A 144,179-nucleotide genomic window follows, 5' to 3' on the forward strand; every position below is an offset into this window, starting at 1 on the left:
TATGGTTTCATATACATTCATAAAATCATATGTTCTCATAGCAAAATAAGGAATTTAATAGGATCTCTAGATGCAAAGCAAACTTCAAGAGATGAAATTGAAAGGTAAAAACTGAAAAACAAATTGACCTTTCAGATTCATGCAAGAGGGAAACTTCCATATTGAAGCATAGCAACCTTATTAGTAACATGCTCATATTGCAGTAATAAATCACAAAATAGCCATGATTAACATAATTTAACAATAGCATCTATGCAATTTAATTTGGATGCTCTTATGCGCATCATACATTATCAATACATTATATTGTGTACGCACATTACATTATCAAAATTCATGTGTACAATGCAAAAAATGAATTTTGAATATGAATGAATAAAGAAAGTAAATTCTTAGAGATAAAAATAATAATAATAATAATAATAAAAGACAATACGTATAGAAATCTATTCTTGCTATGTATATGTAATCAATTCTTCCATCATACAATACTTAATCAAGAGGGACAAGACAAGACAATTTTTTTTTTTAAATGTACGAACTGTGCACACACTGTAGAAGCAAAATCACATTTGTTTTTCACAGAATCAAAATAAAATAGAAATATATATATTACAAAATTTTGATTATGACATACATCCAAAATTTTGATTAATACATACATCCAAATAATTCATTTATGACATGCATCCAAAAAGATTTAGAAAAAAAAAACAATTTATCTAAAGAAACAATCCATTTTAATTGTAATTGCTATTCAAAAACAAAATTAATGAACCATATTCTATTTTCACAAAGAGAAGGAATTAAAACTCTCTAGATGCAAAATTTTCACAAAATATATAAATATCTATTTTTTTTTTGGGAAAATATATACAATCAGATAGTGGATTATATACACACATTATTTATCATATGAAAGTAAATTTCAAGAATACAAAGGATCAAATATAATCATTATGAGCCAAATATGCAGTACGTACATTTCTTCCGAAGAGACAAAGATTTTAGATTTCCTTATTCAAGAATTTGCAGGCATATATACAAGGCATATTGTGTTCATATACAAGGCATATTGTGTTCAATATAATATAATATATTAGGAAGATAACCAGGCATATTGTGTTCATATATTTCATTCAATTCGCAGGATATAGAATTGGAAAAACATATTCATGAATTTACACAAACATACATATATGAGCCAATATGTGCAATTCATATTTCAAATTTCAGAAAAATATGTATCATATAAAACAATATCTTCAAAAGGAATCAAAAGGCATATAACCAATAATCATATCCACATATCCATAGAACACAAAATATGCAATTATAGGCATTTTTGGCAACTAGGGATGATAAAAAAAATTAGCAACATTGTTCATGCCAGCATGTATATTTGAACAAATAAACATGGCAGAATATTTATATGCATTTTTAAATAAAATATTGTATGCAATATTTTCAGTTTATGTTATAAAGGATACGCATAGCATTTACAGACAATGCATATAATTCAATCATACAGAGTACATATTTTATTAACAACAAATATGCACTTTGTAAGAAAAGTAATGTATAAAGCATACCGTTCACCGAAGAGCGTGCTTGATAACGTGTTAAGTTTTGACCTATTCACTCGTTAGTCCCCGCGTGATGCTTGCACAATTATACACCCGGAATTGCGTATATATATATATATATATATATATATATATATATATAATATATATATATATATATATATATATATATATATATAATATATATATATATATATATATATATATATATATATGTATATATATGTATGTGTGTTTGTATATGTAAAGAGAAGAAAGAGAAGGAGGAGAAGAACACCAAGTTATAATATAACCATCATGTAAGTGTGTTCCTTTCATTCATCTTCACTCACTTTATATAGTGGTCATATACAACCTTTCAAGTACACAACATCAATACATGATTAAATGATAAGCAAATGAAAGGTCTAAATAGTTTAATGGCCATAAATATAAATATTTACAACAAATTGCACATTCAAATCACTTTTAGGTCAACTATTTTTTAATCTTTCATTTTATCTGTTATTAACTTAGTTTCCAATCTGCCACAACATTTGTGAAGTACCTATAACAAAGGAAGGTAATCTATATCTATATCTATATATCTATATATCTATATATATATATATATATAAAAGTAAAATCCTCCTAACAAATTTTCCCCCCAAAACTTTTGTAGTAAAACTTATTTGGTAAGTAAATGTCAAATGAAAATCAAATAAATAAATAATAATAATAATAATAATAATAATAATAATAATATTATTATTATTATTATTATTATTATTATTACCTTAAATAAATAAATTATTATACTTTCCCTTAAATAAATAAATTATTATACTTTCCTTTTGAATTAGTATTTTCTACCTATAAATACAAGGTCTTCTTCAATCAAAGAATCTCAGACTCATCTCTCTGCTTTCTTTTTGTATGAATTTTCTACATTTTTCTAACTATATTCTCACGTACTTTAATATATTTAGCAGTGTATATTGTCTGGTATGAGTTTGAAGATACTTAAGGAGGCTCTGCTTCAACAAAAGGAAATTGAGGAGGAAGAACATTTGTAACAGAACCCTATTGGTTTAGTTTTTATGGAAGATTGTAGAGATGCGATCGAGGGTGATAAAGACGGTAATTTTGATAATTTTGTAAGATTTTCTGAAACTTAGAGTTAGTATGTTGATTTTGAGATTTGTACATGCGATTCAAGTTTCTATGTTTTTTTCAAATTATTTAAAAAGAAGAAATAAATAACAAATACAATTTCAGATTTTGTGTTACTCCATTCACATATTAGTATAAATAAGAAAAAAAGTAATAAAATAAAATACAAAGGAAATATAAATTTTTAACCAAAAATTTAATTAGAGAAACCTCCCAAAAAAATCCACGTTGTACTAAACCCAAATAAAAAAAATACTGGCAATGGTACAATCATAAGGATCAAAGGGAACAATGGAAGACCCAGAAATCCAGACATCATTGATGTACCGAACAGTGATGAGAGACTCAGAAATAGGAATATCATTATGAATGAAAACGGAGATTTTCGTGACACCCGAATTTAGTTCAAGGAGAAGTTTACTATTGAGTACAAATGTCTCCTCAATGAATTTTGTATGGTCATATAGAGTGTATTTATACACCATGGATGAGTTCAAAATGGCACAATATTCAAATTATAAAATGGTAAGAGATCTCAAAAAAGGTAAAACTTTCAAATTTTCAGTTAATACAAAAAAAGTTATAATCGCCGAAAATATATATCTTTAACTTTAGACAAAAATTAAAAACGAAATCATAAACAATTTAAATAATTGACTATTTCATTTCTATGTTTTTTGAAAAATGATGGGCATGAACAGACTGACTCATCGTGAAATATAGTAATTAATGAATTGCCATTAAAATTAGTATAGTAATGAAAGAATTATCATTTGTATGTTGACATTTTCCCCTGTTTATTACCATTCAAATGTTTGATACCAAAAATTATACTATATAAACACAAAATATGCATATATGGTAAATATGCAATTTATGTATATATGCCCCTAATTTTTGTGGATAAACTTGGTTAGGAGGATTTTACTTTTAATTATATATAGATATAGATTATTCTCATAATTTTTCTTTCTTTCTTTTGTGTTATTATTATGGTAATTTTATGGTAATGTATTTAAATATTGGAAGAAAACAAATGTTATAATTAATGAAATTATTGTGGTAATTGCCACCAAATTTGGTAAATATAATTAATATAATTAATGAAATTGAGAAATATATGATTTCTTCCGTAGAAATATTTGTGACAATTTCATTAAATTATAATTAATAAAATATGAAATATAATTAAAGAAATGAAATTGTAAAATTAACAAAACATGAATATTTATAATTTTTTAAATATACATACATATACTCTTTAAATTTCTAAATATAATTTTTTAAGTATAAATATATCAATATAAATTATAATTAATGAAATTATATTATAAGACTTTCCTATATACATATTAATAAATATTATGTGTATATACAAAGTATTATACAATCATATAAGGATATGCGTCCGATTAGAATATTTATTTATTCATACAAAATTTAGAATTTACATTTTTTATTAATTTCTAAGTACAATTCTCTTAGTTATTATTATTCATATTTTTAAATTTCATATATAGATATGAAATACAATTTGGAATAAATCAACTTAATTATATGAATTTTTTCTATAAATTTATCTAAATATGTACATGATTAGAGATTATATTAACCATCAAAATTTAAATTTTAATTTTGTATGTTATGAAAATAGATACTTGATTAAATATATAAAAGTCCAACTATATTATTATATTGTACATTTTAACGTCTTTTTATTTTTTTATATTTTTATTTTAAATATAATAACAAAAATAAAATTCCATGCAATGCATGGATAAAGCACTATATTTAAAAAAGGCACAAGTGTCAAATAGGCCCATCTACTACTGCGAAGTGCTCAATTTCCACCACGAACTAAATTAAGTGTCAAATAGGTCCATCTATGAGTTAAATTTGTTCAATTAGCTTTTTTTACAGGTTAATAACAGGTTACCTATTTAATTATTAAAATAAATAAATAAAATAAATAAAATATAATAATAATAATAATAATAATAATAATAATAAAAGAATACAGCCACCGGCTGTCCAGCGAGGACAGTCGGTGGCTGTATTCTTTTTTTTTTAAAAATAATTTTTAAATTATTTTTAAATTATTTTTTTAATAATTGAATTGGTAACCTGCAAAAAAAAAGTCAATTACCTGCAAAAAAAAAAAAAAAAAAAAAAAAAAAAAAAAAAAGCTAATTGAACAAATTTAGTAGGTAAGTGTGGTTAATTAGCCTTTAATTTAGTTCATGGTGGGAATTAAGCACTTGACAATAGTACATGGGCCTATTTGACACTTCTCCCTTTAAAAAATACAATTTGATAAATATCATAAATTAATTAGTAAAATATCATTTATGTTTATAATAATTAAATAAAAAATAAATAATTCAACTATGTGAACCAATAATTTCAAAATGAAATTAATGTACAGTTACAAATAAATAAAGCATGATTACATTTACTTTAATTAGTTTTAATTCCCTTAATGATATGACTTTTCTTTATCAGTTTTTTGATAGGAGACTAAGTGAGTGTTTGGGTTGCTGGAAGTTATTTTTTTATAGGAGACTTTAATTAGTTTTAATTCCCTTAATGATATGACTTTTCTTTATCAGTTTTTTGATAGGAGACTAAGTGAGTGTTTGGGTTGCTGGAAGTTATTTTTTTAAAAAAATACTTACTAATAAAAAATAATTTTAAAATATTTTTTTACCCCTCATAACATGTGTAAATCTTATATTTTTTAAAAATAAAATTTGATAAATATCATAAATTAATTAGTACAATATTTTAAATTATCCTCTCAAAAATAAATAAATATTACACACAGGAATATGTTATTAGTAACCACCAAATGAAATATTAAGAAACAATTATGAAGGAAAAAGAAGAAAATCAATTTTAATTATTTTTATGAAGGAAAAAGGAAATAAAATACTAGGGAAAACCAAATGAATATATTAATATTTTACAGGAAATATAACACAGTTTTTCCTACCAAAAAATTAGTAATCAACAAATAAAATATTAGGAAAAAATTATGAAGGAAAAAAATATGGCAATCACTATTTATTCTTTGTATGAAGGAAAAAAGAAATGAACATATTCAAAAGGAACTGAAATATTAGAAAACGAAATGAATATATATTAATATTTCACTGGAAATAAAATCGGCAATTATATTATGATAATAATATGAATTAAATAATAATTAATTAATTAATTATATTAATAATTAATATTTAATAATTATAGTATATAGACAAATTGATATTGATATGTATTGCCTGAATATAAAAGGGTCACGAACTCATTTATTTTCTACCATTATATATTTTTAATTCTTCTTTTATATTTCTCAACTTTCTCTATATTGTTTAGTAATGAAGTCAAATTTTGTCAGTGCCTTTGATCTATCTTCCAAGACAAGGAAAAACTCTATAGGCCTTCAGTTGACGCGTTGTTATTTGTCCAGAGAATATCAACGCACAGCCGTCAAGGCGTCAACCACCAAACTCTAGAGTGCTTATTTCATGACCCTAAGGTACATATTGCATTTATATATTATTTAAACATCACTTTATTTTTGTGATATTACATTAAATATCAATTAATATTAATATTTATGTTGTATGTTGTATGTTGTATATTCTATACAAATAATTTATATAACTGAGTTGCAAGCTAGACAACGAGTTAATTAGGCCAATTAATACAAATCATAAACACTGCTATATAAAATCTCTAAAGTTTCAGCACCGGATGCGTACATCTACACGTTGGCTATTAATTGAATAATTATTTGTTCGAATTCAAGCATTGATAACATCAGAAAACATAATTGATCCAACTCAATTATTCAATTGCACTATTTAATATTTGGTGTTTTAATTTAAATAATTATATATCAATCCAAATATTTTTAATATATTACAACAAATCCATTCCGTGCATCGCACGGAGGCAAATACTAGTAATTTAAAATAACTGTTACAAAACATTACATTGAATTCTCATAATGTCCATAATAAAACTTTATAACAAAAAGGTCTTAGTTAAATTTTCAAAAATAAATAAATAAATAAATAAAATCTTAGTTAACCCGTTGAATTTATAAAAAATTGTGCATTGGATTCTTTTAACTGAAAAACCTCCAAGTAACATGTTCGAAGTTGTTGATGTACGTATCTATATCTATACAACTAATAAAAACAAAATCTTAGTTTTGTAACTTCATGCCCAAGTTATTACATACTATATAAAATCTAATAATTATTATGATAATTAAACTACTAATTATACAAATATTAGTATAATTGACTAATCTATAGTACCAAAAAAACAAATTCTACTTTTGCAACTTCTCGCCAAGTTATTATTATATCAAATTTAATAATTAATATGATAATTAAGCTAATAATTATATGAATATTAGTATAATTGACTAATAATTATTATGGTAATGAAGCTAATAGTTACCGTTATAATAGTATAATTACAATTAAATATCGGTCATTAGATTTTTTTATTATAATTATTACAATTAATTTATGATATAGAAGCTAATAGTTACAATAATAATAGTATCAGGGGCGGACCTACAGTGGGGGCAGTGGGGTCAGCTGCCCCCACTCACCCCACCCCCACCCCTTATATAACCCTTGTATGTATATGTGTATATATAGTAGAAGTTTAAGTATAAGTATTATAAAATAGAGAACTATGAATAAAGTGTGCTTTAGCTCAGTTGGTTGGGTGCGTGGGTGACCTAAACGCAGGCCAAGGTTCAAATCTCCTTTGTTTGTTTTCAACATTTCCTTTTCTTATTATTTCACTATTAACACTACCTTTTCTCATTATTTCACATTTTCACTATTATTATAAGTGCATATTGCTTCAACACAATAATATAATCTTCATTAATCTTCATTTATGTATTAATAATGAGATGAGATGTGTAATTTATAATGGATCTTTTATTCAAATTATTTTATCAAATTGATTATGTTCATATTTTGTTATGAATAAAAATATAATGTTTTGATGTGTTTTATAATTTTCTTATATCCAACATTATTTATGGCTATACTTTTTAAGTGTTTTATTTTTTTTTCTAATTATCAATTTTGCTTTAATATTTTGCCCCCGCTGACAAAAATTCCTGGGTCCGCCACTGAATAGTATAACTAGTAGTTGCGCCCGTGCGATGCACGGCCATGTTATTATGTCGAAATATATTAAAAATTGTTTTATTCATGATATAAGGTCAATAAGGTTATAGACGTCACAAATACACAAAATAAAATATTTCATTGTAAAATAATGAAACAACAATTACAAATTATTAAAGATTTTTTTATAAACTACATTTTGAGTCTTATTTAAAAGACCTCTATACTCCCCACATATTAAGACCTTAAGACCATCTGGATTACTGACCCGAGAAACTGCAACATACAATTGGCCATGATTAAAAACAGGTTTTTTCAGTAACAAACCAACATGTGAAAGCGTCTGACCTTGACTTTTGTTGATTGTCATTGCATATGATAACATCAGTGGGAACTGCTTTCTTTGAAACTTGAATGGAAGTCTTGGGTCTGAAGGAGGTCAAAGATAGTCTCGGTATCAAAACCTTTGTACCTGCGTTATTCGCAGCTATGATTTTTTCCTCAATAACATGATTTCCCAATTGTGTTACTATTAACCTTGTACCATTGCACAACCCCATCGAGTGATCTATATTTCTCAACAGCATAACTGGAGTTCCAACTTTCAGCGTTAGAGAGTGGTTTGGTACACCTAAACACCTCAAGCTATTTAAAAATTCTGTTGTGTGTACTTGAGATTGCATATCAAAGTTTGACTCCACCTTGCAAACAAAATCACAACTCAAGTATGTCATTGAAGCAGCTTGATTAATACCATTCATGTATTCATTGACCTCATCAACAATATCTAATGTTGGAGCTAATATAGCTCTATTCTCCAGTTGTCTTTCATCCATGTTCCCAGAATGGTATTTAGGAAATGTGCTTTCAACAATTTGTCTAATAAGATCAACCTCGCTTTCTAATACAATTGAAGACGGTATCATTATATTGCAATCAACACCATTGTCTTCACCAAGATTACCATCACCTAAATCCGCAATCCATTTGGCAAAACTATCTAACTTCTCAACATCGTCTTCATTAGTAAGACCTCGCAATCTTAAATTCTTGGTTAGACGAAGAACTTCACAATTATTCCACAAGTAAGATGAATTAATACTGGCTTGCACTATATCTTGTCTAGTACCTTTTGGAATAACCGGTAGAATTTGTCTAAAGTCTCCACCCAACACCACTATTTTCCCGCCAAATGTCATTGTTGAGCTCCTTGAATTCTTGAAACGCATTAAATCTCTCATTGTTCGGTCCAATGCTTCAAACAATGTTTGTGCATCATCGGAGCTTCATCCCAAATTATTAGTTTGCATTTGATTATCAATTCAGCAAGTGGACTGCCTTACTTTATGTTGCAAGTGGAATTTTCATTAACAGCAATTGGTATAGCAAACCTGGAGTGTGCAGTCCTACCACCAGGTAGCAGCAATGAAGCTATACCGCTTGATGCTACATTTAGAACTATCTCGCCCTTGGACCGTACAACTGCTGAAATTGTCTTCAACAAAAATGTTTTTCCTGTCCCACCATAACCATAAACGAAATACATTCCACCTTTTTCAGTTTCAACATCTGTCATCACCTTATTGTATATGACTAACTGTTCATCAGTTAGTTTCGGATGCAACGAATTATGTTGACATCTCCTCGAACAACAACCTGTTACCAGAAAACCAATCGTTGTTTTCATCTGGCATTGGCATAGGTGGATAATCTGATAGAGATTTGTTCCAAGCATTCAACAACTTCTCCATTTCAAGCAACACAATTTTTTTTTTTGAGATTCATTTAGACTTAAATCTACAAAATAAGAATAAAAAAACGTAAGATGTAATGGTTTAAAAAATTGATATGAATAATTAATAATATAACAATAAATGTTACATGAGACTGAGAGGTTCCTTCTAGAAATATATTGAGCATCATCTGATAAGTATTGTCAAACCATCTCCCAAACATTTTCTGGCTTGGACATTGAATTTGATGTCAAAAGTGTAACAAACAACTTACGTAGCGAAAGGGCTAAAGACCAAGTTGCTGCCTCAGTGATTGCATCAACATACTCTTTATCATCTTCGATTAATCCGCGTGCATAACATGCATCTCTAAATGAATTGTATTGAACACCATCTACTTGTTTAATCTCATCAAATGAAGTCGGTCCACGAACTATATTAAGTAAACATCTAAGATAAAAAATCTCACTAGTATTTGGTGGCACATAAAAGATTTGACCAATTGCCCAATTTCTTTGCCTAGGTTGCCATTCTCTTTTATCATTCTTCCAAACAAATTTGGTTGGCATCTGTGAATAAGTCAACTGTCTTCCTGCAGCCTATTTTTTATTAGCGTCAAACCAGGCCGTAAACATGCTTTGAGCTACTGTCGGTCGATTTACAACATCATTAACCAAATCGTCGTCATGAAATATTATTGATTGCTCATTGGGGAGATGAAAACTCAAGCGCTCAACAGATGGATTCCTGAATTGTATGTCAAACGCAAAAATCCTCCACGCGGCCTCAGGGGGTGAAATATATCTACAGTCATAGTACATCTTGATTTCATCTATAATCTTTCCAGTAGATTCTTCCACCCCACTATTGTAGAATTCAGTTGTGACTCTATCATTACCCTTGTTGACGTACTTGAATAAGTACTTTATTGACCTAGATTGGTTGCACTACTCCACATTAATATGAGCCCTGTACTTCATAGGCAAATGTCTATTGTGTGGAACAACATATCTACTATCAAGGTCAATCCCATTCTTCCGTACTGTACGACCATTATCTCTACGCCGATATATTGGATATCCATCAAAATCCACTGTTGAGTTTTCAACAAATTTTTTGGGGAAGAATTTAGAGAACATACCATTTATCATGCAAGGTGAATTCTTCCTAACTGCACCACATGGACCGTGAATCATAAATTCTTCTACAGCTTTATAATACTCAGGTTCGCACAAATGACTTGGAATCTCGGCAGATATGATCATGTCAATATCTTTAGGATTAGGGTAAGGGTTACTCTTGCTCAAGAATATCAAAATGTGAGCATGTGGCAGTCCCCTTTTTTGAAATTCAATGGTGTAAATTACTGCAAAAAATAAACAATGTGAAATTAGACCTTTAAAATTGTTAATTATTTAAAAGATATGTAACAACCAAAAATAATCAAATATATTTATGAAATCACATAAATTACCTACATCTACCACTCCAAAAATTTTCTCTTTCTGAATGTCTTTAATTAGTGCATTTAATTTCATTTTAAACACACGGCATACTATATCTGGACCATCTTCAGCTTTGAGTTTCCTTGGTTGTAAAAATCTTTCAATCTCGGGCCACTTAGGATTACATGTGAATGTAATAAATAGACTTGGATATCCGATCCATATACAAATCGTCATTGCATCTTGGTAATTTTGCACCATATATCTTGCACCTCCGGTAAAACTCGATGGCAAAATTATGCGTTTTCCTTGGGCAGTAGGATCTACCTCACCACGTGTTAACGCATCTGTCAAACATTTGTATGATTCACATCGAAGTGACTTTTGATGAGACCTAATATAAACCAAGCGTCCTGATTCTATCATGGTATAAGCATCAACCAAATATTGTTGGAACAACCGTCTAGCATAAAGCAATGTTGACATTTCATTGAACCTATCTTGCAAACGGAATGAGAAATACTCCCTGGGACTAAGTTTACTCCTTGCATTTGAACTCCTGCCTTCAAGAGTAGTAAATTGTATGTCGTCTCTGTATCCGTCTTCACCATAAGGAAAGAGTAGTGGGTACTGCAGTGGGAGATATGCCGGATTTAATTCAGTTATTCTTTGAAAATGTCCAGCTTTAGACTCCACCAATATATCTCTTTCTCCCATGTTTGGGTCTAAATCACCAACAATCAATGCCGCCACCTCTCCAACCTGTGGCAAGTTATATGTCCTTGCATCCTTGTTCCTCTTACCGATGAGTTTTATTTTAATATCAGCTCTATGATTACTTTCCATCTCTGTTTTGGCCATTCTAAAACTCTGAACCAAAACATTATTTTCATCCAGTGCATCTTTAATGTCTTTAACAATTTCACGATGGATTGTATTGTTTGACTCATCTTCCCTGTTTGAAATAGAAAAACCCATACAATTTTATAATCTATATTGTTACAAAAATGATGTTAATTTATTTAAATTAAATAAACGTACATAACTTACCCAAGTGCAGTTATATGATTTGTGATCTCATTTTGAGTATCATAAATATACAATTGAGCAAACTTTGGTCTCTCACCAGATTGTGGGAGCAAACTACCCATTAAGTGAAAAATTTGACCATGTAACCTAAAAGTCGGTGGTGCACTACCATTGTTGACCGTTCTGTCAATTTTTCCACCCATGGAAGTAAAGCAAAACATATTGTTAAAGCACCGAATGTTCTTTAAGAAATGGGTACTCTTTTGATCTTGGTTAAAGAACAACTGCCTGATTGCCATAGGTGGAATATTAGGATGTGACAACTTTATCTTTCCATGACTGCAACATAGTGAATATTTAGGATTTCGAACACCGCTAGATTTATTAACTCGCTCCTCTAACCAAAACATAGCTCCACAATGATTGCATGAGTACGTTTGATCACCAATATCACTGTAATAATCTAGAAGAAAACAAATGTTATTACTCTTACCTATACTCAAATAATAAAGGTTATTACTCGTACCTATACTCACCATTAACATTTGTAGAGTTTGATGGTGTATCATGGACCACACTATCAAAAGCTGACAACAAATTAAATTACATTGACGCCTTTGGTGTTGAGCTATTGTAATCCACAACACATGATCTTGTTGTTTGAACTATAAGATGAAAACAAACGTTATTATTCATAAAGCAATTTATATAAATTCATATTTTTAAAAATGATTTACTTCATTGCGCAACTTTACCATTTGTTAGATTTGTCAAAGGCCCTCGCCTTTCATTGGACACCATAGGGGTAGTTTCGAGCACGTTAGATTGCGATGTCATTGATTGAGTAATATTTTGTAAAACTATTAGGAAAAAAATTAATTTTAATACACAAACAAAAATTCTAAATATAATATAGTAAATATATATAGATATATAATTTATAATAGAGAATTGTTTATCAATACCTCCACTTTGTCCACCAAAAAAACGGCTTTTATTTTGAGATGTTGAATTAACACATGTAATCTTCTCTCTATCACTTGCCGATTGTATTGCAATTGAACACTCTAAACCAAAAATTTGAAAAAATCTCACATTAATTTCTCTAATATAAATAATGAGAATAAACTGTAATACACCATAGTACCGACAACATTGTTTAAAATAAAAGGACTAACCATCCATCACAGTTACTTTTGGTGTGTTGAATGTTGCATTTTCTATACAATAAGATAATAAAATAAAGAATTACTAATAAATCTTACGATATAATAAAGAATTACTAATAAAACTAATAAAATACAGATTTACTAATATAATTATTGATGTAAATAAGATTAATTAAATTATTACATTAAATAAACAAATTTACCCAAAAAAAAAAAAAAACAAAGGCTATATATGTAACATCCCTAATTCAAATACAATAAACACCACACATAAGGTTCCTATATAAATAAGCGTATGTATAATATAAGCATATTAACCATATTTAACCATAACAAATATTAAGAAAATTGAAAAAACAAACAAATCTGTTTTAATACTGATGCTAAAATTCCAAATATAGTAATATAGTAAATATATACATATATATAACATCTCATACCATTGTATACGCTGAAAGCTTGTTTAGAAAGACCTCCACACTGTGCCCCAGTAAAACGCCTCTTATTTTGAGATGTTTCATTAACAAATGTAAGCTGAGATCTATCATTTGACACTTCGACTGCTATTGAGCACTCTAAACAAAAAAATTACAAAAAGCTAACATTAATATCTCTATAATATAAATATCACTATTAAATGTACTATACCATAATACCGATATTGCAATTAGAAATAAAGGAATTACCAGCAATCGTAGTTAGTTTCGGTGTGTTGAATGTTCCATTTTCCGTACAATCATTTTATGTCATAAAAACAATAACGATTTTATAACCAATAAGATAAATAAGTATTAATATAATTTTTGATTTAGATTTAAATAATACAATGATTACATAAAATAAACTATTTGACTGAACAAAAAATAAAACATATATGTAACACCATAATTTAAATACAATATTTGAATTACAATAAACACCATATATAAGATTGATTTAACAAAAATGAATAAAATAACCATATTAACCTAATTTATTCCACTGCGTATATAGCTACTAAGAATAAATAAGCATACTATATATTATACACATATATACATATTATCTACTCCGTATTATATATATATATATATATATATATATATATATATATATATATATATATATATATATATATATATATATATATATATATATATATATATATATATATATATTTAGCAAAATAAAAAATAAAAAAGATCAAAGTGTCCAGAAGTGAGACTTCTGGACACAATCCGATCATCACTCCCACTGTCTACTTACCTCTTCTCTCTACGATGTCTCACTCTGTCTATCTCTCTCTATCTATCTCTGTAATCCAGACGTCTTAGGCGTTAATGGCGTCTGAATTTTGCATCGCACTTATCCACGAAACACATTCTTGATCCAATCGCAGACTATACTGCAATTGGCTTCGAGAGATAGATAGAAGAGGGCGAATTTAGGGAAACCCTAAATTTGAGTTTGGGGTTTTAAATCCTATTTTTTTGAAGCCAGATCTACTGAGATGGTTGTTTGTTTCTACAGATGCAACCTAGATGAACACAGATCTGTATTATATAGCCCAAAATCATACGAAGCAGTGCTATTTTACCATCGCGTGAACATTCAAGGTGGTTACTTTTCATGGATCTCAACAATCGGACGAAGGTAAGTAATTTTCGTACTCATTCTTACTTAATCTTTACTATTTTTGCCCAAAAAATCGAAATGTAAATAGGTTTTCAATTCGAATTATGTGTGCTAAACTGTATGTTTGTATAAATAGGGTTTGAAACTCACTAATTTAGCAACTTAGTGTTATATGTTGCACTTGATTTCTATTAATTTGCAGTTTCTAACGTTTAGCTTTCCTATAATTACCAAGAAATTTGATTTTTGAATATAGCTATACTATATTGTTATCCTTGCTCTCCTATGATAATTTCTTCTTTTTAAACTCAAACAGATTTGAAAGATGTTTATACAGTTCATAATTGCAAGAAAGAAAAAGTTCAAAAACTCATAGGAGAAGGTTTATAGACAGAATATAGGAAAGACACAGAAACTATGACAGTAATAGATGTTTCGATCAATGTTCAAAGTACCTTTATTTGAAATTGTCTCTTTCCTTTTGGACCCGATGACAGTTGATTTAGTTAACTTCCTCATTGATTTGATCTGCTTAATGTTTGGAAAGTGTTTCTCTGTAAGTAGTGGGTACAGTTGAAAATGAATTATGTACTCTGCATTTAAATGTGATTATCTAATTGTAACTGAGTTTAAAACATAAAAGCCAAATGAAATTCCCTAGAATTTTGCTGGAATTTATTAATGATTACTTGTATTGGGAAGCAGAAAAGACACACCTTGAAAAGGTAGTATTTATTCCCAGTCTTAATCTTGGCATATGTTGGTGTCAAAACTAATATTATTTTTTCTAGCTTTAGAACATAACTGATGAAATTTAATTTTGATGTCAACAGTCACCTAATTAGTAGATGTGTATTTTGTTTTAAAATTTTAGATCCAGTACTCTTTTTGATTCCCAGTTTATTTGATTTATTATTTTTTGTTTTTGAAAATAGTTCACAATTCTATTTGTCTTAATTTACTCAGATTCTAACATTTGTTTTCAAGGAAATGACACATGATGATAGTAATTTCTGATGCCATTACATTTCAGAGTTACGATATACTATATTACTATATTTGGAGTTTAATTTAAGGTGATCTATTGAATTCCACTACTGGCAAATACCACAAATGAAGGCGTCATGTTATACTTACTTACCTGGCTAACCGAGCGTTCAAGATTTCACAACTTTGACACAAAATTCCATTGGAATTTTCTATTTATGTAAGCTCTGTAATTTGTAAACTATCTGTCACTCGGCATAATAAATTAGATTTGCAACATTTACTATGTATTTCGCAGTTTCGTTAGCAGCTTTATGGAGGTATACTTCTGATTACTACTGCAAATTGTTATCTGCTTAAGACACTACAGAACTATTTAAGTGCACTGACATGTTTTGTATTCAAAAACATTGTTTTGGTTAGAAATTGTATGTTGTAAGACTTTGTATAGACTTAAGTATTTAGTACTTGACTGTTTTGATTGGCAGAAATGTTTTGATAAATACAACTTTGATTTGGAATTTAGTTGTAGTCCTTATTTGTCTGAAATCTTATGGCTTTAATATAGAGAGAGAAGAGCCATAAGAATTTATATTTGTGGTAATGACATACTTGGTTTGGTTATCCATTGTATGTTGGCTTACTCTGTATAGATTTAATTATAAAGTACTTGACTATTTTGATTGACTAGATTTTTTTTCTCAATATACTTGGATTTGAATTTAAGTTGTAGTCCTTTGTTGAAATATTTATTTCAATTATTGATTGAGAAGAAGGATTCTGTTTTTTATCTATATAAACTACTTAATGTTGTGATATGATTAAGCCATGATATTTCAATTTGATATTCTCTATGTTTTGTATGATATTCTTGATTTGGTTAACCTTCAAATGTTGGCTGACTTTGTATATATCTATTATAAAGTAGTTTAGTATTTTAGAATGTCATGAAAAGATTTTGAAGCTAAGTTCAGATGTTGACAAAACTGAACTGATGGAAATACATAGAACACAGCCAAAAAGGTGTTATTGAAGTAAAATAGGTGAGTAATGTACCAAATGGTAATCATAGCTTTATTCTTCAATTAAAAAACAAACACAGTTGACACATGTAATTTGGGATCAAAATATATAATGGAACTGATGAATGAACAAAGTCCTTTATTTCAGGTGGATTGAAAGTTCAAGACCAAAACAATAGAGATACTATCCCTCACAGATAAGTACTTTTAAATTTCAGCTATTATGTTTCTTGTAGATCTGTTTCTTTTGCCTGCTACTTGATATCTGCCTGTTCATACCTGCAATGAGTTAGGAAATAGACAAACCATAGTATAAAACATATAAAAACCATTTGTAAGACTGTCATAAGAAAGCACTTAAACAAAGTGCATAATATCCTTGGCAAACCATCACCAATCACATAATATGTACTTAGTAGTACATATTATCAAAATCCAGATTACAAAAACACATGAGCACCCAAATCACCAATATTCAATCATCTTGTCCATCATTGAACCACAAAACAGAAACTTAATTTTTCTCCTGTTTAACCAAAACAGTCTTTGCTTTCTTAACATCTCTACTTGATGAAAATTGATCAAGTAAATTCCTTTTTGATGACACTGCTTCCAGTGGTTCATCTTGTTCATCCAGCTTTTGTTTCTTAGCTTGAATAGGATTGGGACTGCTTACCTCATCACCCGATTCAGACTCCTGTTATAAATAAGAAAAAAGAATTAGTTAGACCATGAAGTAGTTAGTTTATTGAATCAAGTGACCATTACTTAAATACTTACATCAGACTCGGCATCTGGATCTTCTTCATTTAACATCCTTGATAGCTGATATTGATCATCACTTAAACAGGGACAGTAGTGATCAACTAAGTCTTCATCGTATGCTATTCGAACCACAGGTATAGCTATTGCTCGGTTCTTGAAGTGATCACTCTTAGCAGAAATCTTGAAGACCATAGCCTTATTACGAACTTCTTGCATACCTGTTGGGAGAGGAGACCCATCCTGAAAAAAACAAAACGTCTAGTCAGCTTTCAAAACTTAAAAAATACTTTCATAAAAAAAACATTTAGAAAACTGTCTAGTCAGCCTTTTTTGACTCAAGGTAAAAAAAAAATACCATTGAGTATTTGCTCCTTAGGTCGAATGCAGTCTTTCCAATTATCTCGCAGCCCTCCTTGTCCCACAAAAGAAAAGGAGCATCTGTGGTCTTATCACCTACCCTCACAATGAGCCTGTACCTTAGGTTTCCCTCTTGCCAGCTTGTGCCACATGTTAGGCATTGTAGAGCCCCATTCTTCAAGTGCAATTTCCTAAAGCATCTCTCACTTCTACATGAATGGTAAAACCAATTGGTAGTACTCTCCACAGCAACAATCCTTCCAGGAACCCAGTAGTAGCCCTCCTGGTAGTTCAAATTAAATAAAATTGTTAAGTTAGGATTAAAAAAATCAAAATAGAATGTTAAGGTTAAAGTAAGTTACAATGTACCTTGGCTCTTTCATAAAGATCCTTGATTGTAGTTACTATCATAGGAGTTTTTGAATTCTCAGCAGCATTGCCATAAGACATGTGAGACACAGTCTGTACACTTAGAGGTGGCCTGGTATCAACTTTCAAACTGCAAGGTAAAGAATTAAGATTAATTCATCATTGATCTAGGAAAGGTGATTAGAAATACAAATTATGTGGAATTACCTGTCTTTAAATTCCTGAACTTCCTTGCAAGGTTGATTAAACCATAGTTGTGTAGCGTTGTATGAGCTTGAAATCCTGAATTCATCTACATATTACAAACACAAATTTGATTAGAAATAATCAATGTAGATGTTAAAGAATATGTTATCATGAACTTACTATCCACTTTCTTTGCTCGACAGAGTTGGAGTAAAACAATCAAAGGACCTTCTACATGAGTCTTGAAATAATGCATGGCCGTATCACATGTTGATCCCAGACAGTACACTTCAGACGATTGCCCCTAAAAATTAGATAAACAGATTGTAAGTAGATAAAATATATTGTACTGATTAACTTTATACTGAGTTGATTGCTTAATGCTTTTTACTTATATAATAGTTCATTGACTGCAGGTGAAACTGAACTATAACTCTTAGTGATATATTTGATTCTTTAAGCAGTATAGTCAGAATCTGACCAAGATAAGTATTTTTTGAATAATATATGTTTTAGCTTAATTACTTCATATCCACAGTTTACTTTAGCATGATTTACTTTTAGGATTTTCTTCCACAATCATAGATTTGCTTACATACAATCTTTATTTGAGATACAGGAATTACATTTATATTGAGTTGATTGTTGAAAATGGTTTGAGATGGGCACAAATATACATTGGGTGATCACAAACTTGGGTTCATCAAGGGATAATACAGATATGTAAGAGGTAAGTTAAAGCTAATTGATTGTAAGTTCAATTAGTTTCTGATTTGAGTTTTAAAATTTATTTGAATCTGCTTGATAGTAAATTTCTTATTTAATCACAGTTTTAATACATAAAAGCATGGTTTGAGATTGACACAACTATACAGTGGCTTGAGATTGGCAGAAATATACATTGGGAGATCAGAAAGTTGGGTTCATCAAGGGATAATACAGATATGTAAGAGGTAAGTTAAAGCTCATTGATTGTAAGTTCAATTAGTTTCTGATTTGAGTTTTAAAATTTATTTGAATCTGCTTGATAGTAAATTTCTTATTTAATCACAGTTTTAATACATAAAAGCACGGTTTGAGATTGACACAACTATACAGTGGTTTGAGATTGGCAGAAATATACATTGGGAGATCAGAAAGTTGGGTTCATCAAGGCATAATACAGATATGTAAGAGGTAAGTTAAAGCTCATTGATAGTAAGTTCAATTAGTTTCTAATTTCAGTTTTAAAATTTATTTGAATCTGCTTGATAGTAAATTTCTTGAGTACATAAAAGCATGGTTTGAGATTGGCACAACTATACACTGGCAGATCAGAAACTTGGGTTCATCAAGGAATGTTACAGATATGTAAGAGGTAAGTGAAAGCTCATTGATTGTAAGTTTTAAGGTCTATGTTTACTGTATTGGTGACAAAAAGATTTAATACACATGTCCATTTTATAAGCATATTATAATTAGGAAAAAAATGCAAATTTTATGCAATTTTATATGGAAATAAATTTAGAAAAGTAAGCATACTTACTGGCCATCTTCTATGAGAAAATCCACCAATTTGGAGGGAAATCCAGCTATAAGAATCTCTTTTGGAGTGTAGTACTCCACCACTCTACCAATCACATCTAAAATGGGAATAGAACAAAACAAAGTAAAATGAAAACATAGGATATAGGATATATAGTATAGAGAAAAGAGGAATTAGAAATCATACCAATGAGATGCTTTTCAGATACATTGCCACTCATTAAGTCAATATAAGACTTAAGCCGAAACATTAGTAAGGGAAACCCCTTGCGCCTGTGTCTCTCAACAGTAGTCTCATGACTAAATCTGATCATATAGCTGTGATCAGTAGTTTTGTATTGGTAGTAGTGGGATATAACTGCAAAATCTTTGATGGCATAAACCTTCCCTTCTTTCAAAAGTTTAGAATAGTTTTCAACACACTCTTTAGGGATGTTCCCATGAATGTATGTACCCTATCAACAAAGAACATATATATTGACTGTCAAATTTTACATTTTTTTGCAGGCATTTGAAATTGAAAGAGAACTTACCTCAGCGTCATGAAAGACACATTCCTGACTCTTGATGCTATTCGAACTGTTGCGACCTTCGGGTACCGTATAGGTACGAATCAACCGTAGCCTGATAGCTTTTTTGTAAGTAGACAATTTGATGTCTTTGCCTAGAATAAAAACAGGAGCCATTTGCAGATTTCGGCCAGAAATTTCAAAGCAATGAAGAAAGATGAATGAATCAGTTAGACTGAAGAAGAGAACAATGGTAGACAACGCAAGAGAACAATGCTAGAAAGCAATCAACTAAATACCAAGAATTTATAGAGGGTTGTAGAGAAGTTTCAAATGAGCCATGATCTCTCGCTTGCCTCCCAAATGAGACTACACATTGGAAGAACAAACGACACATGGGAAAATGTAATTACCCTTCATATATATATCATGTATCCGTTGTATGTAGATCGTAATTGTATGTATTTGTATTTGTATTGTATTGTATTTCTCAATAGTTGTTCCTTTATAATGGTTGGAATTCAATTGTTGGCAGCCGCATTAATATGAAAGGCGACTAACCACATTCCCAGATAATTGGGACTGTAAAAAAGGGATTGTAATCATAGATTTATAGATTTATTCTTCAATTAAGATACAAACTCAAATGATTTTTTGTATTCGAATTTTTTTTTTATTTGATACCTAGAATAAACCAAAACGGCGTAGTATAGTTTGAGCGGGAAAATGGAGCCATTTCATTGGCCGAAATCTTATGGCTTTAAGGGAAAATGTAATTACCCTTCATATATATATCATGTATCCGTTGTATGTAGATCGTAATTATATGTATTTGTATTTGTATCGTATTGTATTTCTCAATAGTTGTTCCTTTATAATGGTTGGAATTCAATTGTTGGCAGCCGCATTAATATGAAAGGCGACTAACCACATTCCCAGATAATTGGGATAGTAAAAAAGGGATTGTAATCATAGATTTATAGATTTATTCTTCAATTAAGATACAAACTCAAATGATTTTTTGTATTCGAATTTTTTTTTTATTTGATACCTAGAATAAACCAAAACGGCGTAGTATAGTTTGAACGGGAAAATGGAGCCATTTCATTGGCCGAAATCTTATGGCTTTAATATATAGAGAGATTACAATTAAATATAGGTAATTGAATTTTTTTTATAATTATTATAATTAATTTTTTGATTTTATATATATATATATATATATATATATATATATATATATATATATATATATATATATATATATATATATATGTGTGTGTGTGGGAAAAAGTTCAAATGTGGCGGTGTGGCCATATCAGCATCGTCCATTTTGCTTAATCTAACGGCAGCGGCTAATTTCTGAAGATTTGAAGATTTAAGCGCGTCATGGTAAGTGGGGGGTGTTATGGTAATTATAGTGCTCATTTATATCGGTCGCTTACAGAATACACCAACAGTGTGAACAAAATACACCAATAGTACTGAAGGTATAAAAGTATAATTGCGCAATATTAGTATAGTTACCTAGTAATTATTATGGTAATTAAAAAATTAATGTAACTAATGACCTTGTGGTTCATTAGTACTAAGTTGTTTTCTTATGTGGGAGATAATGGGTTCAAGCCTTGGTGGAGGCGATTATGGTGACATTTTTATGATTATTACAATTAATTTTTTTGATAATCTATATATATATATAGACTCGCGTTCAGGTGCGAACCGCGCGTCCAGGAGAGAACTGCGAACTATCCAGCGCATATAGTTATAAGTAGGCGCACCTAAGTGAAAAGTAGGTGCACTTGTAGGTGAAAATATGTACACCCGATCAATGAATGTTTATTACTATGTGCACATATAGTTATAAGTAGGTGCACCTACGTGAAAGTAGGTGCACCTACGTGAAAGTAGGTGCACCCGATCAATGAATGTTAACAAGGTAAAATTACATGCACTTGTAGATGAAAGTAGGTGCACTTGTAAGTGATTTTACCTGCACTTTTTACTTGCATAGGTGCACCAATTACTTGCACATATCACACATTTATATGCATCAAAGGACACGTGGCACGCGTTGGATGGCTTGCAGTTCTCTCTTAGGCGGCCGTTCGACGCTCATATATATATATATATATATATATATATATATATATATATATATATATATATATATATATATATATATAATCGCGTTCAAATGAGAACGGTGCGCCCAGGAGAGAACTCAGAACGCATGACATCCGTCCACGTGTCCAGATCTAACGAATGAGAAAGACTGATTTTTAAAAAAATGAGATGGCATTTTCGTAAACAATCGATCATCGAAGTACAAGTAAAATGTATTACAAATGCAAGTAGCAGTTTCATATAGTGCACCTAAGTGCAAGTAAAATGTACTGCAAGTGCAAGTAAAATATATTACATGGGCAAGTAATTACTATGGTATTATGGGAACAAAATAAATTATCATTCATATTCTTCTGTGTAATTACTACAGTAATTTTATGGTAATCTTTATATATTACTAAAGGTATAAAAGTATAATTGCACATATATTATTATAATTGACTAATAATTATTATGTTAATTAAAATAATATTTACGCAAATATTTTTTTTGAAAGCCTATTTACGTAGATATTAGTATAATTATAATTAAATATAGGTCCACGCTATATTATTTTTATAATAATTACAATTAATTCATCCATGTGTGGATGGAGAGGAGGAAAAGAGTAAATGCGATATGGTGAAAACGAATATATACTTAAGGTATAAAACTATAATTGTACAGATATTTATATAATTGCCTAATAATAATTGCTTAATAATTCTTTCAAAAAAAAAAAACTGCTTAATAATTATTATGGCAATTAAGCTAAACGTGAATTGTTAGATTTATTTCATAATAATTACAATTAAATTATTTTTCTTTTATTTATTTTAGTAATAATAATATAATGACATCAATCATATTACATATCAATTTTTTTAAAGATAATTGCAGACAAATGAGTCATATATTATTCAATTAATTATTTTTTTGTGTAAACCACAATGTGGTCCCAGGTCTTTCTCTGTCCGTAACGGTAATTATTATGGTAATTAAGCTAAACGTGAATTTTTAGATTTATTTTATAATAATTACAATTAAATTATTTTTCTTTTATTTATTTTAGTGATAATATAATGACATCAATCATATTACATATCAATTTTTTAAAGATAGTCTTTCTCTGTCCAAGTCCACCCGGTTCGCTTCGAGAGACACAGAAGCTGGCCCAAAGGGAATTGTCACTTGTGGAAATCAAACCCGGGTTATCCTAAAATTCTCCCCCACAAAGAGAGCTCATTTGCCACTTGAACTACCCTGTTGGGTTATATTATTCAATTAATTGAGTGAAACTTTTGCACTAATCTTATAATCAAATAAATGTACACTTTTAAATATTAGAATTATTTATAATTTCATCTTTAGTCTTATTATCTAAATAGATAATAAATAGATAATAAAAAAAATTGAGTTAATAGAGGTCTCATGTCTTTGGTGGCAATTTCAAATTTAGTCCCAGATTATCGTTTTTGTCATTTAACATCCCAGACTATTATTTTTGGACACTTTTAGTCATTCTCATGACTTTTCCTATTTTTATTAAGGGCATTTTTATCTCTTCATAATTTTCTTTTGTTATTTTTTTGGGTTTCAACCGGTTTAGTTAGTTTAGGACTTTACTAAAAATCGATTGCACGTAACCCGAGGAGACCTGACCGACGGCAGTGAGGCGGAAGAGTTGCTGGAACAAAGGTAGGATGGCCTCTACCCTAAGACGATGGCACTAGGTGAGAAAGGTAGTCAGAAGGTAGTAGGAGTTGGGTGTCAACTGACCGGGCACTATGCCATAGTATTGGAGGAGGAGAGAGCGTCGAGGGTTCCCTGTGTTCCTTTTTTATACTTTTTCAGGTCATCGCTCGACTAAACCTAAAAAAGTGAGGGACTGGTGATAGATACCTCAAATCAGGAAGCCGGAATGGAAGGTATAGCAAGGCAGTCAGGTCATGGCAAGGCCCGATACTTGGTGGGTGAGGGATTCTAAGAGCCCCCGGTCATTATATAAGGCGCATAGCGATGGCAACTAGTCATCTCCCGGCGACCGTTTTCCATAGCAGCAGGCGCTTACTCAGGCGGAGCTTGGCCCACGTGGATAGAGCGACCAGTCCAGGCAGCCGGTGAAGTCCTCGGCTAGGCCATCAAGCGAAACTCAGTCGAGCGACCAGCCTTGGTGGTCGGTATGTCCCCGGCTGAATCCCCTACAGGGCTTCAGATGGGCGACCAGGCTAAGGGGGCGGTGTGTCCTCGTCCATACACCATCCCGGAACTCAACAGGGTGACCAGGCTTCACGGGCGGATCGTTTTGACCGGGTGCAGCGGCCCCAAAAGCATTCTCTCGGCGGTCGGGACATCCCCGGCCAAGTTCAAACCCAGAAACAGATACCAACGGATTCTGCGGAGGTGATCTTCTTTCATTAAGAAGCTTCCTTAATTAGTTTAGATGGTTGTGGCAGTAGGTAGGCAGTTGCGGCGGCCTTACGTCAGCCCTACCCCTCCTCTAGACTTGACTTTACGACAGCCCTACTTACCTTGTAACGATCTCATACTCATGTATAAATATCCCCGTGGGATCGCTAAGCAAAAGATCGGCACTTTTGCAACCAAACCCTAGAGAAATAATATCGCATTATTCTCTCTCTATACTTTATTTCTCCTGTTCACTGTTTTCACTTCTTTGGGCATCCTACGATATATTCTTACGGTAGTGTTGGCTGTGAAAACCAACAGTAACCATAACCATCAATAGACAACATAGGAGCTGAAGCCCAAATATCAGTGTATATTTAGGGATGACAATGTGCCCAGTCCCCGTAGGGGACGAGGACGGGGATGGGGAAAAATTTCGGAGATCGGGGACGGGGATAGGGAGTTTTTGAAATTCCCCGGCGGGGACAGGGACGGGGACGAAGATACCCCACCCCGTCTTGCCCCGTCCCGTCCGCGATTAATTATTATAATTAAAAATAATAATAATAAATTAATATATATATATATATATATATATATATATATATATATATATATATATATATATATATATATATGTATATGTATATATGTGTGTGTGTGGGTGTGTGTGTGTGTGTCTGTTAATTTTTTAAAATTACAAGTTTAGTTTTTGAAATTAAAAATTATAATAATTTAAATTTTTTACTAAGAATTGATCGGGGACGGAGTATCCCCGTTCCCGCTTAATTCCCCGCTGGGGCGGGGACGGGGTCGGGGTTATACTCCGCGTCCCCGCCCCGCCCCGTTGCCATCCCTATGTATATTAAGTCAAGAATATTGGAACTAGATGACTCAACTCCTGACAATGGGAATTGAGAAGATTTGCCCAATTGACACGCATTACATGAGTTTGAATTATAATGAATAGAACGACTAGACCCACTAACCGAACAAAACTGAAGAATACGATGTAAGACACGATGGTGTGGATGTCCTAAACGATCATGCCACACGGACGCAGATGCACAAGCTGAAAGAAATGCCGAAGGAGACGAACTAGCGATAGGTAAAGTGTATAAACCCCCGGAGCTATTGCCCCGTAGTAGAACTTCCTTGGTATTGATATCCTTCACAACAAAGAAAGACGGATGAAACTCAAAAAATATCTTATTATCTGAGGCAAATTTTTGTACAAATAATAAAGAATTAGACAAATTAGGAACATGAAGAATATTAGACAATTTAAAAGATCGAGATTGGGTTTTAAAGGTAGCATGACCAACACGACTAATAGATAAACCCTTACCATCACCGACACGTAATGTGTCATTACCCAGGAATTCCTCCGAAGTAGATATGTCAGCAATATCCTGAGTGACATGGTTGGTTGCTCCTGAGTCAGGTATCCAAACTTGACATCCATTAACATCCGCACTATTATTATTGTATGTTAAGTTGGCCTGAGGTGGAGGATCATAACGATTGTAACATGTGATAGTTTTGTGATCCTTACGACCACAAATTTGACACTGTGCCGGATTACCATTATTACCACCACTGTTAGAGCCCCTGCCGCGACCTCCACTGTCGCGCCCTTGCTGCCGCATAGAGAACCACTACCGCCGCCACGCTGCTGACCGAGACTGCCCATCGCGGTTGTTGCGTCGGTCACCACCACACTGAGCCGAGAAGGCCACTGGCGAAGAGCCATCCGACGCCATAAACTCCTAAGCACCCAAGAAATCCACAAGCTCTTGAAGGGTGACTGGTGCACCACGAACCGAGAGAGAAGCAGTAAGGTTGCGAAACTCCGGTCGTAGTCCGCGAAAGAAGTATAAATTCATCTCATCCAAAGACATAGGCTTGCTGGCCAAGACGAGGTATTCGGTGATAACCCGTGCCCGACCGATGTAGTCGGCCACAGTGGAATCCCCCTGACAGAGGGATTGAATCTGTCCGAGAAGGTGTAGAGTACAAGCTTGCGAGGAGGAGGCCAGCAACTGCTCAATGGGCTGCCAAATCTCCCGTGACGTTGTACGTCCGACGGCGAGATGCATAATTTCTTCGGAAGAGATGATATCAACATGGACATGAGAGCACGATCATGTTTGAACCAGACTGCGTAGGTCGGATTCGGCTGTGGAGTGCTGATTTCACTGGCGGGGAGAAACGCGGACGGGCATATACAGCTGCCGTCGACATAATGCATGAGGCCGTGACCATCCAGGAACAACACAACTTGAGTCCTCCAAAACAGATAATTCTTGTGTGTAAGCTTAATACTGACAAAGTGATGGGCAGTAGAAAGCAAGGTGACAGTTGTGTTCGTTGAAGGCGTGATTTCGGCATCGGAGACGGTTCACACAGAAGAGTTGATAGATTCGTCGGCCATAGGAACAAAACTCTAGCTTAACTGATACCAAATGAGACCTGTATGAATTGTATTAGATCAACTGTAATTACAACTATACAGGATGAAGAAATATATACAAGATGAATTATAAGAAGACTAGGACTGGAGTCATAATGTTATTCAAATACAAAAAGTCCTAATACTAAGGAGTTTCATAGTGTTTAATAAGTGTTCTAGTATATAAACTCTCCATCTCTACACTTTTATTTTTACTTATTGATATGGGAAGGCATGATAAATTATTTTTATCTTGTAAATTCTTAAAAAAAAATATCAAACATCAAATTTTTTTTTAGTGAAAATATACAGTATGAAATAGAATTTAAGAATTCAAATTGTATTTTCCTTCTACTAATTTGGTCGGCAGAGAGTGTCAGAGTAAAAAGGCTTCCCAAATGACAATGGAACCTTTATAAAAGTTGAAGCCCCATTATTTAATTATTGCACCAACTTTTACACACTACTTGCCTACTTGCAACTCCTCCACTCCCGGCACGAATCCTACAAGTGTACATGTGTCAATCACTCACAGGTCACAAACCTCAAACACCCTACCCTGCTTCCTTCATCTTCTTCACTTGAGAATTCTCAAAACCACTGAAAATGGAAACCCTAGCTATTTTCACACTCCTCATGCTTTCATCCATGGCCAGGTTAAGAAATGCTGGCGGTTCCGATGGCGGCGAATGGTCCGACGCCCACGCCACATTCTACGGCGGCGCTGATGCATCCGGTACAATGGGTAAGAGGCAGAAACCAATACAAAGTAATTCCATGTCTGCTCAGTAGCTCTAATGGTTACTTGATGGTGTAGGTGGAGCTTGTGGGTATGGAGATCTGTTTGGGCAAGGATATGGAGAAAGCAATGGTGCACTAAGCACCGCCCTTTTCAACGATGGACTAAGCTGCGGTGCGTGTTTTGAGATCAAGTGTGCCGGCGACAGTGAGCAGTGTTTTCCGGGATCAATTGTGGTCACCGCCACAAATTTCTGCCCTCCTAGTACTCTACCCAGTGATGCGGGTGGATGGTGTAACCCTCCCTTGAAACACTTTGATCTCTCCCAGCCAATTTTCCAGCATATCGCTCAGTACAGAGCTGGAATTGTCCCTATTCAATACAGAAGGTAGCTTTTACTTTTCCGGTCAAATTACATATATACTAGCTTTTATTCTTCTGAAAAAAAAATAAAACAAAATGAAACGGATTATTCATCCAAATTGAAGTTTAAAACTCATGTAATTGAATATTGGTTTAACGAGTTAAGAAACAACAGGGTTCCTTGCAAGAAGAGTGGCGGAATCAAATTCACGATAACAGGACACTCCTTCTACAATCTGGTACTCATAACTAACGTGGGAGGAGCAGGGGATGTTGTGTCTGTTTCTATCAAAGGATCCAACACCAATTGGTTGCCGATGTCGCACAATTGGGGCCAAAACTGGCAGAGTAATGTCTACCTGAATGGACAAGCTTTATCCTTCAAGCTCACCACAAGTGATGGCCTCTCTCTAGTCTCCGACAATGTTGCACCTTCAACCTGGTCTTTCGGTCAGAGCTATACTGGTGGACAGTTCTCCGGTGGCCGGAATACCAGTGCCCAATCTCCCGGTACTCAGCCCTCCCTCGGCAAGCCATCCCCCTCCAGTGGCAATTCCACTGTCGGCCAGCCCTCCAGTGCCCACTTCCCTGGTGACCAGTCCCCAAGCGCCCAGTTTTCCGGTGGGCAGCCGCAGCGCCAGTCCCCATCTTCCAGATCTTTACCTACTAAGCAAGTCTCTTATCTTAATTTCTTGGTAATTCTTCTAGTTGGAATAATATTGAGTATAATATAATATAAAATATAAATGTATAGATCAACTATCAGTTTGACATTTTAAATTAAACTGAGGTGGATTTGTTGTCTACAATCATATATATTTATATAGTGTCTTTAAAGATGGAGGGTTTAGCATTTTGTTTGTGGAATAGATTTTTTATTTCTACTTTAATTTCTACCTAAGTTTCTTATTGTAAAACTACAGCATGTTGTACTAATTATCAGTTATCTTAATTTCTTTGTACTTTTTGTAGCTCTGCTACAACCGCACCACTCTTACAATTGTGTACTTTACTTAGTCAAGTGATAGGCATTATGTGTGTACCAAATATTACTGTAGATATGGGAATATATTCTAAATATAGCAAAATCAGACTCACTCACGAAGAATGTAAACAATATCATATATCATGTATATTCATCCCATTGTATTGACCTCTTTATCCAACTTTCTATTATTTCTACAATACAGCATGTCAACTATTTCCAGAGAAAACTATTAAAATGGTTCATTATTCATTATATTGATTTTAACAATTTGGTCCTTGACTTAGTTTTTTAACCATCACATGCATTCTTAGAGATTCACAGTTGACTTTTATTACCATTCAAGAGAACAATGTCTGTGGTATATTTTTGAAAGCAATGTTTATGGTATATATTTGGCTTTAATAGTACAAAATGAGAGTAGTTTTGTAGTTGCCCACAAAAGACGAAATTATCTCGTCCTTAGGACTCTCACAATAAATGACAAATTCATTTTATACTATATATTTGGCTTTAAAAGTGGAATATGAGAAGACTTTTAACTTGTACTTGCTTACAAAAGACGAAATCCCCTCGTTCTCACACCACGCTCCGACATGATAGTGGAGGGGTAAATCATAGTCACTCAACGGCCCATTAGGTGGGAAGACAAGTGTCTAGTGACTTTAATAGTAGAAAATGAGAGGCCTTTTGTGCTTGCGTACAAAAGGAAAAATTCCATCGCCCCCACACCCCGACCTGACAGGGGTAAATCACGGTAATTCAGCGATCCATTAGGCAGGAGAATCAGTGTCTAGTGTCCACAAGGAGCCCACCACATTGGTTGTAACACGCATAGGCTATCAAGACTCGATCGTGTGTCTTTACCTACAATCTATTACCCGATAACCAAATGAGCTGTCAGCGCAGGTAAAGGGGTTTTATATTGTTGTTAGTGAGAGTTATCTTTTCTTTTTGTTCTGTTCATTACATGGTGTGTTATATCAGGAATATACTACATGGTCCTCATTTTTACTCTTAAAACTCTTACTTTTTACACTCAAACTCTTGATGTAGATAATTTTTTTAAGGATCTACATCATAAAAATACCTTATTATTACTTGTTACATCAAAGAGTAAGAGTGAAGAATAAAAAATAGGAGTTTGTGTAGCAAATCTTGTTTTATAGAGATTTTCAATTGTAATCATGTCGAGATTGAGGTATCTAGAGAACTTTATTGTTGCCTTTCATAATAAAATTATTGTAATAAGAATGCTCATTAGCTTGTAAACTATAGATCAAAGGAAAAATTGCAGAGAGAGAAAAGGGAAGTGACAAAAAGCAAGAAAAGCAAAGGTGTGATCTTCCTCTCTTCTTCATTCACAACAAGGATATATATATATATATATATACTGATGAGGATATTGGGCATGGACTAAAGACTTAGTAGATTAGCATTATTGGGCCGCAAATGGGCCGAACGAAAGCGAACTGGTGAGATGGGTGGGGGTTGTTGCCGCTAAAGGGAGATGGTCGGCGCAGGTGGCTAGAGGGGGTCGCCGACTGGGCGCTGGCCCCAGCCGGCGACGGCACGGCCCTAGTGCCCCTTTAGTGCGGCACCGGTAGTCGGAGGGGGTCGCCGCCGGTGGCTGGAGGGGATTGCCGCCGGGGGCACTAGCTCTAGCCGGCAATGGCGCGCCTGATGCGTATCTGGGCGCGGCCTTAGCGCCTCCCACGCGAGGGGCAGTGCACGACACTGCTGACCGGTCTTGGCGCTGGCAGTGCCCCGCGGTCCCCATGCGTTCGTGTTCCAATGAACGCGGGAGGTGACATGTCGGCGTAACATGGGGTGTGGGGGAAGTGACGGGGGTAACGGCGTAACGTGGGGCATGTGGCGCTTGTTTGGAGAGCTGTCGATCTTAGGACGTACATGTGGATGACATACGATCGATCGATCAGAGAAGTACACTATAAATTGGGGGTCTGGGTTCTTAACAGGGGGTAACATTGACGTGACAAGCACTACGGTCTAGTACGTGGTCTTGATCCATGCTCTCAACTTCTTTGCCTGGGTGTGATTCCTGTCTGTTCATGTCTGTAGCGTAGTCAGCTATAACCTATCCTTTGGGCCGCCATTCTAGGCATGTACCTCGAGCTTTATACGTACTATTTTGGGCCTATGGCCCGGGTAATAAAACTATTATTTTCCTACCCCCGTTCTATATTTCTATACCCGGTTTATGATGGACCCGGACTCGGTCCCGATAAAACCATCATATACAAAGGTCATAATGAATGCAATGATTACATAACTATTACATACGTTACAATAATAATGTCCATAATGACTTTGAATTATAACACTCCCCATTGGACATTATTTGATCACAATCGTGCCTCATTAAAAATTTGCTAGGAAAACCTTGTGGAAAAAACATAGAAAAGAAAAGTGTACAAGATATATGGGTAATATATTAAAATATATTAATGCCTCGTTAAAAACCTCACTAGGAAAACCACGTGGGAAAAAATATAGTTGAGGAAAAGAGTACATGATATTTGTAAAATCATATATTGTACTGGTTGCCTCATTAAAAACCTTACTAATGAAAAACTATGTAGGAAAAACTTAGTTAAAGAAAAAAGTATGCAACTGTGAACCTTCTGGGTTCAATCTTCAGGATTTTCTTGAGTAGTGTGTTCATAACCTTTCTTATGAACTAATAAGTCAATTTGTATCGTCGTTCTTTAGAATATTGTTGCTCCCTCTGAAGACAATGATCTTCAAGTATTTCACCACTATTCTGGAGTCTATGTGGGTAAATGAATTTTGGCACAATTGTTTTCAATTGTACCAAGTATGACAGATCCTGTCTATTGAATTTGTACAAAGATATTAATACGATATCTACTAATAGACTTGTTACTGTTACAATTCTCATCTTACTTCTTATTGGTGTTCATAATCATAAAAGAAAAGTATTATAAGTAAGATGATAACAAGGTATTAATGCGATGCGATAAATCTGTACAAAGCACATGGAACCAACACAGCTCGTAAACATCTTACTAAATTAGGTATTTATCATTAGGCGTTAAAAATATTTAAAGCCTAATTTGGTTCATAGTATGTGCTAAACTTTGTAGTGGAAATAACCATAGTATTCAATATATAGACATTTATGAAATGTTAATATTATAATAAAGAAAAATACATATCCAATCTAAAGCATGACATCATAAGCATCAAACAAAATGCCAAAAACATACCGGTCAGATCTCAGTCTTAATGTGCGCATAAGGGACGGTCATGACCTTTAAGTGAAGTAAAAAACCAACTATGTTAAGCCTTCGGGGATTAATTTTATCATCTTTTGGACATGTGTTTCATTGTTGTTCATTGTGTGAACTAATGTGACTGTTAGTGCATTCGTGCAATGTCAAAATTTTACTAGACAAATTGTAATTCTACCATAATTAAAAATCTTATAATTAAGCAAAAGATATGCATTAAAAATTAATACAATTTTAAATGCACACACAATTATAATTTCATCCATGTAAATTAACTATGAAACCAAGGATATCAAAAATAAAGAAAATATGATCTATTAAAATTTCTTTAATGGACAATCCAAATGTGTTCTTATGTTCCCATGTGAGAATGTGTTCTCATATGATCATTTATATACATTTATGAGCACGATAAATTGGACAAGAATTATGAAAACTTCCTAGCTTATAACTGAAGTATAATATAACGTGTACATTTTTTTTTTAGGAAAAATGTTAAATAAGCTTTTGAACTTTATACAAAAAATTAATTAAGTCCGTGAGAAAGAAAAGAGTAATAAAGAAGGGAAGGAAATGAGGTTGAGAATATGCTTCGTTTTGCTTCTCTTCTTCCTTCTTATTGGCACACCCCCTCATTCATCGATTATGATAGGCTGGAGACTTCAAGAGGAAAAGGGTGTTCCCTTCTTCTTCAAAGTCGTGATTGTCCATTTAACATGGAGAACATGAACTACACAATAGTTACGAGCCAGTGCAAAAAAATAGACCCTATTACAACACCAAGCTATGCTGCAAATCATTCAAGAAATTAACCTGCAAATACAAAGATGAACTTTACTCAGATATCAACGACTGTGCCATCAAAATGTTCAACCATTTCCGTCGCAAGGGTAACTATATTGTTGGGCTTAATGTCTAAAAGTTCTAATGTGGGTAAGTGTCTCCCGTGTGGGTGATTAATGTGCGTGAGTTTTGTACTTAAGGTACGTGAGTCTTGTGCTTAAGGTGCGTGAGGTTTGTGCTTAATGTGCGTAAGTGTGTACTGAGTTTTGTGCTTAATGTCCGTGAGTTTTGTACTTAAGGTGTGTGAGTCTTGTGCTTAAGGTGCGTGAGTTTTGTGCTTAATGTGCATGAGTGTGTACTTAATGTGAGTTGTTGTTGAAACTTTAAGGTGCATGAGTTTTGTGCTTAATGTGCGTGACTTTTGTGCTTAAGGTGCGTGAGTCTTGTGCTTAAGGTGAATGAGTTTTGTGCTTAACGTGCGTGGGTTTGTGCTTAATGTGAGTAGTTGTTAAAACTTAAAAGGTGCCTGAGTTCTGTGCTTAAGGTGCGTGAGTCTTGTGCTTAAGGTGCGTGAGGCTTGTGCTTAACATGCGTGAGGCTTGTGCTTAATGTGCGTGGGGTTGTGTTCTTAATGTGTTTTGTTTGTGTGCTTAATGTGCGTGTGTTTTGTAATTTAAGTGCGTCAGATTAATGCTTAGCGTGTGTCCACCCGCACCTGATCCCTTCCCTATATATATATATATATATATATATATATATATATATATATATATATATATATATATATATATATATATATATATATATGGTTGAGTTCACATGAGGATTGAAATATATAGAGGACTGTGAGGACCAATTTTGGACACACAACAAATTAGTATCAGGCACACAACTTAATACACAATGGCACACAAGCACACATGTAAACATCAGATTTCGAACACAGGCTCTATTAATTAGTAACATATACACGCGACATACAAACTATGGCACATAACTACATCAGGCCATTCACACAACATATAGAGTACTGGCACACGTCATATTAGTCATCACAATCCTCTATAATATATCAGTCCTCATTTCAACTCAAGTATATATATATATATATATATATATATATATATATATATATATGATTGAGTTCACAGTAATTGCATTAATGAACAACGAGAGAATACAAGGCTATTTATACATAAGTGGTTAACAAGAGAATAGCTAACCACTCCTTATTAACCTCTAACTATACTGACAAACCTAACCAAATACGTGACTGCCTAATACTCCCCCTCAAGCTGAAGAGAGACACAGGACCACGCTAAGCTTGCGCCGCAAATCACCAAAGCGAGAGGAGGAGAGAGGCTTGGTAAAGATGTCGGCGAGCTGGTCACTAGTAGATACAAAGTTCACCTTGAGAGCTCCAGTTGTCACTTTATCCCGAACAAAGTGGTAATCGACCTCTGCATGCTTCGTCCGTGCATGAAATACCGGATTGGCGCACAGGTAGGTTGCGCCTAAGTTGTCACACCATAGAATTGGAACAGTGGGTGGATGTAAGCCAAGCTCTCGCAGCAAGGACTGTACCCAGGTGACCTCGGCAGCAACGTCAGCCAGGGCTTTATACTTGGCTTCGGTAGAGGACCGTGCTACGGTGCGTTGCTTTCTAGACGTCCAGGAAACATGATTGGGGCCCAAAAACATGGTGTAACCGGAGGTAGACTTCCGATCAAGAGAGCAGCCAGCCCAGTCTGAATCTGAAAAGGCATGGACAACCGGAGAAACTGTCTGTGTGAGGCGTAGCCCCAGATTTTGAGTGCCTTGCATGTAGCACAACACCCGTTTGAGTGACGCCCAGTTGTCCTGTGTTGGTCCATGCATGAATTGACATAGGTGATTCACAGAGAAGGATAGATCTGGACGAGTGATTAGCAGATACATCAGAGACCCAACAAGACATCTGTACGGTGTCGGGTCGTCAAGGGGAGGAGACCCCGCAGCAGGAGTCGAAGAAGTTGGTGCCATTGGAGTTGACAGCGGTTTTCAAGACTCCATGCCAGCCTTGCGTAAGAGTTCATACATGTACCACTGTTGTGAGAGCATGAGGCCATCTTCAGTGTAAGTCGCCTCGATTCCTAAAAAGAACCGAGGCCTGCCCAAATCTAGGATGTGAAAAGTAGTGGAGAGCTGGGTCATAACTTTCTGGACCATATCGAAACTGTTGCCAAGCAGGATAATGTCATCCACGTAGACCAACACATAGACGCGGATCTATCCAGAGTCAAAGATAAATAAGGAAACATCCGTTTTGGACGGACGAAACCCAACCTGTAGCAAGAAATCGTGTAATCTTTTAAACCACGCACGGGGGCCTGTTTAAGCCCATATAGCGAGCGTTGCAGCTTACACACATGTCCCGGAAAGTTCGAATTTGTGTAGCCGGTATAAATATCTTAGTCAATGTGTCCATTTAGGAAGGCGTTGTGGACATCCAATTGACGCATAGTCCACTTATTTGACACAGCGAAGGCCAGTAGCAGCCGAATTGTGGTTGGCTTGACCACCGGACTATATGTTTTGGAGTAGTCCTCGCCCAGTACCTGGTTAAACCCCTTGGCCACTAAACGGGCCTTGTAGCGGTCAATAGTTCCATCGAATTTTCGCTTAATGCGGAAAACCCATTTGCTACCTATTACATTTGTGTCTTTCGGCGGGGGAACAAGACGCCAAGTTTGGTTTTGCAGTAAAGCGTTGAACTCAGTGTCAATAGCCGCTCGCCAATGTGAGGACTTAATCGCTTGTGAGTGGCAAGTGGGCTCATCATCGTCTATGGAGGCCACCATTGCAGTAGGGCGGCTTCTTGAACTCCGATGTTGTGCATGGGTTGATGTTCGGAGTTGCATAACATGTGTTCGAACAGTAGTCCTCACACGTCGTCGCCTGCCCGTGGTAGTCGATGATGTAGTCGGTTGATACGAAGAGGAAGCAGCGCCTGCCGTTGAGGAAGAAGTCGGCAGAAGCGGCAACTGAGGTGGTGGCTGATTCATGCTCGGTTCGGACGCCGGTGCAGGGTGAACTGAAGTCGGGGTCTGCAAGACTGGTGCAGACGCCCAAGGAGACGCAGCCTCTTCGCCGTTAGGCATAGTTTGGACAGCATGGCAGCATGATGGGCTTTCACATAAGGGAACACCTCCTCGTTGAACTGCACATGTCGGGCAATGTAAATGCGGCCTGAGTTCCTGTCCAAACACCTGTAGCCAAGACATGAATCTGGATATCCCAGAAAAACACACGAAGTAGACCCGTAATCCATCTTGTGCCTTTTGGATGGGCGTAGGCACGGAAAGCACTCGCACCCAAACACACGGAGCAAGCTATAATTAGGAGACTTGTGGTATAACTTGGAGTAGGGACTAACATTTTGTGAAACAGTGGAGGGACTAACATCAAATGGACAGCAGACTCAAAGGCAAAAGGCCAATATTTTTGTGGTACGTGACTTTAGGCAAGTAGAGTTAACCCAGTTTCGATCACGTGACAGTGTCGACGCTCCACACGGCCATTCTGCTCGTGTGTGTGCGGCGACGACTGTTGGTGTAAAATCCCTGCAACAGTGAAAACCGTGTGTAACTTTCGGTATTCACCGCCCATATCCGACTGAACACATTTAATAGTGGTCAAAAAGGAATTTTCCACTAATGCACGAAATTTAGCAAAAATTGTATAAATATCCGACTTAAACTTCATCGGATAATACCAAATAAACCGCGAAAAATCGTCCACAAAGAGGACAAAATACCTAAAACCATCTACAGAAGGTACCAGTGACGGTCCCCAAATGTCGGTAAATATTAAATCCAGTACAGACTGACTCGATATCTCAATACGAGTGAGTGGGAAGTGCGCAGACTTACCCATCTGGCACGCGGTACATAAAGAATTTATTGAACGTAACGACCCACTAACGGGACAACTAGTGAGAACCTGACGTAGAACTTGGGTGTGAGGATGCCCGAGCCTATTATGCCATATTGTGGGTGACGCTTTGGCCGAAAGAAATGCAACTTGGGAAGGCGTGGTGAGGGAATACATCCCACCGTGACTTAGACCTCTAAGAAGAATCTCTCGGGTGATACGATCCTTCACAAGAAAGTGGGAAGGGTGAAATTCAAAATAAACATCGTTGTCACGGGTGAATTTATGTACAGACAGTAAGGAAACACGTAATTTAGGGACATGCAAGACACTTTGTAGGAATAGTGACCGGGACTTAGATAAGAAATTTAAAGAACCTGTATTATGAATGGGGAGTCCGGAACCATCTCCCACATGTAGCATTTCATCCACGGTGTATTGCTCAACGTTACTTAAAGTTGCTGCATTGGGGTCGCATGAGCATTCGCACCTGTGTCTGGGAACCAGACATTGGAAAATGGAGCAGTGTTGTAGTCCTCTTGTGGCTGACGAGAGGCCATATGGGCTTGGGGCATCACGAGGGCGGGCTGGCCAGAATGTGCCAAGTGCATTCTCTGACCAGAAACATCAACAAAGCGCCGGTAACATGTAAGAGCGGTATGCCCAGGGCCGTCACAAATTTGGCAACGAACACCACCGCCGCGACCTCGTCCTCTTCCACCCCCCCCCCCCCCCCCCCTCCCCGCTCTGTGACCCCTGTTGTTGCAACCACGCCCTCGCCCAGAGTTGGAGTGCGACTGGGAATTCTGAGCCATCATAACCGTTGGTGCAGCGGGCGGAGTCAGCGAAGTCTCATTCGGAAAGAGATACTGATGAGTCGCTAAGAGATCGGCAACTTCTGGAATGGTGAGGGGGGCGCTTTTCGTCGTGAGAGAAGCGACAAGGCCGCGATATTCCGGTCGAAGGTCGAGAAAAACATGCAGGTTCTGGTCATCAAGACCGATAGGACGGCCGGCTTGAGCAAGCTGCTCAACCAGAACCTGCGCCTTGCCGAGATACACCGCCGGAGAGGACTCACCTTGTTGGAGACTCTATAACTGGGAAAGTAAACTAAGAGACCGGGAACGAGATGTGGACCCCAACGCTGTCTCAACGGCGACCCAAACGACACGGGATGTGGAATGGCCAATCGCTAGGTAGAGTACCTCTTCGTCATGGATGATATGAGCATGCTGATGATCGATTGATCCTGTTGGACCTAGACGACGTGACTGGGATTCGGAGTAGGCGTGGCAGCCGTCGAAGACGAGGCGGCGAGGAACTCCAGTGGACAGGGGCGGGTTCCATCAACGTAGCCATACAAGCTTTGGCCACGCAGGAATGGAACTAACTGGGCTTTCCAGAAAAGAAAATTCGTAGAAGAGAGCTTAATGGAGACGTAGTGGTGCGCCTGCTGCAACATCGTCGGCCGCTGCTCGGAGGCTGTCACAGCCGCCGTCGCATCATCAGTAGAGGCGTTCGCCGGAGCCGGGAGAGAAGTATTGTCATTTGCCATAAGATCGGGAATGACTATCTGATACCAGCTTGAGTTTACTGTAATTGCATTAATGAACAACGAGAGAATACTGATAAGTGGTTAAAAAGAGAATAGCTAACCACTCCTTATTAACCTCTAACTATACTGATAAACCTAACCAAATACCTGACGGCCTAATATATATATATATATATATATATATATATATATATATATATATATATATATATATATATATATGGATGAGTTCTGGTGCAGGGTTGTTCATAAGTAAAAAACGGGGTTAGATCTGAGCCATTAATCAAATCTAGATTAATGGCTCAAATCAATGAAAATTTAAAAAAAAAATTAAAAAAAAAATTAAAAAAAAAAAACGCGTGTCCTTCATTGATGCTCTCATCTGAGCACCTGGGATGACAGACAATTATGAAATAAAAAATCATTTTATTTTATTTTTTCTTAAGAATGAAAAACAAAGCACCTTAAGAAGAAAAACAACGCATCTTAAGAAGAAAAACAATGCATCTTAAGAAGGAAAACAACGCACCTTAAGAAGGAAAACAATACACCTTAAGAAGGAAATTCACTCACCTAAAACTTTAAACCAACGCACCATAAGAAGGAAAAACAACGCACCTTAAGAAAGAAAATCATGCACCTTAAGAAGGAATACCACGCACCTAAAGCTTTAGGCCGACACACCTTAAGTTTCAACAACTGACACACCTTAAGCACACAAACCACGTACCTTAAGAAGGAAAACCACACACCTAAAGCTTTAGACCAACACACTTAAGTTTCTAATAACTAACGCACCTTAAGCACACAGCACAAAAACACCTTAATATAAGCACAAAAATCACGCATCTTAAATTTGACCTAGATGTAAAAAAAAAAAAAAAAAAAAAAAAAAAAAAACACCAAATTGCCACCGCGTATTTTTTTAAAATTTTGTTAATCCTGGACGTTGATCTTGACAAGATCAATGACTCTCATCTCACCCCACAACCGCACCTAAGACAACTAACCGCACGAGAACCCATATATATATATATATATATATATATATATATATATATATATATATATATATATATATATATATATATATGAAAAAAAAAAATCAACCCCGAGAAGGTCGGGGTTGAATCCTCTAGGCGAAGGCATTGTTCCGCTCCTACCGATCTATACAAAATTTGAAATATATAGATGTCTGCTCAAGATATGGATTGCATACAAAAAAAAAAAAAAAAAAAAAAAAAAAAAAAAAAAAAGGTGACGTTGTGGCTTATTATGAAGGAATGCCGTTAATGTTCACTTACTTATCACCAATTGATTTTACGTAATATATGACAACCAGATAATCAAAAAATTTTGTGGTTAAACGTGTTTGACTTACCAAAGTTACAAAATCGATAACCCACTAAAAAGTAAACATAGTGCAACGTTAAATGCCATTCATGGCATTAACTGTATCATGAAAGGATCACAACCCAAAACAACCACAGAAAAACCATTTTAAAATAAAATAGAATGTCATCGATGGCATTAACTGTCTTCATGAGAGGAGCAAAACCAAAACCAAAAAAATAAATAAATAAATAAATAAAAATCAAATGTCCATCAACATCACACTTCATCTATTCCTTTTTCAATCTTAACAATGGGGTATCTTTTTCTTTTTTCTTTTTTTTTTTTTGGAGCTCTGTGTAGAGGAGAACTCATCTAATAGGCATCTCTTCAATTTTCCTCACTAACACATTTTAATTGATGTGGGTTTATGTATGTATATAAAATTGTATATCTAAAGATTTTTTATTAACTACTGTAAATGAATTATAACATTTTTTTTTGTATATGTTGTTGTATATAAACAAGAGTTAAGACACAACAAATTAAGTAACAGAAAATACTTACCTATTAATTCCTTCTCTTTAAATCCCCCTGGTGATTTCAACTCAGAAAATGGCCTTAACCAAAACATGTGTATGGGAAAATTTATGGTCTTGTATTCTTTAACAATAGTTGCATAATTAAATTTCATCAGAATTCTATTACTGCTAGTCCTATAGGGGTATAAAAGTTGTAGATCACTAAAAAATTCTTAACACAGTAAACGCTCCGTTTCTTCCTTGAATCTGTTCTGAAATTTAGAGACAAGCTCCTTATTAGAAATATGAGCATGAATAAAGTTGCCCTATAATAAACAAAAACGAAAGGTTTAGGGTTTAGGTAAACAATTTTACTGTAAAACGATTTTGTCAAGAATTTTATATTCATACAAATTTAAAAATCATTCCGTAAACTATATATATAAACGCACAAGATTAGTCCTCACGTCCTCACATAAGATTAGGTCCTCACCTGATCCGGATTCTATATATATATATATATATATATATATATATATATATAATTACGAATTAAAAGTGATTTTACAGTAATCAAAATTAGCAAAACATGTTTGAAAATTATCTATTGATCATGAAATATGCATTCTTTACACTTGATAGTGTCGCTGTATCTCCTTTCTGCTATATCAATGTACGTACGCATTTAACTCTTATAGCACTTGTGGTTTTTAGAGGAGATATTTCTTGACCCATAATGTACATAGGAGCCATATGAATGCAACTTTGGAGTTCTTCTGTACATTTCAAGTAAATTGAAGACGCTATTTATAGGATTTAGGATTAACGCAAATGTTGCGGATATCAATGAGTCCTATTGGATATCATAAATATAAAACATTTGTTAACCAAAAGTAGTATATGAAAATCTCAAGAGACAACACCAAATAGTACAAAGCGGCGATCATTTTATATTTATTTTCAAATCATAATTATTAGGAATCCTTAAATTCACCAGGACTATGTGGTCCAATGGTACCCGGGTTGGACTTCCATTTGAAAGGTTGTGAGTTTGAGCTTCAATGGAGGTGTTATTAGCTCTTTGTGTTTCAGTAGGTTGAGAAAGTATATGAACAATACTATAATGTAATAGGAGCTAGTAGCATTCAAAAAATGAATCCTTAAATTCATTAATTCAATTTAATTCAATAAATTTAGAGGGATCATTTCCTGTACTAAAATAAAATAAAATAAAAAAAATTATCTTTTTCTATTTTTTAAGACTCGTAAATCGGGAACCTTAATTCTATCCTATCATTTAATAATTGCATTAATTTAATGACCATTGACCAATTCGGCACCCTTTTTTGTGGGCAAAAAAAAAAAAATTGCTATTTTATTTTATAAATGTTGTGGCTATTATATAGTAAGGATTTGGTGGGGTAGAGTGGGCAAATTATTGTGTGTATCATGCTCCACACAATTGTACGGATCATGAATATTAAATACATTTTTAATATTGAAAGTACATTATTTTTGTATTGAAGGTACATTATTTTTGTACTGAAAATACATTATATAAAATAATGTACTCTTAGTATATTAAAAATGTACTTTGAGTTCGTTCTTTTTCATGTCTTGGTTCACAATTTATCTGAATCAGACTAAGAGATTGGGTATTCGGATTCTGCTTGAGCAGCCTTCTTTCTCTGAGTTAGGGCAAAGGTAGTTCGGTAAGCCTCGTAATCTAGAATGACCGTACTTTCAAAAAATATACCTTACGTACATAAATAATGTACCATTAGTATATTAAAAATGTACTTTTGATTTATGGTTCACACAATTGTATGGACTATGGTCCATGTAATAATGATTGGGCAGTGTGTGTATCTGAATAAAACCTTCCCAAACGACACGGGAATCTAGCTAAGCCCATTATTTAATACTCCGTAATTGGATCTACTATGCACACTACTTTCTAGTCCTTGACTACAAGCACCAGGCAGAAATGTACATGTGAAAACTAGTCACAGACTCACGGGTGGGTCAGACACATAAAACACCCTGCCTGCATCATCTTCTTTACTTTACTTAATTAGCTTAGGCAGCAGAATTCTCAAAACCACTGAAATGGAAACCCTAGCTACTATTTTCATACTTTCATCCGTGGCTGGGTTAAGAGGTGCTCATGGTTCCGATGGGGGCGAATGGTCGGATGCCCATGCCACATTCTACGGAGGCGCTGATGCCTCTGGTACAATGGGTAAGAGCCAGCCAGAAAGCAATATAGGCCCAGTTGGGTTCTTCATTATCTGCTCAGCTGCTTTAATTTTATAATGTTTGTTGAGCGTGCAATCTAAATACCAGCTTAGGCTTTTAGTTGAGATGGAGCACATGCTTCAATTATGTTTACTTGATGGTGTAGGTGGAGCTTGTGGGTATGGAGATTTGTATGGGCAAGGATATGGCGAAAGCAATGCTGCACTAAGTAGTGCCCTTTTCAATAATGGACTCAGCTGTGGTGCATGTTTTGAGATCAAGTGTGCAGGCGACAGTGAGCAGTGCTTTCCGGGTTCAATTGTTGTCACCGCAACAAATTTCTGTCCTCCCGGAGGGTGGTGTGACTTCCCATTCAAACACTTTGATCTCTCCCAGCCAATTTTCCTGCAAATTGCTCAGTACAGAGCTGGAATAGTCCCTGTTCAATACAGAAGGTACGAGTGAGTGAGTCACGTTAGTTATTTAACCAAATGGTATATATGGTTAGTTATTTAACTGTTGAGTTAACAGGGTTCCTTGCATAAAGAGTGGCGGAATCAAATTCACAATAACTGGTCATTCCTACTACATCCTAGTACTGATAACTAACGTGGGAGGAGCAGGGGATGTGGTGTCTGTTTCTATCAAGGGATCCAACACCAGTTGGTTACCAATGTCTCACAACTGGGGCCAAAACTGGCAAAGTAATGTCTACCTCAATGGACAAGCATTGTCTTTCGCGGTCACAACCAGTGATGGGCAATCTGTAGTCTCCAATGAAGTGGCACCTCCAAGCTGGTCTTTTGGTCAGACGTATACTGGTGGACAGTTCTCTGGTGGTGACCGGTTCTCCGGTGGCCAAGTCCCTGCAGGTCGCCGCTCCTCAGCTTCCAAGTCTTTACCCACTAAAAAAGTCATTTCTTGTAATTTATTATTGGGACTTCTTCTAGCTCTGGTAGAAGCAAGCACACTCTTTCCACGCCTTTAATTTCTCCATAAGGAACAATATTCTTAATGACTAAATATAATGTAGCCATGCAGAAATCAGTACCACTACCTATGCTTAGGTTAAGCTTTCATAAATGTTCAGTCACCTCCCTATCTATTTCCATATATTCTGCACATACCTGATCTAAAAGTGAGACCAACAAATTCATTGTGGGGGCCCTTAAGGTTGGGGTTCAACTTTTATGGAAGAATGCTAGAACAAAACTTAAATTTGATGGGGACTTGTAAATTAAGGAAATTAAAGGAATCAACCGGGGAAATTTGAGCATGTATAGAAAGAATCATTTGTTTCAGATAAGCTCATCAACTTGATAACTCAAAATCAGAATTATATTGTTGAATTCAATTCTTATTTTTCTTTTCTTTTTGGTCAATTATCCCATGATCGATATTATCTTTGTCTTTGAATATTGAACAAACTGACGGAACAGGGACTACATCAATGGTGAGAGATAAAAAACAGATTGAAGTAGAAGATATTATTCAAAATTACAACTCATGGCTTTAGACATTGATTTATATACAGAGGATCAATGCATGAACCGGTATACACTAAAAGGTAGATTACACTAATGCCCTTCATCCTCCAACACCCCCCCCCCGCCCCCCCCCCCCCGTAAGCTGGAGCGTGTAGATCCTACATGCCCAGCTTAGATACAAAAGAGCAAAGTGGAGAATCACAGAGACTTCTCTGCATCACAGTCTACATGCCCCAAAGTCACCTTCCCTTTTAGTTTCTTTGAAGCTTTCTTCTACTCAGGAGCATGCAGTGGCCACACCAGGGCCAGTATATTCCTTCAATTGGCATAACACCTAAACAGTAACATTTGACTCCTTGATAGTTGAGGATAGGAAACATGGGATTTTGAATCACAAAACTCTGGTTGGCAGAAAGGATGAGCTTCATATTGGCAGAACACCTTGTAGCATTCATTAGTTCATCAAACTTATTAACAACTTTCTTATAGGTCCTGTAAGGTAGGAGAGTGAAAGATGAACCACTATCAACTTGTGCTCGAAATCCAGATTGCTTTAAACAGGAACTCTCAACGCAATAATGTTCCACCTCCACGATGCATTTGTTATAATTCTCTTCAAGTGGCAAAAAGGAGGTCAATCTTTGATTTCCAGGCCCTTGATCATCAAAGAAAATTCTCCCAGAATGGCTCTTGTCAGAACATAAAAAGAATGAATGTGGAACCAATGCAGAATTTGCAAGCAGGCTTGAAACGGAAATTTTTCCAGTTCCTAATCCCAAAACACCATCTGGAGCAGCTCCATCCAAATAGCTGCCGCTCTTTTTGCTTCCACGGCCTATAATGATTGGTGCCAGGGCAGAGTCTTGATGTGAATATTCACCAGATAAGATCAAATGCAACTGATCCTCAAAAAGAAATCCTGAACTCGATGTATTTTCTGACAAGTAGTCAACCATGTATGGGCATTGCTCCTTAGGACTTTTGCAATGAGGACCAAGTTCACATAATTGATGGCTGCAAGGAAGTTGCTTGCTGGTGCTAGATCGGGCTGGATTATTCTCGTTCAGATCTCTATCCAAGACAGTGTAGTAGCTTGAGGACAATGGAGCACACTGTACACAATCACAACCCAAGGCAAATCGCTTCCAGCATCTAACGCAACAACAAAAACTTTTTTCTCATCAATTATATTAGCAGCATCTTCCAGATCATCTGAGTTGTAGTTCCTCTGCGTGAACAGGTTCCTATACGGAACGACTATGGATGTCACCTCTTCTGGCTTAGACACCTCCTCACCAAATACTCTATTTTCAGCTAACTTCGATTCTACGGTGGATTCTAAAGCAGATTCAGCTAACTCCGAAACCTTGCCGGAAAATTTTCTCTGACTCGAAATTTCGCTCTCGTCAATTTCCTTTGCGTTTTCGGTTACGCTCTTCGGCTTCCTAGCTTTGCCGGACAACGGAAACCTTGCAACGCTGGAAATCTCCGACTGCACAATCGCATCGGGATCCTCAATTACATTCGCGTTTCTACTCTTATTCAGTTTGAACTTCAACTTCAACTCGCTTTCCCCTTCGAAAACTCCAGAACTCAACTCCATACACGAGCACTCAGACAACTCCATTTGAACGTCCTTCTTCTCAATCACACTCTCTTTGCTCTTTACACGAGCACTCGACGCCGCTATGGCTGAGACGGAGGACTGCTCCATCTTCTTCAGATTGGACTTTTCCAGATCTTCTGGATGGTAGCTCCTCTGCGTGAACTGGTTCCACTGCGGAACAGCTATGGATATCGCCGAAATTGGAGATCGAGCGATCGGAATAGACGGAGCTCCTTCCTTCCGCTGCGGAAGGGCTATGGAGATCGATGATGGACAGACTCGGATCGCCTTCCGCTGCGGATCGGCTACGGAAGTCTGCTCCAAAAATAGATTCCTCTCTGGAATCGTTGTTAATGCCGATCGAATTGGTGATCGAGCATCGGCTTTGTTGTTTCTACTCTGCGTAGCATTAATCTTCTCCACTGCCTGGGATTGAAGAAGAAGAGCACGGTTGATCGAGTTCCTCTGCGGAACCGACTTTGGAAAACCACGAGAAAGTAATCGCATGAATGGAGATTGTGTGACCGGAGTGGTAGCCTGCCTCTTCTGATTCACGCCGGCAACAGTAGAGATGGCGGCGGCAGCGGCGGCGGCGTAGGATCGCAGCTCTGATACCATGACGAAAAAGGGACTACATCAATGGTGAGAGATCAGAAACAGATTGAAGTAGAAGATATTATTCAAAATTACAGCTCATGGCTTTAGACATTGGTTTATATACAGAGGATCAATGCATGAACCGGTATACACTAAAAGGTAGATTACACTAATGCCCTTCATCCTCCAACACAAACAACAGCAGAAGCAGCAAAGATTGCAATTGAGGCATTGTCACCCCAAGAAATTCAAATTAAAAGGTAGTGCAAATAAATTTAGGAGACTAAGCTACCTACCTTTTAAATTTCATAGGGTGACAAGCCTCATTAGCAATTTTGCCGGACCGGATATGCATGGGATGGTGGAGAGTGAAGCGCCGGCCGGGAGATTATTGCCAGTAAAGGCGGCAAAGCGAGAGCCGAGGCCGGCGATAGATGTTCGGTTTCAGGAAAAAAGGAGTGAGAAATAAAGGAAGAAAGAAGAAGGAGGATTTTATTAAAGAATGAAACTGCATACATTCAACAAGCTAAGCTAAGGTTCAGCACTTATTTATAGAGGGAGAGCTGGAAAATGGAAACTGCCACTAAACAATTTCTTTAATCATCAATTCTTGCTGGAGTCTACAGTACAGGTTGAGGATTTGGGGTTAGCCTGCAAAATGCAAATTATCATGTGGAATTGGGTTTACCTTGTAAGGTGAATCTGGTTCCAAAACAAAATTTATATATTGGATGTTCATAATTTACATATTAAATGTTCATAATTTATATACTGAATGTTCACTACTTACATATTGAATGTTCACAATTTTATATACTAAAGTTCACGATTTACATACTGAATATTCACAATTTACATATTAAATATTCACAATTTTTATATATTATAATGAATGTTCACCATTTACATATTGAATATTCACAATTTGAATTGTGAACATTCAGTATATAAATTGTGAACATTCAATATATAAATTGTCTATTTTTATTCGGATCTACCTTGCAAGGTGAATCCGGATCCATGACATAACTGTTGGGGTTGACCTATGCTAAGTTCGTTCCAATCTTTCACAAAAAATGTGACTTTCCTAAGGAGTTACGTTAGTTGTGTCTTATAGTGATACGATAATTATAACTACTATATAGCCAATCAAATAGATCATGCCATGCGTAAGTATTGAAAAAAATTAAGTTTAAGATGACTGAGAAGACATTTTTCAAGTCCTTTGTCCGTTCAAACAAATTCGGGGATACTTGAGAACTATACTAACTAGTTTTGGAAATAAACGATCAAAAAATACTTAATATGCTCCCTATTCCACTATCTGACTATCATATACATTTGATAAATTTATAATTTTGGTTCCATCCCTGTTCATTATTATGATTGGTCTTGTGCATTGTACGATTATTTTGATAAAAAAAATCTAACCATGAACATTATATTATATAAACAATTAATGATTCGGCAATTGTGAGGTACATACTAGCTCCCATGATAGCCTTATCACTATGGACCACATTTTTGAGTTGTTGGTCATTTTTATTAAAAGTTTTTTAGCAATGGTCATGTACTCCTGTATGAGTATAGTGTAAAAACTTTCGCGCCTGCGTGCAGTGCATGTGCTCCTCCCATCCACCACCCCAATCACTATGCATGCGATATTTGTTGAAAATAGCATAAAATAATATTATAAATTAAATGATTATTTAGTGGTACAAATATATATGTGGAGTTTACTTACAGTTTGGATCGGGTCAAAATAGATTTTAAATTCTTCATAGTGAGAAGAAAATATTGATATATTGTACGCTCAAAACGGATATTGGCTGAATGAGAAATTGATTCTCAAAATAGATCCATTTGAGTTAAAAAAAATGAAAGTGGTATGACTTTTAAGTAGACTATGTCCCATATTGAAAAAAGAATGGGATTTGCACCATTATATATACAATAGCCTTTTAGATGCATGTTGAATTATATAATATAGAGGCTTTCTTTTCCCCACAAGAAGGGGTGAAAATCAAATGAAAAATGCTTGACTCATATACTATTACTAGCATTTTGTACCCGTCATGTCCGACATTAAAAATTTGATAAATGCAAATAATTAAAAATTATATTTCACAATTCTTTAAAATAGTAAATTTTAATTATTGTATTTAAAAATCATAGAGAAAGAATGTATATTTTATTTAATAATAATATAAACAATTTTGATATAATTTATACTTTATTTTTACAATAAATAAATAAAATATTTAAAGAATAGACTAATACCCACATATTAGTGTTATATATATATATATATATATATATATATATATATATATATATATATATATATATATATATATATATATATATAGAGAGAGAGAGAGAGAGAGAGAGAGAGAGAGAGAGAGAGAGAGAGAGGAAAATGATATGATAGATATAGGTGTATGGTAATAATGATGGAGTTATGAATGTTAGTGTTGGTGATAATGAACCACAATCGATTTAATATCCCAAAAATAATATTTATATATACACACACAGGTATATAAAATATTATTGGATATTTACCCGAAATATATATATACACACAAATATATATAAACGGATCCAAAGGTTATATATACATGTATATCTACGAAAAAGATATACCAATATATATTAACCAACATTGAAACTAATAATCCTCGGATTATAAGTCCAATCCAACTAATATGTCAAAAGATGGAGAACGGATTTTTGCATAAAAGCATAATCCAAAACAAGAAAGAAGGAGAGGAAGAAAGAAATGTACGAGTTAGGCGAGTGCCTTTCTTTCTTTAAAACCTTATTTGCCACCTCCCAAAAGTGCTAGGAGCGTTGTGGCCTAGGTTTCCTAGGATAAAACGTACAACGGTTCGACGTTTGAGCACCCAAACGAACGAACCCGGCGAACTAGAGCACGGGCAAAACACAGCTTCAAGAATGGAGTAGGAGCAGAATTTTGGAGCTGGGAAAACCATAATTTTCTGTGTTGTGTGTGTTGTTCTCTCTGTGTGTAAACCTGCTGCTCCTACACTCTTCTTATACAGGAGTTGAAGAATCAATAGCATTTAATTTGACACTTAATGCACGATTTGTAACACCTGAAACAGCCACCATTATTTGAGTTTTAATTCAAAAATCAAAACTGGAATTATGGTTCATACTTTCGTGCAGTGCCATATTTGGCCAAGGCCAGCCAGCCAATTTTCGGACGACATTCGTGCCCGTAGGGTGCCGGCGCACACAAGCTCGAGCTTGAATCAAGCCTTTTCGATCTCGTTTCTAGTTGGAATTTGATTTGCACACCCCCCCCCCCCCCCCCCCCCCACGACGCGAGAGAGCCTATATACTATACAATTCTACAAGCTCCAAAAGAGCCCTTGTATAAAAGGGGGGTAAAATCCTCTTTCCAAATCAATGTGGGACAAAGCTTACTTTTCCCTTCATTTTTCCAACTCAATGGGTCTACTTTGAGAATCAATATCTCATTCACGCATTATCCGTTTTGAGCGTACAATATATCAATCTCTTCGTCTCACTACGAAGAATCCGAATCCATTTTGACCCGACCCAAATCGGAAGTGGACCCCACTGATAATTGTACCACAAAATAGCCACTTAAATGCCATTTTAATGCTATTTTTCCAACAGTTAGAACTAAATATTAACAGTGTTATAACGGTGTAAGGGTACTTTTGTCAATTATAATCGAAGTGTACAACATTTAATGAAAAATGTATACCTTTATTAGCATACAAAAAATGGACAAAAATCAAGGATCTAACCATGATTGAGACTTATTATGTTTTTAGATATTATGATTGAAGGTTACATTGATTGATTTTATTATCAATTTGCGTGTATCACATGACTCAAGCTAACCTAACTTTTTTCTCCTTTTATCTCTTGTGCTTGTTATTTCTCAAAGAGTAAATATCACTTTTGGTCCCTTGACTATTATAGCTGAAGAACTTTTGGTGACTATTGTTTTTTTCAAATTAGGTGCGTGACTTTCTAGCTAGTATCACTTTTAGGCGGTGTTTGGTTCATGGAGTATTAGATTACCTTAGGGGATGTTAGATTGCTGGGAATGTTAGATTCCTGTGTTTGGTTTAAAACTAAAATATATAAATAAGACAACGGTAATAAGATAAATTGATTAAAACGTCCAAAGCTCAACATTAGTAATAGGACAAGGGAATGTGAGATTACCTAAGAAATTGGAGGGTATCTCACATTCCCTTCCAATAGCTAAAAACTTAATGCAGAGGTTATCTGACATTCCCGGGTAAAGTTACATAACCTGAGCCAAACATGGAAATCTTATATTACCACGCAAATATAACCTTGGTTATCTTATATAACCTGAACCAAACGCCCCCTTAATTTGGTCCTCCAATCCAATTCTTCAGCCACATACTACCAGAATTCAAACCGGAAAAATATTGTATTATAATTAGAAGGGTATTTTAATCCTTTAAATTTTATTTCATTTTTCTCTCTTGTTTTTTTTCCTTCTTCTCACTTTCTTCCTCAGCTCTCCCGTTTTTCTTAACCCTTTCTTCCTCTCCCGTTCTTCTCCCTTTCTTCTATTTGTCTAAGAAGATAATCCAAGCTTCAATTGATGCTTCCTCTCCATTTCTTGTATTTCTCGCGGGAGCGGTAATGGCAAATCTATTAGAATCTGGGATGATCCTTGGCTCCCTTCACAGCAGTCACATTTCATCCAAACTCCAAAGCTGCAGTATTTACACAATTACACGATGTTAGGGTATCCTCATTGATGAACATGGAAGGCTCAAACTGGGACATTGAAATTATTGAAGTTAATTTTTTATTGGCAGTTGACAGAGAACAAATCCTAAGAATCAGAATCCCTACTAACAATCATGAGGACAAGCTTATATGGAGTGGGGAGGAAAAAGGAAGGTTCACAGTGAGGAGTTGTTACAGAAAGCTTGTTGGTGAGATGACTGTGCAAGATGATCTTAGCTGGACACATTTATGACTGTGCAGGATTGCTGGACGAAACTCAATTGCCTCCCTGCTACTAATGCGTATCAGTTTCACAATTGGGTTAGTGATATTATGAAAATGCTAGAGGTCAAGAAACTCTGTCTATCACTTGCTGGAAAATTGAAAGCTTCCATATTATTGATCGGAGAGCCGAGGAAGAAAGGGGAAGAAGAAAAACATAAGAGAGGAAAATAAAATAAATTTGAAATGATTAAAATACCCTTCTAATTATAACATATTATTTTTTCGTTTGAAATTTCGGCAATATATGACCGGAAAATTAGACCAGAGGATCAAAATTGATACTAGTTAAAAAGTCATGCACCTAATTTTAAAAAAACAATAGTCAAGAATAAAAAATGCTTCAGCTATAATAGTCAAGACACTAAAAGTGATATTTACTCTTTCTTAAAAATTTATTTCCTCCTTTTAATTAAAAAAAAAAAAAAATTCCTCTTATTTCTTGTGCTCGTTATTTCTCAAAAACTAATATTTTCTTAGTATTATTTCATAACAATATCAATATATCATCAACCTCCAACCATATCCCCCACCACCTTTCCAGTGTACATATATTGTACAATGTAAAAAAATATAATTAGTCTGATCAAACACTCAAACAGTATATCATACAGACTTTGTATATAGGGTGACTTTTTTTTTTTTGAGGAAATATAGGGTGACTTCAAACTTCTAACTTGTACAATTGTACGTACTTAGACCATCCTCAGTATATAGGGTGACTTCAAACTGCTCTTCTTCTAAAAAGTTGAACCCCAACCCTAAGGGACTTCAAACTGCTCTTACTTATACAATTGCACGTACTTAAAGCATCCTCCGTATATAGGGTGACTTCAAACTTCTCTTACTTGTACAATTGTACTTAGAGCCAGGTCCAGATTTTGGGCTGTGTAAGCTGGGCTACCGCACAGGGCCCCAAATTTTAGAGGGGCCTCAAATTTTAGGAGTTCAATATTTTATTTTTACCTAGTTAGTTTAGAAATAAAAATTAAATTTTTTTAATTAAACTTAAAAGGCTTTATAAAGAAATAGTAGAAACTGTTATAAATATTTTATTAGTGGCCATTAATCTTGAGACTCTCCATTTTCCTTCTACTTAATATATTGTTTATGTTAAGCATATGAAGGGTTGTATGGATTAGTATAAATACATGTGAAGGCTTAATGAAATGGAGTTCTCATGTTTTGTGCTCTACATCTTGTGTCATTCTTCTCTTCTTACATCTCTACACTTTATAATCTTATATATATAATCTCCGGGCAATTACCGTGTAATCATCACGCAAGAACCAACGAGTTGATAGGCCGAATTACAACAGAAACATTTATTTATTGTATTTTATCTTTGAGGTCTAAGGTTCAAAACTTGTGCACACTATTATTATTCCATGTATATGTATATGTATATGTATATGTATATGTATATAGGAGGCCGTTGCCCAGGAGAGAACTGAGAATTATCTAGCGCGCACCATGTGTCCATATCTAAGGAATGAGAAATTAGAGAAACACTAATTTTTTTTTTTTTTTTTTTTTTTTAAAAACACGGTGACATTTTCGTAAATAATTGAACATCCAAGTGCAAGTAAAATGTATTACAAGTGCAAGTAACAATTTCATATAATGCACCTCAGTGCATGTAAAATGTATTACAAGTGCAGGTAAAATGTATTACAAGTACAAGTAAAGTTTATAATGAGCATCAAAACTAAGTGAATCCTGACGTTATAACTAGGTGCACCTATAGTTATAAGTAGTTGTGCTTAGGTGCATGGATGTTAACAAGGCAAAATTACATGCACTTGTAGGTGAAAGTAGGTGCACTAGTAAGTGATTTTACGTGCACTTTTTATTTGTAAATGTGCACCAACTACTTGCACTTATAACACATTTACATGCAACAAAGTTCGAGTATATATATATATAATCTTCTTCCTTCATCATTCTTCAATGAATCGTTCCTTCATTTTAAAACAAAACAACTTGTTCCTCTGTCATTCCGTCCATTGTAACCACCATCGCTACCCTAGATCTAGAAGAAGATGACTAATGTCATCTCCTTCCATCTTTTCTATATTTGGACAGAGGCAATGGATGTTGCATCCTAGATATGAAAAAAACAATGATTTGTCACAATTTCTAGCAGGCCAATATTATTTAAAAAAAAAAAACTTTGAAAATACAATTGTTATGACAACTTTTTTCTAAACCTAAAAAAGGAAGCGTCATTCTTCTTCATGGGACAATGAGAACGATCAGTTGACGGTGATGAAGTGGTTGAAAATCTTATATGTTTAAATTTTTCAATAAATAATATAAAATTGAAGAAAAAAGGAAAATAATCCAAATAAACAACATCAAATATTAACATGAAGATAACTAGCAAAAAAAAAGAAAAAGAAAAAAATATGGGGGACTAATTGCTTGAATTTTTTGAATTCAAGTATGTAATTTAAAGTGTTTGAAGTACAAAGGTTGAAATGCAAAATTTTAAGTATAAATTGAGGGCTTATTACGTACTCCTCGTAGTCTTGTTCATATCCAGCGTGGCTTTGAATATTTGCGGAGTTATAAAACCTAAACACGAAAGGAAATGAGTAAATGAAATCCACACAATTACGACAGCAACAGGAAAAACCTGAGTGAGTGCGACGAAGTGAAAGAATGTACAAGTCGAAGCTGCAAGAGCTGTGCCAACGCTACTCGGTGGTGTTGCCGGAGTACACCTCGGTGAAGGTCGGTCCCGATCACGACGCACGATTCAACGTCACTGTCACCGTAAATGGAATTTCATTTCAGTCGCCGCCGAATCAGTGCCGCTCCGCTAAGGACGCTCAGAACCTCGCCTCTCGCTTTGCCTTTGATTATTTTACTGCCAATCCGCCAGCGCTTCACTCGGCAACTAGGCTCCCAGATCCGGTTCTTCAGTCTCTGTCCCCGCCTTTACAACCATATCCGGTTCACCTCGTCGCCGATTCTGCCCTTCTCCCCCATCAATTCGGGCAAATCCCAAGTCAGTTTTTTTTTTTTTTTTTGGTTACCCTATTTTTATTTCCCATTACATAAATCGAAACATAAAAAGTTACGGGCATCTATGATGGGTTAAGAATGAAGTTAACTTGTTCAATTAGGAGAAACAATTTAATTTGCCTCTTTTATTTATTTATTTAAATTAACACTTTTTTTTTTTTTTAATTAACACTTACACTGGAAATGTACAAGGTTATAAAAATGTATACGCCTAGAGGTTTGATGTTTTATGCTTTATGCTTTTTATTTTGATATTTTTTTGGTTGTTTTTCATTTTTTTTTTTTTCACATGTAAACATTGAGAATATGTATGTATTAGTAATTTAATTGATTAAGAATGATATTAACTTGATTTATAAGGAGAAACAATTTGCTCTGCTTCACAGATTCAGCTTGGCTTGCTCGCCCCCAACCTGATCTGCAGCAAACCCCTCCATCTCTTCCACCAAAAAGCTTGATAGGTTAATTTTTTCTTTTAATTTTATTTAATGCACACATTGAAAATGTCCAAGTGTATAATTAACACTGTATATTATGGGGTTGATTAAGAATGAGATTAACTTTATAAATTAGGAGAAACAAATTCTTGTGCACTTTTCTCCTTTCTTCCATGTGTGTATTTGAAGACTCAGTGTGTAGTCCACAATATAATGGTGAAAAGATATTACTATGGGGAAAGCTTATTTAAAAGATAGAGTAATAAATTTGAGTAGCAGAAACAGTATTTGAAAGTGGCATGGGAGAGTTAACTTTCTGTGGCGAATTGGTTTATAAGTAGCAATTTGAATTGAAAAGGAATAGCAACATTTCTTTTTGCAGAGGCTTCTACTTCAAACACAAAAGTAGGTCAAAGTAAAGAGAGCACTGCACAAGTATCTGTTGTGACTCCATTATACTCTACCGAACCTGCAAATCTGAAGGGGATGCACAAGTCAAAGTTGCAAGAGCTATGCCATAAGCAGTCATGGAATCAGCCTGAGTACAGAACAGTGAAAGAAGGCCCTGATCACAACCCTCAATTTGGTGCCACAGTCATTGTCAATGGAATTCCCTTCAAAACTTCATATAACCATTGCCGTTCCTCCAAAGAAGCAACGGACCTTGCTGCCTGCATTGCCTTAGATCACTTTACTGGCTCCAAGCTAACTGTCCCCCAGCAATCCCAGTTCCCACCAACTGCATCCTTATCTTCAGGTTATTGTTTTATCATTAATTTCATTGTTTTCAAAAATACATCCCAGGTGAAGGAGGGGGGAGGACGGAATAGGGCAATGTTTAACAAAGGTGTGATAACCACTGAGAATTTGCCATGGTTTTTTGTTGAAGGAGGTTAAGGATACAGATGTAAATGGAATCCTAGATGTGTAATGGCTATTACTCATTGGTTCAAAACTAATAATTAAGTACAGCGAAATGGAAAATGGAGAAAGGAAAATAGAGAAAATGGGCACTGGTAAATGTATTTTTAAATTGGAAAGCATAAAATGGAGAAATGAAAATAGTGAAATGAAGTAAATGCAGCAGGAAAGTGAATATTAAAAGACAAATTTATTCAACAGAAGACAGGGAACTTAATTCCAGGGTAGTAGATAATTTTGGGAAATTAAAAAATTGACCAGTTCTGTATCCCCAGGTACCTATTGCCTCCTACCTGGGGCTGGTTCTGGAACATTTGATCATATCTATATAATCTGCATGAGTGCCATTATGGTTATTAATCTTTCTAAAACATCTTGGTATACAGGGTTTTCTGAAGTAAAATCTTCATAGAGTAAAGGCAGAATTGACATTTATGAATTGAAAAAATAAAAAAGGAAATACAGTATTTGCAGATTTTGTGATATTTTCATTTTCTTTTTGCAGGTCATACTAAAAATGAAATTGCAGGTCGAAACAATGAAACAAATTCACAATCATTTGAGTTCGGTTCAACACCATTGGTTCGTAAAGAGATTAACAAATCTTCAGGTTTGCTTTTATGAGTACCTATGATTTGTATGCACTAAGTTTTGGCTTAAGTTTTAATAACTTGTGAATTTGGTACTTATTTCTACTGTAAATCTACTTCTACTTTTCGTTGCTGATTTTATTTCTATATTTTTTTATTATTTTTTTTGGGATTGTGGGACACATTTTAATTGGATTATAGGTGAATCAAGTTATTTTAGCTCTGTAACCTTTTGTTAGGCAACAGCTAGCTAATATGCTTTGTGAATGTTGGGAGTGAAGGATTGATTGGATTTTATTATTTTCTTTCTACAGTTGTCTAAGGTTTGCTTCAATTACATTGTATGCTGCCTTACATTGTGGGAAACATTTTAATGTCTACTTAACCTATGAAACACTTATCCCTGAGTTATCTAGTGACAAAACAGTGGCCCCTGCCCCTCCAAAGAGATTAAGAAATATGTGTACATATGCATGCGTATGTATATAGACACTGCTTGGTAGAGCCTAGAAGTAGTGCAAGAACTAATGATAAGATGTTAAGGTAAGATAGAACAAGCTACAAACTATGCTCGGTCAATCTCCGTGGAGTAGCTTGGATATAATTATGAAATTAGTAAGGATTGGTTACTGCTATAATAATTAAATATTATTGGTAATTTACCCATTTAGTTTGCCCTACGGCCTACACACTCTATGAAGTAAATATATATCCATTAAAAAGTTGCTTAACAGTAGACATGACTGCAAATGATAAGCATTTGCTTCAACGGGAGATGTTATTTCCATTAAAGCCATTTCATTAAAGAGTTTCTGTTTGGACATGACAAAAGGTGTCCTTCTTTGTCATGTCCCATATGCTTGAACTGAGTTTTTGCAACATCTTTTCATGAATTCCCAACTGAAGAGGCTGGAAGCGTTTGTGTCTGTTGTAAAATATTAAATATTTTTCCATCTATTAAAATAACAAATTAGAAAAAGGTTCTGTTTCAGTAGTGCTATTATATAATTAATCAATTTTTTCCTGTTTTGCTTTCTTAGACATACAGTATATGTACAAGAACCTGCTGCAGCAATATGCTCAGAAACAGAATATTACTTTACCTGAATATTCTTGTGAAACTGAAGGGCCAAAACATTCTCGTCGCTTTAGATCAAAAGTGGCTTTTGGTGGAAAAGTCTTTGAAAGCCAAGAATTTTTCTCTACATTGAAGGAAGCTGAACAAACAGTTGCAAAAATTGCTCTTGAAGCATTATCACCTCAAGAAACTCAAAAGGTAGTCAAGTCTCCTAAATTTCTTTGCAGTAATTTTATTAGGCTATGGGTTCTATTGTATCTATTGGTTTCATGTTTCCTTTATAATTATATTGTCTGTTTCAAATGGATGTCAGGGTGCAGGTTTATACAAGACCCTTCTACAACAACTGGAACAAAAACAGGGTGGCCTGTTTCCAGTATACAAGACAATCCAGTCTGGTCCAACTCATGATGCAACTTTTATGGCCACAGTGGCAGTTGGTGGCGAGACATACCAAGGACAAGTAGCTAAAAGCAAGAAGCAGGCTGAGATGAGTGCTGCAGAAGTTGCTTATAATTCTCGTATGAAGGGTAAGTTAGAAACACTCCCTAGACTCACTGACACTGTCGCACAATATCACAAAATAAAAGTAGAGCCACGAAGGGACAAGAAATACAGAGCTATCCATAGCTCTGTATTTCTGTCCATAGCCATAGGTGCATGCACATATTGGTTCAAAGAGGCCGAAAACATGAACTATACCACCCGGCACACATACTACACCAATCAAGCACTCATAGTTTGTTTCTCTTTGTTATTAATAGGTACTTATAATGCTTCAAAGAGGCAGAAAACATGAGCCCCTGGCACGCATGTACATGCCCAGTCCTCAGCCTCACCCAGTAATATATCTTCTGCACCTAATTCTCATTCTCTGACACCACTCCAGCATACAACTGATCCTGCTGTGGAGTCTGTTATTCAGAGTTCCATCTGAATTCTATGCCAAGGAAATAGATAAGATTGAGGTTTCACAACCCAATCCAAATGAGGCAGTTTCTGGTCATGCTTCCACCTTGCCCGGCCTCTATCCAGGCTTTGCCTGACAACCAATCCTCCACTCCACTGACGCTAGAGCATTTAACTTGTTCTATTCAGGAGTTTGATCAGAAGAGACCAGCTGTGAGGGACATGATTTTGGTTTATCCAAATGCTTCAAGTCAGGTACTTCCTGTCCCTGAGATTGCTTCCATCTTGCCCTGCAGCAACAACAAATGGACGGCTGTTGGAGTAGAGCTGAATCAGAATGAAGGGCAGAACTATTGTCCATCTACATCCTGTGTTTAATCTCATGTTCATTCTGTATGATGTCAGGGAATTTGTTACTGCCTTGGTTGGGGTTGGCAGTTGGTAGTTGTTGGAGTTTGTTTAACATTCTTACCCTCTTTTGCTGGGAAAGTTGGAACTTTGTAGGTCATATTTAGATGGTACATTAATATTATTTCTCGTTTTGTATGTTGCATTTCCCTGTGTTCAATTTATGTGCTAAGGAATGCTCATGTTGCATTTCCTTGTGTTCTATTTCTGTGCTATTAAGTTGGCATGCTTAAATTGGGAAGGAATAGGGATAGACAGAAATTGGAATATTTTGATATAAAAAAACAATAAAGGACTGAGGCAACTCTCTGTCTTTCATTTTTATTTATTTATTTATTTATTTATTTATTTATTTATTATAGTTTATAACATATTTCTGTTTTTCGTTTTTCCCTTTTTTTTATTATACTCCGTATATTTTTAAAAAAATTCATTTCTCTAGAGAAAATATTTTTCTAATTTTTATTTCTCTAGAAAAAAAAAAAGAATTGGAAATGTTATTGCAAGGATTAAAATATACTGTAGTATTCTATTGTTCATCATTCTTTTTCCATTTCTCTAAATTTAAAAAATTAGTTAAATGAAATTTCCAGATTTTAGAAAAATAGAGAGCAATTTAAAAAATTATTATTTGGTTAAATATTCAAGATGACACGTGAATTGTGCTTTTGTGATATATCCTACCTAAAATGGAATAAGTAATAAACCAATTAATTCTTGGTCGAACTCCTAGTGGGAAATGTTTGGTTTGCTCGCCATGGAATGGCCTATGGATTGTGTTGTTCTTTTTTTTCTTTTCTTTTTTTGAAATGGGTAAAATTTCATGAGCAATGAATAACAATGAACAATTTTTAAAATTTGGACAACAGAAGAAAAAATTCATTTGGAACTTGAGTTTATGGTAAAAACATAAGTACCACTTGAATTTGTCAAATTTTTGCACCTAAAATTTGTACTTGTGTTCATCTTCATCTCGCAATAGACATTTTATTTATTTATTTATTTTTGACAAATGCAAGTGTAAGTTGCACTGGCGTTTGTCCTGTACAAAAATACATATGAAAAATATGAAAAATGCAAGTTGTACTTGTATTTTTTTGTATTTGTATTGTTGTACTTCAGGAAAAAAAAAAAAAAAAAAAAACTTCGCCCCAAACGTGTGTGTGTATTTTTGTTTTGGTTCAAATTTTAAAAGTTACCTATTGTTCATTCATCATGTAATTTACCCATTTCAATAAAAAAATCCTAGAATGGAAGGAGTCTTCAGAGGGGTTATTCCATATATGTTAAATCTTTTAATGCAGGATATGATATTTGTAGCATAATGTACATAACTTCCAAAATCGATTTGCAGGATATACATCTCTGTCATGTGAGTTCAATCATGGTTGATCATTGCAAAAACGAGCTTGTGACCAATAGTTGTTGATCCAAACTGTAGTATGAATATCTTCACGCTGCAAGAGTTAATTAGTACTGGTTCACTTACTGATGCATTATAATAGTTTTTCGCAGCTAGACAAGGAGAGCTTTCTTCTACAACATTTCAAAACGATGATTTCCATGATCCGAGCTTTCTTCTACAACATTTCAAAACGATGATTTCCATGATCAGGCTTACAATTGATCACTACCCATTACGATTGGAAATAAACTTGAATCACTCCCGAAGTGTGGTAGCGTGGGCCTTTTATAATCTATGGTTTAAATGAATATGCTATGTCTTGCTGCATTTAATGTGTATCAAACATGCTACTCATTTATAATGTATATGCATAACTCCAATGAGTTTGGTCCTCAGACAGGGATTTCACATGCGTAATCCAAAGTGTTGTGTCATATGTGTTTCCTTCCCCAGAATATCTTGCTCTATTATTGCTCACGAAGCCAAGTTGAATATGTTGTTTCTTCTAATTGTCCTAAGTTGAGCATAGACATTTCCTAACTCAGTCAATCAATATCTTGATTAGGCTCATAAAAGGAATTTGTCATTTCTCTCATATTTTATGTTTAAGGGTCTGTTTGGAAACCCGGAAAATGATTTCTGGAAATCATTTTCCGAGTTTTTGGTGTTTGGCTAGACAGAAAAGTGAGAAGTCAAAGAAAAATTACTTCTGGTCAATGAAAAATGACCATATTTTTCTGGAAAATGACTTTCCCTTTTTTTGGGGGGAAGTCATTTTCCGATTCTTCTTCCTCGCACAAGACCACATACTACCGCATCCTTCTTCTTCGCACAAGACCACAAACTACCGCCTCCTTCTTCGCACTTGTTTGTCAGTTCTTGGACGCCTTCTTCGCGACATTCACGACCACCGGAGACCATTACCCACAGCCGGAATCCTAATGATTTCCGACTTGGAAACCCACAGATCTGGTTTTCCAAGTCGGAAACCAGTTTGATTTTCTGACTTGGAAAACCAGAATCTCTGGTTTTCCAAGCCAGAAACCAGATTGGTTTCCTTGGAAACCAATCTGGTTTCCCTGGAAACCAACATGGTTTCCTTGCCGGAAACCAAACCAGTGCTTGGTTTGGTTTCCGGCAAGGAAACCAAACCATATTGGTTTCCAAGGAAACCAATCTGGTTTCCTTGCTGGAAACCAAACTAGTGCTCTGGTTTGGTTTCCGGCAAGGAAATAAATCGCCGGACCAAACCAGAGCACTGGTTTGGTTTCCGGCGATAAGGAAACCAAACCAGTCTATTCTTTTTAATTTTTTATTAAATTTATTATTTGAGATTTTTTAAATAGATTTAATTTGAAGATTATACTTTCCTAGACAAGCTAAATCTCTCTCATTATAATAATCAAAATGGTGAATTATATAATTTTACTTATTTTCCTACTCATTTTCTGGAAAATGAACCAAACACATAAAGACAGTTTTCTGTTTTGCAGCCAAACACCGGAAAGGAAAATGTTTTCTGGAAAATGAGTCATTTTTCAGAAAACATTTTCCAGAAGTCATTTTCCTGCTTTCCAAACGGACCCTAAGTTAAAATGTAATCCTAAATTTTAATGGGAGTTTTGCCAGAAAGGCCCATTAGCCGTCGGGGTGGCGGCGTTTCGGCCGACATTGTGGCCATTGCGACGGGTTCGCGCCATTAGTAAAGTATAGAGACGGGACCTTTCGTACTGATCCCCACAAACGGCGCCAATGTTGGATTACAGACTAGGTCAGCCGTTCGGCGGGCTAACACTACCGTAAAATATTATATTAAAAGAATAAAGTGTTTGCGAGAGAAAAAAGGAGCAGAGTAACGTTAGTAACTTGGATTGTCGATCCGTTACAAGGTGACCCTAGGGGGTATTTATACAAGGAGTTAGATCATCCACAAGGCAAGGAAAAGGAAAAATAACTAAAATTATCCCTTAGAAACTACAAAAACTAGTGCATTAATTGCCTAAAATGAGAAAAGGAAGCTACTTGCCGCCCCAAGAATCTCCACGAAATCCGCCTTAACCGCTTTTGAAATACGCACTCAGTCGGGGACACTCCGACTGCCCAGCCTGGTTGCCCATCATAGCTAGTTAGGAACCCGGTCGGGAACATGTCAACTGCGGAGCCTGGTCACCCGGGTGATCGTGCGATTGTCGCTTGTGAAGGAGGCCTCTTCCCTTGAACTGCTAAGTGTCCCAAGCAATCAGGATCGACTACCCTCCATGCTCTAGGCCGAGTGCCCGGTTGGTGGTATCTACCACTAGTCCCTCACTTTTCTGAAGTCTAGCCGAGTGACGAATCAGAAAATTTGAATACAACCGCCAAGTGTAGAAACTGGGTGCCGACCGGCTGCTCACAAATTCCTTCAATTAGGATATGAACCATAAAAGAAAGTGCATTTTTAATGTACTAAAAGTATATTATTTTGTACAGAATGTACATTGTATAAAATAATGTACTTTTAGTATTCAAATAATGTATTTTTTTTTTAATACAAAATACATTTTTAATATACTAAAAATACATTATTTGTGTACTAAATGTACATTATTTTATAGTATACAAAATATGATTCACACATTAATGATTGTCCTAAAAAAGTACCCGCAAGAAAAATTAGTCAAGACAAATCTACAATAAAGACCAATTCCTTAAATAGAGTATCATCTTAAGGAAACTAGTGCCAAGTAATCTTTAGGCTATCTTTAGGCTATGGCTGTAAAACTAGTAAGCCTCCCTAGTTCATGCACATTTAATGTACAACCGTTTAGAGTATAAACCAAAAAATTTAAGGGTTCACATATTGATAAGGTATTAAAAAGCTAAACTAAATTAATGGACTAAAGATGCTTAAACTCAAGTATAACCGCAATTAAAGTTTACGCAATGATTGAAAAAATCGCTAGGCGCTCATTGGGCGCTCAGGGAGCGCCTAGCACTTAGGGTACCTAGGCGCCATGTATTTTTTATTTTTAAAAAATTTGTTTAATTTTTTTAAAATTTTAAGAATGGATAATTATAAACTATTTAATACTTTAATAGTTAATATTAAATATTAAATATTAAATATTAACCTAAAAAACATCTAGAGTTTGAACAATTTAGAGTTATTTCGCTCAAAACGATGTCGTTTTGAGTGATATAACTCATTTAAAAAAGAATGAAACAATTGTAATTGGCCAACTGGGCGGCCTAGTCGGCGCCTAGGAGGCCTAGGCGGTCAGTGCCTAGACGGCACTTAGGCGGCGGCCGCCTAGACCACCGATTATGGTGATACGCTAGGCAGCCGGCCAGCGCCTAGTGCCTAGGTGCCGATTAATCGATGCCTATGCGGGATTTTTGTAACATTGGGTTTACACATAAGTTTAACTTAATAAAAAACTAATATAATTCCATCATAAATTATGCATTGCTAAAGACATAATAAAATCACATAATTTTTTCTTAAAAAAAAAAAAAAGAATATTTAGCTACTGAGTTGCAGCCCCGGTACTTTAATTTACGCACCGCCACCTCATGCCACTTTAGCATTGATTTTAGGAGAACCTACAGATTATTGTTGTAGACCTCATGTTACCTTCAAACACCACCCTGTTTCTTGTAACCCAAATCTCATGAAGCACATCTAACTCCACCAAATTTTCTAAATTATCCCTCATAAGTTTATCCAACCTTCAATAAAAGAAATGGTCACTTCTGGTAGTAACAACCCCAATTCACGCCAAATTTCGATACCTAATACAAGGATATATATATATATATATATATATATATATATATATATATATATTTTAGGCGAACCTACAGATTATTGTTGTAGACCTCATGTTACCTTCAAACACCACCCTGTTTCTTGTAACCCAAATCTCATGAAGCACATCTAACTCCACCAAATATTCTAAATTATCCCTCATAAGTTTATCCAACCTTCAATAAAAGAAATGGTCACTTCTGGTAGTAACAACCTCAATTCACGCCAAATTCTGATAGCTAATACAAGGATATATATATATATATATATATATATATATATATATATATATATATATATTAGGCGAACCTACATATTATTGTTGTAGACCTCATGTTACCTTCAAACACCACCCTGTTTCTTGTAACCCAAATCTCATGAAGCACATCTAACTCCACCAAATCTTCTAAATTATCCCTCATAAGTTTATCCAACCTTCAATAAAAGAAATGGTCACTTCTGGTAGTAACAACCCCAATTCACGCCAAATTCCGATAGCTAATACAAGTATATATATATATATATATATATATATATATATATATATATACATACATATACAGAGAGAGAGAGAGAGAGAGAGAGAGAGAGAGAGAGAGAGAGAGAGTTGAGTTCAGGTGCGACCGCACCAATAGTTATTTAAATCTACACCATCCATGTTAGGAAATGTACAACAAAAAAAATCCATAAATTAGGTACGTATCACAAAAAACGCACCATTATGTATGAATAAAAGCACCACACAGTGTTCGAAAATACACAATTAGGATATGAGGAGTTATGGTGCATTTTTTTTGGTGTGTTATGTATTTTTTGGTGTATTTGTGCATTTCATTGTTGTGTTTTTTCTTAACACTATTGGTGCCTTTCGTTAACACTGTTGGTGTATTTTGTCAAGTGACCGCATATATGGCAGCACGAGAGGGCGCGACCGCACTTGAACAAATATATATATATATATATATATATATATATATATATATATATATATATATATATATATATATATATATATGAAAAAGTTCAAATGCGGCGATGCCCTCCAATGCAACGGTTTTCAGAATACACCAATAGTGTAAGAGAAACACATCACAATGAAATGTAAAAATATACCAAAATATACACAACACACCCAAAAAAATACACCATATACTTTCTTACCACTAATGGTGTATTTCCGAACACTATGTGGTGCTTTTAGTCATACCTAATGATGTGTTGTTGGTGATGCGTACCTAATTTGTGTGTGTTTTTTGAGGTACATTTCCTGACGTTGATGGTGTATATCTTGCTTAACTATTGGTGTATTCTGAAAACCGCCACACAACCGCAAGCGAAGGGATCGCCGCACCTGAACTGGCCTATATATATATATACACACACATTCAAATTGATAAAAATCATTTTACATGTTATAAACTACCAGCTTAGTTAATACAATTCGTTAATCTTTAAGAGCTAATTGCCAAACAAGTTAATAGGTTCTAAGTACTCTCTGGTGGTCATAGTTTCTTGATAAAGTATTCAACTTCCCATATCAATATATGATGTCGAGGAAAATATGAATATATGATTTGATATGATCTTTAACCAGATAGAATATCATAGTAAACCTCTGGCTTCTTATACTCCGAGATGCATACTTCCTGAAACCCAAATCATTACACTAGCATTTAAACATCATTGTTTATCCTAGCTAAACAAAAATCCTTTTTTCATCAATTAAGGATTTCAGAAGACAAACTGTGAGATCAGAGGACGTACTTGCATTGCATAAGCAATGTGAATCAACATGGAATCACCCCATGGCTTCCCGATAAACTGCAGGCCGATAGGCAATCCTGACTTATCATATCCGACCTACATTTCACCAGATCATTGGCTGAGCAACGAGTATATGAGACAAAAACAAAAAGACGACAAAAACCAGGTTTGAGAAGCACAATCTAAATGTTATAAGTGCACTGAAACCTAGTAGAAATTAAAGAATGTGGAAGCATGCATACCGGGACAGTCACTGCTGGAAGTCCCAGAAAGTTTCCTGCAATCTGAAAGCGCACTAGTGCAGCTGGTAGTGCAAAAATTTCCCAGTTGATCAGTTAAGCATAGTCTGATGGATGGCTAAGTATGATTAAAACCTTCTTTTTTCTTGCTTACCTCCATTTACATAGTCTAGTTCTCCGGTTTGCAATACATCGTTCTTTATTTCATAAGCAGTTACACTGAAAGCAGTTACACCATGAGAATTTGGGAACTCTCGGCTCAAAAAATTTAACTACATTGTTCAAGAAAGGAAGAATGGGAAAATGAAAAAGAAATAAATTACCCCGTTGTTGGTGTAACAATAACATCTGCCTGGGAAAATATCCTTTTGTGAAACTGCAGCTGACGGTTTCTGCACAGGAAGTTTTTCAAACACTAAATTGACATACAGAGAAAGCTCGTGATTTCGTGAGATCAGACAAAGATGATTAGACCAGAAACCAGAAGCAAATTGTGTTGTGTGCTTTACCTGATTCTCTGAGCATTCAAATATTCCCGGCTGCTAAAGGAGCCATAGACAGGAAGAGCTACACGAGCATCCCACCCTAACTCCTCTCGATTACTGGTTCAAATAAATATAGGTTGTGATCAATGAATAAAGCCTTGAATATATACTCTGAAACAAATATTCGATTTTGCAGTATGCTTATGTAAAAACCATGTACATCTTGTCAAGCAGGCATGCGATTGAAGTACTGCATTCAGAACCAATTGTTACGTAATGTGCCAGGCGGATCACCTCTATCTCCGGTACAGTCACTTCTATGATCTTCAGGGAAAAAAAAGAAGAAGTTACCAGTAGTCTCCAAGAAAAACTTTGAAACAAGGTAATGAATGATCTTGATAAACCTTCCAGCTGTATTTTTTCTGTAGCTTAGCTAAGGCTTGAGTACAGCAGACTCTTATTTCTTCAGTGCAGTCATTAAACCACTGAAATGAAAAAACGAAACACATTATTAATGTTACAGACTAGTGTACTACTTATCAAGAATGTGATATGGTACCTCCCCGTATTTGGCTAAGGTGATGTCGGATATGAGCACTGGTGATTTCAGTAGAGGGAAGCATAATTTGGGCTGGTATATTCTCCAAATCCAAGAAAGTAACATAAGTCAGTACTTGTAAAGCACAATTGAATGTCAGAAAAATACTCCTAGCTGTAATCAGCTAAACCTGCTTTTAAAATTCTTTTTGGTTAATATTTCAACAATTTCTGTTCACTTTGTTTTTACTGAGATGGTTCATCTGTCTGTCCAAAGTTAATTGAGAGTCAAAGGCAAAACAATACCGGTTTAGCTGTGGATTGATCAGAAACTGAGGCTTCACAAATAGCTGCATATCTGATTGCGGATACACAAAAGTAAAGGAGTTTAGTGTAGAAAGGCCTATGAAATCAGATAGAAGTTGTGAAAATGAACACAAGCCAAGAATACTGACACAACGAGTGCATCTTCAACTGTACCAGCTAATATCCCAACCATTCCAACTGTCCAGTTCAGAGGAAGAACACTGGGAAAATAAATAATGAAAGAAATTATAAATGACTATTGAGTTTTAATTGCCAGGATAAACTAGGCATACCCAGAATGAGATACACATCCAAAAGATGGCTTGAAACCAACAACTCCACAAAGAGCAGCAGGCATTCGCACAGATCCTAAGCAGAACAAGGTAGCAAACTCTTATGTTACCTGAATCCTGATAAAGTAAACCTTGGCTAAAAGTATGAACAATTTTAGAGAGTGACTGTGTACCTCCACCATCAACACCAAGTGCAGCAGGGCATAACCCTGCAGCTACAACTGCTGCAGAGCCGCTGGAAGAGCCACCAGCGACCCTCTGGGGATCATGTGGATTTCTTGTGCTCCTATAACACCCAAAAAAAAAAAAAAAATTCATCAATTATACTAAATTCCAATATTAATCCAAACAAAAAAAATCATACATAAAAAAATGTATGGTTTATGGGGCTAAAAGCATCAACTTACCCATAGTGAGGATTTATCCCACTAGTTCCAGCCCCAAGTTCATGCATATTTGTTTTCCCCATGAGTATCGCACCACATAGCCTTAGTCGCTTCACACAGCATGCATCATCTTTACAAGGTCTTACTTTGTGCATCCACGTTGTACCCCCTATGATAATCACAGTTTTAGCTTGTACATAGGATTAACATGTTTCTTTTCATTAACTAATATAATACAGAAAACAATACTTCTTAATGGAATTAGAATCAGAAGACAAAACCTGTAGTTGGATACGGCAGACAATCTATTTCATCTTTTATAGCTATAGGAACACCATCCAATACTGATAACGGCTCTCCTAGAAACATATATCCAAGTTACTGAGAGTAATTAAAAGCATAATCTCTCCACCCTCATGCATTGACTCTCTCATAAGTTGAACAGACTATTTCAACTAAAGACTAAACTAAGTTACTAATGCAACGTATATGGATTTCATTAGAATGTACCTCTTTCATAACGAATAGTTGACTTAACAGCTTGCCTCAGTATATCTTCAGCATCAAAGTTAATATAAAACCCCATTTGCAATTCAGAACTGGATGATTCACGGACTGCATTTATCAAGCGATCTGCAACCTGAATAGCAAATTGCTGATATATACATAGAGTAACTGCAGCCAACTATGTAATCGAAGTAAGAAACAAATTTCATAGGTTGGAATGGCTCACCATGCGAGGAGTTAATTCTCCTGACAGATAAGCCCTTGAATAGTCTGCTATTGTCCAATGCCGAAAACTGAGGTCTGGAATATGCTTCATGTTTTGGGAAGACTGAAGACAATCCATGGCCTGTTTAACTTGTTCAGGTGGAGATAAGTTAGACTTCACACATTTCACTTCTTTCTCTACAGCATCTGTCAATACAAGCTATATCATCAGACTACATTAAAAGCTGATCGCTTATAACTGCACATTGTATATAAAGTTATAAACTGATGCTGGTTGGAAGTGTTTATTATGAATAGTAAAACTCAACCATCATATGGGTGCATTGGGACATAGAGAGGTGACTCCTGCAACTCAGCAAATGAAACAAGCTGCAAAATGAAAAATTTATTAATTACACATCATTAACCCAAGAAAATTCAAGAAAACAGTGAAAGAAGTTAGGGATCCCTTTTCTCTTTTACACGACAATTTATATGACTAATTAATGCTTATGCATTAAATTATCATTTCTGTCATTTTTGGTAACCAGCATCACATCCAAACTAATTAAACAGGATTTCAGCATCTATTACTTGATTCACAAGCTCACTTTCGAAAACCACTCCTGCCTTGTTCAATGAAATCCAAGTAAAATCTAGTTATTACCCAACTGCAAAGATCCAGCCTCGTCAAAGAAAATAAAGAGGGAGCTAGGGCAGAGTATACTTCACATTCAATTCTCCAATCTCATATAATATCATACATTTAACATTTTCACTAATGAAATCAGCTATACCCAACCCCTTATCAAGAAAGGGTTAATATAGTAATATTATCAAGTAGAAGAAGACTGCTTTTGTCATGAATAATGTCTATTGCCAGTCAATTTCTTTAAGTACAATAATGAGAATCCAAGAATAAGTGAGTTGCCCAAATGGTTTAATTAGTTCATTAATCAAATGGTGCAATGATAAATGTTGGGACTAGTACAGTAGTTCGTACACTTAATTATCATTGTGGTCCTTCGCCAGTTCACCTCCAGTATTAAACACATAGAGTATGCTAATGTTATGTACATTTATGACAGCAACACTCAACTAAACTTCTCCATCATTGTCTCTATAAGGAGATAACCGTAAAACAAGCAAACTAAAGTAGAGAAAGTAATTGCAAAATAACCTTGTGAATGAGATTTTGTCGCTTGAGAAAGTAGATGAGAATGCGCCCAAAGATTGGTAATTCCAAGAACCACACAAAAACTTTAACCAGAGCGCCAGCCATACGCGGCGCTGACAACAAATTAAGGTAATGCCAGTTAAGTATTGTAAACAGACTCTTTTAACTATCCAGAACAGATGCTAGATAACGCCAATTCAATGCGAAATTTTGGTAATAGTAATAAATTACGGTTTACGGTAGAGAGGGAAAGCTTCAAGATTTTCAAAATTTCAGGATTGAGGGTTTTGGGAAGCTGTGTATGATTCACAAATACAAACCTTTTACGTTAGCTCGGAGATAAACCTCGTCGCTTGAGGCGCCCAGATCAACCTCATCGATAGCCTTGTAGCGCAAACCTCTAGCCCTCAGGAAATCCATCCTCTCAATTCTCCCTCAAAACCTGATCACTCTGCCTATCTGATGCGTATTGAAAACAAACGCCGGCTTTTCTGCATGTAAACCAAGTCACGACAGCATGGCTGTATATATATATATATAGCAGGGACTGCGAGGATATCAGATGAGAGAGGTTTGAATTGATTTCTGGTGGGGATTGGGTTTTCTGATTTATCGGAGGGGTAGAGAGACGTTAACACAGAGAATCAAAAGATACATACGTGTGGATATGAAACCATGCATTATTACATTACATGTATATATACAACCGTTTCTATTCGATTATAGGATTATAAATGAGGTTAGTTGAGACGAAAGAAAAGTTGCAATCGTTATGCCGTAGACCAGGGTCTACAGTGCATTGTGCACCATCGTTTAAACGTGAGTTGACCACTAGAGGTGTAATTAGCAATGGCAATTTTGATCTATTCACTCGAATCCACTTTGCATGGGTTGGATTTTTTGAGGAGTTAATTACTGAAATGGTCCCTTGACTATAATAAAATTATCAATTTGGTCCTTGACTATTTCTTTAACCAATTAAGTCCCTTAACTTTAAAAATCTTAACTAATTTGGTCCTCCGTTTGTTTGATCGTTAGTCAACCGTTAATTTGGGACCAAATTGGTAATTTCGCTATAGTCAAGGGACCACTTTGGTAATTATCTTTAGGGGTGGGCAATTCAGTTTAGTTTTCTCGAATTGAACCGTATCAAACCGAACCGAACTAATTTGGTTCGGTAATATACCGAACAACCGAATGGTATTGGATTCTTGTATACCGAACGGTTCAATAAAAAACCGATCCGAATTGTTCGGTAAAAAATTGAACTGAACCGAATACCGTTTGATTTTTTTAAAAAAATATAATAATAATAATAATAATAATAATAATAATAATAATAATAATAATTAATAAATAAATAAATAAAAAGTAAATCCAAGTCCCATACTGCTTGCTCTGCCGTTCAGCTCATATTTTCACGGGTATCTCTCGTAAATGTTTTATTTGATTTCTTTATGGTTTGTTATCAAAAGTTATATATTATGTGTTATGGTGTTTACATAGTCCATATCCAAAGTCTAATATATAACAAAATAGCAATCCAAAGTTCAAACGGTATTCAGTTCGATTCGGTTTTTACCGAACAAATTCAGTTCGGTTCGAGTTTTTATCGAACCGTTCGGTATACAAGAATCTATTACCGTTCGGTTGTTCGTTATATTACCGAATCTAACTAGTTTGGTACGGTTGGTTCGAGAAAACTGAACCGAATTGCCCACCCTTAAAGTTAGTTACCAAAATGGTCCCTTGACTATAGCAAATTACCAATTTGGTCCCAAGTTAACGGTTGACTAACGATCAAACAAACGGAGGACCAAATTGGTTAAGATTTTTAAAGTTGAGGGACTTAATTGGTCAAAAAAATAGTCAAGGACTAAATTGGTAATTTCGCTATAGTCAAGGGACCATTTCGGTAATTAACTCTTTTTTTGAGTGATAGTGGGGAACGTTATGCTGTGGAACCGTGCCTACCTTGTAAGGTGGGCACTGTTCCAGATTCATAATTTCTATACTGTAAATTCATAATTTTTAAACTGTAGATTCATAATTTCTATACCGTAGATTCATAATTTAAATACAGTAGATTCGTAATTTTTATACAGTAGATTCATAATTTTTATACTGCAGATTCATAATATCTGTACTGTAGATTCATAATTTCGAAACTGTATAGTTATCAAATTATGAACATATAGTTCTGTGATTTGTGAATATAGAGTTCAACAATTGGGAATATCGAAAATTATGAACATATATCTCTATAATTATGAACATATATTTATAAAATTATGAACATATAGCTCTATCACATGTTCACAAACCTAATACTGTAGATTCATAATTTCTATACTGTAGATTCATAATTTCTAAACTGTAGATTTATACTGAAGACGAAATAATGCAATTAGGCGAAGAGAAAAACGCCGTTAACGACAAGTGAAAAATAATTTTTTTAATTAGAAAAATTATGAATCTACAGTATAGAAATTATGACTCTGGAATCGTGCCCACCTTGCAAGGTGGGCACGTTTCCACGGCATAATTTGCTGTGATAGTGGGTAGTGGGTTGAAGGTGAATCTTAAAAAAATAAAACTGCGATGGGTCGGGTTGAACAAGAGTTCTATACTTCTATGTGTAGAACCCCGCCAAAAACCTCACCCCACCCACCATATATATATATATATATATATATATATATATAAAATTCAGTTCTCGTGCGGTTGAGTGTCTCTAGTTCTGTTGTGCGGATAAATCTCTTACTTAAATCAATGTTCAGGATTATCAAATTTTTTTTTTAAAAAAAATGCGGTGGCAATTTGGTAATTTTTGCATCTAGGTCAAATTTAAGGTACGTGATTTTTGTGCTTAAGGTGCGTGATTTTTTTGCTTAATGTGAGTGGGTTGTGTGCTTAATGTAAGTAGTTGTAAAACTTAAGGTGCGTGATTTTCCTTCTTAAGGTGCATGACTTTTGTGCTTAAGGTGCGTAGTTTTTGTGCTTAGGTGCGTGGTTTTCCATCTTAAGGTGAATTGTTTTCCTTCTTAAGGTACGTGATTTGTATTCTTAAGGTGCGTCAATTGTGTGAAACTTAAGGTGAGCCATTTTAAAACCTTAGGTGCGTGGTTTGTGTTCTTAATATGCTTTGTTATGTACTTAAGGTAGCAATTATACTGTGGACCATGGTCCAAAATGGCAGACACTATAGTGTATCTAAACTTACACTGTCACACATTATTTTTATTATATTATCAAATGAAATTGCAATTAAATTGAAATGAAACTGTAGTTGTGTTGAAATGAAACTGCAGTGTATACAAAATGAAACAGAATAACAATATCACATATTTGAGTGTATATTGTCCACCAAAACTGTATTTATATCAAAATGATATTGTAGTTGTGTTGAAATGAAACTGCAGTGTATATTTGATGCCTGGACCACAATGCATTGTAGACCGCGGTCCACAGTATAATTTGTCGTTACCATGCTTAAGGTGCGTGGTTTGTTTACTTAAGGTGCGTGATTTATGTTCTTAAGGTGTTTTTTTTGTGTGCTTAAGGTGCGTGGTTTGTTTACTTAAAGCGCGCAATTTTAATGCTTAAGGTGTGTCTACCACACAACCGCACGGGAAGCTATACCCGCACCTAAACCCTTGTGTGTGTGTGTGTGCGAGCGCGCGCGTATGCATATATATATATATATATATATATATATATATATATATATATATATATATATATATATATATATATATATATATATATATATATATATATATATATATATATATGCGAGTTCAGGTGCGGCGGTGTCTTACGGTGCGGCGATGCGGCATCACCAATAGTTCAACAAATATACACCATCAACGTTAGGAAAATACACCACAAAAAACAGACGAAAATTAGGTACGCATCACAAACACACACCATTAGGTGTGAGTAAAAACACCATACACTGTTCGGAAATACACCATTGGGGGTGGTGAGTTATATGGTGTATTGTTTTGGGTCTGTTGTGCATTTTTTGATGTTTTATTGCATTTCATTGTGGTGTATTTTCCTTACACTGTTGGTGCATATTGTTAACACTGTTGGTGTATTCTGAAATTCCGCCGCACCGCCGCACGGGAAGACCACGCCGCATTTGAACTTTCTTTTATATATATATATATATATATATATATATATATATATATATATATATATATATATATATATATATATATATATATATATATATATATATATATATATATATATATATATATATATATTATATATATATAGTAGGGTTCCAATGAGAACACTTGCTTAGCTGAGAACGTGAGAACAAATCGTGTGCATCCATCTAATATTTTTCCCGTGCTCTGCCATGTAGGTGTGCATTTCTCGGTTTGTGGTCACCTAATTCAAAAACCTGAGCGTGTTTCCCGGTTACTAATCGTGAGTTTGGCATTTTTTCCGTTTCAACCCACCCCCCCCCCCCCTCCCCGCCCTTGCGGTGACGAAGACCAGGCGAATTGCGTGTGACGATGGGCAGTCCTGAACCGGCGACGTCCGGCGACCACGGCGTGACGTTTGGCATGCCCCCCCTCCGCCGTGATCCTGCAGGTCCGTTCTTCATTTATCTCGTACGCCGATTTCCGCCGCCTGTTCGTTTTTTTTTTTTTTTTTTTTTTTTTTTTTTTTTTTTTGTAATCTATCTACTAGCTTGCGTGCAGTGCACACTCCATTTTTATTTCTTTCCATTAGTAGTTTGATTTTCTGTAATACACAACTGCAAAGATCCCGGCTTTTACTCATCAATTTGATGTTTAATTCAAAATTGGTTTAACATGCACTTGGATCCTACTGTTTTGGTTATGGCTTATTTGAGTAGTTTTGTTCCAGATTAACTAGTTAATTAGCATGCACTGGAGCAAGCCACATATATGCAAGCCAACACCTTTCCTTTGGTACCCAACTGCTCTGTGAAGAAAAAGCTCAGCATCATATATGCAAGCTAAGCTGAAGGAATTTTTATTTTGCAGTGATTTACTGGGAGTTGCAAAATTGACTCATGTCTGTACACCCAAAGATATGCCTTCATGCATATATAACCTACAGTTATACTTATACACCATGGACTAGGTCCACATTGTATTGTGGACACTAGTCCAAAACTACATTCAAATTATGTGGAGGTTTTAAATGTTTAATCGTTCTGCTCCAGGGCCAGACACTGGAATATATACAGCTCCAATTCTATATGGAACCTTGTACGTTTACACTACACTCTGCTGTGTTTTGAGCCTTAAATTCGTCATTCATTACTCATCACTAAGAAGGCAGAACTTAAATTTTAGAATGTTTAAAACCTTCATTCAACTTAATCATCCAGCTTGTCATCCTCCTAGTTTTCTAACTTCCTATATTGAGTAAATTGAGCTTGCACCACCGATTCAGTCAATTCTGAAAATTGAGGCAGAGCTCCCAACCAATGCCTTGGTATACCCGCCCCCAATGAATATAGAGTTAGACAATGCACTCTATATGGATTGTTTAACTCTATGAATTTATTTCTGCAATATGTTCACACAGAACTTCTCTAAGGAAATGGTATAAACCATAGCTGCTACTGATTTTTAATACATAGGGAAATAGGGAAAATGAATATAGAGTTAAACAAAATTAGGAGTTTGAGGAACAAAACTTGGAACTGTGATAGCTGAGGTCGTAAAGGTACCTGCAGTTTGGATTTTCTCTAGTAAAGAATATAGTCTTGGCTAGAGCTGTCGAAAGGGTCTCGCGGAGCGGGACGAGCCAAAACACACCAAAGTCCGTCCTCGTTGCGGGACGAGCCAAAACACACCAAAGTCCGTCCTCGTTGCGGGACGGGTTAAAAAGCCCGCCTCTTAGCGGGTTTAGAATGTGGCCGGCCTGCCCCGCCATGCCAAAGCCCACTGGCGGGGCGGTCTAGTCCGCCAATCAATTTTTTAACCGTGTTAAATTTTTTTATAAAAAAAAATCACTGTACAATATCCTTAAAAAAAAATCACTATATGGACGTACAGTACACTAACGCAGTAACACTACCTAGTATTGTATTCCTATAAATCTATAATCCTATAAGTTATAACACACTAACACAATTACACAAACGAAAATAACACAAAAAATAATATGTATTAAATACTAAAAATATATGTATTAGCAGGTCGCGGGCTAAGCCCGTGACCCGCCTGACCCGACCCCCTGACCCATGACCCAGGCGGGGCGGGCTAAAAAGCCCGCCTCCTGGCGGATCAAAATTTGAAGAACCCGTCCCCTACCTACGGCGGTACGGGACGGGTCGACCCGGCGAGTAAAATCCATTTTTGACGGCTCTAGTCTTGGCTGTAGTTATTTTAGTAACTCACTAAAAGAATATACATGTGTACTACAATCACATTTGACCAAGGACATCTCAGGCTAAACCTTACAGAAAGCTCGAATACTTCTTTGTCATATATTGAATTATAACCACAGAAGAAATAGTAAAGAACTGGGAAAGATGCAAGAACGAACTATAAAATAGAAAATTAAAAAATAATAATAATATAACCTGGCTTAAAAAAGATTGAAGTAATAGGGTCAAGTCCAATTAGATGACTACGGTAGCGAGGGTTGCACTACAATTCACATCATTTTTTATCTATTTCTTGTGTTTTTTTTTTTTTTTTTTTTTTTTTTTTTTTTTTTTTTTTTTGGCACTTATATCCTGTAATGCATTAGACTAATTGGGGGGGGGGGGGGGGGATAAGGAGTGGGAATGGTGCATTATGGATTGTAATGCATTAGACCAGCGAGGGTTTGGGGGTGGGGGTGGGGGCGAAAGCATGGCTGCTTTGTGGGGGCGGAGGGGGGGGGGGGGGTTAAATTCAGTGGACTCGTTCACATGGTCCTATTTGTTAATATAAGGATAACATCTGAACCGGTTAGCTAATTTCAGTAGACGCTGATTTTTGTAATCCAACATCCAAATCGCATATGGCTTAATTGAGTTGTTTTGTTTCAGATTTTCCCTTACTTTTAATTAGTTAAATAACTAATTGGATTTGCATTTGCATTTATTACTGGACGGTATGTTTAATATTTTAGTATGCATATTCAGGTGTTGTTAACTCTTTTTTTTTTTTATAGATGTCAGGGGGCAAGAGAGTGCGGGCATGGGTGGGTATACCAGTATACCAGTCAAATATTGGTGGCCTGCCGTGGACAGTGAAATTATCCCAGCTATCAGTTACCGTTTCAAAACACTAGCAGAAGGGGGTGTATTTCTATATCAACAACGCCAGGACATGTGGCTTCTCTGTGAGGCACGACACACAAAAGCGAGGTCGTGATGGCCAACTAACCTCGCGTTATTTGTTATGCAGTCGGGAAGGCGTAAAAGGTGGTGGTCGGAGCCCGCCAAAACCCGTGGAGGGTGCCAATGGTGGTTCGATCACTCAATGCAGGAGACGGGTATCTAACAGGGTTAACTGCAATGCTCGGATCTGCATCACAAAGGACAAAGGCGTGGGGTTCATCGTTAGCATTTTTGTTCTCAAACACACCCACCGCATGTGCTCCGAGCCTTTGAAGCTATTTATGCGAATCAATCGTAAACTAGATGTAGCCCAGCAAGCGTTCCTTACGAATTGTGTTAAAGCTAACGTGGGTGGGTCTAAAGGCTTCCGGTTATACCAGGAATCAGTGGGGTCGTATGCCAACATTGGTGCAACTGACACGGAGTTCCATAATTTGAAACGTGACCTCCAGTCATACGTTCACGACAAGGACGGAGAGATGATCATTGCAAAGTTTAAGCAAAAACGTGACATTTGTGAGAACTTTTTCTTTGATTACTATCTCGATGAAGAAAATCATCTTGCGTGTCTTTTTTGGGCTGACCACACCGGGCGTCAAAGTTTTTTGAGTTTTGGTGATGTGATATCCTTCGATGCAACGTATGGTACGAACAGGTATGGAAATGTTTACCCGTTCATTGTGTTGATTCTGTAAAGTGCATTATACACTAAAGATACCGATGGCAGTGAAAACAAGTATCTTCGATGCAAATTAAGGGATTTGTATGTTTGTATCTGAAGTATTATCTTTTGCAGTAGTTCCCATTTTCCTGTGCACATGTTTTTCCTATGTTTCTTTTCTTGGATGATCATTCACCCACTCGCTCATCTATGTTCAGTAAAGTGCATGCTAATCATACTTAATTCTAGTGCTAACTCATTACTCTTGGTGTTAAGTGCATTGTACACTAGTCATACTGAATTTTAGTGCTCATTTAATAATAATGACGTAAAACGCATTGTCCACTACATGTGGGTGAACTCCCTGGTAACATGTGTTAACTCGAATACCCCGCTAGTGTAATTTTGTGGTAATTTAATAGTATTCATGCTAACTACCCACGGGTGCCCCATTAGCGGCAACCGAATGACTACATTTGTTTCCAACATTCTAACGTGTGAGCTCTTTGAGCTGCAGGTACAGTTTGGTGTTCGTACCTTTTACCGGGGTAGACCACCATAAACGCTGCATTACGTTTGTTGGCGGGTTGCTTACTTGAGAAGACACTGACTCATATGTGTGGGTTCTCGAGAGATTTAAAGCGGCAATGGGAAAGAGCCCCTTGTGTGTCGTAACTGATCAAGACCCGGCTATGAAGAGTGCTATTGCACAGGTATTGCCGGAGTGCCGGCACCGTTACTGCATGTGGCATATCATGACCAAAGTGAGTGAGAAATCAGGGGCCGAATTATCAAAAGATCAGACTTTCCGAAACCAGCTTAACAACGTTGTGTGGAATGAGACCATTGGCATTGGTGATTTTGAAACGCAATGGCAGTCGTTAATGGAAAAGTACAACTTAACGAGGCATCGATGGTTCACCAAATTATACACAGAACGACATTTTGGATTCCATCATATTTTGTAGATTTACCCATGAGCGGTGTTCTACGTACCACATCGCATTCAGAATCAGAGAACCGTGTGTACGGTAAAAGCACACGCCCACATTGTAGTCTGGTCGAGTTTTATGTGCAATACGAGAGCGTCCTGGAAACGCAACGGCACAGACAAACCAAACTAAATGCTGAGAGTGAGGGGTCATTGCCTGAGTTCAAAACTCCTTTAGCATTGGAGCGACACACAGCGCAGGTATTCACCCTAACAGTTTTTTTATGAGCTCCAGCTAGAGATCGAAGTTGCATGTTTTTATTGTAAGGTTGTGGGGATCCGTGCGGATGGTGAGTGCATCTGTTACGACATTAAAGGGGAGTACAACGTTGTCCATACTGTTGAATATATGCCGTCTTTGAGTATTGCGTCATGCAGCTGCAAGTTGTTTGAAAGATTGGGGTTTGTTTGCCGGCATATGTTTCTTGTGTTCAGAGATGCCGAAATGGCGAGCTTGCCGTCGCGGTACATTGCAACACGCTAGTGTAAGCAGGAAGAACTAGCTAGCTGGTGTGCTCAATGTTCTGACTGCCCCCCTTTAGAATTCGGGCCTAACCGGTTGTGGACTAAGATACATAGGTACACCGCGATGGTTGGAAGTAATATAGTGCGCCAAACGTGGATGCTACAGGTAATAAAGGAACTGAGAGACGAGTTCTTGAGCGATGGTATGGGCGTTAACCCCCCAAAGGGCAACGGTGTTGCCACCGCGGCTCTTTGTGGTGTGGAGCCGCCGACGTCCATTACCATTAAACCTCCAGCTCAAGCAAAAAACAAATGGACCGGCAAGCGAATTAAAAGCCAACGGGAGTTAGCCATTGAGAGAAGTGGCAAGGCCTGCAGAAAGTGCGTGGTGTGTGGCGAGTACGCGCATCATAACCCCCGCAGCTGTCCGTTGAAGTGATTAGTGCACCCGGATGGTCCATTCTATTAGTTATATATTTTTGTCGTCCCTGGTTATTATTAAAGACATCGGAATTCTAGTCAATTTTATTTATCGTACGTTTCTATCCTTCGTATTTGGTTATTAATAAGAACATTGGAGTGTTTGTCCATTTCATTAGTTCATTTTTGTGGCAATAATTGCCCAAGCGCAATGACCGATGCAGCCGGATGGTGTTTTTCTATTGTCTATATATTTTTATCACTCATTCCTGGATATTAATATAGACATCGTAGTTCATGGCTACATGTATTTGAGTTGTAGCATATGTTGTGCATTGCAGCGGGTTCGTGCTTTATATTGACCCACCGAGACCTGTTAATTATATGACATTAGCATTTCGAGTTAGAAATACCCCATGTTCTGGAGGTTTGGTCCGTCCTATTAATTCATTAGTGAGTTGAGAGCCGATTGCGATGCACAACATATTACTGTTGCAACATTGCCGTTCCGAGTAAGAGACACAACATGGTCTGGAGTTTTGGTGCATCTAAGTTGTGGTATATGTTGTGTACCGCAGTGGGTTTGTGTTTTATATTCCCCCATCGAGCTGGTTAATTATATGCCATTACTGTTGGCATTATCCCATTTATGCATATAATTTATTAGTGTGTTACCCAACACAACATGGTCTGGAGTTTTGCTGCATCTAAGTTGTGGTATATGTTGTGCACCGCAGTGGGTTTGTGTTTTATATTCCCCGATCAAGCTCAGTTAATTATATGTCATTGCCGTCCCGAGTGATAGATAATAAAGGATATTAAGTGATATCAACGCATTTGTCAATACGGTGCCGATTTTGCGTGACATACTATACATAACATATTACTGTTGGCATAATCCTATTTATGCATATAATTTATTAGTATGTTACCCAACATTTGCATTGTTTGGGAATTACTGCACTTTGCTCGGGATGTGCAGCAAACTAAACATACCTAGGCAGCCTTACAACCCCATTCATGCACATAATTTCTTAGTCTGTTACCCTACATTTGCATTGTTCGGAACCTATTGCACTTGGCTCAAGCTGTGCACAAAATCAAACAAAACTAAGCAGCTAAAATTACACTGCCTCCCACCAATATCATCCAACCCCACACTACCTCATACCCGTTTTACATTGTGACACCCCTTTTAATAGTTGTTCGGTCCTATTGCGATCATACTCCCCTGCTTGTGTGAGGATATTGTCGATGTTGCCATTGACCGTACATAGCAAGATGTTGTACAGAAATCCCGTTCGCATATTTTCAATGACCGCAGTATCCCCCGTCCCCAGCCCACACTGCCAATATCTGGGATCTTGACCAACAAAATCTTCCTTGTGCCTCATCGTGTACACTCCAGAGTCACCGTTGATAGGGTTGTCAACCCACACCAACTGCATCATCTCAGGCTGCATGTTCCTCAATCGTAGAGCTCAAACAGTGTGCTGCTAAGTATCTAGGTACACGGCGAGGAGGTCCCTCTGCAATCAGTCATTAGATAACAAGGTGTGCGAGTATACATAACCAATAGCATTCAGTGTTGAGAGTGTGTGGTGTTTACCAATTCATCTGGCGCTGTACCGTACATCTCTGTACCCATGCTGGTCATTGGTGAGCTGTCGATGATGACAAACCCGTTGTGCTTAAAACTTATGCACATCACGTAGAAACGTGCCTTGTGGAATATGGGGAAGAAATACTGCACAACACAAATTATAGGGGTTAGCCCACGCTGTTCGCTGTGCGTTGCGGATTAAACCGCCTATTTTAAACATGACTCTCATCTTACCATGTCCAACGTGGTTGTCCCCACGTGGTAAGTTGTTTGGAATTCAGTATCAAGACGTCGTTGAAACCACGTTACCCTTTGATCCCGACCGGCTGCGACGTTCACCACCGTCCCAATCTGCGACCAATAACAGTTAGTAGATATATATAACCAATAGCATTCATGTGCTCCCTGTCTTGAAAAGAGTATAAATTAAATTGCATGGATCACAATACCGTAGCAGATGTTGAGACCAACAGTCGAGAAGGCACCTCCCGACCCCCCGGGTGCTCCCTTGATTTGAGCACCGAGCACCATGTATCTACCACCGGTTTACAAACGTTCGTCCTTGCCTTTAACGATAAAAATTGCGTCCATTTCACTATGCGTGTGCCAATGCGGAATAGAACGTCATTCCTGTATTTTTTTTTAGACACAATGCGGTTGTGACAGCTGGCTTTTATATATTCGTATGCGAGATTCATGCAACTTACCGGTAACTGTGTGGGGAGTTGAACAACCACATCCAAATGACATAGACCAGTGGTAATGGAATGTTAGGGTACCCATTGCCGGTGCTGAAAAACATGCCACCATGCTGGTCTCCTGCCCCAGTAGTGGTCCTTGGCTGGTGATCCGGACACGCTCTCACCCTTGTGGGTACGGACTGAGGTGTTGACCCTAACCTGGGCCCTCCCAGCTGCGCCTGCACGGGTACCTACACCTGGAAGTTAGAAAATACCATGCAAATTGCGCGTAAATGCAAAGGCTTAACCTGTTAACACTTTTCACCTGCTGAGTTGGCGTGTGTACAGACGACGGCCCTGGCGTGTTGCCGTCTTCCCTCGTGGTTGCCATCTCCTGTGTCAATCTCAGGCTAAATGACGGTGGCTCAAACCCCCCTGTGTCCTCCGATGTCACATGTCCTGTCTGCCTTGGTAGCGTTGCCCGTCTTGCTTCCTCTTCCACCCGGTCTAGCTCCCTTAAAAATTGCGAGTCTCGCCAAAGATTATCGTCTGGATGGACGGGCGTCACAGTTTGAGGCTGAGCTGGTTGGGGGCCGCTTTGTGGTGTTCCCGTACGGGCCCACCTTGATAACAGATTTGCCACGTTACCAACCCTCTGGAAATTTCAGTCCTCAAAGGCTATTGTTTGGTTTTTCCTTATTGTTTACGCGACCCGTGTGGCTATCGTGAGCAAGTCCCTAGTCATGGCTTCAAATTCATGGTTGAATCCCTACAGGCAAACGGTTGGTTAGTAAAGGAACAATATAATAAAGTCGTCCGAAATTTAGCACATCACCCGTTGGTCATACATACCCCGGTAGAAATTGCAGTGCGGACGTTGTGCTCCGTGCGTGCAGCCCCGGGACCTTCTCGGGCAGGGGGTTCCTAGAACGTGCCGCCGATGCACGAACTAGTGCATCCACCTGCAATTACACCAATTTTGTCACAGATACTCGTACACATAAATATAACCTAGTGCACCTGTTAAGTTGGCATACTGTAATGGCGGGAGGAACGGGTGCACGATGCCCAGAGCGCGAGCGTTGGTGAACCCGGTTGTCTTGTGGTACTTGCCGTGCATCCCCCTACGAAGACAGGAAAAAAAATGAACTACACTGCTGAATTAGCACAAGGATAAAGTAAGATAAACCACCAATTTAGGTAGTAGCAACTGAATTAAATAAACTGAACAGGTAGCCAAGGATTAACCAAAAAACTTAGATCAATACCCCAGATGTTTTTCTATATACATCTGGCACATTCTGTTTTGAAAGAATAAATACCCCAAATATGCTCAAGTGCACCCCAACTAGTAGCAACTCATCACAAATGCGCATACTTAATGACTAATAAAATAAAATAACACTAAAATCTAGGCGGCCTCCTGGACAAATTGAAAAGTCCCCCGTATAATTTTTGTTTATTCTCTTGGCTGACCCTCTTTTGTTCCCAAAATGCTGAATTAGCACAAGGATAAAGTACGATAAAACACCAATTTAGGTAGTATGAACTCAATTAAATTACTGAAGTGCTTATGCATATGCAACGATTTTCTATACACATCTGGTGCATTCTGTTTGAAAGATTAAACCCCCAGTGCATTCTAGCTAGTAGCTGCATACTGAACAAGAAATTAAAAGTGTTAAAAAATAAAACAGTATTACAATGCACAAATAAACTTTTCCTCCTTTGTGGTTTGTGCACTTCTTTTTTATAAACTGTCACACACCAAAATATTATACACACCAATATTTTGAACCCATTCATGGTGGAATCCCTACAGGCAAGCGGTTGGTTAGTAAAGGAACAATATAGCAAAGTCAACCGAAATTTAGCACATCACCCGTTTGAACCTAATGTCTCGAAGTTGGTTATACATACCCCGGTAGAAATTGGAGTGGGGACATTGTGCTCCGTGCGTGCAGTCCCGGGACCTTCTCGGACAGGGGGCATCCCAGGACGTGCCGCCAATGCACGGACCAGTGCATCCACCTGCAATTAAACCAATTTTTCACAGATACTCGTACACATAAATATAACCTAGTGCACCTGTTAAGTTGGCATAATGACTAACGAAATAAAATAACACTAAAATCTAGGTAGCCTCTTGGACAAATTGAAAAGTCCCCCGTCTTATTTTTTTGTTTACTCTCTTGGTTGACCCTCTATGCATATGCAATGATTTAGGTAGTATGGACTCAATTAAATTAACTGAAGTGCTTATGCATATGCAATTAATAATTAGAACCTCTATGCATATGCTTACAGAAACAGTATGCACAAATAAACTTTTCCTCCTTCGTGGTTTGTGCATTTCATTTTCATACACTGTCACACACCCAAATATTATACACACAAATATTTTGCTTTTTTACATTATTTCATCAACTTCAACTCCAGCAAGCAATAAAAATAAATAATAGACAAATTACCAACCAGAACAATACATAAATAGGTAATTCGAATTCTAGTTTGGGCGAATGCAACCCAGAATTTGGGGCGCATGCACAACACAACTAATAAACTTAGTCTTACTCACTGGAATAACACAAACGCACATGCATATGTAATGATTCTCTGTGAACACCTAGTGCATCCTGTTTTGAAAGATAAAATTAAACAAAACAGTGTATGCACATGCAAGCCGAAGTGCAACCCAAACCAGATGTGCACACTCAATAAGAAATCAAAACTAGTACCATATGAAACAGTTAAGCTGCCATACCGTCGCATCACTAGGAATGGGTCCGTGGTGAAATTAAAATTGTAAAAGTATGAAACAGTATTACAATGCACAAATAAAATTTTCCTCTTTTGTGGTTTCTGCACTTCTTTTTTATAAACTGCCATACCGTATCAGCACTGGGGATGCGTCCGTGGTGAGCAGGTCGTGGCCTTCGGTCATCGCGGGTGTCCTGCGGTTCTCCCCGTGGACTATCAGGTCCCTGCACATCCTCGTGTTGGACCTGCATTAGACATGCATATATAATAATGCCATGCGTTAACACACCAGACCTAGAAATGACAAACCACACTAAAAAAAAAAAAAAAAAAAAAAAACACATAAATTATGGTCCAATACAGTGGGCTGCCAGTTTTTCTTGTGTTCCCACCCATCTTATATGCATCCGGTGGGTATTTATATGCATTCCTGAGCAGAAACTGTAGTAGTGGTACCAATATTATATTGTTTAAACCCAACCTACATATATAACTAGATATACACACAAATATTTTGTTTTTTACATTATTCCATCAACTCCAGCTCCAGCAAGCAATAAAAAAAACACTAGAATAAACAAAATGCCCCAGTTAAGTTGTAACGGCACTATGATCGGGTCTGTGGTGATCCGACCGCGTACTCCGGCCATCCAGGGTGTCTTGCAGTTCTCCCCGTGGAATATTAAGAGGCCGTGCATCCCCCTGCACACCCACACAAACCTGAAATTATTAGATATACATATATAGCAATGGCATGCGGTAACAACCCTGAATCACCTATCACATAAACCCCAAATACATAACACACCAATGCCTTACCGTAATGGGACCAAGATCAAGTCCACGCTGAGCCGGGCGGAGCCCTTTGTCACCACGAGTTCCCTGCGGCATATCCCGCCAATCACGCGCCGGCGATGCACGGAGTGGTGCATCCAGCTGGCCATTCTCGAATCCCCCACCATGAACTTCCCATCTTTCCCGTGCTTTTAACCACGCTGGCGTCCACCTACACAATGCTGGTATAGTCCTTGGTACATCCCGGGCACCGACAACCATCCTGTCCACATACAACAGCTGCACGAAAATAATTGTAACATATTACAATGGATGCAAAATCCCCCCATCATACCCCCCAACCCTACACCCCACTTACGGTGAGGAACAGCAATGGCCCCGGGAATTTCCTTGTAGAACGCTGCATCCAACTCGCATGTGTACTGACCAACGTCCGCAGGAGGTATCCACACCAATCCAACTCTCTAATCCTGGCAACATCCCGGAACATGTGCAAAGTCCGTTGGTTTGCATACCCATTAAGCGTGCTTGTGATCAGGGAGCCCCACCACGGAGAAATCTCTTTTAAACCACACGCCTTCCCCCTTCAGTTCCAACAACTGCATTGTAAGCGCCTTCACGGTGATATTACCCTCCGGTTTTTTAACTTTACTCCTCCACGCTAGTAGGTCGGGGCTCTGTTATGGGGATCGAACCATTCGGAAGTCCCAACATTGCCGCCACATCCTCCTTTGTAATGTTAATAGACCTCCCGTGGATTAGGTTTAGCTTCATTTCCACCGGGTCGAAATTAGACACCAACCAACGCCCGAGTAGTAGAGGTAGTTCCTTGATCCTTAACCCCAGCAACCCGCCCATGCCAATCGCATTGAGATCTTGCCGTTGCCGTATCGTGAGCGAGGAAACAAGGCGAACGAGCTCCCTCGGGCTGCCCCGTGTCTTGATCTTGGGAAACAACTGGCTTTCACGGGCCACTGCACCATGCACCGATTTTGCATCCTCGAGTTCTTTAGAATCCTCCCGTGGCGTTTGAAACCCCTCTTCCATATCACTTTCGTCGTCACTACAATCCACTGGATGGTCAGCATCCCGACCTGGAACACCACAAAACATAACTACCCGGTTAAGATGTTACCCTTATACTAACAAACAGGACCATGTGAACGAGTCTACTGAATTTAACCCCCCACAAAACAGCCATGCTTTCGCCTCCCCCCCCCATCCCCCATCCCCCCAACCCTCGCTGGTATAATGCATTACAATCCATAATGCACCATTCCCACTCCTTATCCCCCCCCCCCCCCCCCCCCCCCCAATTAGTCTATTGCATTACAGGATATAAGCAAAACATATAAACTAAGAGACAAACTAGCAAAACTCTGAAACTTTTGCCAAAAAAAGAAAAAAAAAAAAACAAGAAAGAGATAAAAATGATGTGAATTGTAGTGCACCCCTCGCAACTGTAGTCATCTAATTGGACTTGACCCCATTACTTCAATCTGTTTTAAGCCAGGTTATATTATTATTTTTTTTAATTTTCTATTTTATAGTTCGTTCTTGCATCTTTCCCATTTCTTTACTATTTCTTCTGTGGTTATAATTCAATATATGACAAAGAAGTATTCGTGCTTCTGTAAGGTTTAGCCTGAGATGCCCTTGGTCGAATGTGATTGTACTACACATGTATATTCTTTTAGTGAGTTACTAAACTAACTACAGCCAAGACTATATTCTTTACTAGAGAAAATCCAAACTGCAGGTACCTTTACGACATCAGCTATCACAGTTCCAAGTTTTGTTCCTGAAACTCCTAATTTTGTTTAACTCTATATTCATTTTCCCTATTTCCCTATGTATTAAAAATCAGTAGCAGCTATGGTTTATACCATTTCCTTAGAGAAGTTCTGTGTGAGGAACGCTTGCTGGGCTACATCTAGTTTACGATTGATTCGCATAAATAGCTTCAAAGGCTCGGAGCACATGCGGTGGGTGTGTTCGAGAACAAAAATGCTAACGATGAACCCCACGCCTTTGTCCTTTGTGATGCAGATCCGAGCATTGCAGTTAACCCTGTTAGATACCCGTCTCCTGCGTTGAGTGATCGAACCACCATTGGCACCCTCCACGGGTTTTGGCGGGCTCCGATCACCACCTTTTACGCCTTCCCGACTGCATAACAAATAACGCGAGGTTAGTTGGCCATCACGACCTCGCTTTTGTGTGTCGTGCCTCACAGAGAAGCCACATGTCCTGGCGTTGTTGATATAGAAATACACCCCCTTCTGCTAGTGTTTTGAAACGGTAACTGATAGCTGGGATAATTTCACTGTCCACGGCAGGCCACCAATATTTGACTGGTATACTGGTATACCCACCCATTCCCGCACTCTCTTGCCCCCTGACATCTATAAAAAAAAAAAGAGTTAACAACACCTGAATATGCATACTAAAATATTAAACATACCGTCCAGTAATAAATGCAAATGCAAATCCAATTAGTTATTTAACTAATTAAAAGTAAGGGAAAATCTGAAACAAAACAACTCAATTAAGCCATATGCGATTTGGATGTTGGATTACAAAAATCAGCGTCTACTGAAATTAGCTAACCGGTTCAGATGTTATCCTTATATTAACAAATAGGACCATGTGAACGAGTCCACTGAATTTAACCCCCCTCCCACCCTCCGCCCCCACAAAGCAGCCATGCTTTCGCCCCCACCCCCACCCCCAAACCCTCGCTGGTCTAATGCATTACAATCCATAATGCACCATTCCTACTCCTTATCCCCCCCCCCCCCCCCCCCCCCCCAATTAGTCTAATGCATTACAGGATATAAGTGCCAAAAGAAACAAAAAAAAAAAAAAAAAAAAAAAAAAACACAAGAAATAGATAAAAAATGATGTGAATTGTAGTGCAACCCTCGCTACCGTAGTCATCTAATTGGACTTGACCCTATTACTTCAATCTTTTTTAAGCCAGGTTATATTATTATTATTTTTTAATTTTCTATTTTATAGTTCGTTCTTGCATCTTTCCCAGTTCTTTACTATTTCTTCTGTGGTTATAATTCAATATATGACAAAGAAGTATTCGAGCTTTCTGTAAGGTTTAGCCTGAGATGTCCTTGGTCAAATGTGATTGTAGTACACATGTATATTCTTTTAGTGAGTTACTAAAATAACTACAGCCAAGACTAGAGCCGTCAAAAATGGATTTTACTCGCCGGGTCGACCCGTCCCGTACCGCCGTAGGTAGGGGACGGGTTCTTCAAATTTTGATCCGCCAGGAGGCGGGCTTTTTAGCCCGCCCCGCCTGGGTCACGGGTCAGGGGGTCGGGTCAGGCGGGTCACGGGCTTAGCCCGCGACCTGCTAATACATATATTTTTAGTATTTAATACATATTATTTTTTGTGTTATTTTCGTTTGTGTAATTGTGTTAGTGTGTTATAACTTATAGGATTATAGATTTATAGGAATACAATACTAGGTAGTGTTACTGCGTTAGTGTACTGTACGTCCATATAGTGATTTTTTTTTAAGGATATTGTACAGTGATTTTTTTTTATAAAAAAATTTAACACGGTTAAAAAATTGATTGGCGGACTAGACCGCCCCGCCAGTGGGCTTTGGCATGGCGGGGCAGGCCGGCCACATTCTAAACCCGCTAAGAGGCGGGCTTTTTAACCCGTCCCGCAACGAGGACGGACTTTGGTGTGTTTTGGCTCGTCCCGCTCCGCGAGACCCTTTCGACAGCTCTAGCCAAGACTATATTCTTTACTAGAGAAAATCCAAACTGCAGGTACCTTTACGACCTCAGCTATCACAGTTCCAAGTTTTGTTCCTCAAACTCCTAATTTTGTTTAACTCTATATTCATTTTCCCTATTTCCCTATGTATTAAAAATCAGTAGCAGCTATGGTTTATACCATTTCCTTAGAGAAGTTCTGTGTGAACATATTGCAGAAATAAATTCATAGAGTTAAACAATCCATATAGAGTGCATTGTCTAACTCTATATTCATTGGGGGCGGGTATACCAAGGCATTGGTTGGGAGCTCTGCCTCAATTTTCAGAATTGACTGAATCGGTGGTGCAAGCTCAATTTACTCAATATAGGAAGTTAGAAAACTAGGAGGATGACAAGCTGGATGATTAAGTTGAATGAAGGTTTTAAACATTCTAAAATTTAAGTTCTGCCTTCTTAGTGATGAGTAATGAATGACGAATTTAAGGCTCAAAACACAGCAGAGTGTAGTGTAAACGTACAAGGTTCCATATAGAATTGGAGCTGTATATATTCCAGTGTCTGGCCCTGGAGCAGAACGATTAAACATTTAAAACCTCCACATAATTTGAATGTAGTTTTGGACTAGTGTCCACAATACAATGTGGACCTAGTCCATGGTGTATAAGTATAACTGTAGGTTATATATGCATGAAGGCATATCTTTGGGTGTACAGACATGAGTCAATTTTGCAACTCCCAGTAAATCACTGCAAAATAAAAATTCCTTCAGCTTAGCTTGCATATATGATGCTGAGCTTTTTCTTCACAGAGCAGTTGGTACCAATGGAAAGGTGTTGACTTGCATATATGTGACAGAATACTAGTCCTATATGTTTATGAATATATATAATTACTCGTAATATGTTGATAAACATTATTTTTAGTGTTATTTTTAATAATCTTTTTATAGTTAATTTGCAATAATTAATTAATTTTATATTTATATTTATTTTTTATTGTTATTATTAGTAGCTGACAGGATAATAGGGCTAGCACCCGACCCGGATCATAAGTGGGCATCTGACCCGGCGTCTGGCCAAAGGCCACGAGCCTCAGCCCAAAGTCTGGCCGAGGCGCACGCCTCGGCTAATGTCTGAGGCGCGGTGCCTCGGCCAATGGCTAAGGAGCGGTGCCTCGGCCGGGTCGAGGCGCATGCCTCAGCCGGGTCAAGGCGCTGCGCCTCGGCCGCAAAAAAAAAAAAAAAAAAAAAAAAAAAAAAACATGTACATATATACATATATATTAATAAAAAAAATGGTAACGATAACCCGCAGAAACTGACAGAGGGTGACAAGAGCTGATACAGAGGTGCTCAAACTACTCAGGCAGGAAAGGATTTGGAAAGCACAAATCATGAGGGATTTGGAAAACAAAATCACATATCCTAAATTACTCAGGATTCTGCGCAGTATCAAGATAGATTCAGCTTTACTCCCAAGTCAACTCAAACACATCCGTAGACTCAGGAGTATGGGGGACTGGTGACAGGATAATAGGGCTGGCACCCGACCCGGATCATAAGTGGGCATTTGACCCGGCGCCATATTTGACCCGGCACCACATGGAAACGCAACGGACAGAACTCCAAGGGACAAAATTCCAACAGGTGTCACCTTTATTGCCATTGAAGCCCACCATTGATGAGAGAGAATTAAAGGCTTAGCTCTCCATTTATGTCCCATGTTGTTACTGTTAGCACCCTTGTATAAGTAAATGCTCCCTTCAGCTTGGGAGGACACGTTCAATATACTGTACTGAAACACAAAGCAAATACTATTGTCACTTATTAGTCTCATAACAATATTCCCGGTAACATATTTACCGTCAGTAACTTTGATAGTTATTCAATTTTAGGTTATTTTAATTATTAAATTTGTCTATTATTTGAATTCTGTCAGTTGAATAATTCATTGATTCTAATTTAATTATAATATTAATAACTTTAGTAGTACATTTTCAGTAGGAGTTTAATAAATGTAGATTAGTTATATATGGTTTCTAATAAGTTTATTATTATTATTATTATTATTATTATTATTATTATTATTATTATTATTATTATTATTATTATTATTATTATATTATGTTAGGTTAGTAGCTTAGCCGATCTCTATTCTCAAATATAAGAGTCCGTCAACAAAGTAGTCGGTGTAGAGAAATAGACGGATCGCAGATCCGCGCTGAATCATCGGACTAACCTATTCAATTGGGAATTCCGATTGATCAACCGGAGCTCAGAGAAACAGTTTGAAGCTCAACAGTATAAAAAGAAATGCAATAATAGAGAAGAGGATCATCAATTGGCCCCGGATCAATTCTGGAGGTGGCGCAAAGAATCGTTTTTCGTCGGCAACTTCTTTCGGCTGTCGGAGAAGATTTCTGGTGGGCTTGGCTGTTCGGCAGCAATTAATATTGGCTACAGTGGCGTTGAATTCACTTCAAAGAGTCCAAGCATCTAGTTTGACATAAGCTTTCTTTTCCTTAATTTATTCCCTTTTATGTAGCAACCCAATTTACAAAGTCTTTAATCTTTGCTTAAGCTACTGATTATGAAGTTTATATTTGTTGTGTTTTCACCTCCTACGCCTGATGAATGAATTTGTCTCTTTGATAATGAATTGTTGAGCTCTCTTTTCTAAGAACATGATAAATAGTCTATGAAAATTCTGCACTAATTTTAAACTTTGGATTGTTAATTGGTTTTATTTTATCTTATGATCTTATCGTGATTGACTTTAGAATGCATTCTTAAACCTTTTTAATTTGATTGTTTAGTTAATATTCTGGTTCGAGGTACTTTACTTGTTCATCGTCAATTCTGATTCAATTATTCATTCGTTTAACTTCCAAAATTTCAATTATCTTGCATTTGATTCTTAATTAGCTTTTAACCTTTAAATTGTCAACTTTATTATTATTATTTTTTTATTTCAATTGATTAAATTGCATCGTACAATTCCCTGTGGGATCGACCCTTTCGCTTTTACTACAGTACGTGACTCGTGCACTTTCGCTTTTACTACAGTACGTGACTCGTGCCCTTGCGAGGACATTTAAAATTGTCCATCATATGTTATCTTATTATAATTATGTTTTAGATTATTATTACTCAACTGTTATACCATCGACCAGGTTCCCCAATTCAGATTATATATCTTTAGCGTGCATTGTTTAACTCTATACTATTTTTCCTATTTCCCTCTTTATTAAAAATTTGTAGCTGCTATGGTTTATACTATTTCCTTAGAGAAGTTCTGTGTGAACATAAGGTATATTGTGAACAACTTTCCATAATTATTACTCCCTTTGCTGAACAAAAACAGGCTGGGGTGTAATAAAACCATATTAAACCAGCTTGACCATTCAACCAACATGTGGCCATGTAACCACCAAGCTTGACTAAAACTTAAAACAACCGCATTGCATGCCGCATAATGTCTTACAAAGAAAAAGAAAATATTATATAGCAACTGTTGCTGCTATCCAAAAGTTTTTGGGAAGTTGGTTTTATTGCCATCGACTATAATGGAGTTACAATAATTAAAAAATAACATAGAAGGCAATTAAAAAAAATCACAGAAGGCAACTAATTTATAAAATATTCTGCATTCCTAGTGTCACTGTGTGGTTTGGAGTGCTTTAAGAACACAGTAGGCAACTAACTAATGTAATAACTAGTTAATCTAGAACAAAACTACTCAAATAAGTCAACACAGTAGATCCAAGTGCATGTTAATTAACTAGTTAATCTAGAACAAAACTACTCAAATAAGTCATAACCAAAACAGTAGGATCCAAGTGCATGTTAAGCCGATTTTGGATTAAACTTCAAATTGATGAGTAAAAGTCGGAATCTTTGCAGCTGTGTATTACAGAAAATCCAGAAAATCAAACTACTAATGGAAAGAAATAAAAATGGAGTACGCACTGCACGCAAGTTGAAGATCAAGAACTGCAGGCCAACACCCCTACCCCCGTAAGCACCCCAAAAGCATAAAATCAAGAACTGAAGATACCAGCTACCGAGAAAGCCCAGGTCAACCCCAACACCCCCGTACCACCAGTAAACACCCCAAATTCGGAAATAGCGATTGAACAACACAGAAAGCATAAGGCAATACACAAACCTCGCGTGCCCCATCGATGTGCCGTCCGACGCCGTGCAGAAACCCTAGCCGCAATCCCCGGAGCAGCCCGTTCGACCCGGCGTCTGAACGGTCGGGACGCGTCGGCGACCCTGTGCGACGAAGCCGACGGTGGAGTCGTGGGTGAGAATGAAGAGTGTGACCTACCCCTCCTAGAACGCCGGTAGCCACTAGACCGAGCCATTCGCTTACCGCACCACCCTCCACACGAGAACGCCGCCTCCACAGAGCTGCTAGGAGTGTGCCGCCAACTAGATGAACACAAACACACAACCCCTGACTCCCCCGCCAGACAAATTACAAATTACAAATTAACTCTCCCACAATGCGCAACTAATAAAATGGTGGATGTGGCGAGGTGCACCTGGTGCCTGTGGACTCTAATTTGCAACCATAGATCAGCACAATCCCACGGTCATAATGAGTGCACACGTGCACACATTAGTAAAAGTTCACACCTGAACTTTTACCTATATATATATATATATATATATATATATATATATATATATATATATATATATATATATATATAGGCGGACTGATTACGGGCACACAACAAATTAGTATCATGCACACAATTTAATAAACAATGGCACACAAGAATACATGTAATTATCAGGTTTCCACTACAAGAAAAATGCACATAGACAACACTAGAAAGACAACAGTTTTTAAGAAAAGTGTTGTCTTTTGTATAAAAGATAACAGTTTGGTTCAAAACCGTTGTCTTTGATGCAACACTTTTGTCAAAGACAACGGTTTTTACTTAACCGTTGTTGTAAGTGTGTTGTCTTTGTGCATTTTGTGAAAAGACAACACCACAACGACAACGGTTTTTTAAAACTGTTGTCTATGTGCGTTTTTTTTTTTTAAAAGACAACGGTTTTTTTAACCGTTGTCGTTGGTGTGTTGTCTTTAAGTGCACTGGAATACACAACACTAGAAAGACAACGGTTGTTTAAAACCGTTGTCTTTGTGCGCTCTTTTTTTTTTTTTTTTTTTTAAAAGACAACGGTTTTATTTAACCGTTGTCGTTGGTGTGTTGTCTTTAAGCGCACTCGAATACACAACACTACAAAGACAACGGTTTTTAAAAACCGTTGTCTTTGCACGCTCATTTTTATTTAAAGGACAACGGTTTTTTTACCGTTGTCGTTGGTGTGTTGTCTTTAAGCGTATTTAAATACACAACACTACAAAGACAATGGTTATAAAAAACCATTGTCTTTAAAAAACCATTGTCTTTGCGCATCATTATTTTATAAAAGACAACAGTTGTATAAAATATAAACAAGGATGTTAACAACAAGAGTCAAACATATGACCTCTAACATAACAAACTAAGCTAAACCCACCAAGCCACACCAACACTTATGTATTCAAGCGCAACATCTAGGATATAACCAGTTTGCTTCTGTGTTGTCTCTGAGAACCAAGACAATGATTGTATAAAATATGTTAAGGATGCCCCCAAGACCTCTAACATAACAAACAAAGCTAAACCCACCGAGCCACACCAACTCTTGTTTACTAAAGTGTTACACCCATCAAGCCATAACAAACTAAGCTAAACGATTGTTCAAAAATTAATTTAATAGTTCTATTTTCGTTCATATTTAAATATAAAATTATTCACCAAAATTTCAATTTCAATTCATTAAAGTTTTATTTTTAATTACAATTAAGACCAATCTATGAATTCAAAATAATAATAATAATAATAATAATAATAATAATAATAATAATTATCAAGTATAAAAAATAATAGATTAAATCTATAATATTTTTTTAAAAAAATTCGGCCCCCAAAAATTGGGGGCCCTATGCGGTCGCGCCGGTCCGACATGGCCTAGAACGGCCCCGGCGGTGCGGTGTGGTGTTCCGAATGGTGCGGTATGGTGTGGAGGGGTATTCTGGAATGCATGGGACACATGGAGAATGGATATGAAAGAGTAGTTGATATCGTACAGTAAGCTATTGCCCGTTTCTTTAACCGCGATCTTTGTAATAATTGGGCCGCCAGCTGTCTGGGTAATAAAGGGCAAATTATGCTGTGCAACCGTGTGCACCATGCATGGTGCACTATTCTATGTTCATGATTACCACACTATATATTCATAATTTTTGAAATTCATATTCATAATGATTGAACTCTATATATATTCACAATTACAGAACTCTATATTCATAATTTTTGATATGATGTTCTATGTTCATATTCATATTCATAATGAACTCTATATTCATATTCATAATGATTGAACTCTATTGATATGCTGTGCAACCGTGTGCACCATGCATGGTGCACTATTCTATGTTCATGATTACCACACTATATATTCATAATTTTTGAAATTCATATTCATAATGATTGAACTCTATATATATTCACAATTACAGAACTCTATATTCATAATTTTTGATATGATGTTCATATTCCCAATTGTTGAACTCTGTATTCACAAATCATAAGACTATATGTTCATAATTTGATAACTATACAGTTTAGAAATTATGAATCAACAATACATAAATTATGAAATCTGCAATATAGAAGTTATGAATTTATTGTATAGAAATTATGAATCTAATGTATTTAAATTATGAATCTACTCTATTTAAATTATGAATCTACGATTTAGAAATTATGAATCTAAAGTAAAGATTTTATGAATCTACAGTATAGAAATTATGAATCTCGCGTTTTGTATATATATACTCGCCGGTACTATTTTGGGTCTAGCGACCCGGGTAATAAAGCTAATATTTTTATGGTGGATCCGGTCCCTATAAAATCATGAATATACTTATTATTATTATTATTATTCTGAATGCTACTGGCTCGATCTCACAACCTTCCAAATGGAAGTTCAATCCGGGTACCATTAGACCACATAGTCCTGGTATGAATATACTTATTTAATTTTGAAAAAATGAAAGCTTATTATAAAATTAAAATAAAATTTCATTATTTTCCTAATTATATTAGTATATAGTATATAGTATATGTTATATTATTTTCCTCTTTGCAAAATCAAAATAATTCCTTCAATTCAATTGTTTCCCTCTACAAATTTTTAGTCAGAACACTTAAGCTGGAGAAATTTTCCCGTCAAACGTTTTAGTTTTTAAGACAAAATTTTCGCCTACCGCCATTCTCAGACATTCTCTCTTTGCAAACCTAGTGCTCTCGGCCGATCGCCATTCTCCTCAGACACCGCCATCTCTGCCATCTCCGCTGTCAGCCCAGTGCTCTCCGCCGACCGTGCTCTTGCCGCGTCCAACCTCCGACGCCGTCCCCGCCTCCAACCGGATTGAGTGGCTTCCCTAGCATCTTCAAGAAGCTCGGCATCTTTGGCGGATCTAACCTGGGAAAAATCGCGGGCTTCCGTCACACTACTGAACAAAGATTGCTTCCTCTGGGTGGGTTCTTCATCGCTCTTCTCTTTCTTGGCTGAAACCACGAAAGATTTCTTGAGGCTTCTTCTGCTGGGAACGCCGCTACAAGTTGAGAGCTTGTGTGCACACCCAGTGTTTGTGAAAATGCCATTCTGTGGAGGCGTTAAGGTCAGAGCCCTGAGACCCATGTTTTGCTTGTATAGTTTTTAATCAAGGTTAGTTTGTGGTGCCATTTTTGCTGCTTATATATTGGTTTAAGGAGACGTCATGAGGGAGAGTTTGGGATTTGTTTGTGGTGGGTTGTTGCCTATGGTGGAGCATACATAAATCAACATGTCCTATTCTTTCTAATATCTTCATTTAATAAAACCTTTTGTAAGATGAACGTGTTAATAGGTCACATAGATTTATCAAAGACAACCCATTTAATCCATTACATAAATAGGATATGTTAAGAATTGTCCATCATTTTTTGCTCTTGATATTTTAAGAATTGTTAAGCTAAAGTTGAAATTTTTGTTTAGTTTCACCTTTGACATGCCAATCACTTTGTTGAGAGCTTGAGAGGGGCGTGCATATACTTGTTGCCACTCCTCTTCATGTGTACCTGTCCTCTCATGGACCCCTCCATGGTTTGGTGAATCAGGTGATTTCACTATTCCCTTTAATGTTCATTATATTTCTTTATTTTTGTAATGCATTAACATTTTTACACCTGCAAGATGATTCATTGCTTACATTCTACTCACTTGTTTGTAATTATGACGGGAAGTGTTAATATGGATCAAATCTGTTGTAGAGGAGTGTGGGGATGGAGAGCATATCCAAAGAGCAACTAAAGGATTGTTCTCATCGTTTCATAAGCCAATTAGTTGGAACCACCACCATCTATTGTCTGCCTTGTGCATTTGTACTTAGCATTGTCATAATTTTGCTCCTTGATCACTTTTATTTTGTTTCAAAATATTGGACCACATCCTCTCCCCATAGTTGTGCTTTCTTGAATGTGTGCTGCAATTCTGATCTCTCCCATTTGTTAATGTTGTTTTTCCCCAGTTTGTTGAAAAGCTCAAGTCTAGGAAACCATCCAAAGATATGAAGCTTCAGTTGATCCAAAGATAGAGTATGTATGATTTGATGATTAGAACGTTGTGATCATTTAACTTCGGTTTGTGAAATTATTTTTTGTAGTATTATTACTTGGATGGTGATTCGATTTGAATTGGTCATGGAAGTATTTACACTTGTTAATTAGTTCTTTTGTATTTTAATTTGAACCTTAGATTGTGCAAAATTATGTAACTACACTTGGTGATGACGAATAGATAAATTGATTTTTTTTATATGATTAAAATTTAAGCAGGTTAAAAACGGTTTAAAACCGTTGAGACAACGGTCTATTTTACAATAGACAACAGTTTAAAGCTGTTGTCTTTTTTATAAAAGACAACAGTTTATGAGCGTGACTTTTAACAACGGCGGTTTCAACAACACACAATAAACAACAGTTTATAACCGTTGTTTTTTAAAGAAAAGACAACGGTTAAAAACCGTTGTCTATATGCATTACTTTTAACAACACCGATTTCAACAACAGTAAATAGACAACGGTTCAAAAAACGTTGTGTTTTAGAGAAAAGACAATGGTTTTTAACCGTTGTCTATGTGCGTGACTTTTAACAACACTAGTTTCAACAACACTGAATAGACAACGGGTCAAAAACTGTTGTCTTTTCTGGAAAAGACAACGGTTATTAACCGTTGTCTATGTGCGTGACTTTTAACAACACCGGTTTCAACAACACTTAATGGACAACAGTTAAAAAACCGTTGTCGTTTCTAGAAAAGACAACGGTTATTAACCGTTGTCTATGTGCGTGACTTACAACAACACCGGCTTCAACAACATTTAATAGACAACGGTTAAAAAACCGTTGTTGTTTCTAGAAAAGACAACGGTTATTAACCGTTGTCTATGTGCGTGACTTACAACAACACCGGCTTCAACAACACTTAATAGACAACGGTTAAAAAACCGTTGTTTCTAGAAAAGACAACAGTTAAAAAACCGTTGTCTATGCGCGGGACTTACAACAACACCGGCTTCAACAACAGAAATTATACCCCTACGACAACGGTTATTAACCGTTGTCTATGTGAATTTTTCTTGTAGTGTTCGAACCCAGACTCTGATCTATTAATTAACAAACATATGCACACGACATACAAACTATGACACACGACTACATTAAGCCATGTACACGACATAAAGCCTAATGGCACACGACTACACTAGTACGCATAGTCCTCTATAATATAGTGGTCCTATTTTGAACTCAACTTTCTCTCTCTCTCTCTCTCTATATAATATATATATATATATATATATATATATGCTGCACTAAAACGTCAAAAGAAATCTATAAGCTAATCTTTGTTAAAACATTTGACCCATATCTATTCCAACCATATATTACTAATTATTTATTCTCATTCTCTATGACAGCAACAAACTTCAAAAACAATTCATCTCAACAATGAATGAAAATCAAAAGATCAATGACTTCATTGTTGTCGATGAAAAGTAAGTACCCTAATCTATTACTATTGTTAAATAAAATTAATTAGTATCTACAACGACAATTAATAGGTTATACTCACTACAAGATGCACATTTTTTCCCCACATGTAATTGTAATAAAATACATAAATGATATAATAAAAACAAACGTTCTACTGCTATGTATTGGGATCTTTCCCCACCTGACATTATTGCGGCTTACTTCTAATGAATTACCACATATTTTTCAAAAAAAACAAACGTTCTATCTTTATTTACGTAGTACTCTATTAATATCTACAAAAAAAATGCAGTTTGAAGCCAATTATACTAACCATTTGGGGAGAATTCATTGACAAAGAGGGTTTTCAAATCACTCAACAAATTGAAGCCCCCTGCTAATATCAGCGGAATATATTGCAGTTGTTCACTTCAAAGGTAAAATCTACTTATTTAATAACATGATTTAAAAATCTATCGATTTATACGTTACTATATTTAATACTATCCACTATACCAGGAGATGCTGGTGTGTAGATCGTCGTCGTCGTCCTCAACACGTTGGTGTAATGAAATCCATTTGGCATTTCTTTGCTAGGGTTCCAAAATCTGGTAGTTTTTGTGTTTAAAGTGTCTCTGTTTTTTAGTCTCTGACCAGATCTTACTTTTTTTTTCTTTAATTTTTAAAAATATTATAAATTTTAGGTGACTCAATTGTAATTTTTTAGGTTTAAAGGCATAATTACATTATTATTTACAATTTGATGATCTATTTTAACCTTATTTCTTTTCTTTTCTTTTTTTAAATCACTTTAGACTTTTTTTTTTTTTTTTAACTTTTTCTCCTTTCTCTTTCTCTTTTTTTTTTTTTCTCTCCTACTTGACACTCACAAATCACACTAAAAACCCCACATAAAAGTTGGAATTTTCGATGGTGGGATTCCTACATAGAGAATTGTACCTACCCAAAAAGTTTTAATTAATTAGAAACCAAACAAGTCCTGGCCTTCATCATATCTAAATTTCCAATATTCTAAAGTAAATTTAAATTTTATTTTCAAAAAAATCAGGATAAGCTCAGCTCTTTCTACCGTCGGTTAATTTCATCTTTCTCGTCTTCTAGTTGATAGTAAGTACATTGATCACACCGTTTTCCGGCGAGGTCACCACGACGGTGTGACCGGCGTGGCAGAGCTGCTTTTCCTTTCCGTATCCAATGGCTGCCGCGGTCACCTCATCTTCTCCTCCTCCGTCGGCTTTCAATTCCGAGATCGAAACCGGCACTATTCCCCGGTATATGAGCCCGTGACTAGCCGGAGCATCGTCGCCTATCATTACCGACAGAATCGGCATACTGGGTCTATACTTAGCCAACAATTTGGCAGCGTTGGCGTCCTTGGAGAGGACCAAAACCATGGCCGCTTTAGCGGAATTCGCCGTCTGTACGGCGGCACAGGCCAGACTTTCCAGCGGATTCATGGGCAGCGCCGAATTCTCCAAAGCTTTCTTGAAAATCTGGGCGTAATTGAGGCACTTCTCGGCTTCCAAGCAGATCTTGGCCATGGTTCTGACAGCCTCCTCCGCGTACGCCCCGGCGGCGGTCTCACCGCTGAGCATGACGCAATCAGTGCCGTCGATCACCGCATTGGCAACGTCAGTAGCCTCAGCTCTGGTGGGGCGTGGGCATTTGATCATCGACTCCAGCATCTGCGTCGCCGTCACCACCGGCTTACCCACCGCGTTGCACTTATGTATCATAACCTTCTGTGCAAGAAATATCTTCTCGATCGGAATTTCCATTCCCAAATCGCCCCTGGCCACCATGAAAGCATCGGAACTCGCCAAGATTTCGTCCAAATTATCAACCCCTTCTTGATTCTCAACCTTAGACATCAGAACAATGTTCTTGGCATGCTCGCCGAGGAGCTCTCTAACCATCACAACATCACACCCTTTACGCACAAAAGACAACGCAATAATATCAACTTTATTAGGCACACCCCATCCCAGGATATCCACCTTGTCTTTTTCCGTCAGCGTGGGAAGATCAACGACCACGCCGGGGAGATTCACGTTCTTCCGTTCACCCAACACAGCGCTGTTCTCGCAGCGACACCGCACTAGGCCGGAATCCTTGTCGCAGTGCAAGACGGTAAGTGTGACGGTGCCGTCGGAGCAGAGGATGGTGCTCCCCGGAGAAACGTCAGTGGCGAGTTTATGGTAGGAGATAGAGATGTGGGTGTCGTCACCATCAACGGTGTAGTCTGTGGTTAGGGTAATTTCTTGGCCTTGCTTCAGTTCGATTGGCTTCCCATCTTTTAGGTGCCCTGTTCTTATCTCTGGACCCTGCATTGCATGCCATTAATTAATTAATAAATACATGTTTGTTTATTTATTATATATTAATTAGGTGCCGAATCATTAATGCATATAATTAACAAAGTAACAACGGTTATCCCATGGATCCGAGTCTACTTTGTGAAGATTAACATTCAGGTAAATTGTGAATATTTAATATATAAAATTGTCTACATTAATTATGAATATCCAATATATAAATTGTGCTGGTCCTCGCAAAGTGGACCCATATTCACAAATAATTTGCCCAAATAAGTGGCTTCGCGGTGATGACAAAAGGCATGGAGGATTCAAATTTCACTAGAAAAATAAAAATAAGTATCCCGTTCAAATCTCACTCAAAACATGTATTAAAAAGATATTCAAAATATTAGAAGGTTTAAATTGGATCATATCCCTAAAATTTATTTCGGCAGGGACTATCACCAAGTAACAAACAATCAAAACTAGATACTTACCTTAGTATCCAACATGACGGCGCAAGGAATGCCAGTATTTTTCATGGCAAGTCGCAGGTTATCTAGGGTTTCCTGGTGGTATTCATGGGAACCATGGGAGAAGTTGAAGCGAGCGACGCTCATGCCGGCATTCAGGAGTTTCCCGATCATCTCCACCGATCGCGACGCCGGCCCCAGCGTGCAAACGATCTTGGTTTTAGGAATCTGATTCCCCAGTAGCACTACCCCATCCTCTTCTTCTTTAAGTATCTCCGCCGCCGCCGTTTGATGAAAAACATCCTCGCCCGGCGGAACCTTTCTTTTTCCGAGATAGGTGTTGGTGTTAGAGCCGTCGTTCTCTTTGGTGAGAAGGGACACTGAGGAACCCAAAGAGGGAGTGGAAGGCATTGTAGTGATTGGGATGGGAATGGGAATGGGAATGGGAATCTAAGAGGGGGTGGGCGGCTAAGAAGTTTGAGTAGAAGGCAGGGGTATTTATAAGTTGAAGTTACCTAGCTACTTATAATATATTCCTAGAAGAGGAAATTACAATTTTAGTCCCACTAGCATTAGCAAAATGACAGTTTTGATATGAATGTTTAATTCTTTTTAATTTTTATCTACGATTATTATTTTAGTACCAATTTTTATCAACGACTGTTGTTTTAGTTTCAAAATTCATCACATCGATCACTCCTTATTTTAAAACATGTCGAAATTTTAAAGGGTATTTTCGTTATTTTCAATTTAAGATCCTAATTTGAGGAAGAGAAATGTAAATTGATATCCCTTTATTAATGTAAATTGAGAACTTTATTAATTTTTGTCCTTAAATCACTTTATTTATGTTCAAACTGAGATCTTAATTTAAAATTGATGAAAATATCCTTAATAATTTCATATTTCAGCATGTCTTAAACGAATGGTGATTGGCGTGATGAATTTGACACTAAAAAATAGTTCGACAAAAATTAGTACTAAAACAATAATTGTAAATAAAAATTGATAAGAATTAAACATGTGGGTCAAAATTGTTATTGCTAATACTCATGGTATTAAAATTAATATTTGCTCATTTCTAAAAGGAAATAATTAAGTAATAGGGAATAGGGAATAGTGAAGGGCAGCATGCGCATGCAAGAGGAAAGGGGCTCTAGGGAAAACATATTATCAATGCAATACCGCGCAGCAATCCGGCAATGTGCTCCCAATTAATATAATGCTTCGATTTTATTTTATTTTCACTTTTCCATACACAAATGTTGTTTTGTAGGTCGAAGAAGACCACCCATGAGTCCTTGACCTCGAACCTAGGCAATAGTTTGGGTTAGACTTCCTAAAGGCATCAACCTTTAGCCCAAGATAACATAGTGTTTGTAACTTGTAAGGTATCTTAGTAGGAAATTTTAATTTTGGTCCTATGACTATAGAAGTCTTGTTAATTTCAGTCATTGATTTTTAAAAGTGTCAATTTAGTATTTTAACTATACAATTTTTGTCAGTCCAGCCAAATTATAGGTGATGCGGCCCAACATAATGAAGATCCATTATGGCCCAAGTCCAAACAATTAATGCAACTCTTCATTGGTGATGTTTAAAGATGGTGGAAATCCAAGTCAAAGCCATTTGCAAAAGATAAAGAAGAATTCAAGGCTTTTTATAATTGTTTAAATACTGATTTTGGAGATTAAATTAGGCCCAAATAAGCCTTATTATTTTTGGTCATCAGTATTTTAAATTGTTTGTCATTAAAGAGAAAACACTAGTTTGTACTTAGAAGGGATTCCTTAAATCCCTTTCTAAATAGAACTCTATTTACTTGTTTTCTAGATTAGGTTTTAGGACTCTTTTTCCCATTGTATTTAGGATTATAATGCTGCCCATATACCTATAAATAGGGCACAACCATATCAGTTTCGATCAGGCTTCAATTCAATAAAATTCTTAAGTTTTTCTTTACACTTGTGTAAGAAACCTTATGGCTAATTGTGGACTCAATTAGTGGCTAGTCGTCGAGTCGACTAGCAAATTGATTCGTGGACTCGAATCAATCTTACTTTCTTCAACCTTAGATTTAGGTTCGTGGACTCGTTCCTGAATCGAAGGAAACTAGATCCGACTCTAATTGATTGAAGATTGCAACATCGAGGTACTTGAAGCTACAATGGGATTCTTCTAAGTCTTTGAGGATTCGAGACAAAGGGTTTCTCGTGAGGTTTAAGCTACTTTGATCCATCTCTATCTTTACTTTTGAGAGCATTCTTGGGACAATACTCCATCTTTATTTGAACCTTGGACTAGGTTCATATCAATTTGGTATTCAGAGCCTAGGTTTATCTCATTTTTATCTTACATACTACTTATTTTTTCGTGTCTTATTCATTAAAAAACCCTAAAACAAATTTCCTTTGCATTCTTGGTTGTGTTCTTGAATCTTGATACATGTTCTCCAATTTCTTGAAAAACAATCCTGAAAGAGTTTTCCCTTTTCCCCGTCCTATTTCAACGAGACCTCACACCTCCTAAGCACCATATTACCAAAAATGCTATCAAGAAAACAACCCAATCTCATCCTTACCTATATCTAAAGCGAATTTACGCGCAATCACGTCGCAATCATACCCTGTCCAGATTTTCGCGTTCTGTGACCAGTTTCAAAGAATGACCTATATCTCGAGATCCACTAGTTAGTTTTATCTGAAATTTTGATATGTTGTATATCTCTTCAGGGGCGTGCTTTTGATATATTATACACTTGCTAATTCCTTACGGTCATTGAGATATTGATCTTCGAAATAAGGGCAGCATTTCTGTTTTTCTGGGTGATTCTTGAAATTCTTGTTTTTGTTTTGAAGGGGTTGTGTGGATCCTCTTAGTCCGAAATTTTTGTTGATATTTACAGTAGTTATTTGGAGGTTACTTATCAAAAAAAAAAATCATGAAAGTTGAAAGGGGAGAATTTTGGAGGGAAAAGGAAGGGGAGAAAGTATAAGGTTGGAAGTAGTTCTTGATATATTCTTATTTGGTTGTGGTACACTTGCACCCCTATTACATTCTATTTGTGTCTATCTTCTGATATTGGTCCTGCATATCTTTCTGCCGTACTTCTTTCTTTGCTTCCCTTTTTTTTTTCTTTCAAATCATGCTTAGTTTCTTTGCTCGTATTGTCATTTTTCTTTGCTTCTTGCTCTCAATTTTATTACCTACCTCGCGATACACCTTACTCTCAAAGGCTTGTGAAGTTTTCCAAGGTACGCTTTCTTGAACTTTGAGGTTGAATCCATATCAACTTGAGTTTCAGACTAGAATTTTCCTTTTTGGAAAAAGGCTTGTAAGAGTATTTGCCACCTTGAGCGATACACAAGTGGAGTGTGTGTTTGTAAGAGTGTGTAGTGCACCCGCAGAGCCATATAATCCACCTCTTACCTGCGAGCTGAGAACATTGAGGGAGCGAGCCAACTTTTTGGTTTCACTAACGTGATTACTCACACATCTTCTTGTTTTTCTTTTTAGATAATTTTTTTTTTATATACAGATGGCAGAACAAGTTCCAAACCTGCCCTAGACATTAGAACAAAAGATAGACAGGTTACCCAAACGAATGAATAAATTGGAGCAACGCTCACAGCAAGTGCAACCACCACACAATGATGAGCGACACCTGCCACCAGCAGGAAGAGTGGATCCTAGATGTCAAAGGATCCAACAGCGTATTGCGGAGTTAGGAAACATTAAACATGAAATTCCTAACTTCACCTGTGAGAAAGGACTTACCGAATACATAGAATGGGAGAATGTTGTTGAAACTCTTTTTTTATTTAAAGCAATATTCTGATCTTACAAAAATTAGGATAGTTGCTACATCTTTTAAGGGGTATGCATTATCTTGGTGGCGAAAAAGAAATTGAGAAAGAGTTGCTAATTTTATTCCCTATGAATCTTGGGTTTAAGTGAGGGAAGATATGAGCCCAGTCTTTCGTCCGAAATCTTTTTTTGTATGATCTTGAAAGAAAATTGCAGGGAACTGTGCAAGGAACAAAGTCAGTTGATGAGTACCACCAAACTATAAATATTTTGCTTAAACAGAGAGACATACATGAAGATGAGACAAAAACTATTGCTCGTTTCGTACATGGATTGAACTTAGAAATTCGATGTGGAATGAGTTTTCAGATATATGACACCCTTCATGATGCCTTGTATGCTGCACGTGAATCTGAGGCAAAAATCAAAGAGATGAAAATGTACAGGTCCAAAAATGATGCATCAAGATGGAACAACACTTGTTCCACCTCTCAAAAGCGTGATGAACATCCTCCTCCAAGAGATGATTCACGAGACAAAGGTAAGGAAAAGGTAAGTGAGGCAGTGAGGCCTCAACATGATAGAGAATTGATTTGTTATAGATGTAATGGGAGAGGCCACATAGCTTGTGATTGCCTTAACAAGAGGGTAGTTAAGATAACAAAACAATCCGAAAATTTTGCTTCTTGTGTTGAATATAAGTCCGATAATGAGGTTTGTGACAATTTTGAAACCCTCAATGAACATGTTGAGGGGGAACCATTCATACCTATAGATTTTGATTCTAAATATGCTGATAGTGAGTCTAGTCATACTCTTGTTGCTAAGGAGGTTTTGAATGTTCACCCTATAAAAAAAGATGAGTCTCAAAGTGAAAATATATTTTGTGCTAAAGGGTCAATTCAAGGGAATGCTTCTGCTCTGGTAATAGATTCCAGAAGTTGCACAAATGAGGCTAGTGCAGCTATGGTTAAATTTCTTCAGTTACCTTTGCTTGATCACCTGAATAGTTATTGTTTGCAGTTGTTATCCGATGTAGGAGAAGTTAGAGTAACCAAACATGCTCTTATTCCTTTATCTTTTAACAGTTACTCTGATGAAATCTTGTGTGATACTATCCTAATGCAGGCTACTCATATCTTGTTAGGTAGACCATGACAATTTGACAGAAAAATAAGTTATGATGGAATGAGGAACACTTAAGTGTTTCACATGAATGGAGTTACATATGTCTTGCCTCGTTTTTCTCCTAAACAAGTAGAAGAAATTCAATTGAGGTTGATGCAAGCTCTCAAACCAGCCTTAAAGAAGGGAGAAATCAAAGAGAGAAAAGTGGAACCTCCATGTTTGGAATTGCATTGACCACTCCAATCCTCTAGCCCAGTTTGTAACCAAACAAAGGGACCACAATCAGTGATACAGTGGAAATGACTAGCCCAAGGTGTCAAAGTGCAACCTCTCTTGGTAACTAAAGAGGATAGTAAGCAAGAGAAAGGAAGGGGGGTCACTTTCTACTCACTTTTATTTCAAAAGCATGCATTAAAATTCTCTAGATTTCTTTGTCATGTTTCTATTAATGACCTACTTGCTAGATGTGTTAGAAATTTGTTTATCTCCATACATCCGAGATTCCTTAACTTTGATTTTACTAAAACTTTATTTGATAGAGATAAGGAATCACTGGGAAGTTATAGGGCACATTTGAAAACTTCTTATGGCAAATACTACTTGCACAAGGGGTTTTGGTTCAAAGTCAATGGGATTGGCACTTTTTGCTTGGATTTGAGCAATGGTTTAATTATTGATTCACATAAGGGACAATTTGGTTTTCCAAAGAGTGATGATGTTTTGCATGGATATTTTCATTGGCCAAAGAAGAAAAAAGATGTAGAATCTTATGTTCATAATTGTGCTACTTACCACCACAATGCATCTAAATCATTACTTGATATTTTCATGGATTTTGTGTTTGGATTAGCCTTAAGCTCTAGGAGGAAAGATGTTGTGCTTGTTGACAATTCAAACAAGATGGCTAAATTTAATATGTCTCATTTTGTTGAACTATTACCATTCAGAATGTTTAAATTCCATGCTGTGTCATTAGACTTAATTGCCTTACTTGTTTATTGTAGGATGAAGATTGGAGCAACTCGTGTCAAGCATCCCAAGACGAAGTTCAATGAGTGTGATAAAACACAGAGTGTAAATTGATTGTAAATCATTGTATATCCAATCAAATCATTGTAATTGTCTGTTACAATTCTTTACATTATGTAAATTGATACTTCCCTTGTTTAGAGTAGCCATAGTCAGAATTATATATTGTAATATTCCTTATGAGTTATTTTGATAATACAAGATACACATTCACATGGTATCAGATTGTTAGGCTCCTATTTTCTCTCCCATAGCTTTTTCGGTCCTCATCCAATGGCTGCTAATTCATCCGAAAGAACGATGAGCACTCCCGCTGCACCGGTGCCGCCGATCATCGCCCAAACCACGTTACCTCGGCTCACCATTTCGTGTCGATCAAACTGACGACACGAAACTATCTCTTCTGGCGTACACAGCTCATCCCTTTCCTCCGGGGTCAGGGCCTTCTCGGCTTTGTTGATGGAACCACGCCGTGCCCACCGGCGTTGGTTGTTTCCACTCCAACCGCCGGCACCTCCGATGAAGCCACGTCCACCGCTGCCAATCCGGCTTTCTCCGTATGGACTCAACAAGACCAGTCCATCTTATAACTCTTGATCTCCTCCCTCTCCGAGGAAGTCATGTATCTTGCGGTTGGCCGCTCCACTGCAAGGGAAGTATGGTGCTCCATCGAGACTGCTCTAGGCTCATCGACGAGGATCCGGTGCCTCAACCTTCTTGGCCAATTTCAGGCGCTTCGCCAAGGGGAGATGTCAACTGCCGAGTATCTCGGCCGAGGCCAACTTCTCGTCGAAGACCTAGCGTAGGCCGGCCGGCCGATGCCTCTTGACGAGCAGAATCTGTACGTTTTTAGGGGGCTCCGGTCGGAATTTCGGGCGATGGCCTCCTCTCTGGCTGTATCTGGCACTCCGGTCACTCTCCCTCAATTGTCGGACTACCTACAAGCTCAAACGTTTATCCACTCCGACGACTTTCTGACCGGTCCGGGGACTGGAGCTCCTACGGCGATGGTTGCCACTCAGGCAGAATAGTGGAGGCAGACAAAATCACGGTGGTGGTCGCCCCAATCAGTGGCAGAACCGTGGTGGTGGTCGTGGTGGCTCTCCTCGTTGTCAAATTTGTCGGTCACACGGCCACACTGCCATTTATTGTTTTCGGCGGTACTCCGATCAACCATCACCACCGCAGGCAAATGTCGCAGTTCCTTCCGATGGCAGTTCTCCACCGGAGGTTGCGGCTTGGTATCCTGACACCGGCGCATCCTCTCACGCCACTCCCGATCCGGCCATGATGTCGCAATCCGAGGGTTACACCGGCAACGACGTCCTTCGCATTGGTAACGGTACAGGTTTAAGTATTTCTAGTACTAGTTGTGCAACGATACTATCTGTCTCTAAACCTTTAAAACTGTCCAACATTCTACATGTTCCTGATCTTTCCGTTTCATTATTATCTGTTCATCGATTCACTACTGACAATAACGTCTTTTTTGAATTTCATCCTGAGTATTTTGTTGTGAAGGATCGCACAACCAAGGTGGTGCTGCTTAAGGGTCCCAGTTCGGGTGGTCCCACTTTCTCTCCCGTTTCTGGTGAATGCAATGAACTAAGATGATGGGGAAATGAGGCTTGATGATATTAAAGATAGGGTTTAGAGGGAGAAAGAATGTTGGAAACGGGAGAGAAAGTGGTGGACTCGCCGGAGAAGAAGAAAAGAGGCGTGAAACGACCAAAATACCCTTATTATTTTAATCATTAAAATTTTTCGGCAATTTGGTCGGAGTGACTAAAATTGACAAAAATTGCATAGTTAAGGTACTAAATTGACACTTTTGAAAGTTAGGGACTGAAATTAACAAGAACCCTATAGTCATATGACCAAAATTGAAATTTTCTCTTATCATTATTATATATATTTTTAAAATCAAACGGTATTCGGTTCAATTCAATTTGGAACCGAATTGCCCACCCCTAAAGTTAATTACCAAAATGGTCCCTTAACTATAGCGAAATTACCAATTTGGTCCCAAGTTAACGATTGACTAACAATCAAACAAACGGAGGACCAAATTGGTTAAGATTTTTAAAGTTGAAGGACTTAATTGGTTAAAAAAAATAGTCAAAGACCATTTCGATAATTAACTCATAAAAAAATCACATAAGGTGGTGTCGTATACTAGGCAATGACAACGCGTTAACAAGCCAAAATTACCCCATTTAAAACAGTAAGTATAAAAATGTTCACATTTGGTGGATAAAATTTCAAAATATCACTAGCAATTAAAGCATTTTACTTTTAATAGTTGACAATTGAAAATTTAATACAAGCATACATTATGTTTAAATGATTTTTTATTTTACTTTATTTTATTGCAAGGTAGCAAGTCTGCACGAAAATGAACTACAGTTTCGCAAGTTGGCAACAAACACTAGTTTGCCCTTTAAAGATACAAGTATTTAGAGTGGGAGGTTCTATAGCAAGGAGAATGAAGAACCTTGTTTCTTCGTCACTCACTATTATTCCGAAGAACATAAAAGATATCATTAACAAACCTATGCATTTGCATCATATTCAAAGCGTGCAAATGAAGCATTAATCAATGCATAATGCATTGCACTCTCCTCCAGCCATTGAACGAACAAAAGAATAAAGATGCTGAATAAATTTATTAGCATTTTAGACTGAAGCACTTGAGTTCAGTCAATGCACTCTAAACACCACACCACACCACACCACCCACAAAATCACATGCCCCTATTAAATCACAACTATAGCTTAAAACCTGTGGTTGCAATTTACATATAACTTGCAGGTCCCATAAAAATGCATTCTTTTAATCACTGGGAAACACCAAAAGAATAATACCTAAACCAAAATTAGATACCAACATAAGTGTCCTGCGACCACCTAAATGGAGCAGAGGACATCTGATGCATCATGCAATGGAAACCCTATAGCTGGCTGCATTGATAGTGGGCAAGATTGTCAGGAGACTGATGCGCCAAAGAGTCCTTTGCTTCTTATCTATCACTCACCGGCAATGTTTTAGAGTGGAGGATTGTCGGGACTTGTTAATCTTCTCATCCTGCGAGGAAGGAGGCTGTAATGTGGAAGATGAGCTGGCGGCATGGTATGAAGATGATGCAAGTTGTGCAAGTGCTGGAACAGCACCACCTGTAGGCAGGTTTATCACCAATGTACATCAAGTCAGATAGGGAACATTGAAGTGGACAGTGGAAACGTAAAGACTAGTGCTTGGCTGACTTCAGTCAGTCAATATTTTTGAATGAGGCTAAAATTCAAGTTTGTCATATTCCATCTTAATTCCAAAGGATGAGAAAGGCATTAGTTTAGGCAGATGCAGTTTTATAATGATATTATTATACAAATAAATATTTACCCCATATCTCTTTTTATTTTTTAATACAAAAGACTAATGACTGCCAGCTTGCAAGCTTTTGGTCCAAACCTTAACTTGTTCAAATTTGATGATAGTATGATACAAGCAAATGCAACAGTGGATCAGTTTTGTGGTCCTCAAAATGAAGTAGATGTCTTTATGTTAGTAATGTAATTAGTTTGTACATTATTTTATACTATATGGTTGTATTTCTAGTGGTTGAGGTTTAGTCTAATTCTCTAGCCTATAGGATAGGAGAATATTATGTAGACTCTAATATAGGATAGACTCTCTCTCTGTAATTCAAATTCATTCAATCAGATATTGTTATCTCATCTGGTATCAGTTGCGATAGGTTAGCCCTTTTTTTGTTCAATCTATCCCGACAATTGAGATGTCAACTAACTCCTCAGAACGAACAGTTACCACCGTCCCTGTCGGGGCAATTCCAGACCCTCCGACAAGGACCTGGCTTGCCGGCCGATTATCTTGGACGGTGCAAAATGATCGCAGAAGCCCTTCCCCTTGCCGGCAGACCGCTCTCCAATGAAGAACAGATCCTGTATGTTCTTCGCGGCCTACGCCCGGAGTTCAGGACCATGGCGAATTCCCTCACTGCCACCGGAGCTCCGGTGACCTTGACGCAGCTCTCCGATTTTCTCCAAGCCCAGGAGTTCATCCATGAGGATGACTTTGCAGTGGGCGACTCTTCTGGAGGTGGGAGTGCACCGACCGCATTCTTCGCAGGGCGAGGGAGACACGGCGGCGATCAGCAACAAAACAGCCGTGGTGGTCATGGGCGGCAAAACCGCGGCAGAGGCGGTCAGAATGGCGGACGGCAGGGTCGTGGAGGTGGTCCTCGATGCCAAATTTGCAGGTCCCATGGCCACACCGCCATTTACTGCTTCAAGCGTTATGCCGATCGACCGGCCAGCCACGCCAATGTGGCGGTTTCCGGCGACTCGGCAGTTCATGGAGCGGCGGATGCATGGTATCCGGACACCGAAGCCTCATCGCATGCAACCCCGAACGAACAGATGCTAAATCACTCCGAGGCGTATACCGGCGGTGATGTTCTGAAAATTGGCAACGGTACAGGTTTGGACGTTTCTCATGTTGGACATACGGTTATCCCGTCTAAATCTAAATCTTTGTCAATGTCAAATATTTTTTGTGTTCACCGTTGTTATCTGTATATCGTTTTACTAATGAAAACGATGTTTATTTTGAGTTTCACAAAAATCTGTTTCTTGTGAAGGATTGCAAAACTTAAGTGGTTCTTCTTAAAGGGTCTACCTCGGGAGGACTATACAAATTATTGGTTCCCCAGTCGCCACGTGCTTTCTTATCCGCGCGTGCGTCCTCCGAAGTATGGCATCAACGCCTCGGTCATCCTCACAATCAAGCCTTACAAAGAGTCCTGAAACACTGTCCGGTAGTCCATAATAAAACTAGTTTGTCAAAAGTTTGTACTGCGTGTCAACTAGGAAAATCCTCACGATTTCCTTTAAATAGAGTTTTGAGCACTAGTAATAATGTATTGGATTTACTTTACACGGACATATGGGGTCCGTCTCCTGTGATTAGTGCTTCAGGTTACCGCTATTTTGTACTATTTGTGGACGACCACTCTCGTTTTTGCTGGTTTTATCCGTTAAGGTTAAAATCATATATATATAAAATTTTTGATGTGTTCCGGGCGATGGTAGAACGTCAATTTTCCCGTTCTATCGTCGCCATCCAGTCTGATCTAGGGGGTGAATACCACCGCCTACATAAAGTTTTTGAGTCTCTCGGGATCAATCATCGTCAGTCATGTGCCTATACACATGAACAAAATGGGCGAGTTGAGCGTCGGAATAGACACATTGTCGAAACCGGCTTAGCACTTCTTGCTGAAAGTTCAACTCCAGCAATATACTGGGACTGTGCGTTTGAAACTGCAACGTACTTGATTAATTCCCTACCATCTTCCGCTATAAACAATGAGTCCCTATTTTCGCATATATAAAACACAACCGCCATACACTTTCTTTCGTGTGTTCGGGTGTCGCTGCTATCCCTATCTACGGCCTTATAATCGGCACAAGATGGAATATCGGTCGGCGCCCTGTGTCTTCTTAGGTTACCCAGTTTCCTATAGGGGGTACCGTTGTCTGGATCCAATCATGGGAAAAGTCTTTATCTGCCGGCATGTCCAATTTGATGAGTCAATTTTCCCATTTGTTATGCAGTCTGATGTACAGGTTGCAGCTAGCCCATCTACTCCACCCTGGGGTCCGGGCCAATAATTGTGGACTCCCAATCCACACCTACTTCTATAGAGTTGCATCTAGCACAAGAGCCGAGCCCGTTAGCTATAGCAGCCCCGCCCTCTTCGCCCACCAATGCCAGGACTGAACCACCGGCTCGGCGGGCCAAAGCCACCCGAGGTCAGGGCAAGGCTGTTGTTCCGCATGTCATGCGCACGAGACGTCAAACTCAGGGCACGGACGAAGAATTCTACGCCCTAACTGCGTCCACTGACCCAACTTGTTACTCACAGGCCGTTGGTCACCCACAGTGGCGTGATGCCATGGACCAGGAGTTCAATGCTCTTTTGCACAATAGTACTTGGGAGCTCACACCGGCTACACCGAACATGAACATCATCGGCTGCAAGTGGGTTTTTCGCACCAAGCGGAAAGCCGATGATGTGCTTCTAAAACAGATGTGTCGCTTTTTCACTACACCACTGGGGCATCATGGGTCTTTCTCCTAGTGTATGTAGATGATATCATTATGCTGGGTAACGACACAGACCTCGTGGCCACATTGCTTCAACGACTTTCCACGCCGTTCAAGATTAGAGATCTTGGGCAACCTCGGTTCTTCCTAGGCATTGAAACTCTACCAGTCAGGGATACCCTGGTTCTTTCTCAGCGACGGTACATGAAGGACATTCTCATACGCTCTGGGATGACTGAATGCAAAGCTCTGGCCACTCCAGCAGCCGTCACGAAACCGGCTAGTCCCTCTTCTGACCCGTTCGAAAATCCTACTCAGTATCGTCGTATTGTTGGAGCCCTACAGTACTTGACTATCACTCGTCCGGATCTTGCCTACTCCGTCAACAGGTTATGCCAGTTCATGCACACATCGACTACTGAACACTGGGCCTTACTCAAACGGGTCCTACGGTATATTAAAGGCACACAAGATCTAGGGTTACGGCTCACACCTTCGGCTTCCTCAGATCTGCATGCCTACTCCGACTCGAATTGGGCTGGGTGTGCGATAGACCGTAAATCTACCAGTGGCTATGCAATGTTCTTAGGTGATAATCTAGTCTTCTGGGTCTCCCGCAAACCGCGCACAGTAGCGCGGTCCTCAACAGAAGCTGAATACAAGGGTCTTGCAGACGTCTCAGCCGAGGTTACGTGGGTTATCTCCTTACTCCGTGAACTTGGGTTACACTCTGGTCAACCAGCAACACTTTGGTGCGACAATCTGGGAGCCACCTACCTAGCGGCAAATCCTGTCTTTCATGCTCGCACGAAGCACGTTGAGATCGACTACCACTTCGTCCGTGACAAAGTCGCGAATGGTGACTTCGTTGTCAACTTTGTCTCCACCAAGGAACAGCTGGCTAATATCTTCACCAAACCACTACCTGCTCCACGCTATCAGTTACTCAGAAACAAGCTCAATGTTGTTCCCCTCCAACCTTGTGCTTGAGGTGGTGTGTTAGTAATGTAATTAGTTTGTACATTATTTTATACTATATGGTTGTATTTCTAGTGGTTGAGGTTTAGTCTAATTCTCTAGACTACAGGATAGGAGAATATTATGTAGACTCTAATATAGGATAGACTCTCTCTCTGTAATTCAATTCATTCAATCAGATTATTGTTATCTCATCCTTTAGAATCTCAGCAATCCTGGGGGAAGGTTACTTAAGTTCTGCAGTGTTTGAGGAAAAAATATAAAGAGGAGTCCATTCATGTCAGAGTCCAAAGGAGGCTTTAACTTCAAATCTAGTGTCAATGGAAATGTTCTTTTTAACATAAACGCCTCATTTTATTTATTTACTTTTAGTACCCATCCCCACCCAACAAATCCATGTGAATGAGGGATTTGATTAAATAGGAAAAAAGTTAACTCAATGTAAGACGTTTAGGAAACGTAAACAAGCCAACTACTAACACTCGCAATTGTGGAAAAAGCAACTTATTACCTGCCAATCCTGCACATGCCGATGAGAAAACAATAACAGGTGGAGCCTGCAACCATGAAATGATGCATCAGAAGAATTCTTTGAATGTACCAAAAAATCATAGGGAAGCAAAGATGAACAACTTTAAATTATACTAGAACAGAAAGTTAAAAATAAAAACAAAGAAACCTTGACTAAGTCTTCATTCTCACAGCAAGAAATGTACCATATTTGATATTCTTACCAAAAAGTAATTGAGGGTTATTATTAATGGAGCCCATATCTTGCCAACACAAATACCCTACCCACCCCCCACCCACAGACACTCAACATAAAGATTATCACTCCTAGAGGATAACAATGTTTCTCCAGGCAATGCAGGGCAAGAAATGACAGTACCTCAGAATGCAAGGAGAGAAACTGTGATATATGTCAAGTCAGAAAGAGAAAGTTTACCCCAACAAGGAAATGTAACCACATTGGGCCTTTAATCCATCTTCGAACAATAGGCATCACTGGAAGGTCATAAAAAGATGAGATAAAAACATTAAAAATCACTGTAAAATTCATAATCCTTATTAGTAGAGAATAGAGATGAAGATTGTATAGAAATCACAATCCTTCCAGTAGAACATAGAAGATGCGTGATATTCAAATAGATATTCTTAGATAAAGAGATATGGTCCAAAAGAAATTCATAATAAGAGCATCAACCACACAACTCAAAATATTTTCTAACAATTTGGTGATCTAGAAGAACTTGATACATTCAACAGTGTAAACACATCCTCAATTCCGCACAAAATACTATCGAGCTATAACCCAGCTCACCATGAAACCAATATAACTATAAAGTTTTGGCTAGAAACCTACAACTTAATTTTAAATATGGAGTTGCAAATACATACCTCAAAGTATACTCTGAAGTGATGCCTAAAATAACCAGTAAAGCCAATGTATAGTGGGGAGTATATCCCACATCAAGGTTTGCCAGAATTTTCCTCAAACCAATTCTAGAACTACAAGGAAATTTTCATTGTATTATATTTAAATTTACACAAATCAAGCATACTCAATTTTGCCCTGCTTCATTCTCTAACTAGTTATTTTATTGCTTATAATAAAAGTACGCCCCTGTTTCCTACTGTTTCCTACTTGAATCAACTATAAGTGACAATACTAATAACGATATTCTAATAGTTTAATGATAACATATATCTTGATCATCTTTTGCTTCTTATGTGTCTAGGATCAATTTTTGTTACCTTGAAAACTGCATTCACATAACATCCATCAGATCATATACAACCAATAAAATTAACAAATTGGAAAATGATGTTTAATTGCACTTTGCACCTAAGTGATCACTGTAGTCATAAGCTAGCCGAAGATAGTAACAACCAAATTATGGGGTGAGCATCATTACCATGGTTGAAGCCATAAAACGCACTTGTTGTGCCACCAACAGCAGTACCAATCTAGCTCATCCCAGTACAATAAAACCATAACAACATAAATAAAAGAAAAAAAAAAAAAACAATTAATCAAATAAGAGATATAAACTAGGGCTGTATACACACATGTATATAATGGTAAATTAGTACCATAGAAAAGCTGTCTCTGATCAAAGGTGGAACTGTCCACTCGCTAGTCTCCTGACAAGATTATCAGAATACTACATCAAAATTTCATGAAAAATTTATGCTGAAAAAGGAATAAATGAAGAGAAAATTTGTGAGAATTTACCATTTCATTGGAAAGGGGACCAGCGCAATGGGGACATCTCATGCTACTCTTAGAGCTAGGGTTTGATTGCATCGTCGTCTTCTTCTCCATTCACTGATCCACCGGCAAGACACATGATCCCACAGAAATTGAGAATTTCTCCGTAACAATTAGCAAGGTCGAAAAACCAATTGAAGTTTCGACCGTACAAAATTTACATAAAATCTGATAAAATGACAGAAATATTACAAATATTTCTCTGACTGAGAACGGCTGCTCTCCAAAAAGTGTTTGATCAACTAAAGCATAGAAAATCTGATAGAAGTAAAACTCTACAAATGTTTATAACTGCAGTTTTAACAATTTCAAGCCATGAACAACAAACCTGTCGCTCAGTCGCTGTAATTCTGTTGCAGCAAGCCAGCAAACATAAGCCGTGGGCAGAGAGACAGGAGACGAGGGAGAAGTGCCGAGTGCGTATGCTATGAGCGTGGGGGACTGTGGGGCAGTGGGCTGTGATCGTGAGACGGTGAGGGGCAGAGTCGCAGAGAGACCGGAGAACCGTCGCACGTCGTCTGTGGGCTGTGGAATTGTGGAATGGTAGAATGGAGAAGCAGACGCGCAGAAGCCAGAAGCCAGAAGCCGAGAGAATGAATGGATTAGGGGATTTAGGTTAGTTGATAGCTGATTGATTTAGTTGGTATTTAATAGGGATGGTAATTAAATTCGTTTCCGACGGAAACTGATTTTCGTTTCGACAGGGACGAGTTCGGGGATTTATTTCGGGGAACAGGGGTGGGGATGGGGAGAATTCTCAATCCCAGTCGGGGACGGGGACGGGGACGGGGACGGGAAGGGTATTCCCCGTTCCGCCCCGATCCCGATCCCTGATCCCCGATCCCGTCCACGAATCCCCGACTAATAATATATATATTATATAATATATAATATTAAGATCCCTGATCTCCGACCCCGTCCACGAATCCCCGACTAATAATATATATATTATATAATATATAATATTAATAATATTAAGAATTTTAATTAGTAATTTTAGTATTTAGTGCAAACTGTTTAGGAATTAAAATGTTTAGTGTTTAGTGTTTAGTGTAGTAAACTGTTTAGGAATTAAAATTTGTGGTTACTGTAAACTATTTAGTATTTAATTTTAATAGGCATAAATAAAAAATGGGGCGGGGATTCCCCGTCCCCGAAAATTCCCCACGGGGACGGGGATGGGGAATAATTCCCCATCCCCGCCGAGGAACGGGGCGGGGACGGGGAATGGGGAAATATTTCGGGGACGGGGACCCCATTCCCCGCCCCCGCCCCGCCCCGTTGTCATCCCTAGTATTTAATAACTGATTATGTTTGTTGATTTGATGAATTGATTGTATTAGTTGATTATAAAAAATATTTGGTAAATTAACTGTTTATATTAGTTGATTGTATTTAAAATAATCTTTAAAGGTATGCGTATTACTATTATTATTTATTATTTATTATTAAATAAGTTTATTACTATTACTATTTACTAGTAATTGTCTCGTGCGATGCACAGACTATTATTAATTTAACAAATTTATCAATTAAATTTTTGACATCTTCTGAATTAACAAAGAAAGTAATGGTTATGGAAACAGAAAAATGTACTTTGAGCTCAGAATTAGTTTGATTAAAAATGTAAATATAACTATACAATGTAATATTTAATATTTTTAAAAGTTTAATTATGCTATTATTATGTTGATTTTAAAGTTTAACTTTTTTTTCCATACTTCATTATGCTTTAATATATATAGAGATAGAGATAGAGCTTTAATAAAAAAAAATATATAATTTATAAAATATAAATGAAAAAATTACCAATTTGGTCCCTCGACTATGAGAATTTTATCAATTTGTTCCTCGACTATCAAAATTATTCAATTTTGTCCTCGACTATGACATTTTTACCTGATTTAGTCCTAAGTGTTATTTGCAAGTCAAACCTAAAGGGCAATTTTGAGATTTTAAAAAGTATCTTCCTTCTTCTTCCCTAAATCTAAGTCGTTTGTTTTATATAGATAGGTTATTTGTTTTCGATAGCAGTCGCAGCTTCAATAGCAACCAAAGTGCAGTGAATCATCTTCATCCAGCTATAAGAATCGAATGATGTTCGAAAATGGAGATGCTTATAGCTGGATGAAAATGATGTTGGCACAAGGCATCAATTTTTTGAACATCATTCGATTATTATAGCTGGATGAAGATGATTCATGACACTTTGGTTGCATATTGAAGCTGCGACTGCTATCGAAAACAAATATCGAAAACAAGCTTCTGTCCAAAGTACCATGCATACATGCGATTGCATGTTCATAGATTATGTCATCGCATTAATACTCTTTATTAACTATTTGACTATACTCCCATCTTATAGAAAAATAAATCATATTTAAAACTCATTCCAAATATTAAAAAATCAAAATCAATCATATTCTTGTTCAAATTCAATATAGGTCTTGATGTCTCTATTGTGCGTCTAAGTCGCACTATGAATCCTATAAAAATTGCTTTCGATCAAATCCATGTTAGCGTAAACAGATCAGTTTTTGTCTCTGTCTTAGTGTGAACTCATTTGCCACTTTCCTATTTCTGAGCTTGGAGACCGATTTCTTGTACTCCGATTGCTTGCTTATAGATTGCCTTGCAATTTACTTCAACTACAGCGTGTTCTTGGAATTTATGTTTGTTTGTACGTTCTTAACGAGTGTATTTTTTTGCAGGAACCAATTTTCGTAATTGTTGTAGATGGTCCTTCGATCAACACTACACGTCTACTAATCAAGCTATTCACAGAGGTTATATCTATAATTTAATTATTTTTTTGTCCTACAAGTCTGAAAATTTATTTTGAATCTAGATCTAGTCCAAATTGTGAAGTAGAATACATCTCAACACTTTTAATAGTATGCGGAATGGCTGATTTTTTTCCTACATATTAAAGATACCAGGTGAATTGAAATCTCTTTATAAAAATCTCTTTTAAATGACTTGCATGTTATCGTAACTACATCTGTATTACATATTAAAATTCTTGATTGTACGTTAATTTATAGTGTAATACTTAGATCTTAAATTTGGATATTAACAATTTCAGAGGTGTTAGAAGAATATGAACACATTGCAAATCTTTACATGTTAATAGAAAAAAACTTTACTCTGTTCTCTCTACCACTGTCTGATGCTGATATATAGTTAAACAGAAGACACTTAGAGAAGGAAATAGCTATGATGCAATTTTCAATTATTTGTTATAAAGTTATCCTTCTGCCTAAACACTGCAACTTAATCTGTGTGTTGACATATTAGTACTGCCTAAACAGATCAAAAGCAACACTTGATTTGACCTGTGAATTGTGATCGTTAGCTAAGAAAAACATTAGAAGAGATATTACAAATTTGTAAGTTAAAGTTATACAAAATACCTTAGCATTACAAAGAAGTGCATTAGCCTGGATTACAAAAATACTAAAAACTTAATTCTATCCCATTAAAAGAGAACTAAATAGCTATGGTTGACAACAAAATATATATTGTCAGCCAAATTCTACAATCATTTGAATCCCTTCCAACACTTAAATGATTGTAAAAGCGCGAAAACCTGAAAACACACAAAATCTAAAAACATGCAATGATCAATGAAGTTATTAGTAATCAACAAAAAAAAAAAGAATAAATAAAAACATACAAACAGTTTGGAAATCAGTTTGAATTCCATACATCATCCATGCATCTCATAATATACATATATTCATAAAATTATATATATATATATATATATATATATATATATATATATATATATATATACATACATATAGTTATATACTACCAAGCATTGTATAGTTAATCCTGCAAACATCTATATTCATAATGATTGTAGATGTTGTAATGTACTGGTATTCAAAAATTAAACTCCATATAGGCATTTTACTGCTTATTCCAGTGGACCCATTTCTTCATTAAACTTGTACTCCAACTCATCTGCCATAAATACTCGAAATTAAAGAAGAAACATTTTTCTTAAAAATGGGTTTAACATGCTGAAATATTTTTTACTATTTTTCTGCTTTACCTTTGCTTCTACTTTTTTTTTTTTCTGTATTTTTAATTCTTCATTATATTCCTTTTTTGAAATCACTATATGTTCCATTTATCTCTCGTTGACATACTCTTTGTCTCATTCTCATGTTGGTGGTGGCAATTTGTCTCATTCCATGTTGGTGGTGGCAATAACAGATCAGGTGACAACCAACAGCAATAAAAAAGTGGATAAAGAAACAATGCAAAACAGTTTCCATAATACCTTGATCCACAATTTACTTTGATGCAGAGACATGCGATAATTCTTTGATGCATTTGAGAAGATAGAACATCCATAATTTTCTTTTCTCCAGCTACAATTCTTCCATGTTGTTCGACAGAAGATAAATCTATGCATCTATGAACATGTTAATGAATTCTGAGGACTTATTTATAGTGTTTTAAGATATTTTAAATTTAATGTTTAGTATTGGAGATTGCATCAGTCATTGCAAATTTAAATGTATTTTGTATTTTGTATTCACACCCTTATTAATGATTTGTAATAATGAGGTTTAAGTATAAAGCAACTTTTCAATGCCGTTTTAATCCCAATGTAGTTCTGATATGCAACTATGCAAGCAACCTTTCACATTCCAAGACATTTAAATCTCAATGTAGTTAATAAATTATAGTTTAATTTTTTTTAAACAACATCTTTTACTATATAAATATAATAACAAAGCCATATTAGTCTCTATTGTGTATTCGCACTTGGGCGGGAGTTTTTGGCTCTAACGCGGTTTCCTAGGGGTGTGGCTATTTTATATAGTAAGATAAAGATAAAGATAAAGATTATTATTATTGAAAATTTATTATTATTAAATATATAAACACACAACTCGTATTATTATTGATAAATACCCCAAATCAGATACTCAATCAGGAGTATGAAGAGTGGTCAGGCTCGACTGAAGAGGAGCACTTAGCAATTTGAGATGAAGCGCGAGCACCCGAGAGACCAGGTCGCCTAGTGGGTGAGTCCCCGGTCAAGGCTTCTGAACTTCAGGGGTGGAGGTAATTATGGTTCTTTGCCTTGCGATAAAGTTACTTGAGGAGTTGAGGATCTCTTAACCTTCGTTTCAATAAGGTTTAGGGGGTACCCCCTAGTTCGTTGAAAAATTGTGTGGGTTTGCAAGTCTTGAGTTTAGCATGGAAATTAGATGAATGAGACTATTCCTGGTTTCATTGGTGAATTTAGAGATTTGAAGGGTTTATACTTGTCTTTGCTATGTTTGGTGTTAAGAGGAGATTGTTGAACGGGTTGCTCCTCGTAGATCTCTCTCTTCTTTTGGTGTGTGGGATGGGCTTTTCTTGAGACTCCCTAGGTTTGCTTTGGCCGAGTCTTGATTTTTTCGGTGAACATGGTTATCCTCTCCGCCGGTAGCTGGTCTGTTGTTTTGAATTTTAAGATTTAGCCAAACAGGTTGACTGATTGAAATGGGGTGAATTTTGCATGTAATTTTTCTATTGGTCCTTGGGGGTGGCAGTGGTCTCTCTCATATATACTTTTGAGACAAGCTACAGTTCCCACCCATGCATGCATTCCTAGCTGTTACTTTTGTCATAATGTGGAGGTAAATTAGGGAAGAATGGAGGGTATTGCATTTTCTCTCTCCAAAATTCTAGGTGTTAAAGCTTTGAAGGAAAATTGGGGAGAATGAAGGGTATTTTTTTCTCTCTCCAAATTCTGAGTGTTGAAACTGTGGAAGAGAATTGGGGAAGAATGAACTCAATGAAAGTGTATTGAAGGGTATTTGGATTCATTCTACTGAGTGCTGAGGAACATTTAATATTTTTTTATTTGACTATATTAACCTAAGATTTAATATCCATTTAACAGAAATTATAATGGAGGACTATTTGTGATAAAAAATGAAAGTCAAAGTATGCTTTTTGGTAGAATTGAAAGTCAATGATTAAAAGGAGTACTACCCCTATTGTCAGAGGACCATTTTTGGTATTAACTCTTTTTAAATTGTTTAAGAAAACTCTTAACCTTATCATTACTACACTATAAAAAAAAGGAGCTTATGAAACTTGTAGGCTTACATATATAAATTGAATCGTATAATGTTAAAATCGCACTATAATGTTGGCAATAATTACAATAATGTCATTGCTTTTTTTTTTTTTTTTTTTTTTTTTTTTTTTTTTTTTGAAAAAAAAAACATCTTATTTATTTCAATTTAATTTTTTTTTAATAAATGTAAGGCTGGGATTAGTGCTTAGTTTTTTCCCGAGGACATGTTTTCATGGGAGTGTTACCCTATAGAACAAGGTGTTCGTATAAAAAGTTATATTAGGATTGTTAGGAATAATTTGTAAAGTTTTGATGAGCCAAAATATATTTTTGTAGTCCCCAATTTTATTTTATTTGAGTCAGTTCTGGTTCACAAAGTATGGTGTACCCTTGCCATGAAGCCTACATGAACACCTTATTGGTGGAAGAATAAAAGTAAGCGGGATCACATCTTAACAAATTTATGAAGCATTAAAGTTATTAAAGGTTGAAATGGACGAGATGGATAGATACTTGTTGAAGCATACTAGATGAATTATGGTTTGATTCCCACTAGGAGCATTTTGGGATAAAAGCTTTAGACAAGCTATGGTGTTAGATAGGGGTGGGCGGTTCACTTTTAAAAAAGTTAAAACCATTCGGTTTAACATTAGGGTTCGGTTCGGTTTAAGATCCCCAAATTTCAACATTTCTTAATTTTTCGAACATACTACCAAACAATACATATTCACATAATCCAAATTCAAACTCTAAACATTATATAACAAAATAGCAATACAAATTTCAAACACAATACTAAGTACTAATTACCAAACATTAGTTAACATTTTTGCACAACTGACTCTTCAGTTGGTTCAGTTGGAATATTTTTATTGATAAGATGATAATCATCTATCTGTATAGTTGATATTAAAAGAACAAGTGTTAATTACTATATAGTTACTTTTTGGACACAATCTGTCATTGCTAGTGCACTCGAAATATATTCCAGTACTAGAAAATAATTATAGTGCACTGGAAATCAAAATTAGAATGACGGTAAAACACATTAAATTTATAGAAATTCTATTTTAGTCAATTATGAATAATTTTTTTTCAGCACGTCAATTATTAATATTCATTTTCTTTTCCAATTAACCTAATTTCCATTCATTTTTTCATTTTAAATTTTCAAATAACTAGATATTGTTCCGTTCAATGCACGGGGTAAATACCATTTTAATAAAAAAAAAGTGTTGTTGTACAATAAAAAAAAATTATTGAAAGAAAGACTAAATTACAAAGTATTAAAAACCTGTAAAGTACATTAGTAGTAGAAATACAATTAGTTGTTTACCACAAAGTCATATTTGTCCTCTAGGAGGACTTGAGACTCGTATTGTATGTGTGACTATGACGTGATTCAGAATGTACTTGGATTATGTGATTGATATATCTCTTCCTTTGAGTTCTTATCTTGAATGTCCTTATTTCATCTAGACAATGTATATGAAACGTTTTTTTAAACCTAATTATATCTATTTTATTTATCATTGTTTAGTATTTTCATAAATTAGACAAATGTGCTCGTTCTCTAACAACTCAGTTATATGAATGAATTGCTATCCTAATTCATTTGTACGGAAGATATATTTTTTGTCTAGATATAGTAATTTTTCCGTTTAAAAAAAAAACATTATAACATCGATTATATTTACACATTATTGAAACATCTTTGTAGACGACATTGGTAGTCGCAGCACAATCTTATCCATCCTCGTCTAGAGCTAACACCTTCAATTCATCAGGACGGGTTACTCGGTTGAAAATATATAATGGTAGAATATCACTCATTTAGTGATCATTTTATATTTTCAGTCAATTAGTAATATCAGATTTGTTTTCAGTCAATTTTTTTTAGTCTATTAGTCAATTAGAATACCAAATGCCGTGATATTTTTACCTAAATTTCGTTCCATTTTTTTTTTGAAAAACCAATGTGGTTGCATTTATATATGAATCGAAATAGAGTCAGGCGGGATCCCATCCCAGTACATAAGTGTAGAATAAATAAAGGCATCTGATGCTAAGTCGTGTGCCATAACGTTCTGTGATCTAGGAATGAATATAACTGAAACGAAATTAAAAGTAGCTATAAGGCGTCTGCACTCATCAAGGACATAGCCAAGATAAGATCGAGGTTGGATTGAAGACTCGAGGTTGGTTCGCAACGTCTGACAGTCCGTATAGATTTGAACCACTTGTTCACCACGTTGTTTGAGCCACGATAGCGCTTCCTTACATGCTAGGGTCTCGGCCATAAGAGGTGAGAAACAAGCTTGTGGTGGCACACAGTAAGCCGAAACATATCTTCCAATATGGTCTAGTAATAGGATGCCGGCTGTGGCTATCTTCATATCTGCATTGTATCCCGCGTCTACGTAACATTGCTTCGAGTATGCGGAGTGTTCCTGGCGTGTGGGCGAATGTGGCAGTGTGACTGTCGAGCCAATCGCAGATGGCGAACTGGGCAGTGGGGCGGCAAAGGTCACGGCCGGCAATGCAGCAGGCTGTTGGCTTGTGCGGTGGGAGGTGACATCGCGTACCGCTAGCCATGCATCCGTCATGGTTCGAGTTGATAACACAACTCTTCTCGGCAGGTGTAGGCATGCATCCCATACTGCTCCGTTCCGGGCTCTCCAAATATTGTATAGAATTCCAGCTGCAAATAACATTTCATTAGAGTCTAGAACATTCAAGATTGTCCTAAACCATTCATGAAAAACATTTGTGGTAACATGGGGTAATGGAAGGCCAGATTGGGTCCAAATGGACTTCGCATAATCACACAAGACTAATGAGTGCATAACATCTTCATTTATCAATCCACACATGGCACATATCGGATCAACATCCACTCTCTTTATAAGCAAGTTGTTGGTTGTAGGAAGGATATTACTTATAGCTCTCCATAAAAACATTCTCCATTTGGGTGGTATTCGTAGCTTCCATATAGTGTCCCATTTATCGAAGCCCGAGCTACTCTCATAAATACCTACTACGTGCCTGTATCCATTTTTGACCGAGTAGCATCCATTGGGGTCATCATACCAATACCATGTATCATCATATTCCGGGGAGATAGGTATTTTCAATATTCTTGGCACATCACTTGGGTCAAAAATATCAGATAAAATGTGTGGGTCCCATGTACCGGTCGTCTAATCAATTAAACCAGAAACCTTTGCATCTATCAATTGTGGCGGAATCTCCGTTTGGATCATAGGATCCATTTCATCCTGTAACCAAGGATCCTTCCATATTAGCGTTGAGTTACCATTTCCAACATGGCGTCTCACCCCACCAATTATTAGGTCTTTGGCTGCCATAATACTCCTCCAACAATAGCTAGGATTATTCCCTAGACATGCTTCATTAAATGGGCGGTCATGAAAATACCTAGCTTTATAAATGCGGGCCACCAAAGACTCAGGATTGGTAAGAAACTTCCATGCTTGTTTTCCTAGCATAGCCAAATTAAATGCTCTTAAATCCTTAAACCCCAGACCTCCATATTTCTTTGGGATACACAGTTTATCCCAAGATTTCCAATGAATACCACGGTCCGTCCCAGAGCCCCACCAGTATCGGTTCATTGTGCGTTCAATAGCAGAGCAAACAGATATCGGCAACAAAAATACACTCATTGAAAAGGTAGGCATTGCCTGGGCTACACTTTTCAATAAAATTTCCTTTCCAGCTTGCGTTAGGAGCTTCTTATTCCATGAGCCAATTCTCTGTTTGATTTTATCTTCAATATAAGCAAATGCTATTTTCTTATTTTTCCCCACAAATGCAGGTAACCCCAAATACTTTCCAAAATTCGGAGCCTGAACCACCCCAAGGGTCTGTGCCACTATATCCCTATCAGCCCCACTAGTATTCTTACTATAGCAAATACTAGATTTCTGATAGTTGACCATTTGCCCAGATAAGCTCTCATAAGTAGTCAAAATATTCTTAATCTCAGTAGCTTCCTGCACATTTGCCTTAAAAAATAGTAAACTGTCATCAGCAAAAAACAAATGGGAGACCGGGGGCGCAGCTCGTGCCACTCTACATCCATGAATTACACCATTAGCCTGTGCCTGCTGTAATAATAGAGAAAGGCCTTCTGCACAAATGATAAACAGATACGGGGAAAAAGGATCTCCCTGTCTGAGACCACGAGTGGGCAATATTGCCTCCGTAGGCGATCCATTTACCAGAAACCTGTATGAGACTGTGGTAACACACAACATGATCAAATCCACCCACCTTTCATCAAATCCTAAGGCTTTAAGCATCCCTTTCAAAAAAGGCTATTCCATACGATCGTATGCCTTAGCCATATCCAGTTTAAGAGCTCCCCATCCACCAATACCACATTGTTTTCTATTCAAAAAATGTCCCACCTCAGTTGCTACTAAAATATTATCAGTAATTAGCCGATTAGGGATAAAAGCACTCTGTGTGTCTGAGATAACACCTTCCATCAGGGGTTTCATTCTCTGCGTAATCATCTTGGCCATCACTCTGTAAACAACATTACTTAGGGCTATTTGGCGTAGATCCGAAATTAACTCTGGGGCATCTTTTTTTGGGATTAACACAACATTCGTTTCATTCAATGCAGAGGGGATAGTACGCATATTCAAGCAATCAACAATATAATTTGCCATGTCACCTCCCACAATATCCCAGAAGTGTTGATAGAAACCTGGATTTATTCCATCCGGACCCGGTGCTTTATCTGGGAACATTGCAAATAATGCAGCCCTAACCTCATCAACCACAAATGGTCGAAGTAGTGCTTCGTTCTGTTCATGCGTGATCTTTGGTACTACCTTCTCGAATAAATTATGGCCAGACACTGGATTACTAGAACTAAACACATTGGCAAAATAATCCATAACCACATCTTTCATATCATTTCCTTCAACCCAATCCCCGGAATTATTCATAATACGAGATATTGAATTTTTCTTTTTTCGGTGAGAGGCATACCTGTGATAGAATTTAGTATTGGCATCCGCATTCTTGAGCCAATGATGTTTCGCTCGTTGTTTCCAATATGCATCCTCCTGGGCCTCCATATTACTCAATTCCACCTCCACGCGCTGGAATTCAGTTAATGAGTCTGTATCCATTCGTCCCCTGAGCCGCAACTGTTCTCTCCGGAGATTTTTAATCCGCTCACCAAACTTATGATACCGGTCTCCCCCCCATTTAGCCAAACGACTACCACAATGTGCAATACAATCATGTAAATCATTCCCTCTCCTCTCATTCCACGACTCCTCCACCACACGCCTGCACCCCTCATCATACAACCATGCCATCTCAAACCTGAATTGTCGTCTGTGTGTCCCCCCTCTTCCCATCGGGTCATGAATACCTAGGAAGATGGCGGAATGATCTGACTGTCTCATCAATAGATTTGTGACATTTGCTCATGGGACTACATCACTCCACACATTCGTAGCCAACACTTTATCCAGTTTCTCCTCTATCCATCTTGCCGTGCCCTTACCCTTCTCCCATGTAAATTGATATCCACTCATCGGCAACTGAGCTAATCCACAATAGTCCAAGACCTCTCCAAACCCACGCAGAAGATAATTCGGATGTGGATTACCCCCCCTCTTCTCGTACTGAAATAGAAGCTCATTAAAGTCTCCAATCATAACCCATGGTAGATTAGATTGCGACTTTAAGGATTTAATGAGATTCCATGCCTCCCTGCGCCTATTTCTCTCTGGATAGCCATAGTAACAAGTCATTCGCCAGCGTGGAAACCCAACCATACTGATTTCCATATCAACATAATTCTTTGAGTAAGTTATCAGTCTTGCTGTGCTATTTCTCCGCCATAATAATGCTATGCCACCACTTAGTCCACGTTCACCCCCCTGCTCAACATAAAACAACCCCTCAAACCCTAGCTTAATTCGAACACGTTCCGCATGATCCCTCCATACTTTAGTTTCCATCAAAAATACAAAATCAGGCCTCCTCCGGGACACTACGTCCTCCAGTTGACGAACTGTCTGTGGATTGCCCAAACCACGACAGTTCTAGCTTAGTGTACTCATTGGGTCGGGCGGGCCTGGGAACCAAGACCCGCCATCTGCAAGTTTTTTGACACATTGTCATGCACCACCTCCTCACTCACTGGTACAGTAGCCCCGGTGAGATCATCATCTACTGTACCAGCCCGGCGTCTTTTAGACGAAGCCACCACATCCTCATCTACCTCATCCCCACTCACCACCATATGCACATCCGCCATCCCCCCCACACCTGGCGTACCCGTACCCGGCTGCACCTTTGGTGGCAACGGTGTGTCACCAACCGGCGGCAATAGCCAAGACTCTCCAACCGGCCTCGGCCCCTTAGTCCTTCCTGCTCTCATCCAGCTCCATACGGATACAGCTCCGGCTTAATCCCGGAAACCCTAGCTTTCACACAGAATTTTTCCAGGTGCCCTAACATTCCACAGCAGTAACAAAAATTATGTAGACGTTCATACTTAAAATTGACCCATACCTAGGTTTTATCCCGACGTATCAACTTCATTCTACGCTTTAGCGGTTGGTCCACTGGTACTGCAACTCTCACACGGTAAAACGTTTTCCATGGCCCCCCAACCTGACGATCATCACACTTAATAAACGTACCAATATAATTACCTGCCTGCTCCAGAATCATGTTGGACGTATATCCCATAGGCAAGTCATAGACTTGCACCCACATATCAACCGTATCAAGCTTAACCTCCCCAGGCAACGACCCATCACACACCTGCCGACAGACCAGTGTGTGATTCTCAAACGACCATGGCCTATCCTGGAGCACCCGGAGCATGTCCGTTTCGTGATAAAAAGCAAACAGGAAAAGGTTCGCATGTAACTCCGTTACCCGTAGACCCATAACAGGCTGCCAGGCCGAAGCTAGAACCTGCCGCATGTACTCGACCTTGATCATCTTCCTCGTGAGAAATCGACCTACAACCGAATACACCTTACCCCCTTCCACGTCGTTCGGCCGGAAGGCGTTGGCTGCCTCCACACCTTCCTCCTCATCTTCAAGCCGCATATCGCCCCACCGTTCGGACAAGGCGTCCTCATCATACTGATCCGAAACCTCACGCTGCTGCTGGGACCTCGACGCCATGGAGATAGAGAAACAGAGTTTGAAGCCCGGCAAGGGACGTCGTCCTGTATTGATCGGCAGAAAACTCGTCGGAAAATAATGAAGAAAACCCTAGCGGGAGAGACGGAGATAAAACCCTAGACGGGAGAGAAAATTATAATACACTTCTTTTAGAATGCAAGCAATATAATAAACCAATTAATACACTATTTTCTTTTAGCAAATTTGGTGCTTTTATAATGGCGTTTACAAAGTTCTCTTCATCTCCGGCATACATAGTTGCACCATTTTTAATTGATGATGTAGATATTATTATTGAAATATTTCCGTTCCATTTTTAATTTACCTTTACTATTGTTTAAAATATGCATTTACCATTGATGATGAATAATATTATTATCGAAATATTTTCGTCCAATTTTTAATTTTTGTTCCATTTTTAATTAATATGAAAATTTATTTTTATTTTAGTCAATTATGGAATATTTATTATTTGGAGTCAATTATTAATATTCATTTCCTTTTATATGTTTCTTGTCAATTAGTAATATTAGATTAACCAGGACTATGTGGTCTAATGGTACCCGGGTTAGACTTTCATTTGGAAGGTTATAAGTTCGAGCCGCAGTGGAGGCATTATTGGTTCTTTGTGTTTAAATAGGTTGAGAATGTATATGAACACATACTACATTGTAATAGAGCTAGTACCATTCAAAGAAATATTTTCGTTCCATTTTTAATTTACCTTTACTATTATTTAAAATATACATTTACTATTGATGATGTAGAACATTATTATTAAAATATTTGTTTTCCATTTTTAATTTTCTTTTACTTGATGATGTAAAATATTATTATTGAAAGATTTCCATTCCATTTTTTAATTTCCGTTCCATTGTTTGAAATTGTGAAAGATTTATGATATAATTGCAATTTTATTTATTCTACTGTGTAATATTATTGTGAAAAATTAAAATTCAATAATTTTACTATTTCCTTTTCCATTTTAGTCAATCACGACTCACTTTTTTCCAGTCAATTATTAATATTAATTTCCTTTTCCAATTAACCTAATTTCCATTCATTATGTAATTTTTAATTTTCAAACAACTAGACATTGTCCCGTGCGATGCACGTGGTAAATATAATTTTAATAAAATAAAAAAGTGTTGTTGTACAATAAAAAAAAAAGAAGAAAATATTATTGAAAGAAAGACTAAATTACAAATTATTAAAAACCTAGTGGTTCACCACAAAGTCATATTTGTCCTCTAGGAGGACTTGAGACTCGTATTGTATGTGTGACTATGACGTGATTCAGAATGTAGTTGGATTATGTGATTGATATATCTCTTCCTTTGAGTTCTTATCTTGAATGTCCTTATTTTGTTGAATAAGTCTTTTGTTTGAGATCCATTGCCTTATGATGATAAGTTTAATTCTCTCGTATCCTTGCTTTGGAGTATATTCATTGAATTGAGTTTGCTTGTTGTTTGTATCACTCGAATCAGTTATGATATGTGCTTTATTCTTAAACGATCCGTTTGAGATAGAATTGACTAGTTGATGTATATATACATATTCCCAGTTTCAAAGGCTATACTGATTATGAAAAGTATATCTATATTATTTTACATACTGGAGTGGGCTTACTTAGCAATTATCGATGATCCTTTAAAATATGTTTTCAGGTACATACGGAGTAGAGACCCTTCCTGAGAGCGCATAGCAGGGATGTAGACCTTTGCCTTAGCACTTAGGCATGGTTTGACCTAAGTGTGGCATAACACCCCTGTTGAATTTAACTTTGCTTCAACGATGTTATTTTCAGTTTCAGACTTTATTTTAGCTCTCTTTGCCAGTTTATTGCTTTTTTTAAGCCCAAGGACAGAGCTTAAAAGTTCATATCCAGTGTAACCTATGCCTCAAGGTGAACCGATGAGATTATAGTCCACCAGCTTGAAGAATGAAATAACAAACAATTGCAACTTTTAAAGACTGTGGTTGGGAATCTTTCATTCAAGGCGACTTTGTGGCTAACCCTTGGACTAAAGATCTGGTGTTGAAGTACGGAATGAATATCATCTGAAATCAACAGTGCTTTCTGGATACAATGTGTGGTTTTTTTTGCTTGTATCTGTGCACATAATATTAGTGAAATCCTCCTTGGACGTTAAAGAGAAGAGTTGGGTAGGCAGTTGTCGAAAAATTATAAAAATCTCTCTATATACTCTTTAATTTTATGCACTTCGCATTGCTTGCATTTTCATATCCGTTGATTGAACCAGTTATCATACACTGCATAATTTTCGTTCAAGTTGTTTTTCATTCAAACTTGCACTACAAACCCTTGTAGTATTCTGTTACCTATCACTGTGCTTTCGAGATGTTGGTAAGCTTTGCATTAAAAATTTGTTTTAAGTTAAAATTAAAAAAAAAAATTATTCAACCCTCCCCCCCCCCCCCCCCCCCCCTTTCTGGACTATTACCAAACACGGGACCAAAAATGTTTGCTCGGAAAAAATTTCGCATTGGTTGGGAAATCCTTGGTTGAACACAGGGGTAGACCAAGATCGCACTGGACCACGATTGTTATGATTTGACCATTTGAAGGCCAATAATCAACGCAATGGGTTCGACCTAAGACCAAACCAGACCCAAGGCTCGAGTAAAGCTATGCCAACTTGTCCTTTGACTATTGGGGTAGTACTCCTTTTAGTTCTCGACTTTCAATTCGACCAAAAAGCATACCTTGACTTTAATTTTTTACCACAAATAATCATCCATTATAATTTTTGTTAAATGGATATTAAATCTAAGGTTAATATCATCAAATAAAAAAATATTAAATGTTCTTCATCACTCAGTAGAATGAATCCAAATACCCTTCAATGTACTTTCATTGAGTTCATTTTTTCCCAATTCTCCTCCACAGTTTCAACACTCAAAATTTGGAGAGAGTAAAAAATACCCTTCATTTTCCCCAATTTTCCTTCAAAGCTTTAACACCTAGAATTTTGGAGAGAGAAAATGCAATACCCTTCATTCTTCCCTAATTTACCTCCACATTAGGACAAAAGTGACAGCTTGAAAAGCATGCATGGGTGGGAACTCTAGCTTGTCTCAAAAGTATATATGAGAGAGACCACTGCCATCCCTAACGACCAATAGAAAAATTACATGCAAAATTCACCTCCTTTCAATCAGTCAACCTTTTGGGTAAATCCTTAAATTCAAAACAACAGACCAGCTGCCGGCGGAGAGGATAACCACGTTCATCGAAAAAATCAAGACTCGGCCAAAGCAAACCCAGGGAGTCTCAAGAAAAGCCCACCTCACACACCAAAAGAAGAGAGAGATCTCTGGGGAGCAACCCGTTCAGCAATCTCCTCTTAACACGTACCAATCATAGCAAAGACAAGAATAAACCCCTCAAATCTCTAAATTCACCAATGAAACCATGGATAGTCTCATTCATCTAATTTCTATGCTAAAATCAAGACTTGCAAACCCACACAATTTTTCAACGAACTAGGGGTACCCCCTACAACCTTATTGAAGCGAAGGTTAAGAAATCCTCAACTCCTCAAGTAACTTTATCGTAAGGCAAAGAACCATAATTGCCTCCACCGCTGAAGTTCAGAGCAACGACCCGCAGACACATGCGGCAAGTTCTGTTAAAGAAAGAGGATCCGGCGAAGATCTGAAGCTGTGAAGGAAAATTGGGGAAGAATGAAGGGTATTTAGCATTTTCTCTTTCCAAATTCTGGTATTGAATCTGTGGATGAAAATTGAGAAAAACTGAACTTAATGAAGGGTATTTGATTTTATTCTGCTGAGTGCTAAGGAACATTTAATAATTTTAGATTTGACGATATTAATCTTAGACTAAACATCCATTTAACATAAATTATAACGGAGGACTATTTGTGGTCAAAAATGAAAGTCAAAGTATGTTGTTTGGTAGAATTTAAAGTCGATGATTAAAAGGAGTACTACCCCTATAGTCAGAGGACCATTTGTGGTATTAACTCTTTTTAAAATGTTTAAGAATACTATTAATCTTATCATTACTACACTCAAAAAAAGGAGCTAATGAAACTTGTAGGCTTACATATATAAATTGAATCGTATAATATTAAAAATCGCAATTTAATGTTGGTGATAATTACAATAAGAGTAAATACCATCTATGGTCCCTCGAGTTTGGTGGCATCGCCATCAATGGTCCCTAACTTTCGTAATTACCGAGCGTCATCCTCCGAGTTGCGAAAAGTGGCTTTCAAGGGTCCTATCGTTAGTTGGTCCCGTCTGAGATGTCAAAATGGAGGGCAAATGAATCATTTTACTTTATGCGAATGTTTTAATGCCTTTTCTATTTATTTAACCGAGCTCTCATCTGGTTCCACGATATCATATGCCTGAGAACCGAACCCTAATCTTCTTCATCTTCTTCATTTTCTTCATCTTCTTCAAGTAATTTCATGAGCAACAATGTCATCTTCTTCAACTACTTCAAGGAGGAGATATAATTTTGGAGATTCCATACACAGTCATGGGTGTGAGTGCGGGAATCAAGTGGTGCTTCGGACGTCTTGGACAGATCGCAATCCGGGTAGGAGGTTTTGGCAATGCTCTTAATCCGGTCAGGTAATCTTAGAATTTGTAATATCGAATTTATAAATTTTTGAATTCAGTTTCATTTTTCCAGATTTGAATTTTATAAATTCAATTTTCTTTTGTTGTTGTTGTTGTTTTTTTTTTTTTTTTTTTTTTTTTTTTTTTTTTGTTTTTTTTTTTTGTTTTTGTCTTTTTGGTTTTAGGGAGGCAACGGTTGTGGTTTCTTTGATTGGGCAGATCCTCCAATGTGTTCATGGGCAATCAGTATAATACCCGGACTTTTGAAGAGGATAAATAGAGACAAAGAAGAGATGGAGAAGTTAAAGGCTATGCTAGAAGTTGCTACTAAGACAAATGTAGTCTTGTCTATGAAATATAAATGTTGCAAATTCGCAATTGTAATCATCTTTGCAATTGGATTCGTAGTTCATGTGTTTAGCAAATGTAGTTCTCAATCAATGGCAGTTGTCAAAATGCTTCCAGGCAATTAATGATGTAACCTGATTTGGACCATTTAATGAAATCTGTTTGAAGTCTGTTTTTTTTTTTTTTTTTTTTTTTTGAAACAAACAAACCAAACTTCATTAATAACTTAACAACCCAGAGATACAAGCCGGTGGGATAAATTCCCACGTACCAGAGACAGACGAGGAACCGGTTGCCCGTGCTAGTTCGTGAGCCACACGATTCGCTGTTCTCCTGACATGGCAAACGCTAACGTTTCCAATGCCATTAGCAATAGACACGCATTGCTTAACAATTACATCCAAATAAGAAAAATCACGACTACGGGAATTAAAAGCGGTACAAAAATTTAAACAGTCTGACTCGATAATGATATTACTATATTGTAAGTCCTTGAGCCATTTCAAAGCCTCCCTCGCTGCAATCGCCTCCACCATCAAAGGTTCACGGTTGCTCATGATGCGCCCATTTTTTGCCGCTATAAATCGTCCATTATGATCTCGGATAACCGCTCCGTACCCGGCTCCATCCGAGAACGTGGCTGCGTCCACATTGCATTTGACGGACGAGATTGGTGGCGGTTCCCACGTTGATGCATGCCCGGCACGATCCACATCTCGTATGCCCCTCCGGTTCGACTCTTCCCAGCAAGCTCGTACACTCGACACTTGCATACGCATGGCTGCCACAAACGGCTGGATGTTACGCCACACGATGTCATTTCTTGTAGACCAGACCACCCATATGATTGCCGCCAACCTCGTTGATTGCTCCACAGTCGAATTAGTGAGCCACTGATCCATAAACAGCTGCATGCACCGACCATTCAACACGTCCTCTTGTTCCCATAACGCTGTTGCATACGGACATTCACAAAAAAGATGTTCCATAGATTCCCAATTGTGACCACATAACGGACATCCCCCTCTAATCCAGACATGCTTCAGCTTGAGGTTCTCACGTACAGGCAACACCCCCCGAGCACAATGCCATAAAAGATTCTTCGCCTTTGGGGAAATTGGTAATGACCATAGAGAGTTCCAAGCGTGAAACTCCCCTGCATAATTATTCTCCTCGCTGCTGTTCATAAGAAGCCGATACCCATGTCTCACAGTGTAGTTACCCCGTATATCTCCCAACCACCGCCAAGAGTCTTTACATTGCGGACTCATAGGTGTAGCAAGGATCCAGCGAACATCCTCCTCCTGGAAAAAGTCATGTAAGATGGCCGTATCCCACGTTCCGTGACTGGTAAATAACCCACTTATCGTAGCAACCTGCAGCGCATCTGTACGAGGCGTGACTAAGTCTGGTTTGGTGCCATCCGAGAGCCAAGGCCAATCCCAAATTCGGGTGTCAAGACCATCACTGATGCGCCTGGCAAGTCCTAGTTTCAAAACCTTTTGCCCCTATTGAATGCTCCACCAAATATAGCTTGGATTACCTCCTAAATTTGCCTCCATGAATCCACCCCTCGGGAAGTACTTTGCCTTTAGTAACCGACTGACCAGAGATTCGGGATTTGTTAAAATACGCCACCCTTGCTTTGCTAGTAGCGCCAAATTGAACTCGTGCAGACGTTTGAACCCCAAACCACCCCTCGACTTTGTCTCGCACAACTTGCTCCATCTCAGCCAATGAATTCCTCTCGTACCCGTACCACCACCACCCCACCAGAACCTGTTAAATAATTTTTCAATGGTATCACAAACACGTAACGGCAGCAAGAACATTGACATGGTAAATATAGGCATGGCTTGAGCAATGCTTTTAAGCAAAACTTCCTTCCCGACCCTCGAGAGGAGTTTATTTTGCCAAGATCCAATGCGTTCCCGAACCTTTTCTTCTACATACCGGAAAGCAGCCGTTTTGTTCCTGCCCAATGCGGACGGAAGGCCCAGATATCGTCCTAAATCTGTTGCTTCATTAACCCCGAGACTGTTAGCTATCAAACTCCTCATCGCGGGTGTCGTGTTCACACTGAAAACAGCATTTGATTTATCGAAGTTTATGAGCTGCCCCGAAGCGGCACAGTACAGATCCAGACATTCCTTAACCTTCAAAGTTTCCTGTTGGTTTGCCCTGAAGAATAACAAGCTATCGTCAGCAAAAAATAGGTGAGTAACGGTCGGGGCACCCCGTGCCACACGCACCCCGTGAATATCACCCCTCGCCTCCGCCTGCTGTAGCAAAACAGATAACCCCTCGGCACATATTATAAATAGATAAGGGGACAGTGGGTCCCCTTGTCTGATCCCCCTAGAAGGGCGAACAGTACCAACCGCCTCCCCGTTGACCTGTATTGTGTAATTTATAGTAGTAACACACATCATCAACAACTCTACCCAGCGCCTTTCAAACCCCAATGCCCCTAACATCCCTTCTAAAAAACACCACTCCATCCTATCGTACGCCTTAGCCATATCGAGCTTTAGCGCAGTCCACCCCACAACTCCTTTTGTTTTCCTCCGCAAATAATGACCAACTTCCCCGACCACTATTACATTATCCGTCAAGAGCCTTTCCGGGACAAAGGCACTGTGCGACTCCGACACAACCTGCTCTAAACATATTTTAAGTCTGTTCGCCAACATTTTGGCTAACACTTTATAGACCACGTTACACAATGCTATTGGACGCAAGTCTGTCACCCTTTCCGGGACCTTCTTCTTTGGTAGAAGAACAATATTTGACTCATTCAGCCCCTCGGGCAATCTTTGAGAGGCCACACACTGCAGAATAAAGACTGCCATGTCGTGCCCAAGCACCGGCCAAAAGTGTTGGTAAAAAGCCGGCGACATGCCATCAGGCCCAGGCGCTTTTTTCGGCGCCATGGAAAATAACGCAGCTTTAACCTCAATGATCGTGAACGGGCGCATCAAAGAGACATTCATCTCGTTCGATACCCGATGCCGAACACAATTCATGGGATTTGGATTACTTGAATTGGAACAAAAAATATAATCAAAGTACCTCAATATTTCTGAGTGCATCGCTGTACCCTCCCTCCATGTCCCGGACTGGTCTTTCATTCTTAGCAGAAGGTTACGCCGACGGCGACCGGACGCAACCCTGTGAAAATATTTCGTGTTCATGTCTCCATGCTGCAGCCACAGCTGTTTTGAACGTTGCTTCCAGAAGATCTCTTCTTGACGAATTAAGATCTCTAACTCCCCTTCAACAGTCCGAAATTCGTCCACTGCCGCAGAAGTGCGGTCCTCCTTTAATCGATCGAGCCTATTCCGCAAGAACCTGATACGGTTCCCAAACCTCTGGAAGTGCTCGCCGCCCCATGTCCCTAACCGTTGACCGCAAAGCTCAATGCGTTGTTGAAACGTCAGACCCAGAGATTGGCGCCATGCTTCATCCACAACCTGCGCACAGCCGTCCTTTAAAAGCCACGGCGACTCAAATTTGAACGCCCGCCTTGCCGCTCGCACATGCCTCGACTCCGTATCAATAATAATGGCGCTATGGTAAGAATTTAGAGTAAACAGATTACGTACCAACACCTCCTCAAACAACTCAGCCCATTCCACCATGGCCACGGCTCTGTCCAACCTCTCCTCCACCTATGCCACAGTCCCTCTACCGCGACTCCAAGTAAATCTACCGCCCACCATTCCTAGGTCGTTCAACTGGTAATCCCCGAGGGCGTCATTGAATCCCTCGATTAAGAATTCCGGTTGCGAATGCACCCCTCTTTTCTCCGATAACCCCGCTATATCATTGAAGTCCCCAACGACAATCCAAGGCAAAACCGATCTGTCCTTGAGTTGACGCAACAGGTCCCAGGTGAGGTGTCTCTCTGCTCTGTCAGGATTACCGTAAAAACATGTAAGCCTCCACGCTGGCTGTCCCGGCAGTGAAATCGCCATGTCGATATGATTTTGTGAATAGCTCAGTAACGATGCCGCATCGGCATCCCTCCAATATAACACCAATCCTCCACTCATGCCTCTTCGCTCTACATTGAACATTCCTTCGAAACCTAATTTAACACGTACCTCCTCCGTTCTCTGACTTCTCGCTTTCGTCTCCATGAGGAACATGAAAAAGGGTCGCTGCTTGGACACCATGCCCAAGAGTTCGCGAACTGTCCGGGTGCCACCCAATCCCCGACAGTTCCAGCTAAGAATACTCATTTGGCTTGGCGAGCCTGATCCTCCAGACTCGCCGACAACATGTTTTTTGGATCCTCCACCATCGTTACATCCCCTGTAGTCATACTGACTTCTGCCTCTGCGTCTCCTCTGCGTCGCTTAAGATCACCCTGCAATCCTCCGCTTTCCTCCATAGTCACCAGAACCGCCGGTGAGAGACCGGGGCTCTCAGTTGATGGCCCAGTCAGTTGCAGACTCGGAGAAGGCAATAACCACTTGGCTCCCACTGGTCTCACTTGTCACCTGGACCCCGCCCTCATCCACGCCCCAAACGGAAACGCCTCCGGTAGGATACCTTCTTCATAAGCCCGACGACAAAACTTATCTGCATGCCCCAGGACCCCGCAACAGAAGCAAAACGTGCCGAGCCTCTCGTAACGGAACGCAATCCACTCCGCTGAACCGTCCTTATGAATCAGCTTCATCCGTCTCTTCAAGGGATGATCAATGTGCACCCGAACCCGGATTCGGTGATAGCTCCTCCACGATCCACCAAAATTGAGCGGATCAATGGCGATGAAAGAGCCTAAATAATTGCCGATCCGTTCCAGGAACTCCGTGGACGCGTAAACTGCTGGTAGTCCGTGAACCTGAACCCATATTGATAGATGTTCCAGTTTCACATCCTCAGGTCTGATCCCCGCCCCGACCTGCGTGCACACAAACATATGGTTCTCGAAAGTCTAGGGACCATCTTCAAGAATCCTTTGCAAATCCCTCGGGTGAGGGAACTGAAACAGGAAAAGCTCATCGGTTAGTGGGACGACATGCATGCCCATTACCGGCCTCCACACAGAGGCCATGACTTGTTTCATAAATTCGTATTTGATCGGTCGGTCTGTAAGGAAACGCCCCATCAGATTGTTGTCGATCGCAGCATCTGGCCCCGTCTGAATGTCTGGGGCTTCAACGCCATTGACCTCCTCCTCCGCGAGTGACAAATCCGCACACCGCTCCTCGATCGATTGTAAGTCCATGTGAACAATAGAGAATCGAATTTGATACGCTAGAACGATAAAACACAGAATGAACGGAAGCTCCATCATCAATGTTTTAAAAGAACCCTAGAACGCTAGGGAGAAACTCACTTGGTCACAACCAAGAGAGGTTGCCACGATTAGAGACCACGATCGGAGATCGTCGTCGGAATCACGATCTGAGTTCGCGACTTATGCGGAGCACTTTCTCAAAACAGATAAATGTTACCATCAATTGATCAATTCTGACAAAGTCTGTTTAGTTAAGCACCATGTTATTGTACTGTCTTTGTTGTCTGTATAGGTAAGCACAATGATATTGAAGTATGTTTGGAGTGTGTTTAGTCAAGAAACCTTAACAATAACATAAGCACAATAGGACAATAAAAGCCAATTGAGCAACCATTTCATTTCTGCCAAAGTAACATTCAATTGTGCCAAAATAAGACTTAATTGCCAAAGTTACTGCTATACAAAAAAGAGTAACATACAACTGTCTTGTCTAACTGATCCAGCAGTTTTGGCTACCAAAAAACATAACTTAAACAACATAACTTAAACAGTACTGTTAATCAATGCTTATAGGATCATCACTTGTGTTTTTGAATTTTGATTTCATCTTGCCACGAGTGTTATATTTCCTCCCTTGAGTTGCATTGGCTTGCAGCTTCTTCTTTGTTGGTTGAGTCACTTGTTGGCTATCTTCTTCTTCTCCAAGAATTGGTGGCTGACTAGTAATTGGTATTTCCTCAGCATTCACTTGTGGTTGCATTGTTTGGTTTTGAAGCACTTGAGACAGCACTGCATCAATATCAATGTTTGCCAACCAATTATCATCTTCATCTTCAAGTGTTGCATCAGGCAGTGTAGGAACCACCATTTGCTCAAATTCACTATAAATCACCCCACGTGTCTCAAACAAGTTGTCATCACTCTGTATGACTGTATACCCATTGGCTTGTTTTTCATACTGAGCTATTTTCTTCATAATCCTAGGGCATATAGGGCCAGTCCATTTCCATGCCTCTTTCCTACACTGATACAGCCTATGCATAATTTTCTTCCTCAATGTTTCAAGGCAGCTAATTAAAGGCTTCTCTCTAGCATCTAAAATAACAGAATTATAACACTCACAAATGTTATTGACCAAGATATCACAATGCGCATTTGTATTAAAATGTGACCTGGACCACTCTGAAGAGTGTTTTTCAACAAGACATTCATATGCCTTAAGAGTCAATAGTCTTCATCTTCTTCATTGCAGCTGTGAAGGTGTTAACTGTTGTAGCCCTAGCAGCATCCCATAATCCATCTTTAATTGCCTTTCCATTGAAGCCAGCTAGTTTCATATTCCCATGTAAATGTCTCACACATAATCTGTGAGTCACAGCTGGAAGAACATCAAATGCAGGGAGTAAACCCTTTTGCTTATCTGCCAAACAGTTAGGTAAACACTTAGAAATAAATGAATGCAAAACAAATGGTAAGCTTTTAAAACTATAAGATATGAATGTTAATTCCAGTTCACATACCTGAAATAAATGTTAATTCCAGTTCATCAGTTGGAGTTATTGCAAGATCTGACTTAAGATGTTGTAAAAACGAAATCCAACTTTCCTTATTCTCTCCTTCTACATGTGCATAAGCAAGAGGAAAGACACTATCATTTCCATCCACTCCAATAGCTAACAGCAACTGACCCCCATGCAATCCCTTCAAATGACACCCATCCACTCCAATAATAGGCCTACAGTACTTATAGCCTATTCTACATGCTTCCCAGCACATGTAAAATCTCTTGAATCTTCTATTGCCATCATCTAGTTTATCACCCAACTTCACATGGTATTTGCTACATGGATTAGTCCTGTCAATCTCCAAGCAGTAACTCCATAGTTTATTAAAGCATTTTTCTTCTTCACCATAAATGGCACCCTTTGCTTTCCTCATTGCCCTCCATGCTTGCCTTCTCGATATTGAGATTCCATCAGTAGTTGACACCTTTTTAAGGAATTCAGATGCTGTCCAGTTGGAGTTTGATGCAACCTCATTCTTCCACCTTTTTGCAATTGTAGTTGAGTTAGCCATGTAGTTTATGTTATTCCAACAACATCCATCATGCTTGTCATTGATTGCTGTAATCCTCCAGTCATTTTCTGAGGCTTGTTTCCTTAGTGTAATCCTCCAAGGACATTCAGTTTCATTGCACTCAACAATGCACCTAACCTTATCATTTTTGATGTACAGAATTTCCTTTCCTTTATTCATTGCATAATTATAAATTGCCTCCTTAAATTCTGCCTTAGAACCAAATGTTAATCCAAGACAGAATGTAGGTGTTGCCATCTCAATTTTCCCTTTAAACATTAGCAGTTGATATTCTTTTTCCTCTTCATTATCACTGTCTTTCTCACTCCCCTCATCTGAAAATTTTATCTCCAAATCTTCATTAACTTGA

At 37.3% G+C, this 144,179-nt stretch overlaps 12 protein-coding genes across 17 annotated transcripts in view; 4 read left to right on the forward strand and 8 right to left on the reverse strand.

The window, feature by feature from the left end:
* Nucleotides 1–10,583: 10,583 nt before the first annotated feature.
* LOC109154039 lies at nt 10,584–12,232 on the reverse strand. Its single transcript, XM_019301919.1, has 3 exons — nt 12,132–12,232; nt 11,111–12,036; nt 10,584–11,002 (listed from the first exon to the last, which is right to left on the reverse strand). The coding sequence occupies exons 1-3, from the start codon at nt 12,230–12,232 to the stop codon at nt 10,584–10,586; spliced, it is 1,446 nt and encodes a 481-aa protein (XP_019157464.1).
* Nucleotides 12,233–17,416: 5,184 nt separating this feature from the next.
* Nucleotides 17,417–26,880, reverse strand: LOC109154040. The gene is made up of 10 exons (XM_019301920.1): nt 26,713–26,880; nt 26,476–26,629; nt 20,637–20,767; nt 20,291–20,558; nt 20,105–20,201; nt 18,601–18,675; nt 18,394–18,523; nt 18,023–18,307; nt 17,683–17,907; nt 17,417–17,599 (listed from the first exon to the last, which is right to left on the reverse strand). Exons 1-10 carry the CDS (start codon nt 26,878–26,880, stop codon nt 17,417–17,419), a joined length of 1,716 nt encoding a protein of 571 aa, XP_019157465.1.
* Nucleotides 26,881–28,014: 1,134 nt separating this feature from the next.
* On the forward strand, nt 28,015–29,712 carry LOC109154072 (expansin-A1-like). Its single transcript, XM_019301946.1, has 3 exons — nt 28,015–28,324; nt 28,397–28,706; nt 28,857–29,712. The coding sequence occupies exons 1-3, from the start codon at nt 28,186–28,188 to the stop codon at nt 29,413–29,415; spliced, it is 1,008 nt and encodes a 335-aa protein (XP_019157491.1). The 5' UTR covers nt 28,015–28,185; the 3' UTR covers nt 29,416–29,712.
* Nucleotides 29,713–35,014: 5,302 nt separating this feature from the next.
* LOC109154041 (uncharacterized mitochondrial protein AtMg00810-like) lies at nt 35,015–35,746 on the reverse strand. The gene has a single exon (XM_019301921.1). The coding sequence runs from the start codon at nt 35,744–35,746 to the stop codon at nt 35,015–35,017; it is 732 nt and encodes a 243-aa protein (XP_019157466.1).
* Nucleotides 35,747–42,908: 7,162 nt separating this feature from the next.
* Nucleotides 42,909–44,425, forward strand: LOC109154073 (expansin-A1-like). The gene is made up of 3 exons (XM_019301947.1): nt 42,909–43,286; nt 43,449–43,737; nt 43,814–44,425. Exons 1-3 carry the CDS (start codon nt 43,154–43,156, stop codon nt 44,268–44,270), a joined length of 879 nt encoding a protein of 292 aa, XP_019157492.1. The 5' UTR covers nt 42,909–43,153; the 3' UTR covers nt 44,271–44,425.
* Nucleotides 44,426–54,603: 10,178 nt separating this feature from the next.
* LOC109154071 lies at nt 54,604–59,538 on the forward strand. 2 transcript variants are annotated; one of them, XM_019301944.1, is made up of 7 exons: nt 54,604–55,040; nt 55,444–55,518; nt 55,877–56,251; nt 56,921–57,025; nt 58,046–58,281; nt 58,388–58,613; nt 58,848–59,538. In XM_019301944.1, exons 1-7 carry the CDS (start codon nt 54,692–54,694, stop codon nt 58,880–58,882), a joined length of 1,401 nt encoding a protein of 466 aa, XP_019157489.1. In that variant the 5' UTR covers nt 54,604–54,691; the 3' UTR covers nt 58,883–59,538. The 2 variants fall into 2 exon arrangements, with proteins under 2 accessions (XP_019157489.1, XP_019157490.1); XM_019301945.1 differs by having other exon boundaries at nt 54,605–55,040; nt 58,397–58,613.
* A 6,472-nt stretch (nt 59,539–66,010) lies between these two features.
* On the reverse strand, nt 66,011–71,179 carry LOC109154069 (fatty acid amide hydrolase-like). Of its 3 annotated transcripts, none has more exons than XM_019301942.1 (20): nt 70,811–71,179; nt 70,494–70,603; nt 69,643–69,703; nt 69,336–69,520; nt 69,113–69,242; nt 68,884–68,961; nt 68,624–68,771; nt 68,390–68,502; nt 68,217–68,292; nt 68,073–68,144; nt 67,924–67,975; nt 67,640–67,711; nt 67,485–67,565; nt 67,301–67,404; nt 67,105–67,197; nt 66,919–66,987; nt 66,750–66,814; nt 66,599–66,660; nt 66,357–66,452; nt 66,011–66,238 (listed from the first exon to the last, which is right to left on the reverse strand). In XM_019301942.1, the coding sequence occupies exons 1-20, from the start codon at nt 70,908–70,910 to the stop codon at nt 66,179–66,181; spliced, it is 1,827 nt and encodes a 608-aa protein (XP_019157487.1). In that variant the 5' UTR covers nt 70,911–71,179; the 3' UTR covers nt 66,011–66,178. The 3 variants fall into 3 exon arrangements, with proteins under 3 accessions (XP_019157487.1, XP_019157486.1, XP_019157488.1); XM_019301941.1 differs by having other exon boundaries at nt 69,113–69,257; XM_019301943.1 differs by lacking the exon at nt 70,494–70,603 and having other exon boundaries at nt 69,113–69,257; nt 70,811–70,878.
* A 6,501-nt stretch (nt 71,180–77,680) lies between these two features.
* On the forward strand, nt 77,681–78,518 carry LOC109154042 (protein FAR1-RELATED SEQUENCE 5-like). Its single transcript, XM_019301922.1, has 2 exons — nt 77,681–77,814; nt 77,891–78,518. The coding sequence occupies exons 1-2, from the start codon at nt 77,681–77,683 to the stop codon at nt 78,516–78,518; spliced, it is 762 nt and encodes a 253-aa protein (XP_019157467.1).
* Nucleotides 78,519–101,061: 22,543 nt separating this feature from the next.
* LOC109154093 (probable pyruvate kinase, cytosolic isozyme) lies at nt 101,062–103,370 on the reverse strand. Its single transcript, XM_019301965.1, has 2 exons — nt 102,913–103,370; nt 101,062–102,442 (listed from the first exon to the last, which is right to left on the reverse strand). Exons 1-2 carry the CDS (start codon nt 103,297–103,299, stop codon nt 101,216–101,218), a joined length of 1,614 nt encoding a protein of 537 aa, XP_019157510.1. The 5' UTR covers nt 103,300–103,370; the 3' UTR covers nt 101,062–101,215.
* An 8,122-nt stretch (nt 103,371–111,492) lies between these two features.
* Nucleotides 111,493–118,839, reverse strand: LOC109154094. Of its 3 annotated transcripts, none has more exons than XM_019301967.1 (7): nt 118,569–118,839; nt 118,194–118,324; nt 118,052–118,102; nt 117,874–117,925; nt 116,904–116,962; nt 116,469–116,514; nt 111,493–112,026 (listed from the first exon to the last, which is right to left on the reverse strand). In XM_019301967.1, exons 2-7 carry the CDS (start codon nt 118,281–118,283, stop codon nt 111,884–111,886), a joined length of 441 nt encoding a protein of 146 aa, XP_019157512.1. In that variant the 5' UTR covers nt 118,284–118,324; nt 118,569–118,839; the 3' UTR covers nt 111,493–111,883. The 3 variants fall into 3 exon arrangements, with proteins under 3 accessions (XP_019157512.1, XP_019157513.1, XP_019157511.1); XM_019301968.1 differs by having other exon boundaries at nt 118,194–118,286; nt 118,558–118,839; XM_019301966.1 differs by having other exon boundaries at nt 118,194–118,397; nt 118,558–118,839.
* Nucleotides 118,840–136,700: 17,861 nt separating this feature from the next.
* On the reverse strand, nt 136,701–140,123 carry LOC109154044. The gene is made up of 2 exons (XM_019301923.1): nt 138,090–140,123; nt 136,701–137,990 (listed from the first exon to the last, which is right to left on the reverse strand). The coding sequence occupies exons 1-2, from the start codon at nt 140,121–140,123 to the stop codon at nt 136,701–136,703; spliced, it is 3,324 nt and encodes a 1,107-aa protein (XP_019157468.1).
* Nucleotides 140,124–142,950: 2,827 nt separating this feature from the next.
* Nucleotides 142,951–144,179, reverse strand: part of LOC109154045 — a 2,318-nt gene continuing 1,089 nt past the window's right edge. The window contains exons 2-3 of the mRNA XM_019301924.1: nt 143,254–144,179; nt 142,951–143,153 (exon numbers count right to left, since the gene is read on the reverse strand). The exon at nt 143,254–144,179 is cut by the window's right edge and continues 538 nt beyond it. Coding sequence (XP_019157469.1) covers nt 142,951–143,153; nt 143,254–144,179 — 1,129 coding nt within the window. The remainder of the gene's footprint in view (nt 143,154–143,253) is intronic.

This window comes from Ipomoea nil, unplaced genomic scaffold, assembly GCF_001879475.1.
Source record: "Ipomoea nil cultivar Tokyo-kokei standard unplaced genomic scaffold, Asagao_1.1 scaffold2580, whole genome shotgun sequence".
NCBI classification, from domain to species: domain Eukaryota; kingdom Viridiplantae; phylum Streptophyta; class Magnoliopsida; order Solanales; family Convolvulaceae; genus Ipomoea; species Ipomoea nil.

What these genes read in the sequence shown, in the direction of transcription:
- LOC109154044 (XM_019301923.1), bottom strand. Translation starts at nt 140,123, where the DNA reads ATGGTGGAATGGGCTGAGTTGTTTGAGGAGGTGTTGGTACGTAATCTG. An exon ending in TAACAAATCCCGAATCTCTG is followed by an intron (nt 137,991 to 138,089) that starts GTCAGTCGGTTA and finishes AGCATTCAATAG; the next exon opens with GGGCAAAAGGTTTTGAAACT.
- LOC109154069 (XM_019301941.1), bottom strand. Translation starts at nt 70,910, where the DNA reads ATGGATTTCCTGAGGGCTAGAGGTTTGCGCTACAAGGCTATCGATGAG. An exon ending in CCTTAGCCAAATACGGGGAG is followed by an intron (nt 67,566 to 67,639) that starts GTACCATATCAC and finishes TTTTCATTTCAG; the next exon opens with TGGTTTAATGACTGCACTGA. An exon ending in TTGAATGCTCAGAGAATCAG is followed by an intron (nt 66,988 to 67,104) that starts GTAAAGCACACA and finishes CTTCCTGTGCAG; the next exon opens with AAACCGTCAGCTGCAGTTTC.
- LOC109154093 (XM_019301965.1), bottom strand. Translation starts at nt 103,299, where the DNA reads ATGCCTTCCACTCCCTCTTTGGGTTCCTCAGTGTCCCTTCTCACCAAA. An exon ending in CCGTCATGTTGGATACTAAG is followed by an intron (nt 102,443 to 102,912) that starts GTAAGTATCTAG and finishes CATGCAATGCAG; the next exon opens with GGTCCAGAGATAAGAACAGG.
- LOC109154072 (XM_019301946.1), top strand. Translation starts at nt 28,186, where the DNA reads ATGGAAACCCTAGCTATTTTCACACTCCTCATGCTTTCATCCATGGCC. An exon ending in TGATGCATCCGGTACAATGG is followed by an intron (nt 28,325 to 28,396) that starts GTAAGAGGCAGA and finishes TTGATGGTGTAG; the next exon opens with GTGGAGCTTGTGGGTATGGA. An exon ending in GTCCCTATTCAATACAGAAG is followed by an intron (nt 28,707 to 28,856) that starts GTAGCTTTTACT and finishes AAGAAACAACAG; the next exon opens with GGTTCCTTGCAAGAAGAGTG.
- LOC109154039 (XM_019301919.1), bottom strand. Translation starts at nt 12,232, where the DNA reads ATGGGTAGTTTGCTCCCACAATCTGGTGAGAGACCAAAGTTTGCTCAA. An exon ending in AATCATATAACTGCACTTGG is followed by an intron (nt 12,037 to 12,131) that starts GTAAGTTATGTA and finishes TATTTCAAACAG; the next exon opens with GGAAGATGAGTCAAACAATA. An exon ending in TTTTGGAGTGGTAGATGTAG is followed by an intron (nt 11,003 to 11,110) that starts GTAATTTATGTG and finishes TATTTTTTGCAG; the next exon opens with TAATTTACACCATTGAATTT.
- LOC109154071 (XM_019301944.1), top strand. Translation starts at nt 54,692, where the DNA reads ATGTACAAGTCGAAGCTGCAAGAGCTGTGCCAACGCTACTCGGTGGTG. An exon ending in CACCTCAAGAAACTCAAAAG is followed by an intron (nt 58,282 to 58,387) that starts GTAGTCAAGTCT and finishes TCTGTTTCAAAT; the next exon opens with GGATGTCAGGGTGCAGGTTT. An exon ending in TTATAATTCTCGTATGAAGG is followed by an intron (nt 58,614 to 58,847) that starts GTAAGTTAGAAA and finishes TGTTATTAATAG; the next exon opens with GTACTTATAATGCTTCAAAG.
- LOC109154040 (XM_019301920.1), bottom strand. Translation starts at nt 26,880, where the DNA reads ATGGCTCTTCGCCAGTGGCCTTCTCGGCTCAGTGTGGTGGTGACCGAC. An exon ending in GTGTCTTTCATGACGCTGAG is followed by an intron (nt 20,559 to 20,636) that starts GTAAGTTCTCTT and finishes CTTTGTTGATAG; the next exon opens with GGTACATACATTCATGGGAA. An exon ending in ATCTTTATGAAAGAGCCAAG is followed by an intron (nt 18,308 to 18,393) that starts GTACATTGTAAC and finishes TTGAACTACCAG; the next exon opens with GAGGGCTACTACTGGGTTCC.
- LOC109154042 (XM_019301922.1), top strand. Translation starts at nt 77,681, where the DNA reads ATGGGTGGGTATACCAGTATACCAGTCAAATATTGGTGGCCTGCCGTG. An exon ending in TATCAACAACGCCAGGACAT is followed by an intron (nt 77,815 to 77,890) that starts GTGGCTTCTCTG and finishes TTTGTTATGCAG; the next exon opens with TCGGGAAGGCGTAAAAGGTG.
- LOC109154094 (XM_019301967.1), bottom strand. Translation starts at nt 118,283, where the DNA reads ATGGAGAAGAAGACGACGATGCAATCAAACCCTAGCTCTAAGAGTAGC. An exon ending in GTTTTATGGCTTCAACCATG is followed by an intron (nt 116,963 to 117,873) that starts GTAATGATGCTC and finishes ATGACCTTCCAG; the next exon opens with TGATGCCTATTGTTCGAAGA. An exon ending in GGTTACATTTCCTTGTTGGG is followed by an intron (nt 116,515 to 116,903) that starts GTAAACTTTCTC and finishes TCATGGTTGCAG; the next exon opens with GCTCCACCTGTTATTGTTTT.
- LOC109154041 (XM_019301921.1), bottom strand. Translation starts at nt 35,746, where the DNA reads ATGGCACCAACTTCTTCGACTCCTGCTGCGGGGTCTCCTCCCCTTGAC.
- LOC109154073 (XM_019301947.1), top strand. Translation starts at nt 43,154, where the DNA reads ATGGAAACCCTAGCTACTATTTTCATACTTTCATCCGTGGCTGGGTTA. An exon ending in TGATGCCTCTGGTACAATGG is followed by an intron (nt 43,287 to 43,448) that starts GTAAGAGCCAGC and finishes TTGATGGTGTAG; the next exon opens with GTGGAGCTTGTGGGTATGGA. An exon ending in GTCCCTGTTCAATACAGAAG is followed by an intron (nt 43,738 to 43,813) that starts GTACGAGTGAGT and finishes TTGAGTTAACAG; the next exon opens with GGTTCCTTGCATAAAGAGTG.